The sequence below is a fragment of the Crinia signifera genome, chromosome 1, assembly GCF_055691185.1.
Source record: "Crinia signifera chromosome 1, ASM5569118v1, whole genome shotgun sequence".
Taxonomy (NCBI): domain Eukaryota; kingdom Metazoa; phylum Chordata; class Amphibia; order Anura; family Myobatrachidae; genus Crinia; species Crinia signifera.
The window spans coordinates 379,315,622-379,459,800 of NC_139217.1; the positions used below are offsets into that span (position 1 = coordinate 379,315,622).

Sequence of the window (144,179 nt, forward strand, 5' to 3'; positions counted from 1 at the left end):
GGTTCATTCATCCTGTAAAGCAGGGCAGTAGCTGGCGATGATGCTGATGAAGCATCCACCAGCAAAACCATATGCAATTCCCGAACCTTCAAATGGATTTTGCTGTCTGTGCTAATGTGAGTAAGTCTAAACCGATTAATTTGTGACTAAGACATCATGGTGAAAGTGGACATCCCTGACATCACAGGCCCTCCTAAAAAATGCCTGTCTTTTTTTACACCAAACCCAAAAACTGCAGATTTCCACCCCCAAATGCAGAGATGCTGTCATTCAAATTGTGAGAGGACTACTATTAAGATCCATGCCATCCGTTGTGAATGGTATGCATACGATAGTCACTCAATTTGCAAATTTACTCTCTTTTTTTTCCCCATGCTGGCTGAATTAGCTTCATGATCAAATTTGTTGATGTTTAAATTGATATACTGTAAAATATGTTTTCAGTTTTCAGTAATTAAAAAGAATATATTAATTGTATCCATTTAAACAAAACAGTGCAAACTCAAAATGTAGAACAAGAATTGAAACCAAATCTAACCACAGGTAAACCCAAAAATAAAATTCTACAAATATGTTAAAGGCAAGCCCTTGACATTGTCAAACTAAATATACTTTGAAACCAGTTTTCATAGCATACAGTAGCTCCTTTTCATTGAAGTATTGTTGGTAAAACAAAATTAAAGATCAGAACTTCCATCTACCTATATCATTAAAGTAGTGTTTTGCAATAAATTAGTTTTTACTTCCTAAACTGTTTGAATGCATTTCTACATATATCATTTACATTACTGTAGGCAGGTTATTAAGAAAATATGTTATAAAACTAGAATATCTCAAAGCATAAGGCCAGCAAGAAATGCTGCTCTAGAATGAAAATAAAATAAAAATCCTATTTAATTAAACATATATTTCTTCAAAATAGAGGTATGAATGCAAATAAAATGTGACAATACATTAGGTATATTGTAGTATATCGATTTTCCCAAAATTAGAACAGAAAATGTGACGATAATTAAGACATGGCTCATCTAGTTTGCTCCTTTTCCATTTATCATTTTGGCAGGTTCAACCCTATTTGTTTTTTTTAGGATAACCTAATGCCTAGCCAAGTATATTTAAAAAGGCTAAAGCCTCATACAGACTCATACAGACAGGGTGATTTTGCCTAGCCTACACGCTGAGCGATATAGGCTAGGGAAATTGCCCTAGATGTGTGTATGGGTGATCTGTGCTACCCACCAGTGTTTTGGTTAGCACAGGAAGGCTACTTGACTAGATCTTGACTACATGTATTCATGATCTGAGCTGGCGATGGTGACATGTGGGACCATGCATCGTATCGCTATGGGGCATAAACAATTAGCAGTGTGTATGCCCCTTAAGACAGTGGAGCAATTTAAACATACTTGGGATAAGCATAAGGCTATCCTTACACAGACCTAAAAAAACAAATAGGGTGAATTTTAATAGGATAAGAGATTCAGAAAGTGAGAGATTTGGTAAGAAATCTCCAGTTTTTTAAAGCGGCAATCATATACACTGCAAAACCAGTTGATTTAGCAGTGTAAATGATTGCCACTTTAAAAAAAACTGGAGGTTTGTTACCAAATCTCTCACTTTCTGAATCTCTCATCCTATTAAATTTCACCCATACGGCTGAAGTTGCCAATTAGACAAAAGGAAAAGGAAACAAGATGGGACAAATAGTTCTTATCTGATATCACATTCTATGTTTCTATGAGATTTAAATTATTATGACCTTTATAAAATTATTTTAATTATGTCCCTAATAATACTGTATAACAATAAAATATTTTCTCTAAAGGAAAAGGAAACAAGATGGGACAAATAGTTCTTATCTGATATCACATTCTATGTTTCTATGAGATTTAAATTATTATAACCTTTATAAAATTATTTTAATTATGTCCCTAATAATACTGTATAACAATAAAATATTTTCTCTAGAACATTTTGTTATTATATGTTATTTATGTAACATCCAAGTGGTACTTCCATGAGAAATCTTGGTTATTGATTCGTCTTTTTATTTACTTTAACTGAAACTCAATGCTACACAAGCTCAACTATGCATTTTTAAAAAAAATGTTATTAATTATAATTAAGCGTACTTGTAATTTCCTGAAAGATGATTAATAACTGATGTATTTTTTATTAGGCAACACAAAGTAATATATGGTGTTGGTAACAAAACAAGACTAAATAATTCAAAATATTGATATTCTCCGATAGATGTAAAATAAAGAAATATATTTGTCTATATAAGAAATTAACCAGTATGTGATTTCCCAAGAAAGATTCAACAGTCAATATCCTGAGGCATAGATAAATAAAGGCAATGTGCTCAATACCCGTACAAATAGAATTTGTGATCAATGTCTCTTTACACCTTAAATCCAATAACTGGGACTTGAGAAATTAATCATGTGTAATCTGGTGTCTTCTTTTTTTTTTTTTTTTTTTAACTATCACAAGTAGCATTGGAAAGCAACACAAATTGGAAAACTGAAGAATAATTCTAGCTAATCCTTTGGCTACAATTTGTCCAATAGTTTAGCAGGTTTTTTATTCCCTTGAATTACAAATAAACCTAAAATAAGAGTTTGTGTATAACTATCCAACCTTAACATCCGCACCCATAAATGTTCAGGTGCCTTCCACAATATTTGTAATACTGCACGTGGTGGCACTCCCATCCCAAGACAGCTTATGGAATACTGTAAACTGGGGTGAAGGGCTGACCTGGGCTCTTTCAGTGGTCAGAATGGAGAATATACAGATTGCAGCATGCTGCCATCCTGCAGTGCACAATCATGATCTCAAAATATTATTGTCATTATAGGCAGCCATTTACTGAAAAAGGTAACTAAAACTGTCTATCTATATTGCCGTTCAAGTGGCTTAATGATATAAAGACTTATTTAAAGTACAGTACTGTATGAAAGAAATTATTTCCCAACTCATCTATGATCCCAACTTTATCTCATACATTGTAAGTCTCCTGTCTGTGAGAAACTTGAAGAGGAGACACTGCAGTGCACTTCAGGGAGCGGAGCTGAATGTTTTTGTTATTAGGCCCCACCCCCAACATAGGAAACCATCTGTGATTTGCTCTGCATGGTGAGGGGTGGAGCTAAAAGATGCAATTCAGTCATTTAGCCTCACTCACTTCCTGCAGCTCCCACAATTGCCAGTGAGCAACATACAAAACTTCCTGCTTCACTAGGAAGCAGGCAGGAAGTGGGAGAGCCACCAACTCTTGCGCTGCAGGGGACTACCCCAAAAATCTTGAGCATCCTGTATTGTAAGCAAGTATGATTTCAATAAATCTATTATATTACTATGTTTCCTTTTTTACTTTATGTGTTGAATTTACACTAGGCAGTAAGTTGCTCTGCTGTATGTGTGGCGAATAAATTATATTTAATACGTTTTATAATTAATATGTAGTTTTGATGAATTTCAACTGCATTATTAACAATACATTAAGTTAAAATGTAATCCATATGAATGAATAAGGATTATGATAAAGTAATAATAACATTTGTATATTTAGCTGTATGCATTCTGATACAAACAATATTGCTAACATGCTCTCATGAGAATTTTCATCTGCTTACAGAGTTTGTCCAAACAATGCCCAGGGCACAATCTATGGCTCTGACAATCTGATTAATGCTGGAAACTGAAGGGGAAGATTATTACAGACTGGTTTACATATCCTAAATCTATTTATTTTATGTTAATGTTTGAGTTTTTCATCACTGACTGCTTCGGACATTAAAGTTGACTGATGGGATTCGAGAGTGTCAAATGTTTGCCTAAAGGTATCTCCTGAACCACCGGTCTTTTTATTGTTATAAAATAAGCTTATTCTGTGGAAAGTTTTATTAGAAAAGAAACAAATGTAGAATTAATATAGAAACACTCAATGTACCATGCTCTAATGCAGGACAACCGAAGAGGAAGGCATGGGCTGGTGGAACTAATAAACCTGCTATTGTGTGAAAAGGGGATAATAAATGCAAGGTCCACTCAAAGGCATCATTAGGGAGGTGTGGTTTGTGCAGACTGTATCCAGGTGTCACCGGTCCAGAGGTGAAAGCAAAATGCCAGCTCCTCCTCTGTAACAGGGAGCTGGGTGGTTCACTGTGACATTTTTGGAGTATCTGTCAGTGCATACAGAGTCTCCAGGGGTAGGCCAGCATATTATTCCCCAGGAGTGATATTAATGGGGATTTTTTTAAGATCACACCTCATGCCCCTTGAGACAATGTCCCCATTATAATGTAAGCAGTTCTCCTGCAAGGCCACACACCCTTTCTCAGTGGCAGTTGGCACTAGCTCCTATCCAATAGTTTGAATTACATTTTGTCCTCAGTACAGGGATGTGGTTTGCCCCACAAGTGAATAATCATCAGGTTCCAATGCCTGAATCACCGGTAGTGGAACCTGTCTGGAAGTTTTAGCTCCATATCACCGTAGAGCTACATGTAGACAATAGGTGTCAGCACTATAACCATTGGGAGAAATACGACTTACAGTACATATTTGATTATTATAAAGTTGCAACCAAGAAATATCAAAAACTGTACATCATAGCTGTCTTCAGTACATACACATCTACAAAATATCTAATTCATTGTTACAGGTGACCATGAGGTTGGTACTAGCAGGCACAGTTGTCATTTAGCCTTCTGCTAACAACCTTCAACAATAACAGCCACCTCAGTGGATTAGGTCCACCAATTACCGGGATGCTGCCTGGTCTTTCCATGGACAAGGCTGTTATTGGAGACTGTGCAAGGTAAGTACGAAACTGGAGTCAGACAGGGACATACTGTAGGAATAAGAACTAGACACAGAAGACAAACAATAAACAAGTATACACCACAAAGTATGACTGCCACCTGATCACTGCAGAGGATGATACACACTACTGACACTGTACTGTTGATGTTGACATAATACAGAATAATGAACCACAATCGGCTGTCGCTAATAGCATCTAAGTTGAGTACTCAGGGACAGCACAGTGGCAGACAAACAGACTGATTGAGGAATCCACAAAAGTGGAATAGACGCTCACTCTGACACAGAAGGACATACAGCGGGACCATGGAAAAATACAATAGTGGGTAGCAGTGTTTGGTCCTGTTATTCCATGCTTTTTCCATGTTTTTTTCCATGTTCTTGACAGGGGGAGTTACTACCCCCAGTAATTTGCAATAGCAGCTACTTGGCAAACCAGCACGGTGCGCAGTTCCCTCTTTATATCGCTTGATATACACTTTCATACAGCAGGACTAGACTGTGGGGCAAACAATAATCCCAGTATAAAAACAGAAGCTTCAATGTAGAAAGAATCAACTGGGAAAACAGGACCAAACACAGCACAGGCACATGAAGGATTAAGCAAACTCTGTGAAACAGGATCCAGGCAGTGGCGTAACTATAGTCCCGCAGCCCCCGTGGTGGTGGGGAGGCGCTGAGAAGGTGTGGGCTCCTGACTCAGTCTGCAGGGCTATAGATACCCGCTGCCGCCTGCCCCTGTCGCCAGCCGGTACCTCCGGCGCTTCTGGCGGGTCCCAGCTCCTGCAGCTAATAAAAAGTGACAATCAGAAAATGGCTGCCCCCATACAGCAGACCGTTTTTAAGATTGCTATAAGAGGCCGCCACCTACTCTAGCATCCTCAAAAACTGTCGGCATTATGGGGGCAGCCATTTTCTGAGTGTCACTTTTTATATGCTGCAGGAGGCGGGAGAGCTGGGACCTGACAGAAGCGCCGGCTGCAGGAATTACTGGCTGCATGGGGAGGGGTGTTAACCCTAGTTGTTGGAGGGGGGTTGGTTAACCCCCAAGGGGGGGGGCGCAAATTTAATAGCGGCAGGGGGGAACAAATTAAATAGCTACGCCACTGGATCCAGGTAGGTGAACACAGGGCTGGCCAGGATCAGGGTATACAGGTAAGAATTGAGTCAGGATTCAGGAATGGGGTATACAGACAAGGACTGAGTCAGGATACAAGATAACACAGGCTTGGTCAATATTCACCCAGACAGGATAAAGGTTTATCAGGATATAACCAGCATTGAGTCTAGGGCAGGCTGGGTAATATAGGGAGCAATACCCAATCAGGATGGCTGGGAAAGGACAAGCCTCTTGATACACATTCCCATTTCCACTGCACTGTATTCCCAAGCCGAAAACAGCCTCTGCCAGCAACTCCTCTAATACATGGTGGGATGACATCAGCTGCCAAAACCCAGGAGGGACCAATCAGCATTTTTTTTGAAAATTCTCGGGCCAAAAATCCCAGGAACGGTAAGATCTGTTCCACTGCAGCTCACCCGGAAAAAACCCTGCTTGTGAATAAGGTAACAATCCAAGGCCACATTAGCTGGGATTTTTTACTTGTAGCCATTTCCACTGACAGAATGTATTAGTTAACTGGTTTTTAACAAATAGGGCAAAATTCAGTGTGCTTTTTTGTAGTATAAAGATCTAGGGCCAAATGTAATAGGGTGAGAGTTTCGGAAAGTGAGAGATTTTGGGAGAGTTTTCCCATGTTTTTTAAAGCAGCAATCAATTACATGGCAAAAATCAACCTGGTTTTGCAGTGTAATTGATTGCTGCTTTTAAAAAAAAGGGGAAAACTCTCCCAAAATCTCTCACTTTCTGGAAACTCTCACCCTATTACATTTGGCCCCATGTGTTTTCTTCACTAGCTCACCTTTATCTCATGGCTCCATTATCTTGGATAAAATAGCCCTTATATTTTGTTTTGAAACACATTTCCCAAAACATTATTTAAAATGTATTTAGGCCCTTATTCTGGTTCACTCGCAAAGGCACATTCCTTCTCAAATGGACAAAACCATGTCTCTTTAGAAGCACATGGCATTACTGCTGATCCAGCAAAATAGATGGTTACCTGTAAATGTTTAAAGAAATCCACAAAACATGACCTGTTACAGGGCACTTTATAGATGCAGTATAGAACCATGATCATACAGCTTGCCTACAGCAGGAAATAGGATATTAATATGTAATTATGATCTTTTTTATTGTTTTGTGAACTAATTTGCTAGTCTCTTACCTTTTAGAAATAAATGTTATGGTATGTGGTGATACTAATATTTCTGTTAGCTCTAAAGACCATGGCCCTTATTCTGATCGGTGCGGCCGGATCCGAATATGCGGCCAGGACCGTGCGTGCGAAACCCCGCCTTCCATACGGATCGCCAACTCCGTCCGTACGCGGTAAGAAGCTGGCCGAACGGACCGCACGTGTATTTTTCATGGAATACACCTCCTCCATCTCAGGGAACCTCCCCCATCATTCGATGGTCGCACCAGCTCCCGCAACCTCAGACCACACGGACATTTTTCCGTGCAAAAGCAGGGATCTGGGCGGGCAGCTGACATCCGGCGATGTCATATGTCCGCCCCCTACACGTGCGTCACGGCCGCATTACCATACGTACGCCCAGCGTTTGCATGGGAACACCCATGAAACGCGGGGCGTATGCATATGGTAATGAGCCCAAATAGCCCTTCACGCCCCTCTCCACCCCCTGTTCGAGTGTTCACATTTCATGCGGGATTTGGCCGTACGCCCCTCTCGCACATGCGCAGAGACGCCTCTGCACATGCGCAGACACAAAACATCGGCGGCACGAACGCACGCGGATATTACCGCACCAACCAGAATAAGGGCCCATGTTATTGGATACTTATATTTTAATATTCAGACATTCGTTAAATGTTGCAATTAATAAACTTTCACATCAAATGTATTCATCCAATTCTCAAGATCAATGACTAACTATGCTGTACAGTACTTCAGCAGTTCTAATCAGGTTATTCGGTCATCTGTACTGTACTGTAGGTTTCAAATAAGGATTTATTTGTCTGATTCATTCCTGTATTATTTCTGCTGATGGAAGAAATCAAGATTTTGCAGAGGTGTTCATTTCCTAAGATAAGATATATATTAAAGACGTATGTTGCCCATAGCTACCAATCGGATTCTTTCTATTATCTTCTAGAAGATGATAAATAAATAAAAATAATCTGATTTCTATGGCCAATATCCCATCTTCAATAAAATTATCATCTTAGTAAATTTACCCTGGAATGGCCAGAGGCACGTCTATTTGAAACTCACCTACATATTGGTACAAGGGCCAACCCGTAAGCTACAGGACACAAGTCTCTTTAATGGAGCAATTTGGTATTTATTGCATGACATACTGTAGTAACGTGAGAACAATGTAACATATTCTATACATGCTATACAATAATACTGTATTTTGCTCACTTTTTTTCTTCTTTTACTGTAATCACACATGTCTCACAACTTAGCTGGGGCTTTACTGGCAACGTTTATCCTGGGGCAGTAAGTGTAACCATGTTTTCTACCTGTGATGCAAAATGAGTGTGACAAAGCACTGAAGCGCTGCGTGTGTTTTATTTAATGGGTGTGGGGCAACAGGTAGACAGCAAAAAGGTCAACAACCATTAGGTCAACATGCATTAAGGTCGACATGCAAGAATATCGACATGTCATTAGGTCGACACAAGCATTCGGTCGACACGGGGAAGGTCGACATGGGGTTTTCGTATTTCTTGTTCCAAATGTCAACACAGTCGACATGGACACTAAAACATAGCATCGTGTCCCCTCACTATGCTTCGGGCACGGTGCCTCGCTACACTCAGCACACTATTTTATTCTCCCATCACGCCCTAGTGGATGGTAGGGCATGAAATACCGCCTGTCGGCACATGTCGGATGTGAAAAACCCCATGTCGACCTTTTTGACTGTCGACCTTCCCCATGTCAACCTAATGGTTGAGTCGACCTAATGACATGTTGACCTAAACCCATGTCGACTTGCAGTCATGTTGACCTTCTTACATGTAGACCTAATGGTGTGGATAAATGTTTGTCAACCTTTTTGCTGTCTACCCGTTGTCCGGATACCTTATTTAACATAGCTGTGGTTTATATAGTCAATAAAATACATGGAAATGTGTCAAACCTAAAGCTATACAGCAGTATCACTGGACTGGACTGAACTATACAGCACTATCACTGGACTGGACTATACAGCTCTATTACTGGACTGGACTATACAGCACTATTACTGGACTGGACTATACAGCAGTATCACTGGCACTGGACTGGACTATACAGCTCTATTACTGGACTGGACAATACAGCAGTATCACTGTCACTGGACTGGACTATACAGCTCTATTACTGGACTGGACTATACAGCAGTATCACTGGCACTGGACTGGACTATACAGCTCTATTACTGGACTGGACTATATAGCACTATTACTGGACTGGACTATACAGCATGATCACTGGACTGGACTATACAGCTCTATTACTGGACTGGACAATACAGCAGTATCACTGTCACTGGACTGGACTATACAGCTCTATTACTGGACTGGACTATACAGCAGTATCACTGGCACTGGATTGGACTATACAGCTCTATTACTGGACTGGACTATACAGCACTATTACTGGACTGGACTATACAGCAGTATAACTGGCACTGGATTGGACTATACAGCTCTATTACTGGACTGGACTATACAGCACTATTACTGGACTGGACTATACAGCATGATCACTGGACTGGACTATACAGCACTATTACTGGACTGGACTTGAGCGTGACGTCACTAAGCCCCGCCCCCATTATGTTAAACAGGCGAATTCACAGGTCTCCGTGGAGGGGCAGGGCTAAAATGACACGATTTTGCCATTTTAGCTCCACCCCCTCCTCTGAGACCCGCGGATTGCGGCATTTAAATGCCGCGATCGGGGGCGCAGCGGGGGTCCCCCCTGAATCCGGGAGGGGAACCCGATTTTCGGGAGACTCCCGGCCATTCCGGGAGGGTAGGCAACCCTTAGTTAAACCCTTTTTCACAAATAGGCCTTGAAACTACACTTTGAATTTACAGCATATTTTGATATACATAATGTGTTATTGTATTGTATATTTATATATATTTTTTTACAATCCCTCATCAAAAAACAAAAAAAAGCAATGGTCATAAATAATAATTCAGGCAAATGATACTTTTCACAAAGAGTATATAATCTTTAATGAATGTGATTTAAAACAATATTTTGTCAGTGTTGCATTAAACGAGTTCAGAGAATAAGTGTGCACATAACTACTGCTGATTATTCTTTATTTACAATAAAGCACCCATGAAAATGCCCCCCCCCCCTTGGCCAACTTCAGACACCCAGAAGGAATCTCTGCATGTCAAGTCATTACAGTGATTAGGTTACAGGGGACGGCTCACACACAATTTCTAGGTACCAGTCAATAGGTCAGCACCGAAAGGTCAGCATGCACTAGGCTGACATTGACAAAGGTCGACACAAGTAAAAGGGCAAAATGGCAACAGTCAACACATGAATAGGTCAACATGAGTTTTTCACAATTCTTTTTTTTTAGTTTTTAATTTTTGGGGGGACTTTTTCATGCTTTAACATCCACATGGACTTCAACTGGAAATGGTAAAGTGTGCCACGCACAGCGGTACCAGAAAAAGGCATCTGACCCGAAGATAGGTGAGCAAAGCGAGACATGTGAGGGTACCCAGTGGCGTAGCTACGCTTTGGGCGCCCCCCCACCCATACCCACCCCCGCCTCCGCCGCCCCGCGGTGGCGGGGGCTGCGGTGCTATAGTTACGCCCCTGAGGGTACCCACTACACTAATTGGGGATCCATGTGCTCCAGTGTCAACATTGACACCAAAAAATGACACAATCATATCGACCCTTTCATATGTCATTCAAGTGCATGACAACCCCTTGCCAATGATGACCTAATACATGTTGACCTTTTGGTGTCAACCTATTGATTGTCAACCGAAACATTGTCTGTGAGCTATTAATCATAAGTAATCCATGGGCACTATACTGCGGAGGTCTGGAGGGATGTAATTATGGGCCATTGGACTGAATAATAACATAGGGGGTTATTCCGGTTCACTCCTTCTGGCAAATTCCTTCTTAAATTGACAAAACCATGTGAACTGCAGGGGGGCAGATGTAACATGTGCAGAGAGAATTAGATTTGGGTGAGTTATTTTGTTTCTGTGCAGGGAAAATATTGACTGCTTTATTTTTACACTGCAATATAGATCTCCCTTTGAAGTAAAACCCCACCCAAATATAACTCTCTCTGCACAAGTAACATCTACCCCACCTGTAGTGCACATGGTTTTGTCCATTTGAGAAGGAATTTGCCAGAAGGAGTGAACCAGAATAACCCCCACAGAGATCACCACAGGTCACATAGGGATTGAAAGACATATGTTTGAGGCACCAATTTTCTCAGCTAATATGAAAGACCCTGAATACAGCTAAATGTAAAGATAGATCAATCTCCAAAAGTTCAAGTGTATTTATTGAACACCAAATGAATCCCCATAACATGTAATTGCATGCACATTATCTTGTAATTTAATAACCGTCTGAGAACAGTTTATGCTTACCTCTATACCAAAATTAACTAAGTCAATTGCTACAAATTTCAAGAAAAAAATATGTTTTCCATTGGTAAAAAGCAGTTCCAAGGTCTGTCTTCTGTGTTGGTGCAATTGTGAGGCATAAAGTAAGGTGACCTCATTCTTTTATGAAATCACCAGATGATGTGCAATCACATTACACCAGGATTTGACAGTATTTAATAAATACAGTATGCCTTGGAGATCTGTCACCATTTACCCTTGACCATGCCCAGTCTCTTCCTTGCCTTTTGTATATGAATGATCCTAAATGATCTTTTTCTAAATAAAGTGCCTAGTATAAAAAATTAGGAAAAGGACTCAAACACGGGTAATTCTTTCCATGAACTATCTAAGACATGCCAGGCATCTCGTGCCATATGGTGCAAAAAAGTAGGGTGTTTGAGGACACACTGTATATAATTTTTTCAAATCTATCAATAAAAACAATTATTTTCCTCTAAATAGTGTAAACAATTGGTGCAAACAAAGCATTAGAAGATTAACACTAGTTCTAACTAGTACATTAAATTTATATTTAAAATAAAATCATTTTTATATGTATAATACACTTTATATTATAAAGAGGTCATAACATTTATATACTATAAACATATAGATTTGACTCACTAAAAATTGAGAATATTACACCATTATTGACTCTTTTTCGGTAATTGAAGAACGTTGTGTGAAACTTTTCTGGCTGAGACGTGTGTGTATTGTATCCTCACTTAATGCATTATCAAGTCTCGATAGGATGCTAATCTTAAACTTCTTAAAATCCTGTCCCATTATAACATACAGTATGGGGTTTATACAGCTGTTGGCCATTGCTAGGGCAGTGACAATGGGCATGCCAATCTTAAATAGGGAGTCTGAAAATTTATCATAAAATAACTCCAAAATATTCATTATGTTGAATGGTGACCAGCAAATGAAGAATGCCACAATTATGGTAAATATGATCTTAAATGGTTTCCTGGATTTGGCCATCCTGTTCTTCTTGAGCTTTAAGACAATTGTAACATAGCTGAGTGTAATGACTACGAGTGGTATTAAATATCCAAATGCAAACCTTATTATGACCATGGCCGTATGGATTGTTCCTTCATTATTTTCATCTATGACATTATTGTGACATACTGTTTTGTTCTCATTTGGTGCAGTGTCACGGAAAATTAAATGAGGGGTGCTTAGGAAAAATCCAATAATCCATGCAACGGTGGAAAGAAAAGTTGCGAGTCTGGTAGAACGATGATTTTGGGACCAAACAGGAAAGAAAACAGAAATGCAACGATCCAAACTGATGATGGCCAACAGAAAAATGCTGGTGAACATGTTCAAAACGAGGATAAAACTGTTGAGCTTGCACATGGCTTTGCCAAATATCCAGTCATGATCCATTGCGGTGTAGACCACAGTCAGGGGTAAGAAAAAAATGAACAGGAAATCAGCCAGAGCCAGGTTAAAAAGCCAGATGGAGTTGACAGATTTCTTCATTTTGAAAGCAATGATTCCAATCACAAGGCCATTTCCAAAAATTCCCAAAATATATACAGTTATATAAAGCACAGTGGAAATAACCCGAATGGTTAGGCTACTTGTATCATCTCCATGGACATGATTGATGACATTCAAAGTACCATCATGATCATCAGGGTAATCACTATAATTACTATAGTTATAATAATTAGTATTGTCATCCATCATCTGAAAGAGAAGATAATATATTAGAATTATCATAATATTTAAGCCAGAAGTATTTATGACCAAATTAAAGTATTCAGACTATTACACAAAGTATTGCAGTACAGGCAATCTAAGGGACACAAATATATATATATATGTATTCTTCTGGCTATATATATATATATATATATATATATATATATATATATATATATATATATATATATATATATATATATATATATATATATATATAATTTGTAATTATTTGTAATTTGAAAATTATTACTAATTGCTGAACATATGTGTAAGCAGTACAATTATCTGCCTTACAATCAAGTGGAAAGACTACAGAGTGCTTTAGTCATACATTAATTATCCCTCCCAACAGTAAGGCGTGTGAGATTTGAATAAAGAAAGCCCAAGGGGTGGAACTGCTGATGTAGCAGGTGTTCTCAAATAGAGATCCTGGGGACTAAGAGGTCCTCAGCCACCAGTGCATGACCTAATATTTTGGGGGTACAGGGTTGGATCCTATACCTGCTCTACTCTACAGTATGTGAACTTACGGTTGGACTGGTGTATCTTTAAAAACTTTCATTGGCCATACCCTCTGAATGGCTCCTTCATAGAAGGGATGCAGTTCCAGATGTCAACTAACTGTCAAAAGTAACGAATGAGTGAAAGGATGCTTGCCCATACTTGGGATTGACAAAGACGGAGACTAGAGGTGTAGAGTCTAGCGTGGCAGTGGAGTTCACCATTGCAATGTTCCTTTGTACAGGTGAAGGCATGCTCCTGAGTGTAACTAGAAGTAGTCATGCGACAGTGAAAAAGAACACTTTTATGTGGCACTAGATAACATATACACAATATAATTCAAAGTAAATTTATTGCACAATATCACAAATATAAAACATAAAACATGCAGCAGTGAAGTACCAGAATAAGATTACTAAGAAAGATGATGTTGAACTAGGAGTCACCAAACTAATTAAAAGATCTATACAAAGTTGCACTAATATACAATGGATAATCTAATTAGCACTTTCCTATTACTTTTCCTCCCCTGTTCTGAGTTTCAGAGCACTTTTCTGTTCCACTTTATCAATTATATTTAATATACAATGGAGTTTGCTGTGTGAATATCAAATGTTTTTCATGTTTCGATTTCTCATACTACATAGCAACTGGTTGCTGTATAAAAAAACAATAAGAAATATATATATAAATAACAAAAATCAATTATACAGCATACATAACCCTAGTCCAGGGGTTCTTAAACTATTTTGCTCTGGTACCCCTTCAGATAATAAAAACGATTACAGAACCCCAGCAAGTTACCACAGAATTGCCGCTACATGTATGGCCAGGAAAGTGAAGTGACTGCAACTGTGACAGGGAGGCACTGGATAATGGGGCATGGGAAAGATGACAGGCGGATAGAAGAGAGAAGCAGTGGGTGTTTACTTGATGAGTTATTCCACCCCCCCCCCCCCCCTCCTCACAGACACATTAGCCTGATGGTCAGCAACATGGAGTCATGGACCCACTTTGGGGTCGGGACCCAAAGTTTGAGAACTGCTGCATTAGTCTATACATTACCCCTCCTTTGGAAACTGTCCACCTTGAATGATGTTAGCTCCATGTATGTTCATGTGTTTAGGGTGACAGAAAGTGCCTAGGGTGACAGGCCAACCATGAATGGTCGACAGTAAAAAGGTTGAATAATGAAAACGGTTGACATGCACAAGGTCGACATGGACAAAAGTTCAACAGGGAAATGGTTGACACATGACAAGGTCTACATTACTTTTTCTCTTTTTTGTGTCAATGTCTCAAACGCATGTTTCCACCACTGCCATTGACATATTGCTTGTGGCGACCTTTTTTCAATTTCGACCTAGTGCATGTCGACCTTTTGACCATGTCGACCTATTGCCTGGAAACCAATAGAGATCAACTTATTGACTGTCAACCTAGTCAACATTGACCAAATAACCGCAACCACAAATACCTAGGCACCCATTTATTGAATGTGCCGGAGCCAAATGCGGTATAAAGCTGGCCATACATTTAGAGATTTATTGTCAGATCTGGCTGGTTGGAACAAAAATCTGGTAATATCTGAATGACAGTTTTTGCCAGTTTTACAGCATTTTGAAGCTATATGTCAACTGTCATTTGCTCTCATCTATTACCAGATTTTTATTCCAAACAGCCGGATCTGAAAATAAATCTCTAAATGTATGGCCAGCTTAACTGTTAGGCAGTTGTGGTCGCACACCACTGATCACTTTCCCAGTGCACACCACTAGCAAAGTGTAGGGATTTTAGCCAGCAAATGTTCTCCATGGCATCATGTGGATATCAATCTACTTCTCTAATGAGTTTTGCTTCTGTATAGTGGGAGCTTTTTTTTGAAAAGCACTAGGAATATCCAAGGTCAGAAACAGGTAGACAATGGCACAGAAACATGTAGACAATGGCATAAGAATTTCACTAAGGAACTTCCGCTTATAAATGAGACTCAATCCCTGCACTAATCAGGACCTCCTTTTTTGGCATACCTGGTCTTGTGATCTTATACAGAACGGCATGTACATCTCTATGGGAGCTTAGACCATCTTTGCTGTGAAGCCACCAGAGGAGAGGAAGCCCAAAGAGAAGACAGCAGTGGGCACCAGGACATTCCCCCACTGCCAATTGCAGGTTGGGACCCAATGCTGATGAATCTGGTAAGTGAGAGCCAGGATTGGCTGGGCTGTGTCATTAGTCCTCACTCTTATGAGGAATGGGCACCAAACACCCCACATATGGTTTGCCAGGGGACTTCTGACAGAGGAGTTGAGTTGCATGAATATCCGGGGCTTAGACCCAACAGCATTCCTCTGGAACATATTCTTCCAGTCCACTAGGAATTGGACTGTGTCTCAAGATATTCTGGAGTACAAAATTAATTTCACCTTATTTTGCTCTTGACAATCCACTGGGCTAGCCGAAGGAGGGTGACAGGATGTTGAAAACTGATTAAGAACCAAGGGAGATATGGAAGACATTTGGTATTCTGAGTGTTCCAGGAAGTTTCAGTATATTTATTATGCTGCCCTTTTGTTTACTTAAAGAATCTTGATTGACCCAATAAAGCTGCTAACAAACTTCATTGTGGATACATTTAGTTGCTGATGCTTGGTTGACAAACAGATTCTGTCACCAGCACTCAATAATGAAACCTTCTTACTATTTCTGTCCGCAAACATCTTATACCTAGAAGAGACTACACAGATTCTGTACTTCTCTCCAAATTTGCATTACTTGAAGTAAGTTAAAGACAAGGACATCCAGGGTAATTTTCTCAGAAATATTACCTGTGCCCCACACTAGTCAAGGGAGACATAGGGAACTTATGGAGCTTAATGCATGGCTAAAGGGGTAGTATAGGAAAGAGGGGTTTGGGTTCCTATAGCTCTGGTTGGACTTTCAAACAGGGGCTATCTATACAGCACCGAAGGATTGCACCTGAGTGGAAAGAAGGTGGCAGTGCTGGGAGGCAGGATGGTTAAAAGGGACTGAAGAAGTCTTTAAACTAGACATGGGGGTATACAGAAAGAAACTATGTGCTAGAAAGACAGAGTAGTGAGGAGCGGGAAAGCAAGAGAATGGAGGTTGGAGATGGGGAGTTGGGGAGAAAAACTAGATTTAGTAAGAAACCATTTAGTAAACAAACCTTGAAATGGGAAAAGCAAGAAAGTAGACTGAAATGCTTGCTAGCCAATGCAAGAAGCTTGGCAAGCAAAATTGGGGAATTAGAAACCCTGGCCATGAGGGATGATTATTATATAATTGGTATAACAGAAACATGGTGCAACAAGTCACATGATTGGGGTATAAACATACACCCTTTTCAGAAAATAAAGGGAAACTAGAAGGGGGTGTGCCTTTATGTAAGAACAAACTTAAAGGAAATGAGCTGAGAATAATACTGAGGCCATGTAGGCAGTTACTACTGAAAATAACAAAAAATCAAATAAACTTTTTAATAGATGGGGCCGAAGATTTGGATTTGGATTAGTCACCGGGATTTGGATTTGTCAAGTGGCGGTGAAAGGCTTTGGATTTGGATTTTTGTAAAAAAAAAACGCCCAAATCACATAATTTTTGCGTTTTATTGTCCCTAGAGCAGGGGTTCCCAAACTTTTTTGAATCACGGCACCCTAGAGCATCAAAATATTTTCAAGGCACCCCTAGGCCAAATGCTTCTTATCTAGAAATTCAGAAAAAAAAAAATTAAATTAAGTGCATTGTGTTTATATGTCAGTTATTTGTTGAGGGACAGGATTTGCTTCTGTTTGTCCACATATATTATGATTGGCAGCCACAAGCACTGGCTTTGCCTGGTACATTGACATAAATAATATGAATTGATCTTGGTCCACCAACCCAAGGCACCCCTGCAAGTGTCCTGAGGCACCCCTGGGTGCCTAGGCACATAGGCCCTTATTCTGATCGGTGCGGATATTCCCGCATTCTTACGGAGCGGTCCGCACGCTACGGTGTTTTGCCGCATGCGGCCATCGTCCGTAGAAACGCCCACGTGTCCTCCGCATTCGGACGGACTCACTCTTTAAGAACAGGGCGTGTTTACGGACGACATACAAACCATGCGTGTGCGGGAGAAACACTCAGATTCGGCACGGTGGTATTACAGAGTATTACAGAGTATGCTCGGGAATACCGCATCCGAACGGGAGCCAAGCGGTGCTACCGCACGTAAGCGGAGTATTTACGCCAAACAACCCACTATTAAGTATCTTCTGCAAGACATCACATGACCCACTTATTCAATTACCTATCCTCATAAAAATTATTTATTTTGCTACATTCCTGCCATGTTGTTTATTTTTTGGATTTTGTATTTTTTGGTCATTGCATCACAGTGGCATTGACTGTGACATGTATAGAAATAAATTTTTTTACTTTACCCAAAAATGTGTGGTTTCATGAGTACATGTCGAATACACATGTGTATTGCTAGTATTAATATTCTGTCATGTCCATTGTTAGCAGTTTTAAAGTGTCTGACAAGTACAGGATATGTGGGTGTTTAGGAAGGGTTCCTTGAAGCAGCAATGGTTTCAATTAAAGCACTGACAAGCGGCCTATTAGTGAGTAATGAGTAAAGGAGTCGATTCTATTGGGTTCAGGTGTTAATGCTTGTAGTCATTAGGCGTACGTTCGCCTACCGCATGAACGAGTGGTGTCCGCAAAGCAATAGTACACTTGTGGACACCGCACATTTCTTCCCCTTTTGATCGCGTGCATTCGGAGTGCTATCCGAATGTACGCCCCCCAACATAAGTGTACTCCCCCGTGTCCGCCCATGTTTCCGCCCCGTTTTGCCCACTTTGAAACTACGCCCATGTGACATTCCGCATGACGCCCATAATACGCCCATATTTCCCGACTGATTGCGGGGAACAGTTTTGTACGGGATTTGGCCGAACTGGTACGGAGTCAAGGCGTGGCACATGCGCGTTGCGTTCTCCACGCATGCGCAGACGCCGAAAAGACGCGATCCGTAAGAATGCGGTAAAGTCCGCGTCAATCAGAATAAGGGCCTTAGTTTGGGAACCACTGCCCTAGAGTAATATTAAACTCAATAACATTAATTTACAGCCCTTCCCAGACAATTTTGACAACGTTACAGCTCACAATGTTGTTTTCATTTAATTTAGGCCAAGGTCTGACAGTATTAATATGGTTTATTGGGGTGCAGTACACACAAACGAACAAAAGAACAGCAAAATTACATTTTTTTCTTTTCTTTTTTTCATGGACGGGGCTTGTCTAACACTGCGTGGAGGCAGAACAATCACACACGGAACTTGTTCTGAGTCTGACAGTAGTCTTACTATGGTGTATTGGGGTGCAGTGCAGTGCAGCATACCAGACACCACAAACAATGTAAAACATGAAAAGCTGACTGACACTGCCTGCCTGTGTACCGTACACCCCACTACACTGACTGACAGCCTCTGCACTCTGACACACTGACACAGCCTGCCTAACACAACCAGTACAATGACACAGCCTGCCCACTGACTGATGTGATTAATCTAACTGTCACTGACACAACCCAGCACAAACCCCTGCACAAACCCCTCTGCACAACACACCAAGCTTATAAAGACTTGACATCTCACAAGAATCCAACATGAGACTATACTATGCAGTTGTGCTCGGGTTTTCGAGCAAATCCAGAAACTTGCGAGGCTCGCAGCGGGCTCAGGGGGTGCTCATCTCTACACAGGGGTATGTTACAAACCACCTAACATTAATGAAAGGAATGAGACACGACTTTTAGACCAAATCCAAAATTCAGCAGATCAGGGGCAGGTAATAATTATGAGGGATTTTAACTTTCCAGACATTGATTGGACAAATAAGACAGTACATCAGCTAAAAGCAGTAGGTTCCTTATGGACCAGTTTATTACACAATTGGTTGAAATACCGACTCCTAACAGGGCATTATTGGATTAAGCATTAACAAATAATATAGATTTATTGCAAATACCAATGAATAGTACATCTGGGAAACAGTGACCACAACATGGTCTCACTGTAAATAAACTTCTGCAAACAATAATATATGGGACCAGCTATATATCAAATTTTAGGAAAGCAAACTTTGAAATATTCAGGAAATCTTTAAAAGAAAGTGGGTACTCTTTACCTAGCACGGCGCCCACGATTTTGATCGTGGGCATCGCAGGTAAAAAAATCGCGGGCATCGCGGGAATTGAATGCACTAAAAATCGGGTGCGACGCGACCGACGCGATGCCCGCGATTTCCCATAGGGAACAATGTTAAATGTCTCAATTGACCAGATATTCATGTTCAATGCCTCAATTGACCCGATTTTTCCATAGGAAACAATGTTAAATGGCCCACAGAGGCCAAATAGCCACCCTGAAGTGTGAAATGGCCCCCACAATTGTTAACGCCACCCCACGATCAACGTGAACCCGAAGCGTGGCGAGCACAGCGAGCCTGCGAGGGGCGGCGGTGCGCGTCCTACGACCTTTTCATACCCCCACTATCCACGTCGGCGTGGAGTTGAGAATAGAATAGTGTGGCGAGCGCAGCAAGCCACCGAGCCCGAAGCGTGGCGAGCGGACGCAGATACCTTCGCAGGTAAACCCGTCTCTTCGCGGGCTTCACAGGTATCCGCGTCCCCTCGCGGGGCTCGCTGCGCTCGCCACGCTTCGGGCTCGGTGGCTCGCTGCGCTCGCCACACTATTCTATTCTCAACTCCATGCCGACGTGGATAGTGGGGGTATGAAAAGGTCGTAGGACGCGTACCGCCGCCCCTCGTGGGCTCGCTGCGCTCGCCACGCTTCGGGTTCACGTTGATCGTGGGGTGGCGTTAACAATTGTGGGGGCCATTTCACACTTCAGGGTGCCTATTTGGCCTCTGTGGGCCATTTAACATTGTTTCCTATGGAAAAATCGGGTCAATTGAGGCATTGAACAGGAAAATCGGGTCAATTGAGACATTTAACATTGTTCCCTATGGGAAATCGCGGGCATTGCGTCGGTCGCGTCGCACCCGATTTTTTAGTGCATTCAATGCCCGCGATGGCCGCGATGGGTGCAGTGCTAAGTAAAGAGTACCATTTTTTTTCATTGTTGTTTACTAGGGAGGAGCAGACAGAACTGGTACCATAAATGGGACAAGCTAGCTATAATACTGAATTCACAACAGATGAGATTAAAAAAAAGAGGCTAAGTAAAATAAAAACAAAGCAATCCCCAGGTCTGGACGGGATTCATCCTAGGGTTCTAATGGAAATAATTTTTATCTGGTAAGGTGCCTAAGGACTGGAGATCGCAGAGGTAGTACCAATATTCAGAAAAGGAAAAAGGGATGACCTGTAGACCTGTGAGCTTAAAATCAATGGTAGGTACATTTTTTGAGGAAATTTTAAGGGATGTATCCAAAAACATTTAGAGCTCCATAGTATAATCAGCATTTACCAACATGGGTTTGTAAAAAATACCAGTTCTAAGTGCAGTGCCACAGGGTTGGTGCTAGAGCCCCTTTTATTTATCATATTTATTAAATATTGGGGTGGGTATACTCAGCAAAGTTTGCATCTTTGCTGATGACACAAAAGTGAGCAGAGTTATTAGAACAATCAAGGATGTCTCCATGCTTCCATTGGAGGACACTTCCCCTGCATGATGAAATTCTCTGATCTATAGGACCATATGCATTGAGTCAATACAACTAAGCACTATGCTTCTGACGCCCGCATTCACCCCAACAAAGTTCACAATATGCAACCTGGCAGTGGGTGACAGAGAGAAGCAAAGTGTGACAGGGAGAGGTAGGCTGAGGCAGAGTGTGATAGGGGAAAAGAGTGCGTGTAAGCAAGATGGAGAAAACATTCTGCTTGTGTGAGAGCAATCCATTTAAGCATATTCTTGCTGCTTTGCCTATCATTTGCTAGTCTTACCACTGGAACACCACACTAAACTCTTCCCTATTCATTTCAGAAATACAGGCTTGGATAAGACTCTATGGACTTTAGCGTAAACTGCACCCCATATTGAAGTCTGTGGATCAGAACTAACTCGCTATAATCAGGACAGTTGTAAGATTGTATTCTAAGGGCTAAAACTAGTATAGAGCACCACATTCATTTTCAAATAATTACTTGATGAGAAAAGCATTTTTGTGGCTTTTTTTAATCAAATTGCATTTCACATAGTAAATTAAAAATTTCATACAAAATAGCGTTTTATTTGATGTTATTACTAAAATGAAATCTGCAATGTTTTGTGCTCATTAAATAGCTATTATGTGTTCACTCGTGGTTTTTATAGTTAATATTCTCTGAAAGAGAAATATGATGATAAATTGCTCTTATTGGTAATCAATATCATTATAGATAGAAACAATCACTTTACTTGTAAATTATTTGGAAAACTTCCATATAGAGCTCTTCTAAAATCCTCATTGCTCATCAAGAGGTACTATTTAGTGCCATAAAAATGGTAACAATATCCTGAATAACAATTACTGTACATGCAAGGGTTATGCAATACGTTTCTGGATACACAAAAAGTTATATATTTAATAGAAAAGTGAATATTACATTTTCAAAGTATTCTCCAGAGGAGTTTTTACAAAGTAGCATATGCTCAAACCATTTTTTGCTTGATTTGTTGGAGCACAAACGAGCTGCAGGAGGCCAGGTCTGGACTGTATGGCAGATGATTAGCATCCTGGATGCATTCAAGGGTCAGAAAACCCACCATTCTTTTGGACTAGTGAGCAGGTGCATTGTCCTAATGGAGAAGGGTACCACCAGCGCAAGTTCTTATGTGGTGCCTCGAAATGGCATTCAGCACTTGTGGCAGTCATTGTGTGGTGTACCAGTCCCTGTGATGGTATACTGCAGTACAAGTGGTGCAGTAGCTACATGGGGTGTGGTATGGGGCTCCGGCAGTGGGGATCCCAACAGTCAGTATCCCAATGTCGGGATCTCAACTGACAGTGCTCTCACACGGGGGTTAGCGCAAAGAAACCCCTTGCGTGCCCGGTGGCCCATTATGCTCACTACAGGTTCTATTCTCCCTCTATGGGGGTCGTGACACCACAAGGGAGACTAGCCCCTTTGAGTCAGGATCCCCCTTGTCCGAGCACCAGCAGTTGGGATCCCAGCGTTGGGATACTGACTGTCAGGATCCCCATTCTCCGAGTGTCATCCGACACCCACTACATGACTAGTCTTGGACACAAAAACAGTCAACATGCTTGGCCAGTCTTGGCTCATTATAAACCTTTGGTGGTATCACACTTCCAAATGGGGTCCACTGGGCTAGTTGTTGTTTGGTCTTGGGGTTGAAACTGTAGATCCATGAACTAATTTCCACCGATGATCTCGATGTTCAAACTACCACCTTCAAACCTGGCCAGTATGTGGTGGCACAAAGTCACCCAAGTCTCCTTCTGCTCTTGGGTCAGCGGATGGGGCAACAGAAATGCAGAAACCTTGCCTTTGTATTTCTCATACTTGGGCTATGGTTAGCCTGGTGTCCATTCCACCTATAGCCTACACGCCAAAAGTGTTCACATCACTCAAACACAGTTGTTCTAAATGGTGATTCCTCTCCTAAAGTAGCTTGCAGGCAGTCAACACTCTCTTACTGTCATTGACCACTCTTGTAGTTCTAGAAGATTATGGTTCTCCAGTGGCCTCTGTTAAATCAATAACAGGTTTGTGAAGGAATGGAACATGCTGACTTCTTTGGTGCGCAGTGCTGCTTATACTGTAAAGTACAGAATGTTTTTATGTGCCTTGACAATTCACAAGAACTTGATTTAGAGATTACAGTTCTCAGTCATACAGACAAATTGTGTTCAGTCTACTTGTGCACTGCACATCCAGAAACATATTGCACACCCCTCATATACTGTAGGAGAATGGAATGATATAAATATAGACAGCCTTTTAACATGTAGGAGCTGAAATACAGCTTCAAGGTGTGATGTTTCACAGAAGCAAACATATCTTAAAGTATTAATTAATAAGGATTCATATTGAACTTATCTGTCCAGTTTATGATCTGAAAAACACAGTAATGAGAGTAAAATCACTGTATATACAAATCAGACCACAGACAGTATACTACTATGTAAGGACTAAGGATGATTTTGTGGTCGATATGATTGCATGTTGGTGTGTAGAGGGCCCATTACAATTTTCTGTGTGGCCTAGAATTTTCAATTATGCCCTTGTAAGCACAATGGACATCAGCTGAAACTGCTTGCCAACTGAGCCCTGAATTTGGGGTATTCATCTGGACTTCTAAACAAGTCGGCCATTCTCCTGCATGCACTTAGGAAGTATTTCGTATCATATAACATCATGGCCCCGCTTCCATGTAAAATGTAGCAAATCACTTCACTCACATTGGACATGGTTGCTCAGTTTTCAAGTAGGATACAGTCTAACAAACAAAATGTATTTTTTTAGAATTTTGATTCAAAGGGTGCACAAATCATCACAGATCAATCAAATGTTTTCTGCTATAGTGGTTCTCAAACTTGGTCATCAGGACCCCAAACAGTTTATTTTTTCCAGGTGTAGATCTTTAGATTGTAACAGTTGGTAATACACCTGTGCCCATCTAGCTGGTCTACAACATGTGACTGATAGGGGCAATGAAGAGTGGGTAAAAAATTGTAAAATTAAGTTCAAAGTGGATAAATGCAAAGTTGTGCATCTTGAGAGACATAACCAGTGTGCTAGTTATAACCTAAAGACCCATACCCACTGGGCGACTTTGAGCTGAAAGGCTTTTAAAACAGCATGTTTGAGTGGCTTCCAGCTCAAAGCTGCCCAGTGTGTATGCCCCGGCAATGAGCGGTGAACGCTGCTGCGCACTCCCGCATCATCGCCGGGAAAGCCGTTCATCTGCTTGTAGTACCATCAGATGAGCAGCTTTGAGGACAGTTTTGCATAGCTCTGCGCTATGCAAAGCAGTTCTCCCCACCATCATTGGTGCTGGGCAGGGGGAAAAATGCTCAGTGTGTATGCACTGAGCGGCTTTCCCCCCAGCGATGAACATCATCGCTGTCCATACACTCTGGGCATAGTCGACCAGTGTATATGGACCTTAAGAGGGGTTAATTTGGGTATCTCAGAACTGCTTGACAGGAACTGCCCGAAAGCTGGGGTAACTCATGACTCCAGGTGGAACGGTGGAGGTAGCCGTCAGCAGGTGACCACGTGAGAAGGCTGCAAACCCGGACGTTAGACTGATGGGAAGTCTGGAACAGAAGTTCTATCACTGGAGTCAGACCTTCTGCCAGGGCCCCTTAAAAGGAGTCCCCGGCCAATAGGAAGGACACCAGCTGCCCAGCCCCCTTTTCCCAAGTGTGGGCAGCTGGCAGAGGGAATACAGTGGCGTCCTGGCTGTAAAAGCCAGGAGTAGCCGCTGTGCCGCCCGGCATCCTGTGGTTGCCTTGCAGCTGGATGGGAGTTCCTGCCTAATCCTGGAAGCTGCATGCCGGACCGGTTGACTAGCAACCCTGAATGTCTGGCACACGAAAGTCCCTGCCACCACCACCTGTGCGGTCACCGGACTTGCACCGGTCCGTACACCCACGGATCCTCGGGTAATAATAGTGAGAGTGAATGTAGCGGAGAGACACATGGAAGACACCCGCATGGCTTGTGGAGTTGGCGCGTGCATTACAGTTCCCGCTTCATCAGGGCAACCCGTCCAGGCATCCCAGACTAATTTAAATAGCCATCTGTCTTACTAATGTTTTGGACTTTTACCATATAAAATTTCAAATTTACATTTTAGTGTATATTTTTTCTTCTATTTGGTGTACCACACCAAGACAAACTGTGTTCTGTCCTATTCATGTATCTCAGAACTGGGAAAGGATCTAGGAGTCCAAATTGATAACAAAATGGGGTGTAGTGCTCAGTGTCATGTAGCAACAAATAAATCCAACAGGATACTAGCTTGTATATGAAGGGATATGAATACTATGGACACAAATGTAATTATACCACTCTACAAAGCATTGGTTAGATGGCATCTAGAATACAGAGTACAATTCTGGGCCCTGCACTACAAATAGGACAAAAAGGACATTGTGGAAAAAAGTACAAAGAGCAACAAGGCTAATAAAGATGTTGGAGAATTTAAGCTCTGAAGACAGATTGAACAAATTGGGATTTATAATACGATAGAAAAGAGAGGTGTCAGGGGGTACATGCTTAACATGTACAAATATATCAGGGGCCAATATATTGAACTGTCAGGCATCCTTTTAGCTTTGATGAAGGACTCTAGGACATGTGGGCTGAGTTTAGACTAGAGGAAAGTAAAAGGAAAGAAAGATTTAAGGCCAGTGCAGCCAAATTGTGGAACTCTCTTTCTGGGGAGGTGGTGTTGGCAGACTCAATAAATACATTTAAAATAAGGTTGGACAAACATCTATTGGGTAAAAACATCCAGTGGTACAAATAACAATCTTAATCTGTCTTTAAATCAGAATACGCAACGCATAATAAGGGAAATAGAATGGATCATAAACACTAACCTAGGTTGAACTCAATGGATGCACATCTTTATTCTGCCTTAACTACTATGTAACTATGGGCCTTATTCTAGTTCACTCTTAGAGGCAAATTCCTTCTTAGCTTCACAAAACCATGTGCACTGCAGGTGGGGCAGATGTAACATGCGCAGAGAGAATTAGATTTGGGTGGGTTTTTTCTTCAAAGTGAGATCTATATTGCAGTGTAAAAATAAAGCAGTCAGTATTTTCCCTGCACAGAAACAAAATAACTCACCCAAAGCTAAATCTCTCTGCACATGTTACATCTGCCCCACCTGCAGTGCACATGGTTTTGTCCAGCTAAGAAGGATTTTGCCTCAAAGAGTGAACTAGAATAAGGCCCTATATGTAATGAGGAATGGTGATTAGAAACACAAGACTATGGACCTTATTTTGATTGCTTCGGTCCTCCGTGCGTTTGCACCAAGGAACTATGGTTTGTGTCTGCACCCACAGGGTGCATGCACCCACAGTGAACTTTTAGTTCACGCTGGGGGGGGGCAGGTGACATCACCAGATGTCAGCTGCCCGCCCTGTCCTTGCACAGGGCACCCGCAGTTTAGAGTGACTATATAGGTCACTCTGAACTGCGTGCATGGGAAAAACCATTTGATGGTCGGCGACCATTGAATGATTTCTCCCCGCCTGCGAATGGATGATTATGTAAATCATTCATTCGCAGTCGTGCCCCCCGCACTGCATTGCGGGGGGAGTGGCTGGCAATGCGGGCGGAGGGTGGCGTCTGATGGACTTGCAAGGCTGCAAATTTCACAGTCTTGCAAGTCAGTCAGAATAAGGCCCAATATGTAACCAGTTGCACAGTATTGTCACAATTGAAAGATTCGCAGGTGACCTGGAAAACAGGGACTGTTGGGGTCTTAACGACCCATGCACTAGAGAAAGCATGGCGAGCGCAGATAACCAAGCAAGGGGATGCGGTACACTCATACAGGTTTTATGTCGACCTATGTCAACATACAGACCAACAAAATATGAATAACTTTTTGACATGTGTATATATATATATATATATATATATATATATATATATATATATATATATGTCGGTATTTTGACCTTGTCGGTATTTTGACCGTCGGTCAATGGTTGTCTGTATTATGACTGTCGGGATTTTGACCGTCTGTATTTCATAACGAATCCAAAACTACAATTGCCTTGAGTTCAGTGCTATAACATTTTTTAAAACAGATACTTTGTTCACTTACCACAGATTTCAAGATATCCTCATCCAAGAGATAATCAAGAGAAATGTTTCCCCTATAGAGATATACAAACATGTTTAATCACTTGGGTCAAATACATATTTGTTAAAAAAAAAAAAAAGTTTTGTACAGTATCTATAGTTTTCATTTATTTCATACAGCAGTAAATGTTATAAAAAAAAAATTCAAATTTCAAATGTTACCCTAATAACATGTGAAGAAACTGACAATCAAACAGCCACCACTAATGACAGATGAGTGACATTCTTAAAATATTCTGCAGAATTTGGTTACAAAATTGAAAATGTGTATTGCTACATTTGGGGGCAGATTTATTTAGCTGTGCGGTAAACAGCTCTGCCAGGAGTTTTTATGGGTCAGCCGTAAAGTAAGATACAGAAGGTTCACTTAATGCAGGGGTGTCAAACTCAAATTCATCGGGGGCCGCATCAGCAGTTTGGTCACCCTCAAAGGGCCACTGAATAATAATAATGCAATGACACCACAGGCTGCTCCCGCTGTATAATAATAATGCAATGACACCACAGGCTGCTCCCGCTGTATAATAATAATAATGCAATGACAGCACAAGCTGCTCCCGCTGTATAATATAACAATAGTAATGCCATGACACAAATTATTATACAGGGGGAGCAGCCTGTGGTGTCATTGCATTATTATTATACAGAGGGAGCAGCCTGTGGTGTCATGGCATTACTTTTATATTATACAGGGGGAGCAGCCTGTGGTGTCATGGCATTATTATTATACAGGTGGAGCAGCCTGTGGTGTCATGGCATAATGCCATGACACCACAGGCTGCTCCCCCTGTACAATAATAATGACACAACAGACTGCTCCCCCTGTATAATATAAAAGTAATGCCATGACACCACCACCAGATACATATTGTTTTTTATGTAACTTACTGTATTTTATCCCTCAGACTCCTTTACTGCTGCTGCTGCTGCAGCTCCAGTAATTTAAATTCCACCGCAGCCTGTCCTGCTGCGCCCCCCCCCCGACTCGGCCTGCCTTCCTTCCTCTCTGCAGACGCGTGGGTGGGAGGCGTCATCGTCATGATGTCCCCACCCAGTGTCTGCCACTGCCTCGATAAGAGGGAACAGGCTTCCGGGCCCTCCTCCACGTAGCCGTGGAGGCCGGCGGCCATGTTCCTGTGGCCACAGACATCTTAAAAGACCACAGGAACATGGCAGCCAGCAGTGCAAAAAAAACTCTCAAAAAAGATCTAAAAAAAGAGAATAAAAGGTGAAGGCTGGCGGTGGCTGCACGGGCCACATGACGAGGTCTGTCGGGCCGGATTTGGCCCACGGGCCTTGTGTTTGACACCCGTGACTTAATGCAAATTTGGGTATTATATTGATCTGTCCATTTGGAGTTATTTTTGCTAATTCATCCAATATGAAAATAATAGCAAGTTAAGGCCAATATGGGACATCTGCAGTTATCGGGCAACTATTAAGAATATGCCTGATAAAGAACTGATTTTCATAAAATCATTATCCAGTATCAAGATTATTCTTTTGCACTACATCATGCTATCTGCCATAGCAATTGCAAGAGAACAGCTGTGATATCATAGCATTCACTACCAGTAATACATGTAAACAAAAGTTATTTAAATTGCCTGTTTTATAAATATATATATATATATATATATATATATACTACATTTATAAATTATTAATAGTTATACTACTGTTTGAGTTTAATTGGGCTTAATTGGAGTTGGGCGAGAATGTGCCCCAAAGGTACATTCAGAACATTCCACCTATGCAGCACCATTTGTGTCAAATACTGTATACAGTACATCAAGTAAATGACAGACTTATGCCCCATTATAACATAAAGATAGCGTTAGTGTGAGTAGTTGATGCTTCTATTGTCCTGTTTGTACACAAATTTACATCATGCAATGTATTCTACAGTACACAAAATATTGTTATGACAAGTGTTTAAGGAAGGCAAAATATATATTTTCAAAATAAAATATAATTACATGTCTAGAGAAATACAATATACAAATGAAATTATATTAAATTAGTTTACAATGAAATTACATTAAATAAAAATTAAGTTAAATTAAAAAGCATCTGTTGTTTTTCCGCTTGAAAAATTAAATGGTGAAATCCTTTCCTACATCAGCAAAAATGGAAATGTCGATTAAATAACATAAATAGATGGATGCAAAACATATTGCTGAGATGTTAATAATAATACGTAGTACTGTGTCAACTGTAGAGTCAGAACAGGCTAGATTTGGCTGGACACACCTTTACTCTGCTTATCCTGCACTCTCACTGTAACACAAGGATCTATATGCAGCAACAAAATTTGGCTGTACATACATACACATATACATACTGTATACTTTTATGGGGGGTACACGTGCAGTGTGTACATATGTATCATGCAGAAAAAAACAGACAAACAAAATGTAAAAATCTACTTGATTATGAATGTCCCTTTAAGGGGGAGATGTACAGTAGCAAGATTTGGATAGAGATAAAGTATTCGATTATTGAAGTTTTTTCGCACGGTGAAAAATTCCAATGATTCGCTCATCAGTATTCAATCATGGCCATTTTTTAGTACGTTTTTGCCCATGCCATTTCACTTTTTTGGGGCGCATCTGCATGGGTGAAAACGGACCCCAAAACGGTTGAAAATGGCTGTGAATTCGCCAAAACACCTGGATCTATGGCAAATTTGATGATCCACACGGTTTTGATGGTCATGATCGATTAAATTGAATAAGGAAAATCTAATTCACCCTAAAAATGGGCAAATATTATAGATTTGTTGACTGCTGAAAAGGTAGACTGCTTAATGGGATCAGTCTTTGCAAGGTTCATAATGGGAGTTGATTAAATTGCTGGTAACTTGTTCTCCAAGCTGAATTCACCCGCCACACTTTACGATAATGGGATGCTGTGGCAACAGATATTCAACCCCTTTACCCACAATTGAATTCCCTCCAATGTGTTTTTATCTTTTCCGCTGGTTGCTAATCAACTTGAAACCAAATCACAAGAAGCTCACTGAAACTGCAAGTTATAATTTTATATTTTATGTGAAATTTTACATTTTGTGTTGCTGAAAGAACAATTCTCCTTCAAGCTAGTAATGGACAAAGAAAAACTGAAACACTGATACAGTATGTATCATACCTCCCAACCAGTGTTCCCTCTAAGCTGTGCACGCGTGCGCACGCACACAACACGACGAGCATGCGCACAGACATTACAACAGAGTGCACAAAGCAGCAGTGGTCCCTTTTTTGAAGTTGTGGTCTCAATTAATGTGTATTTCACCCATTAACTACATTGTTTGCTGTGTTTTGAATGTTTAAATGTTTATTATAATTTTGAAGTAAAGTTAACACAAATGCTGAACGTCATTTTCCAGTTATATATAAGTGACGCACAAAAATTTAAATTTCCTTCCAAAGTTGCACAGCCAAAATCTTTTGCCGCACACAGCCTTCGTAAAATTAGAGGGAACATTGCTCCCAATATGACCTTCTCCAGGAGGGACACAATGGAATCATACATTAAGAGGGAAGTCCAGAAACAGAGCATTATGTCCCTCCTGGAATGGTGGGAGGTATATACTAGTAAACCCACTCAAAGCAAATGCTTCAAAAGCTGGTCTGCTACTTTGTTTCTGCATGTGCGAGAGAGAAACAGATGTAGTTTCACTCGCTGCCAACAGATGGCAGTGATTTGGAAACACACAAAGGACACTAGACATACAGTATAAATAGATGATATGTGTGGGCTGCTGTATGGGTGCAGAACTGTGTCATTGAGTCTACCAATGTCTTGTGCAACACATACACCCCCTAGCAGTGAGGAAATATAAACAGCATTGGGGCAGAATAAGTAAAACCAACTCCCCCTGTGAGTCTATGGTAACACAGAATGGTTGCTATAGTAGAGACACTGGTGCTATGTTTTCGACTTGTGAGTTTGCAGAAAAGGAACTAGTCACACCTTTTGAGAAAGTCATGTGAGCGTGATGAAATGTGAAAAGGGTTTACACTGTTCCACTGGGATTAGACATTACTTGTAGCTGATAGCTGTCCGCTGCATCTGCCAAGCACTGTGAAGTTAGCAGGGATCCAGGGATGCTTGGGCTTCCTGCATATAGAGATGAATATCAAGTAGGAACCAATACAGGCTATTCCCTTCACTTACCAGCTCCTCAGTAACAGAAGCCACTTCCGTGCTTCTTTTTTTTTTTTTTTTTTTTAATTACTTTTTATTTTATTTTTTCCAACAGATATGTTCATCAGTACATAACTCTCATCCTTATTTCTCAAGGATACATTTCAGTCTTTATATCCATACCTTATTCTCTTATAAGCAATTAGGAATACTCTTCAGATATTTCAGTCATATCTTTTCTTAGGGGGAGCTTTATTATTATAAATTATTATAATATTAATTTATTACCATTCCCTTTTTGTGCTGTGTATGGTTTGTGATTTTGTGTTGTGCTATCTTTGTGTAGTGCTTGATGTGAAGAAAAAAAAAAAAAAAAAGGGGGGGGGGGAGGGGAGGTTTACCATGGGGAAGCCCCCTGTATGGCAAATTTTGTTATGTGTTCTTGTGTATATCTTATTTGAACTAGTGTGTTGTGTGTAAATGCATATTGTGTTAATTTTAGTGTTAATAGTGTTTGGAGTGTATATAAATATGAATATATATCTCTATATATATATCTGTGTTTATTACCAGGATTCAACCTACTATTTCCTGGTACGGTGTGTACATGTGTGTAAGTATTGTGGAAAAAAAAAAACCTAAATAAAAAGGGAATTATATCTCTCCTTTTTTTTTTTTTTTCTTTCCCCTTCCCCCTTTCCCCCTTATATATGTTTATTTCTCCATTTGGTATCTTTTTCTCCCTCCTCTCACTCTCCTTCCCTTTTACTGTATTCCTAATTGCTTTCACAAATCATCACAAAAGAAACAAAAAGTACTTCTTTACGTTGGTTGCCCATATCTGCACATATAATAACATTACAAACTAAAAATTCACATACAAGGGTGGGGTATCATTCAAGGGTATCATTACTATTTACATTTTTCTTTATGTGGATTTGACTGGACTTCTTCTCTTTCTATTTGGTCACCTTATCCTTTTTCTCATCTTACTGTCCACAATGTATTGTCATATAATTTATTTATATTTTCTCTTATATCTCGAGGTAGAGTTTCTATGAATATTCCCCATTTTTTATAAAACCTCGCAGTTCCTGTCTCAATATCTGGAGGTATAGCTCTTCTTTCCATATATATTATCTTTATTGTCATTGTTTCTAATTCTTTTATGGATGGGGCTGTTCGTTTAATCCAATGGTATAGTATTAATTTATTAGCTACCCCTAGAATTACTGTTACTGCAGGTATAATTTTTTTATATCGTGGGCCCATATCCCATCCCTGCATATAGAACAGAATACATGCTTGTGGATTCTTGATCAAATTTAATGAAAACGTCTTGTTTATATATCCGACCACCTTGTTCCAGAAAACCGCTATCTTTCCACAACCCCAAAAGTTATGAAAGAAAGAAGCTTTAGTTTTACTACACTTGATACATCTATCTGTTTCTCCTGGGATAATATGAGCTCTTTGTTCTGGTGATATATAGGCCCTAGATAATATCTTCAAATATACCTCCTGCAGTAATGCTGACTGTAAATTTTTATAGTTAGATTTGCAGTTTTTTATTACCATCTCCCACTCATCCATCTCTGGTATATCTTTTTTCCACTGGTTGGCCACACTCTTCCATTTTTTAACAAAATAGGTGTTCTGTAAGAGTTGGTAGTATCTTGCTAGTCTATATTTATTGACCTTAGTTATATTCATTATTTTTTCTATTGGGTCAATTTCTTCCTCATTTCTCATTGGTGGTTTCTGTGTTTGTATATAGTTCCTAACCTGCAGATACATAAAGAAATGGCCTTTTTCTAACTCATACTTCTCTTTTAATTCTGCGAATGATAGCACTCCACCTCCCGGATCAAACACATCTCTGAAAGCTATTATCCCTTTATTTCTCCATCTTTGGTAGTTGCTATTTTCCATTGCGGGTTGAAACTTTGGGTTTCCACCAATGGTGTTTTATTTTAATACCGTGTATTCTCTTTTCAGCTGTTTATTTGTGTTTACCCATGTATAATATGTATCTTTAAATAAAATTGATGTCTGTATTTCTTTGGGTATCTTATTTTTCGGTGAGTGTATTAGTGCTGTGGGGGTAAATTGTTTAAAAAACTCCTCCTCTAGCTCAAAGTTCGTAAAGATGGATCTCCTCCCAAGCCAATCCAGTATGTACCTAAAACAAACCGCCTTACTATATACCTCAACATCTGGTATATTTAGCCCTCCTTCCTGTCTAGGTAGTTGTAGTCTATTATAGGCTATTCTACTTTTTCCTCCTGCCCATAAGTAGGTAGAGAACATCTGATTCACTTTTTTATTATCTGTTTTTGTTAGTCTTATTGGTAGCATTTGTAATATATATGCTATTTTTGGGAAAGCTATGTTTTTTATTACCACTGCTCTTCCCATTAAAGATAATGGTAGTGTCATCCAGTTTGTCAGGAGTTTTATTATCCCCCTTATCACTGGTGTAATATTTGCTTCATAAATGTCCGCCACTTTTGTTGTTATACGTATTCCTAGGTATTTAAACTGTTTGTCTACTATCGGGAATTGCTTAGTAGCTTGGTCTGTCTTCAATGTTTCTCTGTCCCCTTTCAATATCATAATTTCTGATTTATTATAATTTACTTTATATCCCGCAAAGGACCCAAATTTTTCGATAATTTCTACTATAGATGTGATCGAGTCTGAGGGGCTGGAGACAAAGAGCAGCATATCATCTGCGAATAATGCCATCTTCGTCTCCAGTTCCCCCACCTCGATCCCTCTATACTTATCTTCCGACCTTAGTGCTATTGCCAAAGGTTCTAATGCTAGCGCAAACATCAGGGGTGATAAAGGACACCCCTGTCTTGTTCCTCTCTCGATATTGAAAGCCTGGGATATATATCCATTGGTGCTAACTTGGGTACTAGGATTAGTATATACTCTTCTTATTAGGGAGACAAATCCTTCTGGCATCCCAAATCTCATTGTATCCATCAGATGTTCCCAAGTTACCATATCAAAAGCTTTCTCTGCATCCAGAGAAAGCACTACTTTTGAATCGGTTCCCGGGTGCAATCGTACCCATTCCATTACCGTCAATAATTTTCTTATATTTACTACTGATTGCCTCCCCCAAATAAACCCTGACTGATCCTGGTGTATTATGGAAGGGAGAACCATCTTTACTCTTTCCGCCAGAATTTTTGTTAGGATCTTATAATCAGAATTTAATAGTGATATGGGTCTATAGGATTTAGGTTGTTCTAGGTCTTTTCCTTGTTTAGGGATCACTTTGACCACAGCCGCATTAAAATATAGTGGAAGCTCTTTTCCTGTCATTATGCTATTTAATACTTTCTCCAAGTGTTTACTGATCTTAGTTTCCATCATTTTATAATATTAATTTGGGAACCCATCCGGTCCCGGTGTTTTCCCTATTTTTAAAGCCCTTATTGTTTTCTGTATTTCTTCTTCAGATATTGGCTTCATAAGCGAGGCAGATTGATCTTCTGTGAGCTGTGGAACTGAGATTTGTGACCAGAATGTGTCTCTGACTTTACTGTTAATATTTTGCTTAGAATATAACTGAGAGTAATATTCTTTAAAAACCTGTGCTATTCCTTTACTGTCCTTAATCAGTATTCCCTCCTTGGTTCTAATAGCAGTAATAGAGTTATTAGGGTGTCTTCCCCTCAGCAAGTTAGTTAACAGTCTACTTGTTTTATTTCCATACCTATGTATTGCACTGTCTTTCTGAAATGAATATTTTGCCTCTAATGCCGTCAGTATATTGTCAAATGTTGCTTTCTTTGTTAAATATATCGTCCTATTTATTCTGGTTGGATTTTGTTTATATTTCTGGTATGTATCTGTTAATGCTGTCTGAGCCTCTAAATACGTAGACTCTATAGTTCTTTCCCTCTTTTTACAGTATGAAGAGATTTGTGCTCTAAGTACTGTTTTAGCTGCCTGCCAAAATATCAGTGGGTCTTTCTCCATCATTTCTATATTGTTTTGCATATACTCTTCCCACATTACTTCTAATTCCCTCCTAAACTGGGGTGAGTTTGATAAGTATGAGGGGAAGAACCACTGGTGTATTGGTCCCTTATCTGCCTTTTGGGCTATTCTGGTCCAGCACAAGGCATGGTCCGACACAGATATCGATTCTATTTTCGAGTCCATAATCTGTTTTGGTATTAACACATAATCCAGCCTTGACAGAGTACCATGTGCTGCCGACAAACATGTATACTCTCTTTCTATTGGGTAACATGTTCTCCATACATCTACCATCTGTAATTTGTGAGTCACCCAGTTTAATATACCTTCTCCTTCCTTACTTTTATTTTTCGATACTAAGTTTCTATCTAACTTTGTTGATGCTACTAAATTGAAGTCTCCTCCCATAATTATCGACTCCATAGGATAGTTATATAGCTTGTTTACCAATCTAACATAAAATTCTTTAGACTTTGAGTTTGGAGCATATATATTACAAAATGTGTATCTCTTTCCCCCCACAGTAACTTCTGCAATAACGTATCTTCCTTCTGGATCTTCGGTTACTGAGTGAATTTCTGTTTCAAGGGATTGCCTTATCAGGATAACCACTCCTCTGGCTTTCGAGGTGTGGTATGCTGATGCCATGACCTTCCATCTTAACATATTTAATTTCAAAATCTCTGGTGGTAGGAGATGTGTTTCTTGCAAAAACACGACGTCCAAGCCTATTTTGTTAAAATATATCAATATCTTTTTTCGCTTGGACGGGGTATTTATGCCTCCCACATTTAAAGTGCCCAGCTTTAAACTAGTCATACTTTTTTATATGCCAATCTTTTCTCCTCTCAATGTTACCCTTTCCCCCAACACCCATAAGACATTAGGAATATTCCTACACATAATCAAACAAAACAAAGCTCCATGTTTCCCATACATGGAACAAACAAATACACAAATCATCTGGGGAAGATTACTTCCCCACTGAAACATTTTTTAATTTTACCAGACTTCCCCCTTTTCTTCCCTCCTAGTTTGGCTTTTCAGCCTTGCTAGGTTTAGTTGTCTTAAATTTCTCCCAGGGTAGCCCCTAGTTAGCGCCCGCTCTTTTTTCCTTTTACCCTTTTACTTATCTATCTACCTCCAGCATATTAGTGTATATAGATATATATATTTTTTTTATACTTTATTATTATATATATATATTTTTTCTTTTCTCTTTATTACCTCCCTCCCCCCCCCCCTCGCTTCCTCTTTTTTTTTTTTTTTTCCATTTTTCCTTTTTTTTTTTTTTTTTTTTTATTAACAGATATTTTTACTGTATTTATATATTTATTTCTTTATTCCTCAGTTTCCCCTCCCCCCTCTCTCCCCCTCCCAAAAACTGGTTATTTCCTTCTCCCAATAGCAGTCCTCTTTACATTCCTTCCGTTGTCACAGTTCCTGGTTGCTCCTCGAATGTTGCCACTTTTTCCTTTAAGAATTTCTCAGCCTCTGCAGCATTAGTAAATTCTTTAACTGTCTCTCCGATAAACAGTCTTAATCTTGCTGGAAATACAAGGGCAAATTTTATATTAGCTTTGAAAAGTCTAGTACAGAGAGGAGTGAGCTCCCTACGTGCCCTAGTAACTTCCGCAGTAAAGTCTTGGGAAATAAATTTTTTTTTCCCATTCCAGACTAATTCTCTTATTTTCCTCGAAGCCACCCATATAGCCTCCTTGTGTCGGTAGTTTAAACACCTAAATATCACTACCCTTGGTCTTTCATTTAGGTATTTATACGGGGGTCCCAATCTGTGTGCTCTCTCGATCTCCATGTCCTTACATTCTGCAGAAATTTGTAGCATTTCCGGTAGAGAGTGTTGCAAAAAGTGGAGCAAGTCTGTCCCTTTAATGGTTTCCTCAAGTCCCACTACCCGGAGGTTATTTCTTCTATTTCTATTCTCCAGGCTATCAATCTTTGCCTGCATCTGGTTCACTGTACTTTGCAATTCCAATGTGGTTTTCTTCTGGTTAGCCATATCCTCGAATAGTTCTCCCACTCTTCCCTCTGTTTCCTGCTGTCCTTTTGTTATTTGTTTTATCTCCTCCTTTAATTCTTGTATTGATTCAGCAAATTTACTGGCTTGCATCTCCATTAGTGGTCCCATTGTTGATTGGATAGCCTTTACCACTTCCCCATATGTTACTGGTGATTCCTCTGTTATTTGTATGTCCGCGGTTATGGATGGTGGCTGTGTTAGTTGATGCGATCCTCGTTTATCCTTTGCAGCTGTCATTTTAGGAGCTATATCTTTTTTTATCTTGTTGGACCTCGGCATCTGAGGTGACAGATACCTGTCCATATATTGGTGCAGGTCTATATGTTCTGGCTCTTTAGGTTTAAGTCTGAGCCTATGGTTTCTCGGGGTAACCAATCCCTTTTTTTTTTTTTTTTTACCGTACGGGTTTTTAGTGTCCTTCTGAGTGGCTATTCTTTATTTTTTCCCCTTAGTTTTGGGTCCTGTTTTCTTTTTTTTTTATTATTATTTTTTTATTTTTTTATTTTTTTTTAGGCTTTATATGCCTCTCCCCCTCTTCTTCCTTCCTTTCTGACCCACTCAGAATATTATTGATCTGCTTTGAAATGTCAGTATATAGTTCAGGGGGTTTTGAGGTTTGGGATGCATACATTTTTTTTTTCCTTTTTTTTTTTTTCTTTTTTTTTTGTTTTTTCCCTTACTAGCCGTCTGGCTGCATTCCTTCAAACATCGATATAAAGTCAGTGTAAAGTCTGCTAATTTCTTTTATTTTAGTCTTTATGCTGGGTGTCAGAACACTAAGCAGGTCACTCACCCACTTTCTGCTTTCTGCCCGGCCTGGTCTCAGCGTGGAGGTCTCAGATACTTCTCTGGTTTACAGGTCCCGACCTGTGTCTGTGTGTTGACTCTAGCTCCGTTTCTCTCTCTGTTTCTTCGTGCTTCCAAGCAGATCTTACTATTTCAGCCTCTGCCAGAGGCTACTCTCGGTCCGCCTGGAGCCCTTTTCTCCAGGTCAACCAGTCAGGCTTTTCCATATATGTGTAGGGGGGGAGACTTATGGGGTTTCTCTTTCAAACAGCGTTCTATTTTTTTTTTTTCCCCTGTCTCTGAGCGCCACTCGCTCTCCCTGCACAGGTCACCCGGGTGCCGCTGCTGCCGCCCTTCAGCACGTCCTCCGGTTTCCTGCGCCCGTCCACTAGCCGTCCTCTAGTCGCGTCTCCCCCTCGTTCTTCCTCTATTCAGGTCGGGCTGCCGGCTCGCCAGTATCACCTTCCCCACGCCGTTTCCCGTGAGGTCAGTAGCGTGCATTCCGGCTTCTGCCGCAGATGGAACTCGGTGTGCACGGAGTCTCTGCTTCTCCACGTTCCCCCGCCAGGTCAGTTTTCATCGGTTTTTCTCCCCAGCATTCTTCCGATTCTGTATATATGAGAGGGGGGGGGAGGTATGTAGCTGCCGGGATCAGTTCATCACCATAGAGCTAGAGCTAGAGCAACGGAGCTACCCCTTCTCACGTCCTCTCACATTGGAGCCGGATCCGTGCTTCTTAATTATTAATTTACCAACTATATCCGCTTGCGCAGATTTTTAAATTTAGTTTACAGACAGAAATTCCCTGAAAACAGCCATGACATTCCTGCATTTTTGCCACAATTTCAGGTTTGCACTGGCCAACAGAGCTTTAGGGGCTCATCTCTTTCTTTAGGGATCAGCTTTCAGACTGAGCACTTGAATTGTACAATGTGTATGTTACCTTATACTGCTCAGGACTATGGTATATTATTCTGTACAGTGCATTCCTGTTAATAATCTGGTACATTATCATGACAGGATTAGCATTATTTATTACACAAATTTATTAAGGGGTCCCAAACATGCACTCTCTAATAGTTAGCCAAGCCTCTTTTGCAGCTTGCCGCATCCCGTCTGGAAAATGGTCACACCCCTAAACATGGGCCTCTACATTGAGATCCTCTTTGTGGGCTCCCCATATACCAGTCGGTCAAAGCGTCACTCTGTGTTACAGCCCGCAAACATATTAGATCATGAGCAGTCAGATGATAATCGCTCAGATGCATAAACATCAACATACAGTAGGAGTCCATCTCATCTATCATCCTTAGGTAATGGCTCAGCATGGCTAGCCATGGCTATCCTATTGTTCTCAGCTGCAATACAATACATAGAACAATACAGTAGGGGATTATCAAAGTAATCCAATTACTCACTTAATCCTATTATAGGGATAGATGACATTGGCTCCATCTGTACAGTAGCGTACAAATCAGAATCAGGCCAATAGTTCCTACATAAGCTGTAGATGTCCCAATTTGTTCTGTACATTAAGCAGAAAAAAATGGTTATTTACATGAAGCTACTTTTGTGATCATTCACTTTGCCTTTCCTGATGATTGTATGTATAATATGGAACAATTTTCAATAAGTCATGTGCAGAATATGGGGGAGATTCTCTAAGCTAAAAATGCGGTAAAAACCCTGTTATCAGGGTTTTTACTGCATTTTGGGATGCACTAAGCATCCCCCACCTGGTTACCGCGGTGGGGGGCATCGCCAGAAAAATCTGGCGATGCCCCATAGAAGCCTATGGGCTTCTACCGCATCCCACCGCTGCCCCGCAACCACCCCCTGCCGCCCCGCACGGTCCCCCGCCGCCCCCTCCTCCCTCACCTGTGTCCGGGCAGCACAGAGTTGTGCTGCCCGGACCTGTGACCTCCTCCCTGCACTGATCCTCTTCCGGGTGCAGGGAGAAGGAGAGACCGGCGCAGCAGCAGCAGCACCGGGTGTGGGAGGGCGGCGATGGGCGGCGAAGGGGGGCGGAGATTTTTAGAGAATCTCCCCCTATGTCCCTTACATTATTACTTGTTGAAAGCTATGGCACATAAATTATAGAGTTTAAAGATTCAAAACTTTTAGCTGTAGAATGTTTACAATACATACAGTAGGGACTGATTTATTAAAATTATACTTACTATAAGAATGAGAAAAGGGGGTTTTCATACCCGTTTCTCATTATTTTAGTATCACCTGAATGCATTAAACGACTTTCAGGGGATTTTTTGTTAAAAACTGCACCAAATACTTCAATTTACATAGTTTAAGTAACCAAATTGCATTTCTCATACTTATAATGGGAAAGTAGATCTGACCATATTCACTAAAAGAAAATTGTAAAAAAAATAAAGATGGACACACAAGTTGAACACTGCATAACGAAACATAATACTCACATACAGATAGAGCCATCTTCATCTAGTACTTTAATAGAATTAAGTGAGCTAGAGCTTTCAGAATTAATCCTCTGCTGATCCCTTATTGTATTGTTCTATGTATTGTATTGCAGTTTAGAACAATAGATGATAATAAGCCTTGGTGAGCCATTGCTCTCCAGAGAAGGCTGTTGAAGAAGGCTCCAAGGATTTGGTGATCAGTGCTCAGGGGAGGGCTGCCTGTCATCACTGCTCCCTACATCTCCTATGACCCCCTTGGTGCATTAAAGTGGGGGTCAAAGAAGCAGGAAACCCCAGTGATTTTCAGCCCTCCAGGAGTTCCATGTGTGGTGGTCGTAACGATTGGGTGAAAAGTGCCTCCAGTAGCAATATCAATGTTGGCAATGGCAGTGCATGTGTAGCACATGATCTTTACCCCAATCATGCTACAGAGTAGCAAGGCAGGGACAGAGATTTCATGCAAGTTCTGTCCCTGGATGCAGTAATAGATACATTAATACAATGTAATAATTATCGCATTGCAAATTGGGCCGATATTATCAAATCCGCATATTATAATGGACCCCATAGTGTTGGTTAATTATTTGCCCGAGGCATGATTTTTTATAACATAATCCATACAGCTACTGTAACTTAATTAAGATGCTTGGGTAGTCGGTGTGTAACCTTTGAAAAATCTTCATTGCCCATGGATTATATTGTGGCCTTCTACTTGTCGTTTTACTTCTCGTCTCATTTTTTTTTCTATTGAGAAACGCTACTCACTTTTATGATTCCTAGAATTGCACTGAATGTGAAAATTGTGTCCTTGAAAAAAGGCAGATACAGTATATGCTGATAGATGAGAGAGCAGATAGGAAGCAAACAGACACTCTATTTATCTCAAGGTAGGAATAACACTATTTCTTTTAATGTAGCGTGATGAAGACATATCTCTTATTCTTTCATATTCTGACCTTCAAATCAGGTTTGATTTTTAACTTGTCACTTTACAGTTGCAAAATTGTTTCTTGAGCTAAGGACAGAAGTATGAGGTGAAATGGATGAAGCAAGGTATAAATGCGTTCTTAAGCTACAGTATGTATGAACTGACCAAATTTTAGATCAGGATGACAACCAGGCTGATTATCCGCCTAGAGGAAGGTCCCAATTTCTGTGCTATAGTTTTTGTTATTGTTCAATCGTCGTGTTCGGCTGTATTTTCAGAGAAATTTACATAGCTGCGAATTCTCAGGATTGTATTTTCTGATAATGAACTCATTTGTATTTGGCTGCCGTCCTGGTTTTTTTATGTAAGGTCCTGCGGCAATAATATTACTCTGTGACTGGTCAGCCCTGGTCAGGATACCTGGGGGAGTGGAGGCCCCAGATAAAGGCCCCCCTGGCCACCCAATGCCAGAGCTAAAGCCTGGAGCTTATTCCCAGCACCCCTGGGCAGTGGATCTCAAGGTGATAGCTTTTGTAGTGTCAAAAAAAGATTAAAATAAATATTATTGGGTTCTGCTGTGGAACAATAAGTTCCCACAAGCCTCTCTGCATGCAGGTACTTGGAGAACCATAAGTACCTGCGTGTGGGGCATTAAAGGACCTACTGGAACTTGTAGTTCCACAGCAGGACCAATACTTAAATAAATACAGACAGAAGGTCTAAAAGGTTTAATAATGTACATGTAAACACTCAACATAAATACAGTACATACTCACCTGTCTTGTCAGGTAGATCTATGCGCTTGTCCAGTAGTAATCCATTTGGAAAAAAAAAAAAAGCCAATACTTACCTATTATAGTGTAGTTCACAAAGGACAAAATAAAACGTGTGTGTTTATAAATTCTGCTTGTCTCCGATACTGAAGAGGAATCCTACTGACATCAGTCAATGGGACTCCCCTCAGCCAATCAGGTTCAAGCTTCAGCAGAGCAGTGCGGGTAATAGGCCCCATAGGATTCCATGTTATGTAATTAACATGGGCTCCTATGATGGGAATTGGCAAATCAGCCTGACCTACAAAGTTAATTGAAGGGATTCGTAAACACGGCAACTCAGTCGAATTTACACTCTTTTTAATATGCCACCACTTGGTCCCGGCCGTGAATCGGATCGAATGGGTGCATTCATACCTATTTGAACTTAGTAAATTTCCCTATTTGTTTCTGGAATAGAATTTCTGCACGTCAAGTGATTTTTGCATTAATATTATTTAAAGGCACATTAAGACAATAAAGGAAAAGTAATGAGGTGTGATTTGCCCAAGTTGCTGAATTTTCTGTGATTTTGGGGGGCAAAGTTACTAATTGCCCAATGTACTAAAATCAATACTGCCAGAAAATAACACCCTTAAAAAGTGTTTTTCCAACATGATGCCGGATCTTGATTTTTCAATGTTCGCAAATAGATAGATTTAATAAGCTGCACATGTATTCAAATCACTGGCAAACAAGAAAATCACCAATTGGTTGAATAAAGGTGGCATGTGTGCAGGGCATGCTTTCCTGCTCTCCTAGAAAACCTGGAAGAATCACACATTTGAGGAGTTCTCCCAAGATCCCAGGAGATGAGAAAAGCTTCTGAAATCCCATCCAATTATGTAGCAAAGATTTTTTTGTGACAGGCAACATCATAGCATCACCCGTCATTGCAAAGTGCAACCAACATGCAGGGATAATGTGCCACACCTCCCACAGTGGTCCGTGGGATCTCCCTATACTGTAAAAGCTGGAAGCGAGTGGCACACAGCTATGGTACTCTGTTGGCTTCCAAAAAGATGCTGTCAATGAGTGAAGCTACAGTAGTTATTAGAAAAGCACAATGCCTTATTTGCTGGGAAATAATGCAGGTGCTCAGTGCTAATTAGAAGAAAAGTGTTATTATTTCCTGTTTGTTAAAATATTTATTTGACACTTGGTTAGGAAAGGCTTAGATGGCAAGTATGTATACACGGCAGGCATAACAGTTGTACTCTACAGGGCTCAGGCTCAGAGGAGGTCTGGGAGGGGATTTTGCATGAAGTGTGCCACTGGGAAGGGGCAGTCAGGTCAGAACAGCTATAGGTGCGGCATAGGTAGAATAAGTGGATGTGTAATAGTTTCATTGTGGCGCCATTCCCTATATACTGTACTATACTTTTTTTTATCATCCTAAAGCGGACATTGTCTGAGGTTTATGTCGCAACTCCAGGAGATTGGAATGCTCTTCCAGGCTACTGGCACAGTGTGTCTAAGGGTCTCTATCTGGTGTAATGTATACAAGTGGCACTACTGTGTAGTGTAATGTGAAAATGGACACTACTGTATTATGTAATGGTAATATTATGTGGCCACAGCCCTTCTCCATTTAGACATGCCACTAAAGATGTTGACAGTCGCCTTTGGCACGCACTGGCCCTGTCTTGGGTGTATGTGGGGGGGACATGAATTCCCTTTTTCAGCAAAGGACACTAAAATGTATAGTTACGGCACTGGTCATGTATTGCTCTGTCCTGGCTAAGCTACATGTTCGTGTTCCTTGTGCAACTTCCCCAGTCTATGTTTTACCCTGTGCCATGTGTTACCCTGTGCCATGTGTTACCCTGTGCTGTGTATTAACTTGTGCCCCTGTGCCTTGTTTTACTTTGTGCCCCACTCTGTCATGCATTACCCTGTGTCATGTTTTACCCTGTGCCATGTGTTTCCCTGTGCCTTCCTGTCCCATGTTTTATCCTGTGTTCCAATGTGTTACCGTGTATTATTTAGTATTACCTTGTGAAATGTTTTACCATGTAATTCTTTGTCCCGGCTGTGCTGTATGTTACTGTACCCTGTGCCAGTTACCCCTATGTATTGCCTTGTGCCATGTGTTACTCTATGCCTCCTATTACTTTTGCTACATTGTGCCCCACTGCGCCATGAGTTACCCTGTGCCATCCATTCTATGTATTAGATGTGCCATGTGTTACTCTGTGCCCAACCTTGGCAAGTGTTGCAATTTGCCCCATGTGCTATCTATAATCACATGCCAAGTATAACGCTATTGTGCCATGTGATACCGTTTAATGAAGTTGATTGTTCCCAGGAAAATCAGTTTCTCCTGAGTTGTCCCTGGTACAAAAGGGTAAAAGTTACTTAATCACATTGTATCATGAAGGCCATTTGTCATTATACCTACAGTACAATCAATTACAGTATACAGAAATAAATGCAATCCACTCACAGTTGAGATAGAAAAGAATCATTTAGATAAATATCACAAAGACACTGACAGACTAGCAGTAATTGTAATCTATGAGAAAAATAACCTGTATCTGTGCTTCAATGTCTTGCTTCACCTCCCAAAGAAGATAAATGTTCTCTGCTACACTCTCGCTGATATCATAGCTTAGTCTGTGTTAGCTTTTATGTGAAAACAGGCAAGTCTCATTTTTAATTTCATCAAGTGCTAATTTTAGTGACAGTAGCTCTAACTGTGCGGAGTTTGTATATTCTCCCCATACTTGCGTGGGTTTCCTCTGGGTACTCCTCCCACAGGCCAAAAATATACTGGTAGGCTAATTGGCTCCCAACAAAATTAACCCTAGATTGTCAGTGTGTGTGTATATGTGATAGGGAATATAGATTGTAAGCTCCACTGGGGCAGGGACTGATGTGTAAAGTGCTGTGGGATATGTGTGCGCTATATAAGAAACTGTTAATAAATAAATAAATAATAGTAGAACATCAAGCAGCAACAGCAATGACAACAGACCATGTACTTGTAGGGCAACCAGGATTTCCCCAGTAGAATAAAAAAAAATGTTCCAAAATGGAACTCACTTGTAATGTCCTCAATGAGAAATAATGTCCATGTTTCAAAATACATAAATTATTCTCCATTTCTTATATAAATTTAAAAAATGACAAGGGCATGCACTGGTGCCCATGTGTATGCTGGCACAAAGTGCATAGTCGCATGCACAAGTCAAGTACTGTACAGAAATGCAAATCATGTGCGACAAAAGAAACATATAGTACGTTGGGCCAATTTTTTTTAAAACGGCAAACCTTGAAAAAACAGGTTCATTTTGCCATGTAAATGATTGCTGCTTTAAAAAAGAGTCTCCAAAAATCTCTCACTTGTTGATTCTCACACACTATTACATTTGGTCCAGTATGTCCAACTCTAAACAAGGCCTTAGAAGTGCAGTCAAACTGGGCCTTATTCCGATGGCGCAATGTCGATATCAGATGCATTGGAGTGATTTTTTTGGGCACTGGGCATGTGTCTAAGCTGCATTGAGCTGCACTGAGCATATAGCAGTGGGGATTTAAGGGGTGATATTTAGACCTGATCGCTGTAGTGTGTTTCGCAAGCCGATTGATTATTGAACAACTGTGCATGTGTGTTGTCAAACAACGACAAAACTCATCAATTTTTTTTATATACACAACCCGGGTGCAGCAGGAAGTCTACATTTTATAGTTCTTCATTTTACATTGTAATATAAATATCTCTAGCACAGAGAAGCTCAGGGCCCCCTACTGGTGAATGTAAGATGGCAGTATTGTATTTCATAACAAAAAGTGTTTTGAGTGAAGAAGAGGAAGAATAATTATTTCCCTCAGTTATGAAACATACAGTATGATATCATTGAAATGTGTTTGTTTCTACTTATAAAATGGAGAAGGTATTGGAAGTTGTTTATATTTTCTTTGGGATATGAGTTCATTTGGGAAACTATTTGTGTGCTAGACCTATGAAACCAGTGTTGCATTACTAGAAACACTTATAAAGCATTATTAAGCAGGAGCATTATACAGTATATACATCAGCTACATAGCAACGCAAAACTGCTGAATTTGACATTTCTAATGGATCATCAAATTTAATATCACATTCACATAAAAAATTTTTTATTAGGGCACATAATAAATGTTTTGAAATTGATTTCTGGCCTTCAGTGCGTGATCTTGAACACATACAGTATAGAGTTATCATAGAACTTGCAAGTCCACCTATACATCTTGAAACAATGTATGATTTAATGTTCCAATACTGGTGAAAAATCAAGAACTTTGAAGAACAATACATGTGTAAAAGAAATTGAAGGGTTAATTAAGCTTTTTCTGTTTATATCATGCCCTTATGTTATATTTTCTATTGAAAAAAAATCTTCAAAAGAAAATACATTGCTGATGCTGAAAGATGTGAATGTATATACAGTGACTGAGATTAGTATCTGGATAAGGCATCATGGGGGTCATTCTGGTTGGCTCGCTAAGCAGTGGTAGTCCACTGCTTAGCGAGCTTTCAAAAGGCATTTCAGATGTTATGTATGTTAACAGGACTGGTGCAGGCACAGTAGCTTCTTTGGTACTGCGCATGCACTGGCTCCCAGCCTCTATGGGGTACTTCGGCAGCAGTCCATAGAAACATATTCACGGTCCTGGTGCCGTATCGTCCTCTATACTGCACATGTGCAGATCCCATTTTTAAAGGCTGCCGCCACCGCATTAGCCCATACAGCATCCCGGAGGAGGGAACACCTCCCAATGGTACTGCCTTGGGCGACTGTCAGGTCGGACTTCCAATAGAAAGTCACTGCCAGTCACAGTCAGAGCCAGCCTTAGGCATAGGTAAATTACTGTAGACAATTGAGTAGGGCATTTGCCTAAGCCTAGGGGCAGGCTTAGCTAACACTGACCATCTGGTGATAAGCACTGCTGCTGACAGCTTTAAGCCACCAACAGTAGCGCCGTACCGGATGCAGCAGTGCTGGTTATGCAGTGTGCCGGGTATCTCAGAGTGGGGTCAATAGGACTGCTGGCTGCCCCCTAACAAATATGGCCACTGCTCCTGGGAGGAGGGCTGCTGAGCTGCTCCTCCCATGGGGAGAGGACAGAGGTTGGTGGTGGGCAAAGCTTCCACTGCCGTGCGATGCAGTCTACCATAGAGGAGAGAATACCTGTGCTGTGCAAGAGCTGCTTGTCATGGTGAGCACATACCAAATATGGAGTCTATGAAAGGTGTGTGCTGTCAGTCACTGTGTGTGAGGAAGAGGTGTGTAAGAAGGAGGAGTGGGGATGGTGGAGGGGGGGTGGCCTGGTTGGGTTTAGTTGCTATGTGGAGTGCTGGGTCCACACCAAAACGATTTTGGCACAATCCCATCAATCTGGATCCAATTCAGACTGATTGGATGCAGATTGGATGCAGATTGGGTCAAAATCGTTTGGTTGGATCTGAATTGGATCCGAATCCGATCCTACCTGCTGCAGGTAGGATCTGTAAAAGATCCATTCATCTGAATACAGAGGGGATCGAATCGTATACAAATTGTATGTAAATCGTATGCAAATCGTATGCAAATAGGATCTTATGATTTGCATACAATTTGCATACGATTTGCATCCAATCCAAATCGTTTTGGTGTGTACCCAGCAGTGGTTGTCAATTATGTGGATCTTGCTTTTGAAATTTTCATATGTGTCTGACATTTTTAATGTATTTTTATTTTGATTTAGCTTTAGTTTTGCAAACTCCACCACCCAGTCCAGGTTTAATAATACCCTTGCTTGAGCCCAGGTTACAAACTAAATCAAATTCCTTAAATTCTGGACTATAATGGATGAGTTTCGGAATCTCTGATCGGACTCGCAGCAGTGGCGTCATCAGGTGAAATGAAGGGTGATAAGATCAATCATCATCCTTCAAGCAGGTGGCACGCCACTGTGGCTGTCTCACTAGTCTCTACTGGTCGTGTACAGCATGCTGGAAGGAGGGACGGGATTATCGGCTAGGGGGCTCAGACAAAAATCTTCCTTAGGGCATCAAATTGCTTAGGGCCGGCTCTGCTTACAGTGAAGCCATTGCAGTCTCACAGACTGCATCTGGTTTCACACAGTGGTGGATTTTACCTAGGTAAAAACCGCCACTGCTTTGTTCAGTTCTGAAGTCTTTGTTTAAATTACTTTATTCTAAGCTCTTCAAATAAGCAGTTTAATTATGGCACTTGCATATATTACAAAATGTAATTTAAAGATAAAGGCACTGTGTAATAAATTGAACTCTTGTTGGAAAAAGTAAAAGGGATTCTTAATAGATCATGAAAAATTGAAAACAATTGAATAAAATAATATTAATGGAATTCTTAATAAAAAGACAAAACCCAGAAGTATTTTCTATAGCTCTCACTAATTGATAATTACCGCTAAGCAACATGTCAAGTGGTTAAGAGAGACAATCATGCTCTGGGCATGTGTATAAAGAAAGGAGATGTGGTCAACATCCCAGAGTTCAGGATGCCAGCATTCAATATACCGACACCGGCATCCCAACTGCCTTCAGAAGACCAGTGCCAGAACGGCAAAATATTCAGGTTGCTCATGCCGGAATACTGACCGCTGCAATAAATCACTCAGTGAAGAAATTGTCCCGTTTTCATCAGCGACCAGTGCAGTATTGGTGGGTGCAAGGTATGCAGTGTATATGCACCATACATTACACCTTTAACCCATCATAGATACACCACTAGCAGACAAAGTCTACATTGAACTTGCTGAATTGATTTGGCCATATGCAATGAGAACTGCACTGCCAAAAAGCAAATTGCCTAGGGTCTCTATCCGTATACAGTATAAGATGTCCAGCCATTGGCAAAAAGATGATATCCTCACCCTCCTGGCAATTGGGACATTAAGAACTGGCTAGTTCTGTGTCAAATAAGCATCATTTTTATTTCATATATTGTATATTCAGATATTTATTGTTTTCTATATTTCATTAAATGGTTTCATTGTATTACACTGTTGTGTTTGCCCTGGTATCTCTCTCTCTCTCTCTCTTTCTATATATATATATAGAAAAGTTAGGATGTGTACGTTGTACTTGCGTCACATGCCAGTACCTAATCCCCGGACCCACATTTTATCACCCACATACAGGCAGGCCTCTCATGATCCGGTATACATTGACCAGCAATACAAAATTTACGATATACCAAATTCTATGCCCATGAGGTCTTGCTTATATAGGTAAGACCATAGGCGAATCTAGGGGGTGGTCCGGGGGTGCACCATTTTGTAGCTGAGGGATGGGGCTTTCCAACGAGCCCAGCCCCGTTTCTCTAGCCCCCTGGGAACCTGAGATACTGCCAGGCAAACCTGGAACGTTTTCCCTATAGGATAACATGGGACCCGCTAATTCCGACCCCCACCCAGTTCAACAGCTGCCAGTTCCCCCTTCGGCATCACTGAAGCTCGGGGTTGATCTCAGTCGAACCCAAATCGCTGGGCCTTCAATCTGATACCAGGTTGGATTCATATGGGTTAATTAGTTCCAGGGATATTGAGGTTAAACCATTTTTTTTTCATTTATTAAATGTAATTTCATGAAAGTTTATGTTCTTTGAGGGCAGATTTCTCTGGAACCAAACAGCCCAGATTCACGGGACCAAAATCATTCGAAGCCAACTCAAAAGTTCTTCAATATGATACTGGTCTCATGGTAATGGGTCAGTTGGTTCCGAAGATATAGCTGGTTAGTTAAAGGGGGGTAGGGAGAGGGGGGTGGTTGTCTCTCCCCCTCACACCAGAAAATGCATGATCCTGGGACCATATTCCCAGGAAAATCCCTGCATTTTCTGTTGTGAAAGTGGTATTATTTCAAACACACGTGACCTGCAGTGGTCTGAATACAGCCGGGCAGCCCCCTGCTCTCTGCCCAGCTGTCAATGACTGTCACCCCTGCAGCTTCCACTCCAATTCTTCTCCCCGCTTTCACCTCAGCCCGCCCCCCCTTTAATCATGTGGTGCCGGCGCCCGGTGTGCTCTCCCGACGTCACGCACAACAATAGCACACACAATATTTCAAATGTCCACTCGGCTAGAGGGGACACCAGGAGGGGAGTGGGAGCGTGCTCTGCGCTGCACTCTGCTCCTCTCCCTATAGAAGCAGCTGCATCGCTCTCCATCTCTCCCTGCAGCAGCAGCAGCGAAGGCTCATATAAAAATTTACAGTAAGTGGCACTTTTGGGGGCATTGCTTAAGGGACGCTACAAGTGGCGGTATGTGGGGGCATTACGCATAATGTGTGGCTTAATGTGTAAGGGGCATTACAGTGTGCAGCATCATGTGTAAGGGGAATTATGTGTGCAGCATCATGTGTAATGGGTACTATGGTGTGCGGCATCATGTGTAATGGGTACTATGGTGCCATCAAGCAAGAACCCCCTAGCAATGAGCACGTAGGTAAGCAGCACTTATGTGGCAAATATGTAATGGGCATTACGGTTTGTTATATAGTATGTAATGGGCATCATGATGTGTGGCACAATGTGTAATGGGCATTATGGTGTGTGGCCTTATGTGTAATTGGCATTAAGGCGTGTGGCTTTATGTGTAATGGGTATTACGGAGTTTGCTCAAATGTGTAATGGGCATTACTGTGTATGGTCTAAAGCAGGCATGTCCAACGTTGGCCCTCCAGATGTTTTGAAACTACACATCCCAGCATGCTTTGCAATAGTTTTAGCATTCTATAATAGCAAAACTGTGGCAAAGCATGCTGGGGTGTGTAGTTTCACAGCATCTGGAGGGCCAACGTTGGACATGCCTGGTCTAAAGTGTAATACCACACCCCTTTTTGTGATGCCACGCCTCCTTCCCATGAGACCACGCCCCTTTTTTGCCATGCGGCTACGCCGCGCAAAGGTCTGTTATGTCTAGATCTGGGACCACTCATTACCATAATTCTAGATTCGCCTATGGGTAAGACCGAACGAGCATCCAAAGAACGTATGGCTGCACATAGATCAGCTATTAAGACAGCCATTAATACAGGTAAAAGTGATCACCCCGGTGGCTCGCCACTTTTAGTGGCTCACCACAGTATAGCTTAATTTGTTTCCATATGCTGGATCATGTGCCAGCCTCCTTACGAGTTGGCAATAGAAGTTTACGTTTACTGCAGAAGGAGGCTCATTAGATAATTAGGTTAGACACTATTAGCCCCAAAGGGTTGAATGAATCTGCAGGTGTAAATGCATTAATTTAGTGCTGATAATGCCTGCAATTTTATATCAATTACGGTGTACAAATGATATTTCTATGTACTGGATCTTGTTTCTAATTGTATTATTGTATGCGATTTGTGATTTTGGCTGTGGTTCCTGTGTTTTGCTTTTGTTTCTTTAGCATATGTTTCTTTAACTCTTGGGACTTATCTTTGATTAATGTCAATTGAAATTGATAAGATTTGAGTATTCTATGAGAAATAGGTAATCTATGCGATTCCAGCATTAAGATAAGATTATCATATCATAAGGTCCGTGACTTGATTATGTGTCTTTGTATTCTGCTTTTCTGATTATAATGTTCTATGTAGATATTAATTGTATCCACATAGGTATATGCTCCGTAGTAAAGCACTGTTATTATATATAGAGCGGGTTTCCATGGTTACGGCGCATGGCGTCATGGCAGCGGCTTGCCGCATGCGTCTGCGGTTTCTATTTAAGGTCAGTGTTTGTTTGTTTGTTTTATTGTGAGCCTGATGATGATACGAGGGTGTTGAAACGTTGCAATATTTTTATGCCACTATTTTCACTAAAAGAAGTTGAAATGATGGTGCTGGAGTGCTGCATTCTTTATTTTTTATACCAACACTGCTGTGTAGTGCGGGCACCCGCCAGTGGACTCAAGTTGTGTGGAGTGCCAGACCCCCCTGTGATTTATATATACATACCTGTATATATGTGTATATATATATCCCTCTGTGCAGGCACCCAGCCAATTTCCTCTGCATAGCTGCTGTGGATTGTGCCGGTCTCTTGGACACATATATATATATATATATATGTGTATATATAAATAAAACTGTATTTTCAACCTCAACTACTGTACTACTGTATGTAACTATGTAGCACATCTGGGGTGATCTTTAATAGGATGAGATATTTCAAGTTTTGCGATTTATAGTCAAAAAATGTCCGAATTCGCAAGTTTTTCCTAAATTTAATAGTGTGCGACTTGCTGAAAAAAATCACACTTTTTGCAGCGAAAATTACACATTTAGATTTTTTCTAAAACAGGACCAGTTCTTTGAGCCCTGTGCTGGTTATGCTCAGGAGGGGGGACCCTATGCTGTTTTTTTTTGTTTTATTTTATTTAAAAAAAAACCTCACATTACCACATGTGCATTAACTCGCAGTTTCATGACAAAAATTCACACTTTATCGCATCACATCACATTGTCATGCCTTAATTCACATTTTATTAAATTGTTGATTACTTCCAAAAATTCACGATTTTAAAACATGCAATATGGTGCGATTTCAGAACATTACTAAAAATTGCATCCTATTAAATGTCACCCCTGGAGTCTGAAATAACAAATACTGAAATTACACTTTCAGTTCTCTTTTATCAGTTATGCCTATTTACTTAAAAGAAAACCATAAATCCTACTGTATACAGTATACTGTATATCAAATAGAAATTCTATATAATAAATATAGACTGATAATCAATTATGGAAGTACACTAGAACTGTGGTTCTGGACTATGAGGTACACCTATCCCTACATCCCGAGATCCAGATGTACTAAGCCTTGAAAAGCATGCATTATAAATGCTAATGTAACTATATTTAAAATTCTATTTTCCTACTGTACTTATTTCTATCTCTCTCTCTCTCTTTAAAATAAAAATTCTAGCTCAAATTAAAAATAACTATTCTTCTCCAGTGTTTACACTCATGATGGTTATGAAACCACACTTCAAATAAATGCCTGAAACTTATAACAATAAATACTGTAACGCTGGTCATGAGGGAAGGATGTTTCATTGTAAAAAAAAAAGATGAAAAAAATCCCATATGATGAAGTACTGTATTGTTAATAATTAACACCTATGTAATTAGATTGTCTTCTGCTCATTATTTTGATACCTACAGTATAAACACTTTTTTTCCTTCCTTTTCTGATCAAAAAAAGGGGGAAAACAAAAGAGTTTGATGTTTACAAGCATTGCAAAAATTGCAAACAAGGTTATCATAATTAAAATCTAATTAAACAAACGTGTTGATTATTAACAATGTTTTACCATATGGAATGTGTTCTTCTTTAGAACCACCTCTTTGCTTCATCTCAATTTACAGTAAATATTTATTCAGGCAAACCTTATTTTATATCTTCAGAAATCATATATGTATAGTCATAGGCGCAGATTCTATGGGTGCTCCCGGGCCCAAGCACCCACGGTTGGTCCCGGCAGGTACCAAAGGGGAATTTTGATTAAGTCCTGCGCTGCGGGTGGCTTGACCTACCCAATCCGTAATATACAGTAGCACGGACTATCACACCTCTTAGACTGCTGCTGTTCTGTGGGGGACAGCTCAATTCCCCAAGTTAGTTAACAGAAAGAACGACGAATAGAACTGCGCAGTATAAGGGTAAATAGTATATGCAATTTAATTATACCAATATAAAATTCAAATAAAACATACACAAACAAACTTAAAACACAATTTAAGTGCACAACCGGTTGTGTCAAAGTTAATAGATTTAAAACCAAATAGATTTTTGCTTCCTTAATTTCTCATGGCCGTGTTAGTATGTTAGTTGTAAAAGATATTGATTGGGTAACTGTCTTGGTATGGATTAATAGATGTTAATGTCCAGGTTTTGTTATGTCTGGCCAGACAGTACTATGTTAGGGGTACCTTACAGCTGCCACCTGTAGTTCCTCCGGCCTCCCAGTGGATGGTGCTGAATCACCTATGTTTTGTCCAACTATGTCTGGAGTCGCCTTCGGACTTGTGGGCTGGTAGTAAGCCTGTATGGATTCCCCTATGGTGCAAAAAAGATTTTGTAAATATCCAACGCGTTTCCCCGCCTCCGTTTATGGTCTCAGCGGCTTTCTCAAGGAAGGAAAGTGAAAGGTAGCAAGTGAATGTCTCTTAATCAGGTCTTATATTTATACCTCAGGATGGTCTGAGCGGCGTGGCTTAGCGCCGTCTTGCCGTTTCCGGCTATGCGGCGGCTTTTCGTTGTTTGTTACCTGGTTTCCGGTCCGTGCGTTCCACTGGACCGGAAGCGCGTCATTATGCGTTTCATTTGGCCGTCATTGAGGTGTCCATTGTTTGTATTCCCTTGATTTCGGCTGCGTAAGTTGTAGCGGCCATTTTTACTAAGGGAATATGCCATTTCTATAGGCAGATATGTCTGTTTAATGTATTTCAGAGTCTACAGCGGCCTTTATTCTTTAAGGAAGTCAGGGAAGCAATCTTAGTTTTTTAAAAACAACATACTTTCGACCAAAAACTCTCTTATATAAATTCAATCCATTTTAGGTATATCGTGTTTTTGTAAATAGCCATTATACAATAGGCTGCAGATATTTTTTTTTCCCTATTCCCACCGCATTTTATCAAATTAACGATATATCGATAGACGCTCAGTGGACAGTTTGTCCCAATAGCAGCAACATACATATATCACATTTTCATATATATAAATAGCCATTATGCAATAGGCTGCGGATATTTTTATACATTCTATCCCAACCCCATTCTATCAAAATGACAATATGTCAATAGACAATCAGTCAACATATTGCCCCAATGGCAGCAACATAGGTATATCATGTATCCAAAGACATTCATTTTGCATCCACCTACTAATTTTTTAATAATATATATGGAGGAGTCCATATCTCAAGGGCAAAAATCGCTAAATGTAATATACTATACTGTAATGGGTAATACAGAGCCTTTCTTCTAGAGTGAAAGGCAGACACTAAGAAAGAGGAAATAAAGAGGAAAAAAGAAAGAAAAAAAAGGGGGGAGGGGAGAAGAAGAGAGGGGGGAAGAGAACAGACCAATTTTGGTAATGCACATATCCACATATATATGTCTCTTTTTTATATACATACATACACCCACATGTGTTTTTTTTATATATATATATTTTATTTCTTTCTATGTATATATACATTTACATATACATGCACATACAGCTAGATCTGAACACCCCTATATTTTAAGGCAAGACAATTATTACTATAGGTCTCAACATAAATAGATACATATATCCATATATCCAGATTCCATGGACATAGGTATCTTAACAGGATAGAGATGTTGGTACAACACTTAGGGGCAGATGTATTAAGCCTGGTGAAGAGATAAACTGGAGATAAATTGGAAGGAGATAACGCACCAGCCAATCAGATCCCAACTGTCATATTTCAAACACAGCTGATTGGCTGGTGTGTTAACTCTTCCAAGTTATCTCTACTTTATCTCCAGTTTATCTCTTCTCCAGGCTTAATACATCTGCCCCTTAGAGAGAGTTACGTTCATTCCAATAATGGATTCATATCAACCATTTCTCTGTGTGACAAAGGACCAGAAAAAAGGCCACACAGAGTGGTCGAAGTGAATTACTAACACATATAGGTAAAATTACCCTCATATGGGTGCATACTATACACCATAGTTATTCTGAAGGAGGACCGCACAGAGTTAAAAAACCATCAGTCCTATATAACCATAGAGTTTTCTCTTTGTTTTCTTTGTTATTATTATTATTTATTTATAATTTGTTAACCGAATAAACAGTGATACATTCAAAGACTTGTAATTCTCATCAGATTATTCCATTGTGACTATATCATATCTTCAAACATACTTTTGAATCAAGAACATAGATTGCCCGGTTTGTTTTTTGTCTTGGCATCTTCTGTGCCTCCGCACATATGGTCTGGATGGACCTCCGGTACCACATGTGCAGGGGCCTCAGATTTGACGCCCTGACACATCACACCACCCATGTTCTGGTTTTACAAGCAAAACGAAATGGAGAGGACAGGAAGGGATGAGGAGGATACTGCACCTGATGCAGAGATGGTATATTCTAGTATTACCAGTAACACAAGGTGGAGAGGACAGAGAGGGAAAAGATAAGGAGGAAGATACACCTGATGCAAAGACATTATATTGCAATCTAGAATATAGTTACTACTAGTTCACATATAGAGGAGAGACGCGGAGAGCTGGAAAGGGATGTTAAATCCTCTAGACACAATCTGTTTCTCCTTTTTTAATGCTTATACATACGAAGATGAAAACATATGAAAACATATATGAAAAGGTAAATAATTGTAAAGATAATAGTACTAAGAAATAGATGTGGCCCCTGATGTATAGGTTGTAATTAAATGTTGTTCAGTTCTATTGCATCATTTAAGCCGTTTGGCATCAAAGAGTCCATTCTGTAAATCCAGAATGCTTCACGGCGACATAGTCTACCAAATCTGTCGCCACCTCTATTTGTGCTTTTTATGATTTCAATCCCAATTATTGTAACATCATCTGCTCTTCCTCCCTGACATCTATGTATATGGCTTGAAACTGGTTGTGTTTTTACTCCATTGAGTATATTCCTCCTATGTTCCATTCCTCTCACATGTAGTGTTCTGGTCGTTCTACCTATGTATTGCTTTCCGCAGCCGCAGGAGAGCAAATAGATCACATAGGTAGAGCCACAATTTATGAAATTTTCTATTTGGAACACTTCACCATTAGTGGTAGATTTATAGCTAGTTGTTTTTCTAGGTGCCATTCGGCATATTAGGCATTTTTCTTTACCACATCGATGGTATCCATTTGGCTTTGGGGGTAACCAATTTAATTCACTGTTAGTGTCCTCTCTTTTCCCTTTTTTATCTATATTTAGAAAGTGGCTGTGTATTAATTTCGATTTTAAATTATCTGCTTTGCGAAAGATCATTCTGCCATCATGCTGAATCTCATCTTTCAAGAGAGGGTCTTGTAATAGCATGGCAGTATTATTTTTTATTTTTTATTTTTCCTTCCTGTCCTCTCCATTTCGTTTTGCTTGTAAAACCAGAACATGGGTGGTGTGATGTGTCAGGGCGTCAAATCTGAGGCCCCTGCACATGTGGTACCGGAGGTCCATCCAGACCATATGTGCGGAGGCACAGAAGATGCCAAGACAAAAAACAAACCGGGCAATCTATGTTCTTGATTCAAAAGTATGTTTGAAGATATGATATAGTCACAATGGAATAATCTGATGAGAATTACAAGTCTTTGAATGTATCACTGTTTATTCGGTTAACAAATTATAAATAAATAATAATAATAACAAAGAAAACAAAGAGAAAACTCTATGGTTATATAGGACTGATGGTTTTTTAACTCTGTGCGGTCCTCCTTCAGAATAACTATGGTGTATAGTATGCACCCATATGAGGGTAATTTTACCTATATGTGTTAGTAATTCACTTCGACCACTCTGTGTGGCCTTTTTTCTGGTCCTTTGTCACACAGAGAAATGGTTGATATGAATCCATTATTGGAATGAACGTAACTCTCTCTAAGTGTTGTACCAACATCTCTATCCTGTTAAGATACCTATGTCCATGGAATCTGGATATATGGATATATGTATCTATTTATGTTGAGACCTATAGTAATAATTGTCTTGCCTTAAAATATAGGGGTGTTCAGATCTAGCTGTATGTGCATGTATATGTAAATGTATATATACATAGAAAGAAATAAAATATATATATATAAAAAAAACACATGTGGGTGTATGTATGTATATAAAAAAGAGACATATATATGTGGATATGTGCATTACCAAAATTGGTCTGTTCTCTTCCCCCCTCTCTTCTTCTCCCCTCCCCCCTTTTTTTTCTTTCTTTTTTCCTCTTTATTTCCTCTTTCTTAGTGTCTGCCTTTCACTCTAGAAGAAAGGCTCTGTATTACCCATTACAGTATAGTATATTACATTTAGCGATTTTTGCCCTTGAGATATGGACTCCTCCATATATATTATTAAAAAATTAGTAGGTGGATGCAAAATGAATGTCTTTGGATACATGATATACCTATGTTGCTGCCATTGGGGCAATATGTTGACTGATTGTCTATTGACATATTGTCATTTTGATAGAATGGGGTTGGGATAGAATGTATAAAAATATCCGCAGCCTATTGCATAATGGCTATTTATATATATGAAAATGTGATATATGTATGTTGCTGCTATTGGGACAAACTGTCCACTGAGCGTCTATCGATATATCGTTAATTTGATAAAATGCGGTGGGAATAGGGAAAAAAAAATATCTGCAGCCTATTGTATAATGGCTATTTACAAAAACACGATATACCTAAAATGGATTGAATTTATATAAGAGAGTTTTTGGTCGAAAGTATGTTGTTTTTAAAAAACTAAGATTGCTTCCCTGACTTCCTTAAAGAATAAAGGCCGCTGTAGACTCTGAAATACATTAAACAGACATATCTGCCTATAGAAATGGCATATTCCCTTAGTAAAAATGGCCGCTACAACTTACGCAGCCGAAATCAAGGGAATACAAACAATGGACACCTCAATGACGGCCAAATGAAACGCATAATGACGCGCTTCCGGTCCAGTGGAACGCACGGACCGGAAACCAGGTAACAAACAACGAAAAGCCGCCGCATAGCCGGAAACGGCAAGACGGCGCTAAGCCACGCCGCTCAGACCATCCTGAGGTATAAATATAAGACCTGATTAAGAGACATTCACTTGCTACCTTTCACTTTCCTTCCTTGAGAAAGCCGCTGAGACCATAAACGGAGGCGGGGAAACGCGTTGGATATTTACAAAATCTTTTTTGCACCATAGGGGAATCCATACAGGCTTACTACCAGCCCACAAGTCCGAAGGTGACTCCAGACATAGTTGGACAAAACATAGGTGATTCAGCACCATCCACTGGGAGGCCGGAGGAACTACAGGTGGCAGCTGTAAGGTACCCCTAACATAGTACTGTCTGGCCAGACATAACAAAACCTGGACATTAACATCTATTAATCCATACCAAGACAGTTACCCAATCAATATCTTTTACAACTAACATACTAACACGGCCATGAGAAATTAAGGAAGCAAAAATCTATTTGGTTTTAAATCTATTAACTTTGACACAACCGGTTGTGCACTTAAAACGAGGTACCAAAGGGGCCTGTGGATGAAAATCTTTTCCTGCCCCTCACACAAGGCTACCGTGTACCCAGAGAAGTTTTGCTGGTGCAGCTTGCATCACTTAATGATGTCACGTGATGCCACAGACCGGCACCTCTGTGTAATTCTTTATTTCATAACATATATATGTGTGTGTGATTTAATGCATTTTTATATGGCTACATGTACATCCATTGATGAGCCTAGATATTCATATTTACGTATACGAATGCATATGCCATTGACAGAATACGAATAGGAATCCCCATTCAAAAGAATGGTGATTCCTAATTTACTAAGTGACCGTATTGAAAATATGGCCGGTAATTAGCAGGATACGGCCACTAATATCCAGCCAAATACGCCTGAAAAATACACTTAATTTTCCAGGCGTATTAGGCTCTAGCCTGCACGGATCACTCAGATCCGCACAGGCTTCAGTGTAAAAAAAATTGAAAAATAAATAAATAATTTAAAAAAACAGTGTGGGGTCCCTACCACGGCCATAGCCAGCCCCAGCCTCAAAGAGTCAGTCCTGGTTTTAAAAAATCAGGGAACCAAACAAATAGGGGTTCCCCATATTTTAAGAACCAGCAGCATGCCCAACCAGCCAGCAGGGTAATGCCACAGCCGGGGGAAACTTAGGTCAGCCTCTGCAAGGGTCCTGGGGAAGTGGGGACCCCCCAATGAAGGGGTCCCCCCATCCAGAATTTACCTGCCCAGGCTGAAGCCCAGGGCTGTCCCCGGTGGCCCTGGGTTGTGTCAAACTTGTTTGGTTCCCTGATTTTTTAAAACAAGGACCGACTCTTTGAGCCTGGGGCTGGTTACAGCTGAGGGGGGGACCCCACATCATTTTTTTTACATTATTTATATATTTTTCGGTACTTGTGTACTAGCACGATATTTGGTCGCATGACATATAATCGTATTGCATGGCATACACCCGATGCACTGCGATGCGATTTAAAATTGTATAAGCCCCCTATACGATGTTTAATTGTATAAGCACCTTAATAGGGGCTTACAATGTTAAATGCACCCCCACGCCACACCCACTATGAACGTGAACCCAAAGCAGGGCCGGTGCTAGGCATCGGAGCGCCCCAGGCAGGGAGGGGGGCGGGCGCCCCGGCGATCAACCACTTACCCGCTCCAGGGGGGCCCCCTGCCGGGTCCAGTGATGCGGCGTTGTGACGTTCGGGGGGGTGGGATTCGCTTGCCGTGCGTAGCAGCGCTGGCCGCCACTATTCTCCCCAGGGAGGGGAGGGGGGGTGTCCGTCACTGTGACGTTCCGGGGGGGGAGCTTGGTGGGTGATGCAGGTCGCCGGGATGTTATGCGATGCTCCCCAGGAAGGGGGGAATTGGCGGCCTCCTAGGTGATGCAGCTCCAAACTGCCACCATCCAGCGGCCGGCGCCCTAGGCATATGCCTAAGGCTGCCTAGTGGTGGCGCCAGCCCTGACCCAAAGCGTGGCTGCGCTCACCACACTATATAAAATCAACTCCACGCCGACATGGATAGTGGGGGTATGAAAAGGTCGTAGGACGCGTACCGCTGCCCCACGCGGGCTCGCTGCACTCGCCACGCTTCGGGTTCACGTTCATAGTGGGGGTGGCGTGGGGGTGTATTTAACATTGTAAGCCCCCATTAGGGTGCTTATACAATTTTAAATTGTAGGTTTTTTTCTATATTAAAGATGCTGGAGGGAGGGATAGCCAGTCCCCACAAAGTAAAACAATGCAGCAGGTTTTTTTTTCAATGAAAAAGACAAGCAAATTAATTTAAAAACTTTTACTAAATTAATGGCATAATAAATCTCTCTGCACATGTTACATCTACCCCATCTGCAGTGCACAGGGTTTTGTTCATTTTAGAAGGAATTTGCCTTTATGTGCGAACCAGAATAATCCCCATTGTCTCCAGGACGTAGCTACCATAAGTGCAGGGAGTGCAGCTGCTAGGGGGGCCACAGCTGAAAAGGGCCCACCTTCCCTGTAAAAGTAACATGTTCTATATACATTTTTCACCATTGGGGGGTACACAGGGCCCTTACAAACATTTGCTATGGGGCATCTAGTTAAGCCACTGGTTGGCTCCTTAAAAATGTTACCCACAACGTTCTGCTAAGCCCCAACTTGTGCATATATTTTATAATTGTTATATTGCTGAGGCAGACATGGAGCAGAGTGGAGGAAGCATTATATATTTATTACTTTAGCCTTAACATTTCTAGACTTCTAGATCTAATCTGTCCTTTTCTCTTTCACAATAGCTCTCCTACTGAAGCACTCATTTACTTGTCTGGCATTGCCATGACACCATGCATTTTGTCCTATCATTTTTTTTCTAGATAAGAGCTGTCAAGACACATGCTGTTTTCAAGGCAGCAGCTGGTGGTAAAATGCTTTGATTTAATTAAAAAATAACTGCTTAATTTGCCATTTGCATGATAAATTAAAAACCATAAAAACAATCAATTGATGAAAGAATAGGATGTCCGTTTACAAATGTATAAATGGTACTCTTTACCTAGATGGGCGCCAGCGATTGAAATCGCGGGCGTCGGGGGTAAAAATCGCGGTCATCGCGGGCATCGCGGGCATCGCGGGTAAATCGCGGGTACATAAAAATCTGCTACCCGCGATGACCGCGATTTTCCCATAGGGAACAATGTTAAAAAGGCTGATTGAGCGCGATTTTCATGTATAATGCCTCAATGCCCGCGATTTGGCCATAGGAATCAATGTTAAATGGGCCACAGAGCCCAAATAGGCACAATTAACCCTTAAAATGTCCCCCCAAATTTTTAACGCCACCCCACGATCCACGCCAACCCGAAGCATGGCGAGCGCAGCGAGCCCGCGAGGGGCGGCGGTACGCGTCCTCCGACCTTTTCATGCCCTACTATCCACTAGGGCGTGGAGTGAGAATAGAATAGTGTGGCGAGCGCAGCGAGCCACCGAGCCCGAAGCGTGGCGAGCGCAGCGAGCCCCGCGAGGGGACGTGGATACCTTCACAGGTAAACGCGTCCCCTAGCGGGCTTCACAGGTGTCCGCGTCGCCACGGACACCTGTGAAGCCCGCGAGGGGACGCGTATAACTGTGAAGGTATCCGCGTCCCCTCGCGGGGCACGCTGCGCTCGCCACGCTTCGGGCTCGGTGGCTCGCTGCGCTCGCCACACTATTCTATTCTCACTCCACGCCCTAGTGGATAGTAGGGCATGAAAAGGTCGGAGGACGCGTACTGCCGCCCCTCGCGGGCTCGCTGCGCTCGCCACGCTTCGGGTTGGCGTGGATCGTGGGGTGGCGTTAAAAATTTGGGGGGACATTTAAGGGTTAATTGTGCTTATTTGGGCTCTGTGGCCCATTTAACATTGATTCCTATGGCCAAATCGGGTCCATTGAGGCATTGAACAGTAAAATCGTCTCCATCGGGCCTTTTAACATTGATTCCTATGGCAAATCGGGAGCATCGCGTCGCGGGCATCGCGGGTACATTTATGGCCGGCCGCGACGCGACCGACGCGATTTCCATGTTTAACATGGGTTTCAATGGGAAATCGCGGGCATCGCGTCGGTCGCGTCGCGGCCAGACATAAATGTACCCGCGATCACCACGACGGGCGCCCATCTAGGTAAAGAGTACCGTATAAATAACTGAATGATTATCTTTTATTTTAAAACAGCAACACATTCCGCAGCACAAAGAAAGCAAGGAAAGCTAAAGCGGTATAAGTTATTCATATACACTCTTTTATCGAACTTTACCGTACTCAGCCGCAACAACTCAAGAGTCACAGGGTAATAATAGCCCTTGAAGCAATTGCATTTTCCAGTTCTCTACAATGGTTGTGCTTTGGAAAATATGGCAGGATACTGTATATCAATTGGGTGTCTGAAGTTTAACCCTTTGAGTGCTCACATCTGTGTGAGACATGTGCAACATATCTGGTAAACATGCCAGTGTCGCTCACACTTGTTATATAAATTCAAATAAAAAGCGTGTAGAAAAAAAGATTATATTACCTATATAAGTGTAAAAGTGTGACTTTTGATGTGAATTTTCCTCTATCTAGATTTAGAAGAGGTAGATTGTGTCAAATCAGAATTAGTCTCTGCAACTGGTCTGACAGCCCATCCACACACCATACAGACCATACAATTTATTGAAATACTGTCTGTACACATTTACTGTGCATCTCTGAATTCTCAAATCCTGCACATACTTATAAACCACCCACCTATTAAGGAATAGATACTTAACTGTACTACTAATTTACTCATTCGCTGCATATTATTGAATATGGAGGTGGATTGCATTAAATTAGTTTCTGTAATTGGTCTAACAATCTATCCACCATACAGACCATACAACTTATTGATGTATTGTGTCTACACACATTTCCTGTGTATCGTTGAATTTTTAAAATCCTGCACATACTGTATATAAATATTTTCTTTATTGTGTTGTGTATTTGAGTCTAAAGGCCCACACACACTAGAAGATTTTCATTTCAAAAGACTTTGGCAAAATCTCTGATAGATATATCTGTCACCAAAGTAATGCATGCACACTGAGCTATTTTCCCCAAAGATCAAAAGATTTTCAGTAGCCGAAAGACTTTGCTGAAAATCTTTCATATAAAAGGTTATTTACATAATGGGCTGGGTTTTAATCCCAAGGGTGGGAGCAGCGGTCATTTTATTCAGTGCATGTCTGCTCTTGGGGCCCAATTCAGAATTGATCACTGGGCTACGTATATTCAGAGCCCAGCAATCAGGTAAACTCTGCCCCACCCAGGGTGAAATCCCGCCCATGTGCATGGCTGCAATTTCATTTGCAGCCATGCACATTGGGGGAAACCAGGACTACTCAGCACAGCAATGGCCCTGGGGGGGAGACGAGGGCACTGATGACTCCAATTGGCTATTTCAAGGGGGAGGGGGGAATTTTGGGAGGGTACCGGTGCACAGGTCACTTACACGAATAAAGACAGATATACAGAACATATATATAGAATTCCACAATATTAACAGCTGGGTGCTGTTTGTATCAATATAATAGCTGGTAGAGGTTCTCCCCTGATGGTGCCCACACACGCACCGATCCCGGCGGTGCGATGCTATGCAATGGGGTGCGTGCTCCTGCAGCACCGCATCGCACAGTACAAAAAGTATGTGCTGCACATACTTTTTGTACTAGCTTTTTATCGCATAGCTTCGCATCGCATGCACATCGCATGCACATCGCATGCACAAGGCATACGATGCGATGCTATGTGTGCTAGTTAAACGCAGAATGCACGCCGGGATCGATGCGTCTGAGGGCACCTTGAGAGTAATCACAGTACTAAAAGGAAAGATAATAAAGTACTCTATTTTTCTGGGGGCGCTGCTTAGAAAAAAGTATTTTAAAACTTAACTTTTAATTTTATTTATGGATTTCAAGAATAAAATGGGCATACTAAAACACACTCAACATAAAACACAAAAATGAGGATGATATATACAGTAGCACTAAAGAAATGTACCATATATTCCACTTTTCAAAGATGGGTTTATCCTCTAAATATCAAATAATAACTCTGATCTTCTGTTATTTTAAAGGTAACTAATAGCAACAATGCGAAATATATTTCTTTTATAGACCACAATTTATTCAAAATTCAGGCAAATGGCTGTTATCATTCATGAAACAAACAATCAATGGGATAACCCCAGTAACATTTTAGCTTGCAATCAAACAGTTACTGTCGCACTTATATGAGATAATTTCTTATATAACCACAGTTATTCAAGATTGGATAAACAGCAATAATCGGTCTAAAGCCTCGTACACACGGGGGACATATATTGTCTAGCAATATATGGCTCAGCAATATATTGCTCAGTCTCTCCTTTTCATCAGCGACCAAAGATGGTCGCTGATGAAAAGGAACCTCAGCCAGTGGTGCCGCAGAGGTAATCAGCTGGTCGCAGGAGCAAGCTCCTGCGACCAGCGATTAGAACGGGGCAGAAAACGGGAGCGCGCACCCAGCGATTTATCGCCGAGGCACACTCCCATTACTGGCAATATGGTCACCTGCGACCATATTTCCAGCGATTTCAGCCCCTATCGCCCCCGTGTGTACGGGGCTTTAGAATAGGCAATCAAGGTGATCTTTCATTGTAACCTTATTGCTAATAATAAACAATTGCTAGATGATATAGACTCGTGTCTGAATATGTGCTACAATTGGGCAGTAACTTTGTATGTTTTTATCTAGATGTTGATAAACATTGTAGCAATTTAGTATTTGTAAGCTGAACAATAACAGTTCTTAGGTACTTGAGGTCAATTATAAAACAATTGCTTTAAATTGTGGTACAGAATGGTTTATACGTGAAAGAACAAGAAGATAAGTTGCTCTTTTGTATTTTTGAGTACTCACGGTATAATTGCCATGCTGCGACACACCTTAATTACCAGTTTACAATATTTCTAGTCCTGTAACCAAACAACATTCTTAATTGGTCTTTAATTAAGGATAATTTTCAGTGTAAGAAGGGGGATAGAGGTGGAGAAATAATGGGAAAGATACCCTCTTCTAATTCCAGGATCTATGCTTGTGTATTGTAGTCCAGGGCAAGAATAATTGCCTGTGGACAGATCCGTGGGAATATTCAGGGTTAGCAGAAAAGGATAGTACTGCTGTCCTGAGGAAGAGTGGTGGCAAGGACTTCTGTTGGTTAATACCAGTGCAGAAATGTCCTGCTCCACACTCAGGATGAGTGTCTATCTGTGCCGAAGTAGTTAGACAGGTAGCGGGGGTCCCTGGCTGTTGGCTGAACGCTGCTGCTCACCACTTGCTACGTATGTTCAGAGCCCTGCAATTAGGTAAACTCTGCCCCACCCAGGATGAAATCCCACCCATGTGCATGGCTGCAATTTCATTTGCAGCCATGCACATTGGGAGAAACCATTCACCATTGAAGAACTTTCCCCCGTGCGCAGCACTGAGTAAGCCAGGACTGCTCAGCACAGCAATGGCCCTGGGGGGACTACAATTGGCTGGGGAATGCCTGCATTTTCTGGTGACCTCCCAGAAAATGGCAGTGACACTCCCCAAAACATCCACCTGCTGTTAATTAGACAGCAGATGGGAGACTTTGCTAGCGATGACGCAGGAGCGTGCATCATCGCTAGTCTCCCATCGCTGGCCCATACACACTGGGTGATTTTCAGCTGAAAATAGATCAAAACAGGCAAAATGAACGTGCCCCCACAAAGAGAGAGTACTTTCTCTTTCTTCAAACATTACCTATATAAGGTAAACATTACACAGGTCATTATGATGAATAAAATGATTGCTTGGCAATTTTTGACAAATTCAATTGGCACTCAAAGGGTTAATAACACAACATCACTAATAAATCCATATACAGTTGCTCACAAAAGAGTTGCAAATTCCAGTCACTATTTTATTTTTAAAACCACTTAAAGTCAATTTTAAAACTCAGAATTCTGTATTTGTTTTTAAAAACTAAAATGTAAAAACTACTGCATGTATAAGTATTTATCCCCATGTGCTGTGGAAGGTCCAAGTTTACACAGATGAAAGATATGGCCTTAACAGTTGTTTTTCAAGTTAGTGAACCATTTAAACATACTAGATGCAAAAGATCCATCAGAAACATACCCCCAACTCAGAATTGTTTAGAGCTTTGAGCCCCATACACACTGAGTGACCCTGGCTGCTGCCGGTATAGTTAACAGCATTGTCTGTGGGTAGCCGATATTGGGTGTACACATTGGATAATATAGGAAAACTAGGTCGTTCAGTGATGTCACCGGGACCCACTGAACATGCGGTTCATTTGGCACATAGGCCCTTATTCTGATCGGTGCGGCCAGATCCGAATATGCGGCCAGGACCGTGCGTGCGAAACCCCGCCTTCCATACGGATCGGCAACTCCGTCCGTACGCGGTAAGAAGCTGGCCGAACGGACCGCACGTGTATTTTTCATGGAATACGCCTCCTCCATCTCAGGGAACCTCCCCCATCATTCGATGGTCGTAGACCATCGAATGCAGGACCGAGTGGTCCACCAGCTCCCGCAACCTCAGACCACACGGACATTTTTCTGTGCAAAAGCAGGGATCTGGGCGGGCAGCTGACATCCGGCGATGTCATATGTCCGCCCCCTACACGTGCGTCACGACTGCATTACCTTACATACGCCCAGCGTTTGCATGGGAACGCCCATGAAATGCGGGGCGTATGCATATGGTAATGAGCCCAAATAGCCCTTCACACCCCTCTCCACCCCCTGTTCGGAGTGTTCACATTTCATGCGGGATTTGGCCGTACGCCCCGCTCGCACATGCGCAGAGATGCCTCTGCACATGCGCAGACACAAAACATCAGCGGCACGAACGCACGCGGATATTACCGCACCAACCAGAATAAGGGCCATAGAGAGAGGTCATTATCAATGTGCGGGATCCCGAAACGCTATTTTAAAATGTTGGGAGGTATGTGTTGAGGGAGTGATTTTCCTCAGTAGGGAATAGGCATCTTGTTATATTTTTTTCCAGGTTAAATTTATTTAATAAAAAATTCTGCAGAGAAATAATGAATTATGTGTTTGAAATTAATCTACTGGATCACAATAAAAATACTGCCAGGAACAAGTTGTGTACTGTAGGTAACTTTTGTAATTTAGACACGTCTGTTGACTTTAGAGTGTTGAATACCTTTGCAAGCCATTTCTCAGCCTTTTTCCGGAATGATTTTTCAGCTGTTTTATCAGTTATGTAAGAGGAAGATCCACAGCCTAAACGTGTAATTCTTGTACAAATAGCCAAAGTGTGAAAGTGCAGTTTTCAAAGAGGAACTAAAGTAAAACAGTAATGAGAAATGCTCTGTTCAGTTTTCTTTGTGAGGAGTTTTGTGTTCATTTTTGTTCAAATCAGATAAAAAGTTTATTGTCAGAAGCCCCGATATCTATTTATATATATATATATATATATATAGAGAGAGAGAGAGAGAGAGAGAGAAAGAGAGAGAGAGAGAAAGAGAAATGTGCCTGGCACTCTCCTTGCAGGGAATAAAGTAGAAGTATTGATCTTAGGGACACTCACAACTCTTTCAGTGATTGCAACAGCAAATAAAGATAGCACACACGGGTTAGTGCTGGGTCAACATTTCGGGTGTTTAAACCCTTTATAAAGAGATAGCGTTATGTCTTGATAAAAGGGTTCAAACACCCGGAATAGTTGACCCAGCACTAACCCGTGTGTGCTATCTTTATTTGCTGTTGCAATCACTGATAGAGTCGTGAGTGCCCCAAAGAACAATACTATATATATATATATATATATATATATATATATATATATATATATATATATATATATATATATATATGTAGGGATGTGTGCCCGGCACTCAGGACTTGGGTGAAGGCTTCTAGTAACTGGCTCCGGTGCCCTCAATAGGGAGGTATGGCAGCCTCCTGATATGGCAATCAGAAAAAAGCGGCACTCGGAGACTTGAATAGGGTGAATTCAGTGGGATTAAGTTTAATCCATGTGCAGAAACAGGCAATGACGTTTCGGGGCTCGGCGGCCCCGTCTTCAGACAAAATAATGCATTATTTTGTCTGAAGACAGGCCACCGAGCCCCGAAACGCCACTGCTTGTTTCTGCATGACATCCCATGCTGACCTTTGTCAATTAAAAGATTTTACCTGCTATTGGTGGTGAGTGCCCTTTCTTGTGACCTACACTGGAACTGCCTACATAAATATATACATATATATATTGCAAATGATCCGGCACTGCCCACCAGCTTGCATAGGAATACTTGCCCGGGTGCTCGTTCGGTTGCCGGGGTGACCCTCAACCACATACAAATATCCAAATGAGGCACGTCACTCCGGGTCTTGTGCAAGACCCGGAGTGACGTGCCTCATTTGGATATTTATATATATATATATATATACTTGCACTTTGCCGGCACTCCATGAAGTGATAAAAGTCCAACTTGGTGGGTGCACACTTTCAAAATTTCATACAACTCCTCCAAAAGAAAGGCACTCCACACAGATAATTGCACAAACAAGCTTGTTTGTGCAATTATCTGTGTGGAGTGCCTTTCTTCTGGAGGAGTTTTATATATATATATATATATATATATATATATATGTGTGTGTGTGTGTAATAAGGCGGCACTCGGACGACTTTCAAAGGAACGGAGACCACGCACTGGTTCTTCAAGATCTTTCGAGATTTATTCTCATCATCAGGATGTATATATATATATATATATATATCTATATATATATATATATATATACAGTATATATATATATATAGATATATAGATATATACCCTTTTAAGAAACCTTTCAAGAATACCCTAACAAGAAACGCAGCCTCTGGCACTCCCGCCACCCCCACAGGGTTTTGTCCACTCCGGTGCCCTCCTAAGGGGCGAGTAGCCAAGTAATAGGTAGAAGTTATCAGACGGCACTCGAAGACTTGTTAAATAATCAAAACGGTGTATTATACAAACAACTTCAATGTTTCGGAGAGAGTTTCCTGATCCTGATGAAGGGGAAACACTCTTGAAACTTTGAAATTGCTTGTGCAATACACCGTTTTGATTATTTAACAAGTTTTCGAGTGCCGCCTGATCACTTCTACATATATATATATGTGTGTGTGTTGTTTTTTTTACAAAACTTTAAAATAATTTTTAATGAATGAATAATGTTAATATGTTTGTAATAAATGATTTAATGCAGTGGCATAACTAAAATCTTTGTGCCCCCATGGCAAAAGATGAAACCCCCTCCTCATACATTTATTAAAATGTAATTTATCTATATGCTCATTGCCAGGGGTTTAACCCCTTCAGTGGTGGGGTTTTTTGGGGAGTGCTCCCCACTGGGCGAGTTTTTTATGGAGAGCACTCCCTTAAAAAAAAAAAAACACCACTGCCTCCGTGGGTCCGGGCAGAGCCGCTGCACTGTCAATCAGCGGCTGCCCAGGCCTGTGCCCCCACACTGCGTACCTGTCCCCGGCATCCGGCTTGTCATAAGCCGGCACTGGGGACTTCAATACAAAACCTAGAGGGGAGGGGGGAGGAGGGAGGAGGTGGCACCACAGAGGGGAGGGAGCCGGGCAGCGCTGAAGCTGCCTGAGTTCGGTGATTGAACTCAGCAGTGCTGCCCGGCTGTAAACAGTGGCAATCCCGAGAATTTTCTGGGCTTGCCAGACTGGGCACTGAGGCACAGCCTGGAAAATTCTTGGGATTGCCACTGAAGGGGTTAATGCTCATTGCCAAGGGTACATGCCTGTAGCCAGGGGTTTTATGATCATTGACTGGAGTTACATGCTTGTTGCCAGCTGTTTACATGCGCATTGTCAGGGGAATTGAATATATTCTAGGGGCAATGTACAGTATATAGTTGTTTTAATTGTACTACATGTCACCATATTGTCAAATGAAAATCCTTTAAGCATTCTTATAAAAGCTTTGATATCGGATCTGTGCTTACATGTAGATCAATCAACTCATGTTATATATGAGATTGTATGCCCCTGTGGGCTGTACTAAATGGGGCATACAACTCTCTCGGAATTCACAGATCAGCCATTAATTTTAATTTAGGTGACAGGGAGGTGGATCAACCGGTAGCCCGCCACTTTGAACTATAGGGGCATCCCTTGACAGCTCTCAAATACTACCTGGCTGCTTGCAGTAACAACATACAAGCATATTAATGGACAAACAAATATACATATAAACATATAAAAATACAATGCTCAGTGATGATAAATAAGATGAAGGGAGTCTTCACCCTTCATTAATAATAAAATGTGTTTAAGATGCCATAACGCAATGTATTGTGGATGCAGTGGGGATCATAAGCTGAAAAATATGTCATGTAACTTTCCAGACATGTTACAAAATTTATAAGTAAATAAATGCCAGAAAAAGGATATTTGCCTATCATATCTGTTGGCAATCTGGGTTATATTACCCACAGTTTTCCTAAGCAGGTTGATATTGTATGCTATCAGGAAAAATGCTATTAGTTCAAAACCATTGCAGTACTATACTGTTACGTCTTCGGGACTATGTAAAAACCGGACCCGGACTTAACCCCGGACCGCCGTAAAGGACATCAATATCTGCAGTCCGGAGCTTGTAGAGTCCGGTCCGGGGGGTGTCCCGTCCAGGGGGTGTCTTATCCGGGGGGTTCCCTTTGATAGCTATCATCAGGGACATGGGGAAGAGGAGATTGCTGTCTCCCCAGGTGGTCCGGAACGTCCGGTTTTTGCTACATGCCCGGACCATACAGGGAGGCTTTATTCTCCCCCTCCTCCACTCCCTGGTGACAGGTGTCAGGCATCCCCCCCAGGCAGGACACCCCCGGACAGAACACCCCCCGGACCGGACGCTACAAGCTCTGGACCGCAGAATTTGATGTCCGGTCCGGCGGTCTGGGGGTCTTGTCCTGGTCCGGTTTTTACCCATACCCTACGTCTTCTTAATGATAACCAAAAGTACTTATTAACAATCTATCATTGAGTCCGTGGGGTTTACAAGTATTGAGCTGGTACAGTATATCCAACACGCCTCCCTCTGTAGCAGTGTGCTGGTAGGGTCCCCTCCCTGTATAGAAGCAGGGATACAGTCTATGGCCATATGTTTAAACTCTGACAGTTTGTGCACCATCTCCAAAAAGTGTCTCGCTAGAGGTTGGTCTACAGTTTTTTCCCATTAATGCATTTATTGATTGCGGATCTATGTAGAGCCATGCGCTCTCTCATAGTCCTGGTGGTTTTTCCAATGTATAGTTTTTGGCATGTTACAGGACAGGACATCCTGTAACATGTTACAGTTACAGGACATATTTTTCAGCTTATGATCCCCACTGCATCCACAATACATTGCCTTATGGCATCTTAAACACATTTTATTACTATTGAAGGGTGAAGACTCCCTTCATCTTATTTGTCATCACTGAGCGCTGTATTTGTATATGTATATTTATATGTCCATTATTATGCTTGTATTTTATTACCGCAGGCAGCCCGGAAGTGTGGAGCCGCGCCAGCGTTCAACCTGCGCTCCAGTGAACAAGGTTTCCAAACTAACATAACAACTAAGCCTGGCAAAGATGTGATGGTGCTAAGCTCCCCCATCTACTGTACATCCACCCACACTGGAAGTCCAGCTGGAGGCTGCGGCGCTGCCCTGCACACTGGAGCTGTAAATTTGCAGACTCTGTAAGTACTTAAAATGTTTTACACACCCCATTTGTTCACTGCACACCTTGATAAAGGGGTATTAACTCCCCAAAACGTTGGTCACATAAAAAATGCTGTTTCAAATCCGTGGAGTGCCGCTGTCTGATTTCAATCCTCTCTACTTAATTGTGCCAGGAGGCATCCATGGTGGCTGTACCAGTCAAGGGAGTGCCGAGCTGAAAGATTTCCTATACTCCTTGAGTCCTAAAAATGGTTGTGTCTAGAGGATTTACCACAAAAAAATTGTAATAAATATGCCCCAAATACTTGCACCTGTAGACAATGGAACAACATCCTGTGCTAGAGATAGTTGTACAAATTATCAAAGAATACAATGAAAAATATCTTATAAGGCTTGTGGGAAAGACAAATTTATGGCACAGCTGTTATGGATTTTGTTATCAAAATAATGTATTTTATTGTATTTTATGATTATATTCCATTTATCCAGTTATTAGAGACTTGCATTATACTGAATTTACAGTATGTGCTCTCCATGAACTATTCTGATGGAGATGTATCAAGCCTTGGAGGGAGAGAAAGTGGAGAGAGATGACATGATTCTGTGTGTGCGCAAACCAAGGATAATTTTTAGTCCCAGTCTTTCACTGCTACAGCTGGTCAAAAGGGCCAGTAATTCCCAAAATGCCAGTACCCCAATATCATATCCATATTATTAACTGAATGCTTTTTTAATTCTCAATTCAATTTTGGATGAAATCACATTACAACTTTTTGAATAAAATGTTCCAGTATACAACAGTGACTACTTCATATAGGCAGCGCTGATGTCTGCTCACTTAAATGATTTATTTATGACATAAAGGTATTGTTTGTTAATGACCATTTTTGATCTGAAATGTGAATAATTCCCAAATATATGGCATGAGCTGTTCTAACAATACAAGAAAAGGGAAACTAAAACTTCCATTCAATACAACATAGAATACATTTAAATTCTACTTTAAGTCTAAAAGCAAAAAATATAGCAGCTCCATAAATATAGACCGTACAGATATTAAATCACAAAGGTCAGACCAAATATTAATAACCCTTGATATTGTAGAATAACATTGAAGGTAATCATTTTATATAAACATTAGTTACCTTTCTTATGAATAAAGTCTCAGCGGTATCTTCAATGACAAAAGCTCTGCCTTCCCCAAACTGTTGACACGATCTTACATTGTGCAGAGTTACTGTACATCCCCATTCTTTACATCAGCTGTTATCTACTGCTGCAAGTTTTAAAGATGACAGCTTTCTTAATTTCCTTTTTCACAGTCTGACAGTTTCATTTCCCATTTAACATTTATTACATTTCTGAAAGACACAGAGGGCCTTAGTCAGAAGTGAACGTACTATTTCCCCATACAGAAAGTAGGAAAAATGCCCATGCGCAAAAGCACAAGCTGTTTGTGCCCAGTGACGGTGACAGTAGGCGAACACCTAGGAAAGTGGGCATGGGCATATTACAAGCTGTGACATGCACATGCCTATGTTCCACCAATGGCACATTGGTGGAACATAGGCATATGCATGGAACAGCGATATACTTCAAGCAGTGAACACACTATTACATCTCGGAATCGGAGGCGATTAATTGGCTCTAGGTGAGGAGAAAAGCATAACACTAGTTATGGTGCATTGGGCAATTCTTCAACAATAAAGCCTTGCCAAAGGCCGATCATTTTCTGAGTCGGAATTGGCAAATTGAAGATTGAAGATTTTCAACATGTTGGATTTTTACAATGACACATTGGCCTCATAGAACACAAACAACGTTTCATAAATCAATGTTTAAATTTATTATAATATTTCACAAAAATAGGGGGAGCTTGCAATGTACACCCAAACCCCAACCCCCACCCAAAATTCCCTGGGGTGGATATGGCAGTTGGAATTCTAGTCTGGAAGAACTGACTGGGAAGAAACTGACATTTTTTCCACCTATGTTGTTATCAAAACTCTGCAAACGGTTCCATTCCCCAGCAATTCATGGAGAAAAAGTAATAATTGTGATTCTGTCAGCGACTCTATAGTCTATAGTGTCAGAGAGCCTGGGTGCCAGGATCAAGCATGTTCACTACACTCTATTGGATTTATTGTTGTGAGGATTGAATATAATGTACTGTACAGTAGTTCTACTTGTAAATGGCTGGTCCCTCCCCCCAGCCATGAATTATTTTATTTTATTTATTTATTTATTTATTTACAGTTTATTATATAGCACATTAGATATCGTTGCGCTTTACAATTGTAAACAGAGATAAAACTAACTGGGTAACAGACAGACTTGGAGGTAGGAGGGCCCTGCTGCAAGCTTACAATCTATAGGGATATAGGAGGGAAACACAAGGACATGCACCAGTAATAGCATACCTTGTAGGTCCAGAGGGGAAGCTATATAATACAAAGTACCTCAGAGGGGTATGGAACTTAAATATGATAGGCTTGCCTGAAAAGGTGAGTTTTCAGCGAATGCTTGAAAGTTTGGAGGTTAGTGGAGAGTCTTATTGTGCGTGGAACGGCATTTCATAGAGTGGGAGCAGCACAATGAAAGTCCTGCAATAGTGAATGGGAGCTAGTGATCCGTGCAGAAGAGAGACGCAGATCTTGTGCAGAGCGGAGTGGTTGGGATGGGAGATATTTTGAGATAAATAAAGAGATATAAGGTGATACAGTATGGTTAATAATTTTATATGCTAGTAGAAGGGTTTTATATTGGTAAAACACAGGTAACCAATGGAGGTACTGGCAGAGCGGATCAGCAGACGATGAGCGTTTTGCTAGGAAGATCAGCCTAGCAGCAGCAGTTAGAATAAATTGCAGTGGCGAGAGTCTGTTCTTGGGAAGACCAGGAGACTATTGCAGTAATCAATGCGGGATATAATAAGTGCATGGATAAGAGATTTTGTAGTGTCTTGTGTGAGATAGGGTCGTATTTTGGATATGTTTTTTAGAAGCATGTAACATGATATGGTAAGTAAGTAAGTTTTATTTATATAGCGCACTTTCTCCAACAGGACTCAAGGCTCTTCACAGACATTAAAAATAACAATGCACATACTGCAATACAAAGGGTTATCAGTACAAGGAACAGGCAACAATGGCAGTACAGATGTACATCACACATACAGATATGAACGCATTCTAATAAAGGACACGAACATGGGGAACATAGTTACCGAGCTGTGCAGTACCCAGACAGCCATTCAGCGGTGGCACATGGTGATTGCACAGCCGGTAACAGTACTGATATATATACTAGATGTACTCTAATGAGGGACACAGACATGGGGAACATATCATTACTGAGCTGTGCAGCACCCAGGCAGCCAATCAGCGGCGCCACACGGTGATTGCACCAGCCAGTCCTGTACATATAGAACACAAAAGAACAGTACAGGGTACACAGAACTAGACATAACACAATTAAAGCACAATTCTTAATACACAATACAGCTGAGATATAGGAAGTGAATGAGAATAGATGCAGGTATAGATTGTAGATGATTAAGAGAGCTGTAGTGAAATACAAGAAGAGTGCTATGAGAACAGGAGGGAGGAAGGCCCTGCTCTAAGGAGCTTACAATCTAGAGGGAGGGGGAGACAGACAGGTGACATGAGGTGCAGGTAAGGAGACCTGAGGCAAGAAGTAAGCATGGCAGGGATGGTCAGGACATGAGGCAGCAGGTAAAGAGAATGGACAAAGTAGTCCTCTTCTTCCTCCTATCCTCCCCCTTCCCCTCTATCTGCACCTTTCACCCATAACAGCTTTGCACCGTGGGCCATGCCACAACACACCCTGCTATGGGCAGAAAGCATGCAGAGTGAATAGGGAATGCACAGGATTGAGGAACCATGGCTCTGGTACAGAGATTGGTTCAGTATGGAGTTCATTTTCCTGGCTGTGCAGACTGTAGGTGATGCTGGGTCAGGTAACTCACTGCAGAATTCTGAATTTTCAGTGGATGATGTTTAATTTTATGTCCTTCTTTGTTCCTCCGGTATTTCTTTATGTAGTTGTTCAATGTTTGTAAAACTGTTTCTTTAACTGTTCAGATGGCACCCTTAGTTAATAACACCCTTTGTTAAAACAGCAAGCTGAAAGTCAGCAAGCTACCTTGCTTCTAACCCTACAGAAATACTATCCCAAATTAAGGGCAAGGCCAGGCCAGACCATTTGCCCATCTGATTGAAATGCTAATTGTACAGAGATCATAAACTAGCCTGATTGGCCAACCAAGAGGTATGCTAATATTGGCTTGTTTAGAACCTTCCAATCTATACATACATCTAACAAAATACAATTATCTATTGATGTACATACATTTAAAGCAAAAACATGCCAGAAGATTATGCAGAAGCTAGGCTGGGATCTCTAGTGCAGTGGATGTGGATGTTACATACATTTAAACAGGGGCGGATCCAGGATATAATGACAGGGGGGGGCACCATGATAAAAGAGGATTTAGGTGGGGGAGGGGCATTGTTAGTGGTGCCAGTGTACATGTTAGGAGAGCGGCAGAGAGAGGGTGGGAATGGGATTAAAAATAGGCCCTGGCATTTAAAGTATGCAGGCCCACCATGGCGACAAAAGTGAAGGATGTAGTTGTGTACGCGCCGAAGGCGCGCTCTGGAAAAGGGTGTGTGGCCACTCAACAGGGGGCGTGTCCTTGAGTGTAGTGTACAACACCATATACAACTTCTACACATTATACAACAAAATACAAGACCCCATTATACTTGCGTTGGGAGGGTAGTGGGTAACAAGTTAACCACTGGTGTAGGGGACGGAATGGATAAGAGGTGCTCTGCCAAGCTGCAGTGTGGAAAAGGGGGTAGTCAGCCCCCATTAGGATACAAAGAAAACACAGGGGTACACTGCGCTAAATATCAACAATTCTCAAGAAATAACAATGTAGTGCCAATTGGATGAAAGAAATGTGAAATATTTATTAAAAAACCATAATAAGTCAAAGATCCCTTTCTTCCCCAAAAAAGGGGGGATGGGGGGTATTTAAAAAGAAGAGGAATAAATGGTGTAGTCCAGTTCTTACGGTACCGTATTCAGTAGAAGCCATACATCGATGTATGGCTTCTACTGAATACGGTACCATATGAACTGGACTACACCATTTATTCCTCTTCTTTTTAAATACCCCCCATCCCCCCTTTTTTGGGGAAGAAAGGGATCTTTGACTTATTATGGTTTTTTTTATAAATATTTCACATTTCTTTCATCCAATTGGCACTACATTATTATTTCATTAGAATTGTTGATATTTAGCGCAGTGTACCCCTGTGTTTTCTTTGTTTCCCATTATACTTGCCCCTTGCACATAATGCCAAATGGAATGAGCCAAAATTCACATAATGCCACACGGATTGTGCCAAAATTCACATAATGCCACATGGACTGAGACAAAATTCACATAATGCCACACGGATTGAGCCAAGTGCTGCTTATCTATATACTCATTGCCAAGGGTTCCATGCTCATTGCCAGAGGTTCCATGCTCATTGCCATGTGGGATTACATACTCATTGCCAAGGAGGAATACATGCTCACAGTAAATGGGGGACAGCCGCCTCCAGGCAGAAGTGATAGCCACTGACAGTGGCAGAGCCTGGCTGTATTCAGAGCACTGCAGGTCCTGGCTTTTTGAAATAATACCCCTTTCACATCAGAAAATGCATTCCCAGGTTGGCCCCTTTTACACCAGCCTAGTCCCTGCATTTTCTTGTGTGAGGGGGAGAGAAAACCACCCCTCCCCCCCTTTAACCGGTTATCTCATTTAACCGGCTATATCTTCGGAACCAACTGACCCATTTACATGAAACAAGTATCATATTGAAGAACTTTTGAGTGGGCTTTGAATGATTTTGGTCCAGTGAAACTGGAACATTTGGTTCCAGAGTAATCTGCCCTCAAAGAACATGAACAGCCATGAAATTACATTTCAAAAATAAAAAAAATCGGTTTACCCGCAATATCTCTTTAACCGATTGATCGATATGGACCAGCCTGGTATCATATTGAAGGCCCAACCACAAGCTGCTGTGATGTCAGGGGGGGGAACTGGCAGCCGTCGGAACTGAGTTGGGGTCGGAATTGACGGGTCCCATATTATCCTATGGGAAAAAAAACATTACAGCTTTGCCAGGTGATATCTCTGGTTCCCGGGGGACTAGAGACACGGGGCTGGGCTCGTTGGAAAGCCTTGGTCCTCAGCTACAAATGACAGGGGGGCACGTGCCTGGGTGCCACCCCCCTGAATCCGCCACTGAATTTAAAGCAAAAACATGCCAGAAGATTATGCAGAAGCTAGGCTGGGATCTCTAGTGCAGTGGATGTGGATGTTACATAAATTTAAAGCAAAAACATGCCAGAAGATTATGCAGAAGCTAGGCTGGGATCTCTAGTGCAGTGGATGTGGATGTTACATAAATTTAAAGCAAAAACATGCCAGAAGATTATGCAGAAGCTAGGCTGGGATCTCTAGTGCAGTGGATGTGGATGTTACATAAATTTAAAGCAAAAACATGCCAGAAGATTATGCAGAAGCTAGGCTGGAATCTCTAGTGCAGTGGGGAATAAAGGACAGTTCAGGATGACCCCTAGGCAACGAGCTTGTGGGGTAGGGTAAATTGTCGAGTTGTCAACAGTGATGGAGATATCAGGATGGTAACTGTTCTTGGCTGGTGGGAATATAAGTAATTCCGTTTTGGAAATATTGAGTTTGAGGTGGCGAGAAGACATCCAAGATGAGATGGCAGAGAGGCATTCAGAGACTTGGCCCAAAACCACTCGTGATAATTCTGGGGTTGATAGATAGATTTGAGTATCATCAATTAGCTCTATTTCTTTGAAATCTTGTCTATCCCCTCTAGTCTCCGGTCCTCTCTCGCCATCGTACTCCTCTCTACCTGTCTTCTCTACTGGACATGATGTTGATGACAGCAGATGTTACTAACATATTTAAAGCTCGTTTGTTTGCACCACTATTCATATCTCATTCTTCTGTTTATTTCACTCCACTTTTTCCCATCACTACTTTTTTCTTTCCTTCTTTTATTGCAGATCTACGCACTCAGTAAGGTGTGGATTATTAGACAGACAGTGTCTATGTAGACAGTCAATAGGTCGAACCCATGAGGTCGACGTGCAATAGGTTGACAAGGTCAAAAGGACAATAGGGTCAGAAGGTCAACATGGTCAAAAAGATTGACATGAACAGAGCAGAGCGCTCCTACCTCCAAGTCTGTCTGTTGTTACCCAGTTTGTTTGTTACTACAAGTTGTAAAGCGCAACAAAATCTTTTACGCTGCATAAGAAACTGTAAATAAATAAATAGACACATGAAAAAAGGTCAACATCAGTTTTTACCCATTTTTTCGGTGTCAGTGTCAACAACGGTCATCATGCACCCCAAATTAGTGTAATGCATACCTTCGTATGGCTCGCTATGCTCGGCAAACTATTATATTCTCCCTCTATGCCAACATGGATGTAAGACCAAACCGGCCTATCAAAAAAAAATCATGAAAACTCATGTCAGCCTTGTCATGTGTCTGCCTTTTTCATGTTGACATTTTGACGCTGTCGACCTTTCAACCCTGTTGATCTATCGCATGTCAACCTTTTGAGGTAGACCTATTGACTGTCTATCTAGACACTGTAGATCTATCAACAGGAACCATACTCAATGTGCTATTTTCTTTTAAAAATACTTTTAGTTTTTCCTATTTTGCAACCAAATCAACGCTACTCATGATGGGCTATATGCTTCCAAATGCCAAGAAACCGATGACACGTAAGTTGGTTAAATCTGTTTGAGCTAACCAAATTGCATGAATGACCATTTTCAACAATTTTTCAGCATTTGAGAGAAAATGGTTGTTTGTTGTTTGTTTTAAAACATTTCCAGATATTAATTCTGACTCATTAAATCCTATCATTGAGCCATGCAAATGTTTGCACAGCAGCTCCCATCCATGTTCTTACCAATAACAAATGTGCATTTGCTCAAAGGAAGGTGTCTGAGTTGACAAAACCACTAATACATTATTTTAAATTACATTTCACCGAACTCTCCTTTTTGTTTTATACAACTCCAACAGTTCTAACAGTTATGCTCTCAACTTAGTATTTTTGTTATTTTAGCAGCAATTTATTGAATAGCAATTCATGTCAAACAAGATATATTGGTAAAAAATATTGCGTAATTTTAGAATATTTATTATGTGTTTCCTGCCTGGTTATTTAAAAAAAAAATAGTTGGAGTTGTGTAAAGATAGTGGTGACACATAGTAGGAAGTTGTGATGTCATTGGTTTGAAAGAGGATAGATCATTAAGAAAGTATAGAGGATAATTATATTAGCAGCATAATAAATATTTATATATATCTATACCTCCTCTCTTGGCAAACTAATCAGCTCTTTCGGATTTCAGTATCACTTGTATGCTGATGATACTCAAATCTATCTATCAACCCCAGAGTTGTCACCAGTGGTTTTGGGTCGAGTTTCTGATTGTCTCTCTGCCATCTCATCTTGGATGTCTTGTCGCCAACTCAAACTCAATATTTCCAAAACGGAATTACTTATATTCCCGCCAACTAAGAACAGTTACCATCCTGACATCTCCATCGCTGTTGACAACTCGATAATCTACCCTACCCCACAAGCTCGCTGCTTAGGGGTCATCCTCGACTCTGAACTGTCCTTTCTTCCCCACATTCAATCTGTCTTCAAATCATGTTACATGCATCTAAAAAACATATCCAAAATACGACCCTATCTCACACAAGACACTACCAAATCTCTTATCCATGCACTCATTATATCCCGCATTGATTATTGCAATAGTCTCCTAACTGGTCTTCCCAAGAACAGACTCTCACCACTGCAATCAATTTTAAATGCTGCTGCTAGGCTGATCTTCCTCGCAAGACGCTCATCGTCTGCTGATCCACTCTGCCAGTCCCTCCATTGGTTGCCTGTATATTACCGTATTCAATATAAAACACTTCTACTTGCTTATAAAGCTATTAACCATACTGCACCAGCATATATCTCTGCACTTATCACAAAATATCTCCCATCTCGACCACTACGCTCTACACAAGATCTGCGTCTCTCTTCTGCACGGATCATTAGCTCCCATTCATTATTACAGGACTTTTATCGGGCTGCTCCCATCCTATGGAATGCCCTTCCACGCACATTAAGACTCTCCACCAGTCTCCAAACTTTCAAGCGTTCCCTGAAAACTCACCTCTTCACGCAAGCCTATCATATTTAAGTTCTGCATGCATAACCCTCTGAGGCACTTATGTATTATATAGCTTCCCTTCTGGACTTGTAACTGCTATGCTATTACTGGTGCCTGTCCTTATGTTTCCCCCCTACATCCCTATAGATTGTAAGCTTGCAGCAGGGCCCTCCTACCTCCAAGTCTGTCTGTTGTTACCCAGTTTGTCTTATCACTGTCTACTATTGTAAAGCGCAACGGAATCTGCTGCGCTATATAAGAAACTGTAAATAAATAAATAAATATTTAAAATGTATATATCCTGTACTATAAAATGATAAAGAATGCTTTGTACAGGGTAAACTGCCTAATGATTAGCAGCTGATCTGGACCTCCCTGTCCCTCAATATTTCAATATATATATATATATATATATATATATATATATATATATATATATATATATATATATATATACATGTGTGTGTATGGTATGCGTATATAGATAGATAGATAAATAGATTGCGTGGTCGGCCTGGCACTCCCACAGCTGGGTTCAAATTACCCTGGTGCCCTCCGGATCATAGGTGTAGAAGCAGGAAGAAGCAGGCCGCGGCACTCAATAGGGTTTTTTTCTTGCCGCACTCAGTGTGAGCAGCTGTGCTGCTTCTACTCTGCATCTGTGTTAATTGTGTGTGTGTGCTGTGTGTCTGCTGCTCACACTGAGTGCTGCAAGAAAAAAACCCTATTGAGTGCCGCTGCCTGCTTCTTCCTGCTTTTATATATATATATATATATATATATATATATATATATATATATATATATATATATATATATATATATATAAAAGAACCTGATGATAATATCGAATTGATATTGAAACGTTGTTTGGATATTAAAGCTTTTTTACTGCTTTACTGCCGTGGAGTGCTGCATTTTCCTATCATATATATATATATATATATATATATATATATATATATATATATATAAAGGTCATGAAAGACCGCACTCAGTTGTAGTGTAATAAATGGTTGGCATCATTTGGAGGTGCACAGTCCATAGTATAAAGGTACAGATGGAACGGGTCTTATTGTTGCTGGCGACCACGGCGCTCCATCTGACTGAGACGCGCGTGCGTCCCCCACGCACGCGCGTCTCAGTATCCGGGCAGCGGGGCCGCGAGGCGGACGCAATCCTCATCTGTATTGTAGCCATTTTCAGCGATAGTGTTAGGACCTGCAGAGCAGTGGGGTCCCTTGAAGGGGGCTGCAGGCTTAAATGCATTGATCAATTCATGAACCAAATCTCCACTATTTATGATCAGTTAATTTAGTGTGTGCAGAGCCCCTACAATGTCTGTTTAAACAATGTGGTCACAAGCCATAGGGCACCCCAAAACTAGGAAAGGTGAGTGCCGATGTTAAGTGTATATATTGTTTATTAGATTAATTTTTTAAATTAGTCTTATTGTGGTCACATTCTCTCATGCACCATGTTTTAACTAAGATTCCATAGCTTATGTTAACCATTTCCCTAGATGATTAGTGACAGGTGTGGTGGTAGCTGCTCACCTATAAAAGCAAAGTGTGCTGTGAGCTTCAGACCAGATAGCATGCCTGGAATCAAACATTGATGTGATAGCTATGTGTATTGTAGCCATTTTCAGCGATAGTGTTAGGACCTGCAGAACAGTGGGGTCCCGTGAAGGGGGCTGCAGGCTTAAATGCATTGATCAATTCATGAACCAAATCTCCACTATTTATTATCAGTTAATGTAGTGTGTGCAGAGCCCCTACAATGTCTGTTTAAACAATGTGGTCACAAGCCATAGGGCACCCCAAAACTAGGAAAGGTGAGTGCCGATGTTAAGTGTATATATTATATATATATATATATATATATATATATATATATATATATATATATATATATATATACATACAATGCACTTACCCCCCACTAGGAAGGATTCCATGTGAATGAAACAGTAACAGCAGTTGTCCTAACAGCTTTTTCAACTGGGCACAGACAGTTTTCTTCAGGGGAGCAGAGCACACAGACGAGCCAGCCTTTATCTAGTGACAAATTGCCACTCACAATTTGTCACTAGATAAAGGCTGGCTTGTCTGTGTGCTCATTCCTCATGGGGGGTAAGTGCATTGTATTTCTACTTTATGGACCAGGCACCAAAACCATTGCAAAACCCTATTGGAGTGCCACCCTGCTACCCAAGAGAGAGAGAAAGAATGTTTTGAATGTTTTGCAGAGCACAACATTGTATGTAAAAAATGGGACAGTCCCGCATCAGAGGGCAGTTGGAAGACCCCTCTACCATGGTGAATAGATGCTGTGTGCATGCGCATAATGTCAATTCATGGAGAAAGAGGGGCTGGGGACATAACCTCACAAAGTGCTTCCCCACAGTGACAAAAATGGGTACGTGGCTCACAATTGCAAAGCCATGCCCCCTCTGTGCGAGGCCACACACCCTTTCCTGAGTGTGCAGCTACTGCCATGCATGATAGTCCCGCTGACCACACTATAAATGTTGGGAGGTTTGCACGACGGATACAAGGCCACACGGCAGCTTGTATCAGGTCATGTCATGCGCCCTCAGTGGTGTGCTGTGCAAACTCTCATACCATATGCATTAGCATCTCCCTGAAACTGGTTTCCAAAAGAGGCCAATATAACCTACTACAGTGCCACCAGTCCCTGTTTACACTACCAGTCTTAAAATCCAAGTGTATTTAATATTTTCAATTTTGATACATTTATATATTTTCTCTAGAATCTGCTGTGTACCTCTGAGTCTATCATAAAATAAAGGATGACTCTGAGAGATGCATCCTTGTTGAACTGAATACAGATGGTCGGTGTTGATCTTCATAAGGTCCATACACACTGGGCGATGTTGCATACACACTGAGCAGCTTTCTCTCCTGCCCGATACTGTCATCGGAGGGTGGAGGGCTTTGCATAGACTAGCAGATGAACGGCTTTCCCAGCAATGATGTGGGAGAGTGCATCACCGCTCATCGCCGGGCCGAACACGCTGGGCGGCTTTGAGCTGAAAGCCGCTCAAAACACCAAGTTTGAACTACATTCAGCTCAAAATCGCCCAGTGTGTATTAGCCTTAAGACGCCACCTCCCCATTTTCACCTGAGGTTCTGGAAAGTCACTATTGGTGTGTTGGTGGTGGTGAGAGCAATAAGTTGAATTTTTGCCTAGGGTGAACCGGCCCTGCTTGCACTGATGTCATGGATCTGTGCAAGCCTGCAAACCCCAATGCAATAGTTGTTTAGAAACAACTATGGGCTGATATAGGGTTGATGGTTCTATTTAGAACACAGGTCTTCAACCTGTGGCCCTCCAGATGTTGTGGAACTACATTTCCCAGCATGCCCTGACAGTTTTGGCATGCTCTTATAGGAAAAAATGTGGCAATGCATGTTGGAACATGTAGTTTCACAACATCTGGAGTGCCATAGGTTGAAGACCCATGATTTAGAAGGTCAAAACAACCATTAGTCAATGCAGTACTTTAGATTCAGAACTTGCCGTCAATCAGGGCTCTGGCAGCAAAGGACCTTAGTAAAGCTTTCTCCTGGTCCAAATGGATATAAAATAGTGGAAACTGAATATGCATGGAACTTTTTTTCATCTGGAATGTGTATACTGAATAAAATTACAAATACAGGTTGAGTATCCCCTATCCGAAATGTTCGGGACCACGAGCATTCCGGATAGGGGAATTTTTCGGTTTTTGGAATATTTTTTTTTAAAGCATACTTACCTGTCCCCTGATGGTGTCCGGTGGTCCCTCGGCGTCCACGCAGTCCCCGGGCGTCCACAGCAGGCCTCCGGCATCTTCTCCGGGACTCCAGCGGTCCCAGGAATGCATTGCGTGAGTGTGCGCGCGCACCGGTGACGTCACCGGCGCGCGCGCACACTCGCGCAATGCATTCCTGGGACCGCAGGAGACCCTGGAGAAGATGCCGGAGGCCTGCTGTGGACACCCGGGGACTTGGTAAGTATGAAAAGAGGGTTAGGGGGGTTAAAATAAAAAAAAATTTTCGAATGATTCCAAAAACCACGGTTTTTGGAATAATTCGGATAAGGGATGTCCGGATACAGGATACTCAACTTCTAATAGAAATGTTTATTCAAAAAAATCTGGTTTTATATTTATCATGAGAGGAATTATGATTGTTATCTTGTTTCCCTATTAATGAAGTCTATTTAAATTTTGAAAAGGTATAAACAAGGAGCATATGACTTCAAAATAAATAGAATTTCCTATGTATGTTGTGATTTATTGTGAGTGGGGAACATTATTTTTATGTATACAGTAGTTGATCTTTTGTTCTTTTCTTCTAAATGTGTTGCCATGGTAGCAGTGGGAATTTGAATATCTCATAAGAAACATGTACATATGCTGTATCCTCCTATTTTCAATGATGAAAAGAATGTTATGTCTTATTTGGACACTTCATTATTTTCAACTTTTCCGAATTTCCTTTAAAATACCATTTGGTTGAACCATACAGTTTATGGGCTTTTCATCATGACAGTGACAGGACAACAGGATTGTATTTATTATATGTTACGCATACACAAAAGGGCTCCTGGGTCATAAGCTGGCCATACTCTGCTGCAATGTATCGCAACAGTGTATAGCCATTCAACCCCCCGGGACCTTCCGATGCGATGTATCGAATGCGACCCCGCTCCCTGCCGGCCAGGAGAGGGGAGTCCGACTATGAGGTCAAATCTGCTTGCAGGTCCGACCTTTGGATCCCATCCGATGCGCAATGAACCGCGTATTGGATCGCTTGTCAAAAACATACAATTTGGTCCAATTTTTTGGCCGGATCTGTCTGAATCGGGTCATATCGTCCCAAATCAGACTAGACTATAAACCCAGACGTCTCCACATCGTAAAGGAGATACAGTATCTTATTATGAGAGATGTCCTTTGTTTAAATCTAAATATTTCATATTTAATTTCATATTTCATTGATAAACACTGCTATGCATGCTATCAGTGGAGGAATGCATCCCATTCAAAATGTAATGCATTTTGCTTTATTTTATATCATGAACAGTGGGATGTATCAAAGCAGAAAATCTCCAAAAACTGCAGTATTCAGAGGTTTACCACAATATGTATACAGTAGATCATCATGTGTATCAATAACACAGCATGCCACATAGATAGCTATGAGGCTGTAATATGGGGGGCTTCCAGAGCCTTTTCCCAATAGGCAACACGATTGGTAAAAGCTTACTGGTTGCTTAGGCTACCTCTCCACTCTTTAGAAGGTTAGATACATCTGACTCATAATGCATACTGCTGGTGTCACTTTCATAATAGTAATTGTTGAATAGTGAATAATTATAATTACAGCTCTGAAACTTCTGAGCAATGCACTATAACGGACCTCACTTTTAACCTCTGTGTTGTCACCAGCTACTCTGTGTTGTCACCAGCTACTGGGACCCATATCTGCTTATGTCATATGCAGTGTACTGTGTTCCCCTCTGGTTAGATGGTAATATAATAAAACAATCCAGCTCCGGATGCTATACAGTAACCAAGCATAAGGGTATAAACAATTAACACATTAACATCTGAAATGCAATCCATTTTTCAAAGTAAGGTAGCTCATGTGATGTCAAATTCTTAGTTAGGATATTGGCATTGTTTCCCTCACTAGTCACATAATTCACTCTACTATGACATGTTGATATTGGGCGAGATGTCCTAAGCCTTGAAAAGTGATCAAATGGAGGGTGATAAACCACCATCCAACCAGCTACTAACTGACATTTTTCAAACACAGCCTGTGGCATGATAGTTACTGAGAAATATTTGTATTTATTTTTCACAAATTATACAAATTAAGAAGTACATTTGAATTAATATGAAGTGACACCTTAATACCGGTTACAATAAAAATTTACTTTGAGATACATATGCAGATTATTATAGCAAATTACAATGAGTATATTTCTGCTTAACTTAATGTATCTCATTGGAGTAATTAACTAAGTATTTTTCCTACAAAATATTAAACATAAAAGGGAAAAGGGGAAGGGAGTATTAGGATATGGGGAAGACAGGACTAGATTTTTTATATATTTTATACACAATTAAAATTAAAGCTGAAGAAAGAAAATTTTCTTAGGGGGCTCTTGATAAGTGTCTAATTGAAAACCATGAGGTCGATTAAAAAAGTTTGTAAATGTATTTTTGTGTATCTCCATTTAGACTATCAATGTATTGTTCCCACTTTTTAGCAAATTTCTGTATTCCTTATTCCACATCAGGAAGTGTTGCTCTTCGTTCATAATACAAGATCTTAAGTAACATATTTTTCACTGCAGATAATGAAGGTGCACTCTTTTTTATCCAATGTATGAGGATTTGTTTTTTGGCTATTACTAATATGATGGTTATTACTGAACTGATCCTCTTCTTTTCTGGGCCTAGGTACCAATCCTTAAAATCGAGAAATAAACATGCATTTGGTTATTTGTTTATTGTTATATTTAATGTTTTATTGATATAATCTATTACCTTGTACCAGAATTTAGAAATTCAGTCCAAAAATAATGAAATAAATCTGCTTTATTTATATTACATTTAATACAACAGCCAGAGTCTTCTGAGACCATATGTGTTCTCTGATTAGGCGCAATGTACAGATGGAGCGTGTCCCATCTTTGGCCGGCGCTCGCCAGATCCCTTGCTCTGGCGAGCACTGTCGATAGAGACTGCGACGCGCGTGCGTCCCAGTTTCCCGTCGGCGGGGGGCCGGGAACCCTATCCATCTCCGCTTCAGTGAGACGGACAGGGTTAGGGGGTGCGGCAAAGCGGCGGGAACCCGGGGCGACCGTCGGCGAGGTGGCGGGGACCCAGGGGGAGCCCCGTTGTAAGGGGATGCGCGCGCATCTCGTGCGTGCACGTCCCCTCTGGTGGTTGGCGGGGGATGGCGGCTGGCGAATCTTCCGCCATCCCCTGCAAAGATGGGCCACGCTCCATCTGTATGCCCTGTGAAGAAATTTGAGATGTGTTTCCTGTAGGGAGACAGAATGAAGACATCTAAATGTATTTGAAATATTATGACGAAAGTTATCACGTGAATCTAAAAAGGGTATATCCTTTTCCCAAAAGGAGGTTACTTTTGCCCATTGTTTGTCTCTATCAAAATTTTTAAATGTGGTATTATAATATCTGAGGTGGAACAGGCAAATTTTGGTGAGTATCATCAGGTCATAGAGTGGTCAGTGACAGTCATATCTAGCATTGGCAATTTTTGAGATTGAATGAAATGTCTAACCTGTAGATACATAAAGAATTCTTGATTTGGGATACAGTATTGCAACTGTATTTCTGAAAATGACATAAAATTAAAATGTGACAGTTAGGAGCTGCTTGGCTAACAGTTTATTTCTCTCCATTTTATTGCTTTTAAGCTTAGTACATCAGGCCAATTGTGTCTTCTCACTTTTGACTCTCCTAAAATGTACAAATACTTTTTGCTAAAGTATCAGAACTATACTTAGTAGCCAATAAAATGCCTTCTTTGAGATTCAGTGAATACAAAAGCATGTGTCACTAAGCATGTCGCTTGTAGCGACTGAGCATTGTTCTGTGGCGAATGATAATTACTTTTTGAAAAGCGCTATTCAGAAATCTCCCTAGCACTTGATTACTTCCCTGATGTTGATGTAGCACAGCAGATCATCCACAGCACAGGTTGTGCAGAATTGAAGATAAATTATGCATTGGAACTTTATCTCCCAATTACATTCCAGTTATTAAGCATTGCAATGAGGTGCCCTCAATCAACATGTGTCATTGGCCTGGTGTAGAACATATTATAGAGGCAGCGTGGTTCATGTAAGATAAGCAAACCAATCACACAATTAGCATGGAGATTATAGAACAGAGAGATGAGGAATTGAAGACCAACTAAAGTTCAAGGTAAACTAAAAAAAAAGTAATTTCTGTTATTGATCTGCAATCAAAGTTGCATTTTAAACTGATGGGAAATTGTAATAGAGGTGGAAAACAAAACTGAACACATTGCTATAGCCATTTTTTTTTTTTTTTACATATGAGTTAACCCTTGAGAGATCAAAATATCTGTTAAAAATGCTAGCCTCACAGCGACTAAACAAAATTTGGTACACATGATTTAAAACTGCTGTAATTGTCCCTAACAAGCAATTAAATAAATGTTTATTTGATGAAAAGAGTAATGTTTAGAGGTGTATAATCAGTACTTTTAGGAACTTTTTTTTTTATTTAAAGATGTGGAATCAGAGTAGAGAACAATTTAACTTTTTAATTATTTCACTTGTATGCTGGCAAATGAAAAAGCACAAATTAGACCAGCAAGTGCACATAATTGTTTAGAAATGAACGTCACCATACTGTAGATTTCCATACATTTTTTTGCTTAATTTTGAATGTGGAAAATTAAATAATGCCGTGATGCTTGCATTTATAGATCTTTCCCTGACAATGTTGGCTACTTTCAGTTTTCCTTATTAATAGAAACAGATGGAAGGAATTAAGATACAATAAACAGGACTTTATTTGCTTTTCGTGCATACCTCCCAACTTTTAGAATATGCAAGGCGCATGCCCAGAATTTAGAGGGCCTGGCCTACAAATCAAATTGACCCCATTTTCACCGATGTGGGGGCTTGCGCACATGGGTGTCTATTCCCGGGCACTAATTTCATTACTGTTTCCGCAATGCAGGATAGATGTACTGTACATGGCTAAATATGTAGACCCCTAGATTCTATATCCTGACTTGCATTTGTGTTTAAATATACAAATTCAGATGTATTTATTCTAAAGAGTCACGGCCTTGAAAATTCCATAGAAAAATGTATATGGTATATCAGCTACCCTTTTGCTTCTTGATGTAAGTGTATAATTGTGTGTATTACAGATGGAGCAGCTCTCAGTAGAGCTGCTACTGGTGATTCTATCACCAATCACCGCCTTTCGCCATCCACCAGAAGGGGGTGCGCGTGCACGAGATGTTAGCACGCCCTGTTCTGACAGAGCCCGCCTCCGGCTCCCTGCCACTCCCCCATCACCGCCTGTAGACCCTTGCAGCCTCCACTAACCCTGCCCATATGCCTGAAGTGGAGACGGGCAAGGAATCCGCTCCCCGCTGTCGAGTGACTGAGACGTGCGAGTGTGTGAGATGCTTGTGCATCCCAATCAGATGGAGTGTCTCTCCACCAGCCTGCGCCAGCTCAGGGAATCTGGTGATTCCCTGAGCTGGCTAAGAGGCGCTCCATCTGTAGGTCCAATCTTGTTGCAATTTCTTTGTAAAATACTTTTGTATATGTACGGATGAGGTGCACAAGTGCTGAAACTGCTAGCAACATGTTTTTTGGTATTGATTAATAGATGGATGAAGCCACAGCTAAGTTGAGGGGCCCCAACCACAAAACACCAAAAAGAGCACAGGTGCAAGTCCCGCCAGCCAAAGACAGCAAAATTGGGGCCCCAGCAGCTACAAAAAGCACAGTATGTGCCTCCAGCACAAGAGTGTAGAATAGGAGCTTGAGCCAAATAATACAGTCGTTCCCCCTTCCAAAGAGGGCACAGATGGGCCACCAGAAAGTAAACACAATTGTAGGCCCACAGCCACAAAGCACTGTTGGGGGGGGGGCACCATAGAGGGCAAAGTTGCTCCCACCCCCAGCCAAAAAATGCACCATTGAGGACTCTGCCAGCAAAACAGAGCACAGGTGGGCTGTCCCAGTCAAAGAGAGCACAGGTGGACTGTCCCAGTCAAAGAGGGCACAGGTGGGCTGTCCCAGTCAAAGAGAGCACGGGTGGGCTGCCCCAGTCAAAGAGAGCACGGGTGGTCTGTCCCAGCCAAAGAGAGCACAGTTAGGGGGCCACCAGCAAAAGAGAGCACAGTTGTGGACCTCTGACAACCCAAACAGAACACAGTTGGAGTCCTACCTAGTTAAGTAGAGCATAGTTGTGGGCCCACATCCAAAGAGAGAATAGTTGCCCAAACAACCCCCCACCAGCCAGAGAGCACATTTGAGGCACCCCATCCCCCCAGCCAATGCTTGGCCCTCAGCTAAAGAAAACAGTGGGAAACCTCCCAACAAAATAAAGCAAATTACCCTGTCGTCCCCCCATCACCACTACCACCCTTGGAAGCACTCACTGCACAGTGCAGCCTGCAGAGTGCCGAGCCCCTCTGTATCCTAGGCTCGGCGCACTGCAGGCTGAACTGGTGATTGTGTGAGCCTGGCCGCAGGGTGGGGGCATCTGTGCGGGTGCAGGGGGTGGTGGTGCCGTGCCAATGTGGGCAGCTGCCCAGGTCCCTTCAGAGGCTGGGGGCCCGGGACAGTTGTACCCCTGGAACCCCCCTGTCGGCGGCCCTGCCTATAGTGAACAGTGTGCAAGATAAAAAAGAAGAGTACAGGAGGCAAGACCAACAGCAAGAGTACTGGAGGAAATGTTTAGGAGACCCTGGAATAGGGCAGACCAGGTGGTAATCCTTGAGAAAGCTCAATGCGAAACGCGCATCGGCGTTGTCACATGAGCAGGGGCACGCTGTCCTACCTTTAAATAATGATTTAAATGTGATTTTGAATGCCTAGATAGTGGAGTGCATCTACACACTGACCGTCCCCGGGCGCTTACATTGGCATCCAGCGGCGTCGGCTGTGATTCATCTCAGTAGTAATGCTGCATGGAGATTTTCTCAGCGTGCAGTGGTGCAGCGGTGCAGCGGTAACAGGGCGGCAGTGTGAGGGATAACTAGGCCACCCCGGTTTCCTCCTCACGTATCAAAAGTGTTATTTATTTACCTGACAAACCATTTACCATATAAAGGACAGAGCGGCCAGGATGCCTCCCGCACTGTCTCTTTTTCTCTTTTGTGACGTGACAAACACACACTGTGTCCATGTAACCAAATGTTATTCTAACTACATATTAATATCATTGTTACAGTGTGTCTATTACACTTTAAGCACCCACATCTGACATTGTTATACCACAAAGGTATTACTAACAAATAGTCCCCTGCCTTGTTAGGATTTTATATCCTTTTTAAAAGTGTCCATCAGCGTTTAATTGTTGTATGTCTTTTAAAAAAATTTTTTATCGCAGTTCTTAATTGAATCATTAAAAGTTACTTTTTAATAGATTTCTCTTTTTGGTGCACCTAATACGGACACACTTTTCTTTCCAAAAACCCTCCTTACAATTTAGATTTCAGTTTCAACACACCCCACCCAAATTTAACTCTCTCTGCACATGTTACATCTGCCCCACCTGCAGTGCACATGGTTTTGCCCATTTTGAGAACAAATTTGTTCTGCGATCAGATCTAAATAAGATCCAGGGTCCAGAGAGGTGTTGATCCATTTCCGACTTCATATGGTGACTATGTGAAACCATGCGTTGTAAATGATTGCCTCTTTTAAGAAAAAACTTTGAGATTGGACTGAATTTCAAACTCAGGCATCATTACATCCCGCCCACAGTATTTTTAGGGACATTTTCTCTTCCCAGTAAGCATGTCACTCTTTCTTATACAGTATTTTATGCATGTATTAGCATAGATGCAATTAGATGTTGCTACCTTGTTTATCAATATGATGTATTTTGTGTTTTAAAGATACTAACACTGAAGAATACAGCATAGCTCATTTTATTATAGACGTGCAAAATCTTTCTTTGCTTCAATTTACTGACAGTACATTAGTCATAATCTGAAAATTATATGTATTTCAGTGCACATCCTACATTGCAGGTTATGCTTGAAGAGATTCTTTGTAGTATAATTTTTAATAAATGATATCACACTTTACACTCTATTCCATTGTTATATCTATGTATTTTAGTGGGACAACTGCTACTTGTGACATTAATTGTACATATGTGAAAGATTTAAAGAACAGAAAATGTGCATCTTGGTAACACAGTGTGGTGCAGTTTGATATATGTTAAATAGCAATATAAAATGTCATGATTTAAAAGGGTTACTGATGCTGGGACTAGAGATTTTGCTGAAAACCAAACACCCCAGAACTTTGGGTTAAACCAGGTCCCCTCAAGTTTGTATCTCAGAAATGGATTAGGGATGTCTTAGATTGCATGCAAGCTCCCCCCTTGTGACTTCAGGTGCCATGTGACATAGGACAGTGTATTAAGAGGGTGCAGGCTGTAGTTCATGCTGGAATACTACATCTAAGCATCCAAGTTACATGGTTTTAGCTGTATTTATCAGTAAAAGTATACATCCAAAATCCAAAATGCCGACAGCCGGGTGCCCGACGGCCACCCACTATTTTCCCTCGTGGGGGTCCACGACCCCCATACAGGGAGAATAGAATAGGTGGCTCGCATAGCGAGCCACCGTGCCCGCAGCGTGGCAAGCGCAGCGAGCTCGCAAGGGGCTTTTTTGCTCTTGCCATGCTGTCAATCGGGATCCCGACGTCGGGCTAATGACTGTTGGTATCCCAACTGTCGGAACTCCATACCACAACCGAGTTGGAGAAACACTGGAATATTCCATGTGGCAATGTTTTTACAATGAAACTGTGGCACACTTACACTATGGAACAGACCATATCCTTATTTATTTTAAGTTATTATTTTTCATCCATACCAGAGAGTCGAAAATACGTATAACATTGTTTATACACTGTGATGGAAACATAATTATTGCTTATTTGCTTTATTCCTTAAATTCACAAAAAAGTAATTTCACCCAGAAATTATACGGACAATACTACACACCAAGTATTTGCTTTAACAATCATTAATCACTAATCCTGTATGCACCGTATCAGTCTTAAAATGCAGTATCAAGAGAATAAAAGAACTTATTAACATTATATATTTTGTTATGACAAGTAAATGCAAGCAAAGAGTTCCCAGACTGACTGGAGAAGCTGCAGGATCTGTGTCTGGTGGTAGCTACCAGAAGGGACTGCGAAACTCGGAGTGGAGACAGGAAGTAGGAGCACTTCCACTACTTCCGTATGAGAATTACACACACATAATCAAATTGAAAATGGAAACAATTACAGTAAGAAGTTAGATTTTTTCTGGCAGGTACAAAATTTCACAATACTTTAATTAACGTATTGCTACTGTAGTTATCAATTTAGTTTATTATAATGTCTAGAAGTGTACAAAGACAATATGATCATTTACATCCACCCTTCCCTATTAGAGATTATACTGTAGTCTAAATTTTCTTTCATACAAACACGTACAAATTAGGGTTATTAAAAAAAAAAACCATATAAAGCACAGTTATACTGTCCTGAGGAAAGTAAGTTTGAAGCATGAAAGAGCTGAAATGGGTAGTGTGTGTGTGTGTGGGGGGGGGGACATGATTGAAACATGCTATAAAATGGGTTGGAACATGAGGGAAGACACTTTGGATTACGGGGTGGGGGACATGATGGAAGATGCATTGGAAGAGGGGGGGAATGAGGGTAGACTCGCTGGAGGAGGAAGGACACATGAAGGAAGACATGCTGAATGGGGAGGGCACATGATGGAAAATACACTATATGAAGGGGGCATATGAGGGAAGACATGCTGCATGAGTGATAAAAGGTGTCAAGCAGGAGTGCTAAAATGGGTATTATGTGTATAAAAATACCTCCCAACTGAAGTGATAAAGGGGGAAATTTACTAAAGGAAATGTGTAAAAAATAGGTGTAAAAATAGGTGTATTTGTATCCAGAAATACACTTATTTTTGACATTTTCTATCCCGAAAATACGGCAATTCGTATTGATAGCACATCAATACGAATTGCCGTATTTTCGGGATAGAAAATGTCAAAAATAAATGTATTTCTGGATACAAATACACCTATTTTTACACCTATTTTTTACACATTTCCTTTAGTAATTTTCCCCCAAAGTGTCTGGTTTTTATCACCTGACAATCAGCTCCTAACTGTGAAGTTACATGCTTGGTTTGAAAAATGACAGGTAGGAGCTGATTGGCCGGTGATAAAAACCAGACACTTTTTCACTTCACGAGCTAAACAAATCTACCACAGAGTATCAAAATAAGAAGAGAGGTTTTAATTCATCTTCATTTATAATAGAATCCCAGAGAGAGGTGTCAGATGGTTCAGGGAAGGAAATAAACATTTTGATGGCTGGGGAAGAGTATACCATCTTATAGCTTTAACATATATATATTAAAATGAAAAGTATATAATTTAATACAGAATACAAGTAGAAGAACATTGAGCTGCAATTACAGCTCTGGGTATCTTGGGTAACTTGGTTACTCATAAAGAACATATCTACTAATTATCAGGATACTGTTACCCCGTGGACAGTTTTCACCATCTCTAAAATTGAATAGGGTAACTATAACAGACTTATAGCAGGTACTCCTACCTTACCATCTCTTTAAAACAGGACACTCATCAATTACACAGGTTCTCTAATTGAATAAAACCAGGTGAAACACAGGCTTAAAATCAGCCACAGAACCTGTATAATTCATGATTGTCATGGTTTAAAGGGATAGTATGATAAGCCTAACCATAGGCCTATTGATGGCTTTTCTAAATAAGTGCACTTTTCATACAGTTACTAATTCCCGATGGGGAGATGGCTGCGGGGCCCTGTTCAATGCTTTGGTCCCCAACAGCATTGATCAGGGATCTCGGCAGAACGTTACCGACTTCACAAGCAGTCGGGCACGTTCTGCCGAGAACAGCCGGGAATTGACAAGCTCTCAGCTGCAGCTCGCCAATTTCTGTCCGCTTCTCGCGGCCATGCCCCCTTCTCGGTGCTCGGCAGGCGGGACTTTGAATCTCGCCTGCAAAACCCCTGTCAAGCCGGCCGAGAACTGGACAGGGTCACAGCTGTCGGGCCAGCCCGACAGTCGTGACCCTACATTGAATACCCCCTAAAGGGTAAACTAAGATGGGAGGTCTATTGAAAATGGGATGGTGACCACAGCAACCAATCAAATTATATATTATGTTCTAAAAGGTGCTAAATAAATAAGTAGAATCTGATTGGTTGTTATGGACAACAACATCCCATATTCAATAAAACTAAAATTTTAGTAAATTTACTAAAGCTTCTAAAAATGAAAAGATTTGATGTAGCGCATAGCAACCAATCAGATTCTGTTTACCATTTCACTATTGCATCCTAAAAAATGATAGACAGCATCTGATTGGGCATCTATGGGCATTTAAAAGCTTTACCAAATGTACCCCTATGTTTTTGAAGATGTCCTGTTCTACACAAATTCACTATGGCCCTTATTCTAATCTGTGCGGTACGGCCCGCGTGCGGCCGTACCGCCGATGTTTTCACTCTGCACATGCGCAGAGGTCACTCTGCGCATGTGCAGGCGAAATCGCCGCACACAAAAATTATACGCCGCAAAGGGGGCGTATAGGGGCGTGAGGGGCTTGATAGCCTCATTTACCTATGTATACGCCCAGCGTTTCATGGGCGTTCCCATGCAAACGCGGGGCGTATGCATGGTAATGAGGCTATGACGCCAGTGATGGGGGCGGAAAGCTGACATCGCCGGATGTCAGCTCTCAGCCCCCATACAAGCTTTCACACGGACGATTGTCCGTGTGCTCTAAGCTTGCGTGAGCGGGGGGAGCGTGCGGCCCTGCCTTCGATGGTCGTCGACCATCGAATGCAGGGGGCAGCTCCCACCATGGTGGAGGCGTACGCCCCACCATTTTCATGCGGATCGCCAGCCGTCCGCGTACGGACGGCCGTGGCGATCCGTATTGTAGGCGGGGATTGGTTTGTGCGGCCGGAGCAACGTATGCGGCTCCGGCCGCACAGACCAGAATAAGGGCCTATGAATCATCTCAGCCAAATGGATGAATATTTTAATCAGTTATTTTCTGTTTTTTACTTGTAATTAGTTAAAGAATTATTTTAACAGGAGTATTTTATAATCAGTGCTGAGAATTCCCAAATAAATCCATTTTCATTTAATGATATACTGTACAGTAAAAAACTAAAATGGGAATCTATCTAAATATTTCACTCCAAAATCAATATTGTCCTGTCATAATAGGAAATAACAGTAGACCAGTATGGAATGTTAATTCTAATAGCCAGGCTTTACCATTTTATTTAGATATATAGTCATTTATGTTGTATGTCAGTGAAACATCCTTCAACCTTTTTTTCCAAACTGATGCCCTTTAATCAGTGTTTCTCCAGCAGTAAACAGGGTTAATTAGCGTTTAAAAACCTGGAAGATTTCCCAGAAAAGGTAGGCGAGCGTTATTGTCAGCGCTAGATATTTTAATGTTTAATACAGCACGATCTCTCAGCATTGCATGTCACAGAGAAGAACAAATGACAGAACACAACACACTTAGCTCTCTGGGCATCTTATGCAGCAAGCAAATATGGTTAGACGTAACCAATGTCAGACCATGTGTAGGCACAGTGGCAAACACAGGATTTTAAGAGGGGAATTTCCAAATGTAATCCTAAATCTCCCACTCTGCAGTGCATTGGAGTAAGAAGAACAGGATTCTGAAGGAGCAGTAACAGCCTTGAAAATGTGTCTTTTTATACAGTGGATACTGTAAGGAATACAGTATTAATATTTAACAGTACAGATGGTCTATAGTATAGGCTGTTTCAAACATTTAAATAAGATAAGTGGTCAGGAAAAGGTTAAACATATCATAATAAATAAACACACAAACATAATAGAACCAGTACTGCACTAAACTCACAATCTCCCACTTCATGGTAAGGCTCCTGCCTCTTCCTCCTGGCAGCTACTCTCTGGTCCATTGTGATGTTTGCGTGCTCAGATCCACACATACAGTAAGTGTAGTAGAAGCAGAGCCAGATTAAGGTCTAAATGGGCCTGGAGCTGAAAATGATCAAGGGCCTATTATGCGCAATAATAGGGGTTGCGGCCAGCACCTAATAATGTGGGAGGCGTGACCAGTGTTCTGTTTGGGTGGTCTGCTCATGGGTGTGTCTCTATTTGTGTAAATACTTTTAACTAATTATATATGCCTGGAAAAGGCAGGGGGCTGGCATAAGAAAAATGCAGGGAGATATATTGGCGGGTGCACTCCAAAGGTGCACCCGCAGGACGCCGATGTCCTAAAATACTTGCGGGGTGAGGCGGCACTCCAGTCATAAAAAAATACTGAAAACCGAAACTTGGTAGACAATATGTCAGCACCTTTTATGTGATAACCTAAGTTTACCACACCATATACTCCTTCTACAAATCATGCAACACAATAGTAACCCCTTATACTATACTTGCTTCTTACACATTATGCCACATGGAATGAGACAAAATTCACACCGATTGAGCAAAAATTCACACTATGGCACACAGATTGAGTCAAAATTCACGTTATTCCACACAGATTAAGGCAAAATTCACATTTTGCCACATGGATTGAGCCAAAATACACACTATACCAGGTATGTGCAAACAGTGGCCCTCCAGCTGTTGTGAAACTACACGTCCCAGCATGCCTTGACATAGTTTTAGCATTCCCTAATTGCAAAACTGTGGCAATGTACAGTAGCGCACGCAGGGGGGGTTTCTGGGTACCCAGAAACCCCCCCCCTAGGAGTCTAAGGGCCCTAGGCTGAAAGCTGAGGGTCCCCTCTTTCCATGGGTACAAGAATTTTAAAAATCGGCCCTTGGGAACCGGAGATATCTGACTTCAAAGCAGTGGTCCCCATCCAAGCCTGTAAATTGCTCTTCCAAGTCAGATATTTCAGGTTTTCTCTGACTTAGAGTTTCTCTGAGGGTATATTCCAAAAGCTGAGACTCTCCCCATTGGTGGACACTAGTAGCTTGTCTCTACTGTTCCCAGAAGCAGAGATATCAGCCTTCCAGCAGCTGGTTACTGCTCCAGCTCCACACACCTGGTATGTAGTTTTATATACTCACTGGCAGATTGCTCTGCCTCCTGAACTCTGATCTCCTAGTCCCTATTACCATTTGGTAGGTGGGATTCTCTAGTTTTTAAATCCATTAAAATCTAATAAATGTATTTCTGGGAACTGGAGATATCTGCAGTCAAGCAAGCTGTCTCCCACCAGAAAATTATGAATAATATGCCCACTCCACTATACACCCCTCCTCTGCATATTAAACATCCTCTACCACCCTGGAAGTTATGTGTCAGGGCCCCTTCATTCATCCCAGTGCCCCCTTCACCCACCCCATCTCCCACCATCTGTGCAGTAAAGGGGTAATTAATGGAAATTACTGATCCAGGCGCTACATGCTGAGCAGTTGATATAATACCCCCTACCACCCGGGGGACATCAAAGCTTCCCCCACCCCTACCGCTGGAGGATCAGTAGTGGCCCCAATACATTGCTTTGCCCAGGGGTCTACACTGCTGTTGACGCCCCTGTATGTATATATATATATATATATATATATATATATATATATATATATATATATATATATATATATATATATATATATATATATATATATATATATATATTGGTCTATCTATAATACTTTAACTGACCCGGCATATACTGGGTCACCTAAGTGTCCATCTCTTTGCTTTGCTCCGCCCCTCTGGAAACCCCCTTCTGAAAATCCTGCGTTTGCCACTGATGCATGATGGGACTTGTAGTTTCACAGCTGGAGGGCCATAGTTTGGACATGCCTGCACTATACCAAACAGATTGAGCAATAATGCACAATATGCTTAATAAATAGGGGCATTGCGCACCAAAGGCGCACATTAAAAATTTACACCATAATGCCCATTACATGTTAAGCCTCACACCATAATCTCCATTACGTATTATGCCAAACACCATAATGCCTATTCAAAATTATGCTACATAAGTGTTGCTTACCTACATGTTCATTGCCAGGGGTTCCATGTTCATTGCCAGGGGTTCCATGCTCATTGCCAGATTGAAGGCCCAGCGATTTGGGTTCGACTGAGATCAACCTCGAGTTTCTGTGATGCTGTAGGGGGAACTGGCAGCCGTTGGAACCAGGTGGAGGTCGGAACCAGGTGGAGGTCGGAACCAGGTTAGCGGGTCCTATGTTATCCTATGGGGAAAACGTTCCAGGTTTGCCTGGCGGTATCTCCGGTTCCCGGGGGGCTAGCGACGCAGGGGTGGTCTCGTTGGAAAGCCCTGACCCTCAGCTACAAAATAGGCCTATTTGGAGAGTGGGCCTGGAGCTATAGCTCCATCAGGCCCATTGTTAATCCGGCTCTGAGTAGAAGAAGCTGGTACACTGGGCATGTGCAGCAGCTGTGCTCTGTCCCTTACACTGCATGATATGGTGGCAGCGTTATTGGTCACATTATATTACTGTATATACCAGTTTTATTGTCATAAGGAACTTGCCAAGAGGAGGGGGGTTTCCAGGGAACCGAAACCCCCCCTCTGCGTTCGCCTATGAGGTGGAATACAGTAAGAAGAGGCTCTCCACTCTATCCATGGACATATACACAGGTCAAATAACTTTAAAAAGATTGCATATTGTATAATCCGTAATGTTTTATAGAAAACAGCAAGTACATCTACCTAGCAATAAGAAACCATATTTATTCAGGAAGCAATTGGTTGTGTCAAAGGCTAAAATTAAATCCCCTTTAACAAGCATTTTGTGGACATCATGTTTATACTTTAAAACAGGCATGTCCAAACTGTGGCCCTCCAGCTGTTCTGAAACTACACATCCCAGCATGCTTTGCCATAGTTTTAGCATTCCCTAATAGCAAAACTCTGGCAAGGCATGATGGGACTTGAAGTTTCACAACAGCTGGAGGGCCATAGTTTGGACATGCCTGCTTTAAATGTAAGCAGACACATCAGAATTTCTGTCACAGGTACTCATACAGGTACTTTGAGTCAATACTTGGTTCCTAAAACAGAAAATGTATTATATACTGTAGTTAGAACATTGTCGGCAATTTAGGAGTATATTTACCATTGCTTCTAAAAATGAAAAGGGTTGATAGAGAAATTATAGACAGAATCTGATTGGTTGCTATAGGCAACATCATCACTTCATTTTTAGAAGCTTTAATAAATGTCCCCCTTGCAATTCTGAAGGCTGTACAACCATATCCATTTTCTCTTCCACTGTACCTACCTTTAAAACTTGACCAGGAGATCTCCTGACTGCAATGCTAGATCATTCCATCCAGAAGGTCCAGTAGAATATCATGAAGTAATATTTCCAAAAGTGTACAATAAACACCGGGTCTGTAGCATGTGACTGAGCTTGGTGATAAAAAACATTACAAGGTTTGTATCCAGCTGTTCTTGTGCGCTCTCCAGAATGCTTTTCATTTGCATTTTAATTCCAACATGTTTGCCAGTTCCCAAGCTGTTCCCTTTACACACGTCTGACAGATGAATATGTACTTCTCACAATTCCCAAGAAGTCAGGACATGTGTAATCCCAATTTTCACACACCGCCCTACACTTAATAGCATTTTAAAGGAAACATTTCATACAATAATCTACTGTACAAACAAATTTCTCTTATTATAGTATAAGAAGCTACCAAGGTGCTACCCTCAGGTGTGGGTTTACTGAGCACTGAAATGTTCACTTTGGGGGTTATTCTGGTTTTTCTGTCATTTATGCACCACCGGTACAAACGCCCCTGGCCCGCCGATTCCCCCGTGCGCATGAAAATGGCTGTTTAGCATAAATATCCATTCGCAGCCTTGCGTGCTGGGACCATTAAATGATTTTGCAAGTGCTCGTGGATCTAAGACACCTCCCTGGTGTCTTGGTTCTGCAGGTTCCCTGTACGGCAAGAGTGCGTGCAGCTGACATCTGCTGACGTCAGCTGCCCGCCCCCGCGGGCTCAGCCAATCAGCGTCCACCCAGTCTTTTGAATTGGATTTTTTCTATTCTCCCGCCTGCTGCTATCCCAGACCCTGTTCTTCGGTCCCCGCTCCCCGCCTGCCGCTACCATGGACCCTGCTATCCTGCCGCTACCCCACCTGCAGCTACCCCGGTCCCTGCTCTCCGGTACCTGCTCTCTGCCTGCCGCCAGGGCTGCCATCAGGAATATTGGGGCCCTGGACTCATTTATATTCTGGGCCCCGGGCTCCCCCTCCTCACTTGATTTACCTTTACCCGGCTCCTGCTCCCCCATCTCCTCTTCCACTAAGCTGCAGCCCGGAGGTCCCGGAGCGGAGGCTTCTTCAACTCAGGATGCCAGCGGCCAATTAAAATGCAGCACCGGCTGTTGAGCCAATCAGAACTCACGTACCGGCAGCCATTACGTGAGCTCTTATTGGCTCAAAAGCCGGAGCAGCATTTTAATTGGCCGCCGGCATCCTGGGTTGAAAAAGCCTCTGCTCCGGGACTTGCTTTGTTCAGCGCAGCAGAGGCAGTCGGGGGGGGGGGGGGTTGTGGTAGACAAAATGAGCAGCCCGGGAAGTTCCAGAGGACGGGGCCTGGGACAGCTGTACCCACAGCACCCCCTTATTGGTGGCCCTGCCTGCCACTACCCCGGATCCTGCTCTCCTGAAGCTACCCCACCTGCAGCTCCCCTGGACTCTGCTCTCCAGTCCTTGCTCACTGACAGCTGCACATAAGATTTATTTTATGTGCAGACCGTCTGACCTCCGGATCTGATCCAATGCCCATGGGACCACGCTTTGGATCAGAGTGGATGTCCTACACTATGCAATTTGGGCCTATTTCACTCAATTTCTTGGCCCAGTCCTCCAGAATCGGCTCAAATTGGGCCCAAATCGTGTAGTGTATGGGTGTCTTTAAAGGCACTAATACTGAGGACATTGTGTATTATCAACACTTCTGTTATAAAAAAATGTATAAAAAGTACTATAGTATTGTGTAGCAAAAGTTGAAAAAAAGGCACTACTATGTGGTGTAATATGAATCAGGGGCATTGCATGATGAATACAATTGTTTTACTGTGTGGCATCATTTGAATTGAGGGTACTATTGTATGACTACACCCACCCACTGTACCTTTACAAAGTATGCGAGGTACAGTACAGCACAAATCTATAAAAGAATATGCTGCGCTATATAAGAAACTGTAAATAAATAGTTAACATTTTTTTCTGAATTGCTTTTATTGGAGTCAAGTAAGGCAAATTAGTACAATACCAATGTCATACCCATGTGATAAGTGTACCATTCAATGATAGTAACATTTGTAATGAACGAATACAACAAAAAGCCCCACAAAACAGAATTATGGTAAGGCTGGTGAATATATAAAAAAGTAGGTGAATAGATAAAATTCATAGTCCATCTGCCTTTGTGGGCAATCAACATCATATGGGGTGAAATGTAATAGGATGAGAGATTCAGAAAATGAGAGATTTGGTGAGAAATCTCCAGGTTTTTTTAAAGCGGCAATCATTTACACTGCAAAACCAATTTGATTTTGCTATGTAAATGGTTGTCCCTTTAAAAAAAACTGGAGATTTCTTACCAAATTTCTCACTTTCTGAATCTCTCATCCTATTACATTTCACCCCATCAGGTTAAATATGCCCCTGTGGAGGCAATAAGTCAGCATTTCCTACCATTTTCGCAATTACAACCCTGTATAAGAGGAAACATTAGCATAATTACTTCAGTAATCTAGGACAAAGAATAAAAAGAAAGGTAAAGAAGGAGAAGATGAATTAAAAATTATGGGGGGGGGGGGGGGGGTATTGAAGGAAAAAGGAGGAGCTATGCACCAAGGCAGAGCACCAGCGTCAGATGTAAACATTTGGAGTATCCAGTAAAATCAATCTTGTTTTATACCATTGTGTTGATTTAAAGTAATGTTGTACTTGTCTTTTAATATCATCATTTAGGGGGAAATTTACTAAGGATACGAATATGAAATTTCGTATTCTTATTCGAATGAATACGACTGCATACGGCTGTTTCAGCCATATGCAAAGTCGTGTTCCGGAGGGGAATTTACAAAGAAGTCAAATACGACTGCTTTGTAACCCTCCGATGGCGTAATGATTCGTATTAGCGGCCGTATATACGTCTGCTAATACAAATTCGTGCAGGCAGTCTGCACGGATCAGTCAGATCTGTGAAGGCTGCAGAGTGTAAAAAAAAATTTGGTAAAATAAATAAATTTAAGAAACGGCATCCCCCCCACCCCCCACCCCAGCTGTAACCAGCACCAGGCTCCAGGTCCAGGGCTGGTTCCCAAAATATTTTAAGAACCAGCCCCAGGCTAAACTAGCCAGCAGGGTAATGTCACAGCCAGGGGACACTTATTATATAAGTTCCCGCGGCCAAAACATTAACCCTACTGACCAGTCAGCCTGGCCATGGGCCCTGGGGGAGTGGGGACCCCCCAATAAAGAGTCCCCCCCCTCCAGGACTTACCTGACCAGGCTGAAGCCTGGTGCTGTCCCCAGTGACCCTGGAGCGGTGGTCACCGGACTGATTAACTTGTGTAAAAAAAAGTATAAACTATTGTTTAATACTGTGGAACTATGAGTCCCAGCAAGCCTCCCTCTCAATCTGGGACTTGGAGAACCACAAGCCCCAGCATGCGGGGCATTAAAAATAGTCAAATAAACACACTGACTAAAAATAGTCAAATAAACACACTGACACCCATGAAAAATAAAACTTTAATACTTCCAAAGCTCACATATACTGATAATTACCTATCTTGAGCCCGTAGGCAGGGCCGGATTTGTCACTAGGCCCGTGAGGCACGGGCCTAGGGGCTGCACCTGTCAAGGGCGGCAGCCGCCAGGCACCTGCTGTTACACATTTTGTCAGTCTGACACTAACATTTACAGAGCGGCAGAGTGGCTGCTCGCCGCCGCTTCTCAGTGCAAGGAGGAGCTCTCTATCCTCTCTGCATCCCCTCAGCTTTGCTGTCGGCTGCCGCTGTACCTGTCCCTCTCTGGGCAGGAGCGCTGGCAGCCTGAAGCCACAGTCCCGTACCTCCCTCCTTCCGTGCACAGGCAGTATGCCTGCCCTGCCTGCTCACAGTCACACACTGACATACCTCCCAACATGGCCCTCTCCTGGAGGGACACATTGCTCTGTTTCTGGACTTCTCCCTTAATTAATGATTGCCATCACCTGTGTTGAAGCACCTTTCTTATCAATTAACATGTGTGAAACAGGTGATGGCAATCATACATAATGAGGGAAGTCCAGAAACAGAGCAATGTGTCCCTCCTGGAGAGTGTCATGTTGGGAGGTATGCACTGACAGCCTGTAACTCCGGAGCTGGTCCACATAAACTTGCCTACCCTAGTGTTACTTTCTGTTCCTTGCAAGCAGCAAGGAACTAATTTCTCCCTGCAGTGCAGGTTATGGAGCCCTCCCTCCTGTCATCATGCTGCTGCCTGCTACACACGGAGTGAACGGAATGTGTCTGGAGCACTTTAACTGTTTGTCTCCCTTCTTTGAAACAGTAAGGGTGAGATGTATCAAATGGAAAATGCAGTAAATCCCCGGTTTTACCGCATTTTCCAATGTATCAAAAATAATACCACATTGAAGGATATCGCCACCTTTGGGTGGCTATACCTTATAGAAGCCTATGGGCTGCTTTTTGCTGCCCGCCGCCGCCGACACAAGCCCGCCGCCTCGCCGACCCCCCCTCTGGCTTACCTTCCTGAAGGGTCCTCCTGGACCCCGGAAGGTAAACCCCTCCTTCCCCTAGTGAAGCAGCCGGACATCCTTCCGGCTGCAGGGGGGAGGAGGAGGCGCCGGGGACAGCCTGCTTAGCTGTCCCCGGCGTGAGGGGAGAGCCAGGCAGCAGGGAGGTGACGGAGACCCCCCGCACACCAGAGTACAGGTATCGCAGGGGGGCTCCGTCACCGCACCGCGATGCCAGCCGCATATGTTAGTACATATGCGCTGGAATCGTGGCGGGGGGGACGCGAAGGGCGGTGATGTATTTTAATACATCTCGCCCTCAGTGCTAATAAATTGTCATGTGAAAAGTGGGTACCTCCAAGTGTGTACCAAGGCTACACCAGTATTGTGAGTACTGGTGTTATTATTTATTATGATACACACACAGATATATATATATATAGCTGGGGGGGGCGGTCAAAAATTGTGCCTCGGGGCGGCCTGACCCCTAAATTCGCCCCTGCCCGTAGGTAGCCCTCGGTCTTGGTCCGGCGTCCTGGTCCTGGTCCGGGTCCATGTCGGCGTCCGGGTCCATGTCAATGTAATTCATAGGAGACCTGTGGAAGGAAATTCTACTTACAAGTCTCCTCTGGCGAAGATCTGTCCTCTTCTCTCCTGAAGTGTCCCAGCGGTCCCCTGTCATGTACTGGTAGAAGAGACGCTCATAGGCGAATCTAGAATTATGGTAATGGGTGGTCCTCAAGCTAGAGATAATAGCAGGGGGACCTTTGCGCGGCGTAGCCGCGCGGCAAAAAGGGAGCATGGCCCCATGGAAAGGAGGCGTGGTATCACAAAAAGGGGTGTGGTATTACACTTTACACCATACACAGTAATGCCCATTACACATTTTAGCAAACTCCGTAATACCCATTACACATAATGCCACACGCCGTAATACCAATTACACATTAGGCCACACACCATAATGCCCATTACACATTGTGCCACACATCATGATGGCCATTACATACTATATAACAAACCATAATGCCCATTACATATTTGCCACATAAGTGCTGCTTACCTACGTGCTCATTGCTAGGGGGTTCTTGCTTGATGGCACCATAGTACCCATTACACATGATGCCGCACACCATAGTACCCATTACACATGATGCCGCACACCATAGTACCCATTACACATGATGCCGCGCACCATAGTACCCATTACACATGATGCCACACACCATAGAACCCATTACACATGATGCCGCGCACCATAGTACCCATTACACATGATGCTGCACGCATAATGTCCCTTACACATGATGCTGCACACATAATGCCGCTTACACATGATGCTGTACACCGTAATGCCCCTTACACATTAAGTCACACATTATGCGTAATGCCCCCACATACTGCCACTTGTAGCGTCCCTTAAGCAATGCCCCCAAAAGTGCCACTTACTGTAAATTTTTATATGAGCCTTCGCTGCTGCTGCAGGGAGAGATGGAGAGCGGTGCAGCTGCTTCTATGGGAAGAGGAGCAGAGCACGCTCCCACTCCCCTCCTGGTGTCCCCTCTAGCTGAGTGGACATTTGAAATATTATGCGCGCTGTTGTGCGTGACGTCGGGGGAGCACACCGGGCGCCGGCACCACATGATTAAAGGGGGGCGGGCTAAGGTGAAAGCGGGGAGAAGAATTGGAGCGGAAGCTGCAGGGGTGACAGTCATTGACAGCTGGGCAGAGAGCAGGGGGCTGCCCGGCTGTATTCAGAGCACTGCAGGTCACGGCTGTTTGAAATAATACCCCTTTCACAACAGAAAATGCAGGGATTTACCCGGGAATGTGGTACCAGGATCATGCAGGGACATTCCCAGGCTGACCCCTTATACACCAGCCTAGTCCCTGCATTTTCTGGTGTGAGGGGGAGAGACAAACACTCCCCTCTCCCTACACCCCTTTAACCAACAAGCTATATCTTTGGAACCAACTGACCCATTTACATGAGACCAGTATCATATTGAAGAACTTTTGAGTTGGCTTCGAATGATTTTTGGTCTCGTGAAACTGGGCTGTTTGGTTCAAGAGAATTCTGCCCTCAAAAAACATAAACAGTCATGAAATTACATTTAAGAAAAAAAAAAAAAAGGTTTAACCTCAATATCCCTGGAACCAATTAACCCATATGGATCCAGCCTGGTTTCAGATTGAAGGCCCGGCGATTTGGGTTTGACTGACATCAACCTTGAGCTTCAGTGATGCAGAAGGGGGAACTGGCAGCTGTTGAACTGGGTGCGGGTCGGAATTAGCGGGTCCCATGTTATCCTATAGGGAAAACGTTCCAGCTTTGCCTGGCAGTATCTCCAGTTCCCAGGGGGCTAGAGACACGGCGCTGGGCTCGTTGGAAAGTCCCCTCAGCTACAAAATGGGCTAATGGGTGGTCCTGTGCACCCCCGGACCACCCCCTAGATTCGCCTATGGAGACGCTGATGGTTCATGTTCAGTGCCTCTCCTCCTAATGGCCTAGCGGCCAATCAGGAGCTGCAAAATTCAGAGGAGCTGAAATCATTCGGAGGAGAGGCGCTGAACATGAACCATCAGCGTCTCTTCTACCAGTTCATGACAGGGGACCTCCGGGACACTCGCAATTTTTTTTTCTCGAATACATGGACTACTTAAGGAGAGGAGGACAGATCTTCGTGTGTGGAGACTTTAAGTAGAATTTCCTTCCGCAGGTCCCCTCTGGATTACTTCGGACTCTGGACCCGGATGCTGACACGAACGCCGACATGGACCCGGACGCCGACACAGACCCGGACCAGGACACCGGACCAAGACCGAGGGCTACCTACGGGCCCAAGATAGGTAAGTATCAGTATGTGTGGGCTTTGGATGTATTAAAGTTTTATTTTTCTTGGGTGTCAGTGTGTTTATTTGACTATTTTTCATACTGTGGAACTACAAGTGCAAGCGGGCCCTTTAATGCAACGCATGTTGGGACTTGTGGTTCTCCAAGTCCCAGCATGCAGGGGAGGCTTGCTGGGACTCATAGTTCCACAGTATTAAACAATAGTTTATTCTTTTTTACACAAGTTAATCAGTCCGGTGACCACCACTCCAGGGTCACCGGGGACAGCGCCAGGCTTCAGCCTGGTCAGGTAAGTCCTGGAGGGGGGGACCCCTTTATTGGGGGGTTTCCACTCCCCCAGGGCCCATGGCCAGGCTGACTGGTCAGTAGGGTTAATGTTTTGGCCGCGTGTAACTTATATAATAAGTGTTCACCGACTGTGACATTACCCTTCTGGCTGGTTTGGCATGGGGCTGGTTCTTAAAATACGGTGAACCCCAACTCATTTTTCCCCCCGTATTTTGGGAACCAGCCCCAGACCTGGAGCCTGGGGCTGGTTTTAAAAAATCGTGGAACCCCTATTTGCCGGGTTTCCTGATTTTTTAATACCAGCCGCAGCTCTTTCAGCCTGGTGCTGGTTACGGCTGTGGGAGGGGACCCCACGCTGTTTTTTTTAGTTATTTTTTTATTTTATTTTTTACACTGAAGGCTGCAAATATGACAGGAAAATAAAGTGTATTTTCCTGCCGTATTTGGGACGCCATTCGCGGGCGTTTTACACCAATTAGCGGCCATATTTTCAATACGGCCGCTTAGTAAATCAGGAATCACCATTATTTTGAATGGTCATTTCTGTCGTATTCATTCCATGGTGTATTCATTCGTATTTGTAAATACAAATACGAATGTCCCATCAACATGAAAACGAAAATCCGTATTTTTGGCATAGTAAATGCCAAAAATACGAATACACCAAAAAAAAAAAAAAAGTACTTTCGAACGAAGATACAATTTTTTTTCACAAATTCATCTTACTAAATTTCCCCCTTAAATCAATAAATCAATTATCAATAACGTTTCACTAAATAAAAAAAAAAACTGTTCTGTCTTTTTTCTTTAGAGAGGGAAGATTCTACCCAATCCACATAAAGTAATGTATCTTTAAACATGATTAAAGAAGGCATAGGCGATTCCATTTTTATTATCCTTTTGGTGTATCTGCCAACAAACATCTATCTTTTGAGGCTAAACATCTTCTACTGCCACTTACTAACCACATAATGCATCTGCATACCTCCCAACATCCAGGGCTAGGTAATCGGGACCCCCATGTGGAGGGGCGTGGCTTATGGAAAGGGGGCATGTCCTCACTGATGATGCTTCCTAAGGTCACGCCCCCATTTTTCGCCTGTCTGCATTCCCGCCAAAAGAGGGACAGTTGGGATGTTTAAACAGACACTCTCTACACCAGGCATTCCCAACCACGGTCCTCAAGGCACACTAACAGTGCAGGTTTTGTAGATATCCAGGCTTCAGCACATGTGACTTAATTAGTACCTGAGCTAATTTGATTCAACCACCTGTGCTGAAGTCTGGATATCACTAAAACCTGCACTGTTGGTGTGCCTTGAGGACCGTGGTTGGGAATGCCTGCTCTACACCATAGATTCTCAGCTTAATTCCTTAGGGACGCCTAACAGTGCACATTGTTTAGGGCAGGATTAAAACATATGTGAGTCCCAGGGCAAATAGATTGTGGGGTCCCTACTCCCCCCCCCCTCAAAAAATGTAATCGCCATTGCCTGTCCCTGCTTCCTATAATCCTGCCCTGTGTTGCCAGGGAAGAGAGGTGCTCAGGACAGACACACACATGATGCCTGCTCTTCTTGCTGCCCCTTCCCTTCCAGCCTCCTTGCATTTGGCTAAGGTATTAGCACAACATCGCTGTCACAGATAAGGTAGTACCGTCACTGCTGTATAGTATGGGGAGGAGATTGCTGAGCTAGTGCCGGGAACAAACTCATGCCGTGCTGTGCACTGCGCATTCAGAAGCAGTTCTAGGCATACCAGCCCTGTGTGGAGGGCAGGAACAAATGCGTTCCTATTAATCTGGCCCTAACATTGACACAATTAGCATCTCCTAGCTCTTTGACAATGTAGCAATGACTACACCTGTGAAACAACTTGGAAATCTGGAAAGCATGCACTGATAGTGGGTCACTGCAGGGCTGCTGAGAGGCAGGGGAGTGGGTACTAATTACCCAGGCCCGGGCTTGCTGAACGGGCTCGGCGGGGGCCCTGGTCCGACACCCCCTGCCTTTCCCCTCCATCCATCCCAGGCAGCAGCAGCACATGCCTCCACATTATGTGTTGTGCTGACAGTAGGGTGACCAACTCATCCCTTTAATCCGGGACACATATTAATTACACAGGTTCTGTGGCAGTTTAAAACCAGGTGAAATGGAGTCTTGAGGTGTGGCAGTTTAAAACCAGGTGAAAGCCAGCCACAGAACCTGTGTAATTAATATGTGTCCCGGATTAAAGGGTCACCCTAGCTGACAGCGTGAGAGCTCATGCTGAGCCTGCTGTCAGCACAGCACATGCTGTAGGTGTGTGCTGCTGAGGGGGGGACAGTAACAACCCCTAGACTTTAGAGTGTTTTTTCACGCCGCTCTAAACATTTTTTGGGCGTGGCCTAATTGCGTGAGGCGCCCACGCATTCCACGATTAGGCCACGCCCTCAAAATTTTACTGGGGCCCGGCATACCTCTCGGCAGCCCTGGGTCCCTGAGGACTCGAGTTTGGAAGCACAACTCTAACCCCCTTATTTCACATTTAAAAATATTATTGCCCCAAACAAATTCTCATGTTTGCATTGGGTGCCATACAAAAGCCAGACATTATTTTAGCCAGGAACAAAGTATTTATAGTTTAATAAAAACAAAATAAGATTTCACTTACATTCTTAATGAAAAGAATGCCAACAATTAAACAGTGTGTACGCTGGCATGGATTCAGGACTTGAATCATGTTTATTCACATTATTGTAACAGAATCAGTTTATTTCTTGCAGTAACATTTTATCAATAAAATGATAACACATCAACAAGCTCAGCAATGTTCCCAAAGTTCCCAGACCAGCTTCCAATAATGTTTCACAAAACAGAGTCACACATAATATGCCCGTAATGCAGAAAGAATCAAGTTCAGTTCTGAACAAGTGTTCCCTGATTATAAATGCTCACAATTTGGATAAGGAAGCCCAGAATATCCATGGCAACGCAGATTTCTCTGTTCTCTGGATCTCTATGTACTAATTAGTCATGAAATTAGAGGGCAGAATATCTCAAGTGAGAAACATTTTTCCTCTGCAAACAAACCATATAATTATTCAGCATCTTAATTAATAAATTCCTGTTCTCCTCATCTGTTCCCAACGCCTACTTCGGACCAGAGAGGCTTAAAGTATATACATTAACTACTAACAGTTTCAGGAAGTGTTATTCACTGTATACGTTTACAATTTAGAGGAGGAAAGCTACACCTGAGACAGACACCTAGGATCATTTAAACCAAGCCAAAATACACAATATTGATTGATACATTGATTTAGCAGTTAACATCCCAGTGTGTTTAGGACAAAGAGCCTGTTTCAGACCTGTTCGCAAGGCTGCAGTTTTTTGCAGATGGACAAAACCTTGCTGCACTGCAGGTGAGGCAAATGTAACATTGCAGAGAGTGCAGTGGTGTAACTATGGCACTGCAGCCCAAGCAGTGGCTCGGGGGAACCGTTGCTGTGGGGGCACATGGTCTCTTCAGATTCCAATAGATCTGGCAGTTTGTATGGAATCTGCAGAAAATTTCCTTTCAAAAGTGTTCACCACCTTGAAGGAGAAAGATGTGAGAGGTCCTAATGGGTAGCATATATCACTACCCAGAAGTTACAGATTATGGGCAGGGATATATAAATATATCTATATTGCCCCTGGAATATATATATATATATTGCTACTGTCAATTAGTATGTAAACCCCTGGCAAAGAGCATGTAACCACCATGCAATGGGCATGTAACCCATTAGTAACACGCAAGAATCCTGACAATGAATAAGAAACCCCTGGAAAACAGCATGTAACCCCTGGCAATGAGCATGAAACCCCACCAATGACCATGTAACTCCTGGCAACGAGTATGTAACTCCTGTTAGTGAGCATGAAACCCTGGCAATGAGTAAAAAAAATAGAATAAATGTTTGGGGGGGGGCAATTTTTTTAAGGGCAGGTGGGTGCAAAAATTCTAGTTACCCCACAGAGAGAGAGAGTTAGATTTGGGTGAGGTGTGCAAGAGTTTATGGGTCCAATATGGCATGGACATTTTTTCAAGTGTTTTTCAACCTTATCTTAATCCTGGGACAATACGTTCATGGTTGAGGTACATGTATTATAATGTTGCAGTCTGGACTATATGGCTAGGACTCTTTCAGAGTTAAAGCAGCCTCATTCTTGGATGAAACACTGACTGCAGAAGTGCCAGGAAGAATTCTCGGCCTCTTGTCGCAGAGGGCGGGGCTCCTGAGTTTGCTGATGTGTATGCTGTATTAAAGATTCTGCTGATAATAACCGCTGATAAGTATCATATTTTAATGATTTGTTGAAGTACTTTTCTGGGAATCCACCCATCTGGGTCTCCACATATTTAAACCCACCAGTAACATATAGGGTACGTTAGAGTGATATATTTGGAAAGATGGCACTGTACATTGAAATCAAGACTCTTTAGTGGTCATCATCAACCTCCCAAATATCAAAGGGAACATGGCGCTGGCCAGGGTGGAGGGTCCTGCTTCTTGATCATGTAAGGTAGGAAGCAAGTCGTCGTCGTCTCTCTCCCGCCCCTCCTGTGGTAAAATGGAGCACCCCAACCATGTGGAGCACACTTATTTTTTACATGGTTTCATATTTACGGGTGTCACTAAACCTCCTTTTTAGACTACACCCCCTCTAAACCATGACCCAGTGGGGTCCTACTACCCTGGGTTACGTTCAGGGTTACGATTAGGAATAAGGGGGAAATACATACCTGCATCCATCAGGATTCTGTTTGTCATCTTTCTGACTTGGGATCCTGGCTGGCTGGATTTCGTACCTAACCCTCTGTAGCGACTTTTTCTGCATATTACTATTAAGGTGTCAAATACTATGCTTGGTAGTAATTATAGGGTTGTAGGGACAGGCCTCTTTTTTTTAGCTTACTTTCTGATATTTCTATAAACATTAGTCAGTTATACATCCTTAAAAATTCCCTCTACTTCTTAATAGATATGTGTGGTTCTGTTTCCATGGAAACCAAACCCACATGAACTTAGTCTTAGTGGATCCGAGTCTAATTGGATAACTTCTTTGTAATTTTATATTATTTTATGCTTCCTAACATGTTAGGATTTATAAGTTTCTAAAATAAATAATAATTCATATTGTATACAATGCAAATTGCAATATAGTTGGGTATTCAATGTGTGCCAATATTTCCAACTGTCGGAAATATCACACATCTGTACAATTTCCAACCGCATTGAAGCCTGTCAGATCTGAATTTCTAAAAAGTCAATTTGTCGAATTACCGACAGTTTTCAAAATAAAACGTCAAAATTCCAACTATCAGAATACTTCCAACAGTCGGAAAATTGAATACTGACGGTTGAATTGGTCGAGATTTTGACTGTCAGAAATGATCCGACCTTCCGAATCAAACATTAATACCCCCCCTTAGACTAACATCTTAAATGTCATCATTTAGAAATAGATTCCCATATTTAAAATAATCTAAGACAAAGTTTATTTATGCAGAATTTTTGATTTCTTCAATTATAACTGCATGACCCATCTGGTCAAATCATTTCCCATGTTATTAGAAATGACAAAAGACAGTTTTGATTGTTCAGTTAGGCTGTGTCTACACACTGCGTATTGAGAGGTCTCTTTTATAGGGACCTGTTTGGCAGGAAGGAGCCTTCACATGTGAATCTATGGCTGCATCTACAAATTATGTTTTAGCAGGATGCAGTCAAACAGGAGCTGTTTAGCAGGATGCTTACTCAGAAGCATATATACAAAAGTCTGCTGTATCCTGGTAAAATGCAATGTTTAGACACAAGAAAATGCATGTATTTATAAGAGAGAGAGAGAGAGAGAGAGACTGTATGTACTGTATTTACTGTATAAGATAGATAGATAGATAGATAGATCGATAGATAGATAGATAATACATAGTTGTCATAGGGGTTGTCATAGTTGTCGACACAAACTGTTTTTTTTTTTTTAAATCAAGCTTTTCATTCCATACAGTGAATGAAAAGCTTGATTTAAAAAAAAAAAAAAAAAAACAGTTTAAATACCTTAGCCTTTGATGTGTCTATTCAGAAGGATACACACATCAAAGTTGTTTTAAATTAACATAGTACAGTACAGGTGGGTATATATGATGGCAAAGGCTCACGCATATGTAAGGTTGCCTAAGAGCATGTGCGTGTCTGCTTGGGGGGAAGTAGGCAGGCAGCTGACATTCGGTGATGTCAGCTGCCCACCCCCCCACATGTCAGTCATGCCTCATTAGCATGAAAACACCCAGCGTTCTCATGGGAACACCCATGAAATGCTGGGCGTTCTCACGTGGTAATGGGGCAGCCCGCTGCCCCACACCCCTCGCACGCAAGGTTGCTTGCGTGCACCCGCCATACAATCTGTTCGCTGTAGCCGCATGCAACAAATGCATGCACATGCCTCAGAAATGCGCATGCACATAGAAGAAACATCGGTCCCCGTGCAAACAAGCGCGACTTGCAAACGGACCTGAATAAGGTCCACTATATGTTCCTCTCCATGCTAGTAAAGTGATATTTAGCATTAGAAGACACCTTAGTAGTTTAAAGTGAAAATATGTTTACATTCCTTTTTTGTTTTCATTTCTGCACATAACTTAGTCAGCAATTTGGTTCCCCTTTTTGAAGGTAGGATGGATGGTTTCACATCCCCTTAGAATCGAATCACAAGATATTGCTTGAATATGTTTTTTTCGGGTGGCATTTGTGCTTACGCTTACTTTACAAAATTACAGCAAGTTTGGCCTTTTCTCTATTCCAAGTATTCTCAGGATTTACTTTTCATTGTCATTTTCGTCATCACCTCTGAGTCACACAAGATAAATACTGAATGATGCACAGACTCATTTCATGGGGGAAATACACTATTAACACATACACATGCATATCATATCATATATTTATATATACCTTCTGTCAATGTTGACCATGTGCATGTCGACCTTACAGTATGTCAACGTCGGCTAAGTACATGTTGACCATTCTCACTGTCGACTTTGTGAATGCTGAACTTTTGGTGTTGACGTATTTACCGTCTAGCTAAACATATCTACTAAGTTTAACTGGATCCTATTTGTTTATTGGGGGCGGTATATCACTGCTACAAGCAGGTGAATGGGGTAGAAGAGGACCTTAAGGTGGAGAAGGTGAGGAAGGGCTCAGGAGGGATGAAACGAAAGGTGCAGTTCAATGAGAGAAGGAGCCTGGCAGCCATTAGGACAGACTAAATGGGTGAAGGAGAGGCCTCCATAGGAGAGGACAGCAGGGGAGGTTGTGTCAGAGGAGGAGATCCAGGTTTCAGTGATGGCGAGCAGGTTAAAAAAGTGGGAGATGAAGAGGTTGTGGATAGTTGTCAGGTTGTTGCATATTGATCTTCAGTAGCATTCCAGAGTGCCCAGGAGAAAGGAAGGGAAGAGACAGGGGACATGGGTATCAGGCTGGCTTGGTTATGAGTGAGTGAGGGTGTTCTGGAAATTTGGGGGGTGGGGGAGTGAGACCTGGCAGTGAGGATTAGTATGGGACCGAATCGAGGAGCCATATTTCTAGTACAGTAGTGTTGTTTAGAGGAATAATATACTGTTGAATGGATTCGGTTTGGCATAAAATTAACAATGAGGTGTTTTTAGCGTGTAGAGTGCATACAGCAATTACTCATAAGTAAAGGAAGGCTGAGAGTTTCCCAGTGGATGGTGATTCTGGGGAACCAAAAGCAGTAAGTGAGAACATAAGGGCGTTTAATTAATCAGATAGGGAGTTCAGTGTCCAGGCTTTGCAGTCTGCAGGTTTTGGTGGTAGTGAATTAGGTTAAATCATTGTAGTTCACTGATTGCAGATACTGTATTTAGGTGCAGGTTAAGAAGATAGTTTGATGTCCTCCTGTATCTCCTGTCTATCTCTGAGGTAATGCAATGATACAGTACACCACTACACTCCCACTGCCTGCCCTCTCTGTGGTGATGGTCGCATCCTCTGTGCCGCCACACAATAAACTTTTATACATTTCAGATCAGGTCCATATGGACCTTAATCTGGCACTCCTATTCTACTTTTATTAGTCTCCAGGTCGATGCACCAGTATTTAAGATACTTCATTGCACTTGTGAAGCCTTTTCATTGCTCCTCAAAGCTAAATAAAGATATAAATATTTTGAACTGAATTTGATGGCAAATAAGAACCACTTGGCCCATCTAATTTGCTCTAAATTTAGGAAAAAAGGGAGAGACAAGTGCACAGGCATAAATATTAGAAGTGTAGATAGTAGAATAAATGTATAAATAGATAGTAGAATAAATGTAACGGTCCACAATTAGTAAGAGTAGAAAGATAAAACTTATCTTGTGAGGTGATTGGTGTGGAGGTGCACCCTTGAGAGTATGTCTAGTTTAGAAAGGAGAAATACTCTCTTTTTGTTAGTATGAAATAAATTATTTAGTTGAAAATAATGATTTTAGTCAGTAGGGTAGTCTGCTGGACTATACACGCATGAGGACCAGCATAGATGAGAATATTTAGTTAATTACTTATGGTGCAAGTACATTGGAGATAAGACTTAACTTTTAATTTTTTAAGTAAAAAAATTGGAACACATAAATGACACACAAACACATAGAATATACAGTATACAAATATTTACATGGTGTTGGTGGGGGTTTGATTAGGATCAATGGTGTTACTGTACCTATCTCCCCACTAGTTGATGTGAAATAAATAACACAGGCAATCAGTGATAATTCCCAAGGAGATTTAATATTGTCTCCAACTATTGTAACAGGTGACTCTATTAAGGTCTGTGCCCACTGCCGTGTAATACATGATTATTGGAGAGACCACCAGGAGAGATAAGACTGTGCTTTTGTTAAAAAGGAACTTCATCCATTGATATAAACATTCAGTTTGATTATATCCAGCCTCTTACAGCCTCAATTGAAGCAGTTATAATAAATGAATGGACTGAAAATATATTAAATTGCGGATCATCAAGTGACCTTTTAATTCCAGCTTATTTTATTGAATATATATGAATTGTGTGTGGATATTATGAAATTGCTTTTTAATATTTTTTCTGTGTATTGTGATTATTGTTTATTAATTAAATTTTTATGTGTTAAATATTAATCATGTATACTAAATCAATTCAATTAATATAAAATTAATTGTTTATTGTAACCTGTTTGGTTAACAATAAAATATTGTGACCAGACAGCCAGAGAGGAAGAAAAAGAGGAGAGACATGGTGGGGAGGGAGTAAATGAGAGGAGGTGGAGAGAGACAGACAGAGACATAGACAGAGAGAGACAGACAGATAGAGAGGGATACATACAGAAAGAGAGAGACATACAGAGAGAGAGAGAGTGAGAGACATACAGAGAGAGAGAGAGAGAGAGAGAGAGAGAGAGAGAGAGAGAGAAAGACATACAGAGAGAGAGAGACAGGCAGAGAGAGATAGACATACAGAGAGTGAGACAGAGAGAGCGAGACAGAGAGAGTGAGACAGAGAGAGTGAGACAGAGAGAGTAAGACAGAGAGAGATACAGAGACAGACAGACAGAGAGAGAGACATACAGAGAGAGACAGACAGACAGACAGAGAGAGACATACAGACAAAGAGAGACATACAGACAGAGAGACAGAGAGAGACATACAGACAGAGAGACATACAGAGAGACAGACAGACAGAGAGAGGCATACAGAGAGAGACATACAGACAGACAGACAGAGACATACAGAGAGAGAGAGACACACACAGAGACAGAGAGAGACAGATATACAGAGAGAGAGAGAGAGACACACACACACACACAGTGTTTCTCCTATTCACATCCTCTCCCCTCCGACCCACAGTTAACCCTGCCCCCCCCCCCCCCCCTTACCAGTATAATTCTTGCTGTCAGTGCCGAGTCTTCCTGCACTGACAGCTCCGTGTCTCCTGTTTCCAGGGCCAGGCACAGACAGCGTGTGTCACGCCGGGGCTGGTCACTAGATAGTGACGTCAGTCCCCGGCAGCATCAAAGAAGGGAGAGGGGGGGAAGACTGCAACAGCCGGACCACCACATTCCCCTTCATATGTAGCACATCGTCGCTAGCGGGGGAGGGGGCAGAGGCACCACTGACACTCCCAAGCGAGCGGCACTAATAAGGAAAAAGGGTGCAGGGGATGCCTGCTGTGCTATGGGGCCCCCCAAGGGCCCGGGCCCCATAGCAGCTGCATCCCCTGCACCCTCCATAGTTACGCCACTGCAGACAGCGCTCTTTAAAAGGAGTTATACACGGAGCCGGTTTGGCTCCCGTGTAATATAACTCTCTTCTTTTCTGCACATTCTATAATTATTGTAACACTTGTAACAAATATTTTGCCTGCTTCTATTTTGAATCTAAGTTGGTTTGTCTCTTTGTTGAGACACAATTTCTAGTAACAGTATCCATTTAGCGTAGATACAAGTGACTCTATGACAAAAAGCACAAGTTTACCAATAATATTTCAGATTGACCGTGACATAGATCACTTCAAATATCAATTTCTGGTTACAATGACCAATTAGTATAGAGTAAGTACAGGTGACTCTATGTAAGAAACCACACAAGTTTATAATAATGTTTCAGGGTGGTACAGATCTATTCAAAAATATATCTCTGATTACGTTACCATAGTGGCACCCTGAGAAAAGGCTAGGGTAATATTAGTAATGGTAACCAATTAGGGCTTGTTATCACTATAGCATTCAATTTAGCTCTGTGGTAGTTTAGTCAAAGATCGTACATTTCAATAATAAAGAATCCTGGAAAGGAGAAGTAGGTGGGCAGCAACAGGGAGGTGGTCTGGAATTTGCATTGTTGGACCCGATCCCTTGCAGGAAATGGCACAATTGGAACCCGTTTTCATAGAGGCCAGGTTTAAATTGGTACAAGTAGCATAGAATCGCATCCTTAGCTCCTGCCGTCTCCAAGGAACTGCATATTCCCTGTATTTCAGAAAAGGGCAGAAAGCAGGAGGGGTGTGGGGTGAATGCTGTAAAGATCCCACAGGAAATAGGAGAGTAGTTGTATTAAGCCTTAACTAGTGATTTAAAAAAAGAGTGATAAAGGACAAAACAGCTCATAACTGACATGTTACCATCTGGCTTTGAAAAATGACAATTAGGGTCCAATTGGTTGGTCCTGTATCACTCTTTATCACCCTATACATTATCACTTGTTAAAGCTTAATACATCTGACCCAATGTCCTTTAAGTCTATCAGGTTGTCCATCATACTGTATATTTTATAATCTTATAATAAATTAATTCCTATGTTACTGGCAGCAGTTCTCAAACTTGTTCCTCATTACCCCACATAGGTCACGTTTTCCAGATACCCGGCAGGTGCGCTGTGTATCCCCCAACTGTCACATTTTAAAATTCCAAAGGTGACCTGGAAACATGGGAGGTTATTTTGGTTCACTTCTTCTGGCAAATTCCTTCTTAGATGGACAAAACCATGTGCACTGCAGGTGGGGTAGATGTTACTTGTGTAGAGAGAGTTTGATTTGGGTTGGGTTGTACTGGAAGCACTCAGGTGCATCCCGCACTCCCGTAGGGGCGCCACTAGTGCCAGCAGTGGAAAATGTCTGACAGACTAATTTGTCATTGTAGACAGTGTACAGTATTTGGTTTTTAAAAAATATATATTTATATTGTCTCTAAGGGGCCCTCAAATGCAGGACTATATGGGTCGACAGTGAACTAATATTTTGAGAACCTTGTATCCTCATGGCCTTTGGTATCACTGTTCAATAGGTATTGTGTACTGTCAGAATTATTTGATTTTTGTGAATAGAAGAATATATAGAAGTATAAGGGTGAGTCACATCTCAGGTAGTCATTAAACAATGCTCCAGATATTCTTCAGTTATTAGCACCAAGACCTCAAGAGTCATCCTCCGTCACAAACTTAGATTACAATTATTTGTAAAAATAGATACTGAATACTTTTAAGTGCAAACTCTGCATGGTTGTCATGGTGATTTTGTGGTTTAGAAGTTAGTTTAACTATTACAATGCAAGTAACACAGTATATTTTACTGGATGTTTTATTTTTCTGCAGATATAATGATATACAGCAAAGGAAGAGAAACACGTCAACATATTTCCTGCTTTTTACTTTTGCTGGATCCCAAATATGGCCACAAAGAATTGAGATACATTTTGCATAAAAAAGAAGGTGTTAAACACAGGCCTGGAAGCAGGGGGATACTAAGAGCCCTGAGGTTCAAAGAGATGCACATAAATTAATCTGCCTGTGCCTCCAGTGGTCAGCATGATGCAGGCATGTATAGGGACTGGGGCTAAAGAAGCTGGAAGCCTTTGTTGCTTAATATTTCACCAATGCCAGTACAAAAATGTTTTTTCTTGTTTATAGTAACACAGAGTCAAACTATGCTATACCTCCCACTATTTAGATACTGTTGCGCTGTCCTCTGGGGGAGTGTCCCATGGGGGGGGGGGTTGCATGGAGCCAGAGATCACCGCTGCTCTGACCCGGCGATCGATTAAGAGGTGCCTGCTGCCTTCAGCGTGGCAGGTCCCGAGTTCAGGATACCAAATGTCGGGAGGTATGCTATGTTGCACCACTGTGCTGAAAGGTAGAGGAGCAACGACACAAAGAGAAACTGTAAATAAATAAATAAGAGAAGCAGTCAGAAGACACAGAATATGGTGAGCTGGGGCAAGTGTGGTCTGGAGACAAAGAAGGCAGCTTGAGAAACACTGTGGAGAAGGAGAGACAGAAGAGAGCTGAAAAGACAATGGGTGGGGCTGGAGAGATAGAGAAGTGGCTTGAGCTGTAGACTCACTTTGGGGCCTGAAGAGATAGAAGGGTGTCAGAGCTAGAGAGCCTGAGGGCTGAAGCTAGAGTGAAGATGTGGGGCTGAAGACACAGAAGGGCTGCTAGACACTGGGGAACTGGAGAGACAGAAAGGAGCTTGAGGGATGCTGAGGTAGGAGAAGCAGAAGGGCTGGAGGTAGAGAGATACATGGGGCAAGAGTTAATAAGAATTGGATGGAAGTGGCAGGATTGGATGGAAAAAGTTGCAGGGATAGTAATCTTTCTTAAATCTTTCTTAAAGTAATTCTCAAGAAACTTCTCAAGAAACTTTACAGGAATTAGCAAATACAGTTTAAAAATATAAAATAGTTTGTTAAGAGAAGTTCACATTTTGCCTGTAATAAAGTGATACTAAAGCTGTGTACATGTTTTTGCTATGGCCTACCTTGATGACACAACATCCCTTGAATTCCCCAGAGCCCAGAACCATACTATCTTGGCTATCTTCACTTGAGATTTTGACTGTTTTCTATTTGACCTACAGTATGGCCAAATACATTGCAAGCAACATAGTCAAAATTGCCATGCCCACACAGACTATATTTCCATGAGATCCTGACCTCACAGGGCCATGCATCGGTATCGCAAGCAGGGAAAACACTGTGAGATTTTGACAAATGTTTCAAACAATTTTGACTAGATAGTCAAAATTGTAAGCCACAATTACATCGTATGTACACACCTTAAGTATGATCTCCACTCTTAAACTTGGTAGGGAATTTGAAAAGGGTATAGTCAGTCGCACAGTAATTAAGAAGGAAGCTTTTTTGCAAAAGCGTACGCTCGACTTAACCACACACCTAGTGTGTCTAAAACCCCACTCTCCCCTCCCCACTTATAAATTGTATTTTTGATCTGTTGGCTGCGTTGGGGTTACCGTTGGACACGGTCCCCTACAAAATACACTGACACGGTATCTGGCGCCAGAACCGTTAGTGTTCCTGTCTGTTCTCAACCCACTTGAGCGAGGGAGTGCACGCAGGCACCCCTCAGACGTAGCTCTGTGGGAGAACACAGGACGTGGTACCACTGGCTCCAGCAAGCCAGCAGCAGCGCTGAGACGGCATTACATCCGTGCTCAGGCGCTTGCCAGCGGCTGCTAGAGAGAGCCTAGGGTCATTTGAAACATTGTATACATGATAGTAACAACCCTGATCCACGCTATAAATAAATGGTAATATAACCATAACTCTGAGCCACACAGCAAGTCAATTGAAATCAATTGGGATAATAGGCAGTGGGGTTTCCACTAGGTGAAGGATTTTTATCCTTTTTTAGATCACTATATGTTGTCTCATGTCTTGTCAAATTTTCTTTTATATTCGCAACTATTTTAAATGAATCTAATAAAAGTGACGTTTTATTAAACATTTTTCTCTCTAGGTGCACCCAAAAAAAGACACTCTTTCTTTCCAAGTAAATATGATCTCCACTCTTGATTGGTTTTAGATTTAATGCTTTGGCTGGGGAACTAGTGTAAATAGTTTCCCCTGGTTGTGGCATTACCCTGCTGGCTGTTTGTGCCCGGTGCTGGTTACCAAATATTAATTTTGTCCCTCGTATTTTTGGAACCAGGACCAACCCTTGTGCCTGATGCTTGTTTTAGAAACACAGGGGAACCCCCAAGTTGTTTGGCCCCTCAATCTCTAAAACCAGGACCTGCTCTTTCAGCCTGGGTCTGGTTATAGTCGTGGGGGAGGGGGGCCCATGCATTTTTTGTAATTTATTTATTCATTTTTTTAAACTTAGAAGCCTGCACTGATCTGACTGATCCGTGCAGGCTTCAACCAAATATGGATGGAAAATGAGGAGTATTTCCAGCCGCATTTTTGGGTTAGTTTCATAGGGCCAGTTAGTAAATTTGGAGTCACCATTCAAATGAATGGTGATTCCTATTCATATTGTTTAGATGGCATATGCATTCCTTTTCCAGAATAGAAAAACGAATACGCCTATCAAAATAATACAATTGGATGTAAATTCAGAAATACTGTACGAATTTACAAAGGCCAATATATGGGTATGAACGACTACGAATATGCCTATTTGTAGCCATTCATATTTTAGTAAAACTCCCGCATTGTCTTCACTTTGTGCTGCCATTGTTTTTTTGAATACTCTCAAGGAACGGCCAGGAGGCTCTCAAAAATTGTGTGTCACTCCTGGCCACCTGGAAAAGAGGGCAAGTCTATTGCTGGCACAATACATCCAGAATTAATCCAGCTCTGCACATAGCGATCACAGTACAACTTTAAAAAAGCATTTGGCTACTGAAACCCGTCACCATAAGATGTAATGTGTATGGTTGTTACACATTACAGATGGAGCACCTCTCATGCAGCACCAGGAATCATCAGATTGCCCTCGCTGGCTATCACCAGCGAATAGAGGTTCCATCTTACTGAAACATGCGAGCGTCTCACACGCACGCGCGTCCCAGTCATTCGGCTGTGGGAGCGGAAACCCTGCCCGTCTTCACCTCAGGGAGACAGGCAGAGTTAGGAGGGGGGCGGCGGGGAGCAGCGGAGAGCAGTGGGGAGGCGGCAGAGAGCTCCGTCTGAAGGGTATGTGCGCACAACTTATACGCACGTTTCCCCTTCCGGCGGCTGGCGGGGGTTGGCAGTTGGCGATTCCATCGCAAACCCACCAGCAAAATGAGATGCACTACATCTGCACTTACCATTGAAGCAGTCCTACACCAGACGCCGTCATATCAGCATAACTTGAGTGGTACTCCACATGACGCCAGACATGCCTGATTCCTCCACTTCCTGACTGCTTCCTCCATTGTTATGATGCAGCAGATGGTTTTGAACACATACATTATGGATAGAGCAGCATGTGAACACAATTTTTGCAACCGTCTCAGGACTATACAGCAGAAGAAACCCAAACATCTCAATGCTTCTAAAATATGCTTTAAGCATCGCTTTATTACTTGTCTTGTGGACTTCTGTGAATGCTGATAATTGTGTTCCACTTCACAATCAGGCACTGACAATGAAGTCATTAGTCAAGTCAAACACAGATACCCACCATCACCTATGGAAGGAATAAACCAAAAAACATAAACGTGAATAATGTCACAGAACACTGGCTGGCACTGCAGCATTACACACACACATTACACTGCACCACAAGAGGCCCAGAACATATATTTAACCAGAAATGTAACCACTTTTCATGAGAAGCAATATGTGTGGGGAGTTTTATCCCGAATGTATACACAGTCGTCATGGACACTAAAAAAGTGCATCACTTCGCTCGCCATGCTTTGAGGAACTATTTTATTCTCCCACCAAACCTTAGTTGGGGGTAGGGCATTAAATACTGCCTGTCAGCACATTTCAGCTATAAAAAACATTTTAACTATCGACCTAGCCCATGTCCACCTAATGCTTGTGTCAATCTAATGTCCCTGTCAACCTAACCCCATGTGGGCCTTCAGACATGTCAACCTTCATACATAACGACCTTCGATGGTCGATCCAATGCACATCGACCTTCCCCGTCTCAACCTACTAATCCTATCCCCTGTAAAACCTGCTGATCGTGCTCAGTTTTGTGATCCTGCCATCATCTTCTTCTGTGCTGCTGACAGTGCATCAGGTATGTCACAGCCCCAAACACCAAAATGTCCTGGCTATGAAAAACTGCAATGGCTGTAAAAGGCAAAAGAAAGGTATAACTGTACTAATAGCCTTTTATAGGCAGCACACCTGAGCACAGATGATTGTTCAATTGGGTTCAGATTTGAAACTCCCATCAAAAATTTGAAAATCAGGAAAAAAAAACGGATTTCTAAAAACGCCGAACGTAAAAGGACTGAAATACGTACGTAAACCAAAACACGAATCATTAGTAAATCTGCTGATACCATTGAAATGAATGGGGATTTACGGACGTATTCTATCGATGGTGTATTTGTTTGTATTTTTTGTAACTACCGGAAAATACAAACGGAAAAAATATGAATCGTATACATTTCAGCCTTAGTAAATTATACGATGTGTGAAGTATAAAGGTATTTTTGTTGAATGTGTACGAATACGAACAAATGTACCTATTCAATTTGAGTAAATTCCCCCCTACATATCCTCCCTTAAAACACCTGGGCATGCCTGCTTTTTGCGATATCTTTTCATTTCACTACTTTGGCTCATCATCATGCGCGCTATGATCTGTACGCATCTGCAGTCAGTTCAATAATCGTACATATTGAGAATTCACACAACAGCAATCAACTCTGAATACCCACCATTAGCTGGACTTCATGTTGGGTTCAATTATATTGTCGCTTTATACAAGTGACACACTTCTGTGGATTTATTATGCAGAAAGTATAAATCAAACAGGAACGTTCTATTTCTGTACAAACAGGAACTAACACTGTTGCTGTCATCATGGAGCAGGAAAGAAGGAACACCTTCTTCTATAACATTCTGAATGAAGTTATTTTTATTGTATCAACAGCTGAACATTGATGTCATCTGAGTGTGTAATAAACACAGTTAAAACAGTGGTTTCAATATCAAATTGACACATGTCTAACATTAGGAGGCATACAGATGGAATCACATTGGAGCTGCTCCCGATGCGCCATTCAGCATGCCACATCATGGATGAGGCGCGCGTGCACGGCTCGGGGTTTCTCTTCAGATTCGGATCCCAGACCGAGGCAAAACAACAACATATCGCAGTCGGATTCTCCTGGGTTTCTGATCCTATATGAGTCCCCACCATCTTCACTCCAGCATAGGAGAGTGTGGAAGACTGACCTCTGTCTGTCTGTGGGTGGTGGTTTTGGGTGGGTCCTTGCTGTGTCTGCCACTGTCTGCCCTATACCTGGGTCCTGCCACTGTCTTCCCTATAACTGGGTGATGCCTCTCTCTGCCCTATATCTAGGTGTTGCCACTGACTGATCTATAACTGAGTGCTGCCACTCTCTTCCCTATAACTGGGTGATGTCTCTCACTGCCCTATATCTAGGTGTTGCCACTGACTGATCTATAACTGAGTGCTGCCACTCTCTTCCCTATAACTGGGTGATGTCTCTCTCTGCCCTATATCTAGGTGTTGCCACTGACTGATCTATAACTGAGTGCTGCCACTCTCTTCCCTATAACTGAGTGCTGTCACTCTTTTCCCTATATCTAGGTGTTGCCACTGACTGATCTATAACTGAGTGCTGCCACTCTCTTCCCTATAACTGGGTGCTGCCACTCTCTTCCCTATAACTGGGTGCAGCCACCAGGGCCGGTGCAAGCTCTCTTCACACCCTAGGCAAAACTTATGCATTCTCCCCCCATCCCCTTGTATGAACATATACATACACATACATACATACATACATAAATAAATACATACATACATACATACATACAGTGCCTCCCACAAACCCCCCCTTCTCCAACTATGGTGCCTGCCCGCCCATCCCCCCTCCAACAATGGTGCTGTAGAGACAGCAGCAGCAATTGGGAGCACTGCCTCCTCACCTGCAGAAGCAACCCAGCAATTTGGGCGGGCAGCGGCACATGACCAGGAGACGGCAGCAGCTGCTGGAAGAAGTAACCCGACCAACTTACACACACACAACTACCAATGGTAAGTTGCACCACCACAACAACCAAGAGCAACTTACCATTGGTAGTTGTGTGTGTGTAAGTTGGTCGGGTTACTTCTTCCAGCAGCTGCTGCCGTCTCCTGGTCATGTGCCGCTGCCAGCCCAAATTGCTGGGTTGCTTGTGCAGGTGAGGAGGCAGTGCTCCCAATTGCTGCTGCTGTCTCTACAGCACCATTGTTGGAGGGGGGATGGGCAGGCAGGCACCATAGTTGGAGAAGGGGGGGACGGACAGGCAGGCACCGCAGTTGGAGAGAGGGGACTGGGGTGCTGGCGGGCACCGCTGCTGGAGAGAGAGGGGCGGGCAGCCGTAATAAGGGCTGCTGGAGAGATAGGCGGGCAGGTGGGCAGATGTGATCAGGGCTGCCACTATCTTCCCTAAAATTGGGTGCTGCCACAGTCTGCCTTAAAACTAAATGCTGCCACTGTCTGCCCTATAATTGGGTGCTACCACTGTCTGTCCTATCATTAGGTGATGCCACTTTCTGCCCTAAATCTGGTTGCTGTCACTGTCTACCCTATAACTGGGTGTAGCACCCAGTGCTACTGTCTGTGCTATAATTAGGTGATGCCACTTTCTGCCCTATAACTGGGTGCTGCCACTAATGTCCCTACTGTCTCGCTAATTTGCCCATCTACAGCAATATGTTCCCCACATCACTACACTACATTCCCATAAATGCTGTACTACATCACTACACTACATCCCCATAAATGCTGTACTACATCAGTACTCTACATTCCCATAAATGCTGTACTACATCACTACATTACATCCCCATAAATGCTGTACTACATCAGTACTCTCCATTCCCATAAATGCTGTACTACATCACTACATTACATCCCCATAAATGCTGTACTACTACATCACTTCTCTACATTCCCATAAATGCTGTACTACATCACTTCTCTACATTCCCATAAATGCTTTACTACATCACTACACTACATCCTCATACAGTGAATGCTGTAGTACATCACTACACTACATCCCCATAAATGCTGTAGTACATCACTACACTACATCCCCAGAAATGCTGCATACATGGCTATACAACATCACCACAATACACTGCACTACAGAAGTACACAACATCACCACAATACACTGCAATAGATAAGTACACAACATCACCACAATAAGCTGCAATACATCACTACATTACACTCAAATGCTACACTTTTCTACATTTACATTACAGCTTGTGCAGGAAGGGGATCTTTTTGCTGTCTCTCCACTACCTTCAGCTCAATGACCAAAGTCTGCAGTATGCTGTGTCCTGCCCCTGCCAGTAGCCCATGTCTTCTATCACCCTGGACCCAGATTCTGCCTGCTGAACCGATACTTTTAGGGCCTTATTCTGCTCGATACGGTGGGACCGTATACGGGCGGATCGGGGGTTTTCTTTTCAACTGCGCATGCATAGCTTTCGCTATGCGCAGGTGCAGCGGCCTCACACCGCTCACGGACTGGTCTCTCCGTGCGAAAAAATCTGTCCGCAAGAGTACGGTCATTGTGGGCGGCATGGGGGCGTTTTATGGGGAGCGGCCGGAATAATGAGGAAAACTGGGCATAAACATGGGCGTACACGGGGGTGTGCACCAAAAATGTACGGTGCTACAACCGCTCGATCGGCGAAAGCACCGTGCATTTTGGGCCAAAAACAGGCGGACGCCAAAGATAGCTCCAGACCCCTAGAGATACCGTATGAGTCTGCTAATTAACGCTGATTACTACTCAAACACATACACCTGAATGTAATAAGCAATGCTGCAGCCTATTAAGGGAAAACCATGATTTTACTACCTGCAAGCCACACACAGCCCTCAAACACATTGGAAGCATATCTTTCTACACTTCTCTACATGTAAAGGTTGTTTTAATTTTAGGTAAGATTCATTCTAAGACCTGCTTATATATATCAAGGTAGTTATTTTATAACCATCTACACCCATTCAGAAAGGGTTTTTGTATACTTTAAAAAGCAGGACACTCAATTCACAGAAGTCGACATGTGTCAACTTTTTCACTGTAACACCAACATAACTTTATTTAAAAGTAAAACCAATGTGGGGACACATAGATAGTGATTAAAATGGCACATTAAAACAAAATTAATATACATGTAATGAGGGTTAAAATGTTGTTTTATTAGGGTGTTTATTAAGGTAGACAATTGAGTTAATAGAAAACAATTATTGAATAACGACCTTGTCCCATGTCAACCTAGACCCATATTGATTTTGCAGTTTGCCGAACAAGTGGTGTCATCCTAATGACTGTCGACCATCTTTATGTCAGCAATATGATCCATACCCAGTGGGAGAGAGGAGAGGAAGTACAGTGGGAGACGGGAGAGGAAGAATAGTGGGAGATGCCCCCCATGGGAGATGCCCACCACCCTCCCACATTCACACTGCTTTGATATTCAGCGCAATCCCCACACACACACACACACACACACACACACACACACACACACACACACACACACTCACAGACTGCTTGTACACACAGTGTAATTCTACCTCTAATGCTGTGTACACACGGGGTAATATGATTGCTAGCGATATATTGCTAGCAATATATTGCCAGCAATCATATTGCTCAGTGTCTCCTTTTCATCAGCGATGAAAAGGAGACACTGCTACGGGACGGAGGGGGAGTGCAGCAGCAGCAGACGCTGCTGCTGTCACTTTGAAGGGAGGAAGGAGGGAGCAGCGGCACGGGGCTGGGGAGATCAATGCTGATCTCCCCGGCTCTGACCTCCGTGAAGGGAGGAGGGAGGGAGCAGCGGCACTGGGCTGGGGAGATCAATGCTGATCTCCTCGGCGCTGACCTCCGTGAAGGGAGGAGGGAGGGAGCAGCGGCACTGGGCTGCGCTGACCTCCCGGCACAGTGATTGCCGGGGAAAGCTGCTGGTCGCAGGAGCATGCTCCAGCGACCAGCAGGGAGTGCACATGGGAGCGCGCAGCTGGCGATTTATCGCTCCAAATCACTGGCAATATGGTCGCTCAGCGACCATATTCCCAGCGATTTTACCTAATATTGCTCCCGTGTGTACACACCATTACACACAGTGTGTAAGTGGCGGCTGGATCATCTATCCCAGTGGCACAGCATGCAGCGATAGCAGTCTCCATACAGCAGCGGCCGGGTCTTTCACCCTACGGGAACATTGTGTCAGCGTCAGTGGCGGCTGGGTCTACCATTTCAGTGCAGCAGACTGAGGCAACGTCTACCACTGAACACTGTCCTCACTCGTGGCGGCTCCAGGTATGTAGCCCCTGCCTGCCTGAGTCCTGTTTCATGGCTGCCCTGCTGTGCGTGTCCTGAAGTCAACCTCCGCCCCCATCGCAGCTGAACTTGCGCATGCGTGTTCCGCATTTTATGGGGAGGATTCCATAGGATTGGATGGGCTTTGTGGGGCTTAACGGGAGACTCCCTTTCATTGCTGCAGGCCCTGGTGCATTGCTGCACCGCTGGTAGTTCCGCCCCCATGTCCACCTCTATCTCCACCACACATGGGAAACTCCTTACACTACTATGGGGGGAATTACAATACTGGGCCTAGCAGCCCCCCCATCCCTATTCACCTGCAAGCCTAGGTGCCTGAAGAACACCAAAAGGCCTATAAGACCAGGATACGGTGACTTGGGTCTAATGCATACCTCCCAACATGACCCATTCCAGGAGGGACAAAATGCTCTGTCCCTGGACTTCCTTGCCAGTGGCAGTTACAGATGTGGCGCTGGTGTGGCTCTCCTATTTGAATTCTGGACTGTGCTACAGCATCACTTTTGCAACTGTCACTGGCAAGGAAGTCCAGGGACAGAACATTTTGTCCCTCCTGGAATGAATAACTTTGGGAGGTATGCTAATGCCCAAAGTCGCCGGTCTCTGGAGCAAGAGGCACAACCTCCTAACTGCTCCCCGGCCTTATGCCTTTTAATGTCCACAGCAGGGGCGTAACTATAGCACCGCAGCCCCCGCGACCGCGGGGGGGCGCTATGCATGTGCGGGCGCCGGGGGCTGCAGTGCTATAGTTACGTTAGCTGCAATGTGAAGGGAGCAGGGGGCAGGGGGGCATTGAGGCGGCTGGGGGGACGGACGCTGCGGGGGACGGAAGCTGCGGGGGACACAGAGGCGGCAATTACTTACAGCTGAGCCGGGCAGGGGGAGCCGGGAGCTGTCTGTACTGAAGAAAAAAAAGCCCATACAATGAATGGGCAGCCTGTGATTGGCTGCTGAGCGCTCTCTCAGCCAATTGCTGACTGGCTGAGAGAGCGCTCAGCCAATCACAGGCTGCCGATTCATTGTATGGGCTTTTTTTTTTTTCCGTACTGACAGTGACAGCTCCCGGCTCCCCCTGCCCGGCTCAGCTGTAAGTAATTGCCGCCTCTGTGTCCCACCCAGCGTCCGTCCCCCCAGCCGCCTCGCAGCGTCCCCCCCACCTGCATTGACGGCTACCTGGGGGAGCGGCAGGCGGCGCAGATGGAGACCGGGGGCGCTGCGGGAGAATATAAAGAAATCTTATTCAAAAGACCGGGTGGCCGCTGATTGGCTGAGAGCTCAGCCAATCAGCGGCCGTCCGGTCTTTTGAATAGGATTTCTTCCTATTCTCCCGCCGCGCCCCCGGTCCGTATCTGCGCCGCCTGCGGTCCTCGCCTGCCGCTCCCCCAGGTACCCACAGATATATCGGATCTGAACATCTAGACTGCGGGGGTTGGTGCGGTGGGCGGAGGGGCGGGTGAGTGGCTGGGCGCCCTCCCTTTAACGGCGGGGGGGCGCCCAAAATGTAGTTACGCCACTGGTCCACAGGCCTAGTACCTGTAGTTATAGCCCACGGGCAGTGAGCCTAACTGATAGGGCCTACTGTTGTATCCCAGGGCAGTAGAGAGGCGGGTATTTTCAGAATATGTGGGCCATGCATCCATAGAATAAAATACAGAAAAAAATAGTACTTTAAGCACCTTCCTGACCCCACTGCAGCCCAGAGTACAGAGCATGTGATTGAGAAGAGCTGCTGCAGATGCCAGGTAATATGGGCCCCAGTGGATAATTAATAACCCCTCCCTCTCTCTCGGCACCACTGGCTGTATCCCTGCATTGTGTACCTACGCGGCTAACCAGCATTAAACCTGTGTTATCCTGCAATCTGTTCTGCCTGGCTCATAAGCCAAAACCTGGATAGGAGTTCATTGTGTGGAGTGATCATCTACACCACTGACATCTACAGTATATCACATCTATAAGTTCGGCCGCCGCATCGCACTACAGGTGGGGATGCCGGGTGCTGCCCACTGCGTTGGGGGGAGAGGGTGTGTGTGCGATGCGGCTGGGTGATGCTGCATCGCTCCACGGGGGTGTGTGCGATGCTGGCCGCTGCATCGCTCTGCACGCGCGCGTGCGGGGGGGGGATGATGCCACCAAGTCACTCCACGGAGGGGGGGGGGGGTGATGCGGCAGCGGCGCTTACCTCCATCCAGGGAGGGGGTCCTGGTCACTATTGCCGCCCTCCAGTGGCCCTGTATCTATACTGTATATATGAGTCAAAGTTCTGTTACATTGTCTTACAAAAACATAGCTCAATAGACACACATTGCATCTTGTTGGCTATGTGTAGGTTACTAAGTTTTAGTATCTTATTTCTGCTGTATGAAGTGTGCCCTGTGCAGATATGAACATCATCACCACCCAACTTAATGTGTCCTGTCACACAGAGATCAATAAAATTCTATGAGTGGCCAATATGTTATCTTGTTATTATGGTTGCGAAATGTGCAAAGTGGGGTAAGCAGATCAGCATGCAATTAAGAAGTAATGGAGTCGTCTTACTCGTTTAGCAAGATGTACAGCAGATGGTTTGGTATCATAATTTCATTAGATCTGACAATGCTGGTGCAAACAGCGATTTAAAGGGAGTAATTTCATCACCAGGCCTTAAGGATGTAATTGAACGTGAATTGTAGACAGTTTGATATTTTGCAGTTCTCAATGTATAATTAACACATTAGCTGCATTGTTCTTTCTTCATCCACTGAACTGAGTAAACTGGGTACAAGCAATAAACACAGCAATTCAATAGAACAAACTATATAGCATTCCCTGTCTTAATCTCAGTTTTTGTTCCGGTATCCATAGACCAAGGTTCTTAAATACTTCTTAAAGTAAATTTGTTTTAGAATCTTGTCTTCCAATAAATCAGCTGAGTTAAAGACAAGGCTACAATTATGTCTCCCGCTGCATTATACTTACACTAGAAACCGGAATTTCGGTTTATTATGATTATGATGATTGACATCGTATATCTTCATACAGAGAAGGGGCAGAAATGTAGGTTCTTATGTATGGAATTTAAATGATAACTTGTCTATTACAGATTTGTTGATGAAAAACTCATGTTGACCTCTTTATGTGCTGACCATTGCCGTGTAGATCTTTTTCTTGTGTCAACATTTTGTCATTTTTTGACCTTGTATGTGTCGACCTTTTGTAAAGGTCAAAATCCTGCATGTCACCCTTTTGGTGTCAAGGTATTGACTGTTTACCCATACCTCCCATCATGACCCTCTCCAGGATGGACACTCAGCCTGATTGAGCCTGATTGAGTGTCGGAAGTGGCGGAATTCTGCCCCTTTCTGATGGTGGGGTGCTGTGTGCACCTGAAATTTTGACTAGGACTTTGGCTAGTGGCTCTGTTAGCTGCTGGCCATACCCCAAGCACCTCTGGCTGCAGGAATACAATAGACGGCTGACAGGGGGGACTCTATTCAGGGGTGACAGGGGGGACTCCCAACTGCCCCCCCCCCCCCCCACCGTGGTATGTGGGAACATCCAAAAAACATGATGGCCCTCACAAAGCTGGACAGTTGGGAGGTATGGTCAAACTCTTTTATTGGTTATTGGTGTTTGAGTGAAGTACTGTAAGTCCTTGAAAAGTATTTAACACTGCACATAGTAACCTTTATGGAGGATTTTTTTGAAATGCGTTTTTCTTTATATTTCATTTCCTCTTTATTATTTTTCATTTCCACTTTCTGCACCACATACACCAGCTCTCTGGCCAGCTACAAAGCAGTACCTCTTTCTGGTGGAACGTTTTTAGGGATAAACAATGACACTTATGCTGAGAGCAGGCTAATTTCATAATTTTAGGGTAAATACAAGGAATTTTTTCTCTGTTATCTGATTCTGATGTCCCGATTTAGCTATGTTCACAGGGCTGCAAATCTGCAGCCCTGGCGATCATCAAAGGACTTTGCATGCTCCGAATGTGATTGACAGTGGGCAGCCGTTTGGAGGTGTGCTGCCAGTGTTCTCTGGGCGTTCCTAGAAAACACAGGCGTTTCGTGGTCGTTGGGAGGGAGGGACGCATATTTCATCAGCGGCCTACTTCTCTCCATGGCCTTTGCATAGCCGAGTGAGTCTAAACTTACTCAGGGCTGCAAGAAGGGGGAAAATCATAAGATGAGGAGTGATATTTTTCCCCCCGGTGCACGACTGTGAACACATTCACAGGGGTGGGGGAGCTTAGCGAGCCGGCGTTTACCTGCTTGCTGGTCTGAATCAGGCCCTGATTTCAAAGGTCCTGAAGAATAGGGATCATGGCCCTCATTCTGATCACTTCACTCCCCTGCATTCACACAGGGGAGCAATGTTTAGCAACTGCGCATGCACAGAAACTTTTATGCGTATGTGCAGCGGTTTTGTGCGAGCGGATGCGGCAATTTGATTATTCACCGGTCCATTCGCATGCAGCATTGCAGGCAGGGGGTGTGTGGGTCGGTGGCATGGGGTAGCACCCATGGAAACACCCAGTGTTTCATGGGCATCCCCATGAAAACACTGGGCGTTTCCATGTTAAAGCACACGTGACGTGGGTGCGGTGGTGCGGGCAGCTGATGTCAGCGGATATCAGCTGCCCGACCCTCTTCCTGTACTGGATCGCCTCAGATCTAAGACACCAGAGAAGTGTCGGTGACCATCGAATGATTGTATCCCTGCACACAATCTGCGAATGGATATTTATACAAAACATCCTGATTGCTGTCAGCAGCAATCACCTTCCTTTCCCAGTTGACCATTGTCTTGCCATGAATCCAATACACATCATACTTTCTGACTTTAACATGTCTCCTCTCCGGGAGAAGCCCCACCTCCATTACAGTAAATGCCACGATTCACGGCTCTTTGAGGAGGAGTAGGGGCTAAAATGTCACTATTTGCCTAATTGAAGCTCCTTCCCCTCACCGAAGAGCCACTCATGTCTGTATTTGACCGGCTTGATTTTCGGGAGCCTCACGTCATTCTGGCAGGGTAGGCAAATATAGTACACATCCATTCCAGCAGTTTTTGGTCACCTTCACCTTGTCAAGCGTCTCTGCAGTCACCATAACATTGCCATGTCGAGTCATGTGCAGTCTTACCATGCCAGCTGCTATACTCCAAGTTAATTACTCTATAGAAACCTATCTGTTTCAATAAGCCCTAACCAGGCAGTGCATAAAGCTCTAAGGGAACAGGAATGGCTGTTACTGGCATGAAGTGTAGCTCTAAGGGTCTTAATGAAAGGGGTTCAGATATCATAGGCAAATGCAGGGGGGTTTCTGGTTGCATACCTCCCAACATGACCCTCTCCAGGAGGGACACAATGCTCTGTTTCTGGACTTTCCTCTTAATGAATCATTACCATCACCTGTTTTCAACAGGTTTACTAATAAGAAAGGTGTTTCTCCACAGGTTATGGCAATCATACATTATGAGGAAAGTCCAGCAGCAGAGCATTGTGTCCCTCCTGGAGAGGATCATGTTGGGTGGTATGTGGTTGCCCAGAAACCCCCCTCCTCTTGGCAGGTATTTCAAATTCTGACAATAGCAATGGTATATAATATGATTACTAGAGCTGCCACCACATCATGCAGTGTAAAGGACAGAGCAGAACTGCTGCACATGCCCAGTAGTAGCAGCTTCTTCCACCAAGTTTACTGTGTGTGTGTGCGTGTGTGTGTGTGCGTGTGTGTGTGTGTGTGTGTGTAACTAAGTCCTCAATCATTGCACCAGAGAGCATCTACCAGGTAGATGGTACAGGAGCCTTACCATAAGGTGGGATAATGTGTATATACAGATGTAGCCCTTGCCATCCTTGGCCGTGGCTCGCCAGACCCTCCCCGCTGGCGAGCACCGGCGGACAGGGGCTACACTGAACTGGGACACGCATGCATCTCACACGCACATCCCAGTCTCTCGGTGGGGCCACTGCGTGTCCCTGCCCATCTCCGCTTCAGGGATACGGGCATGGTTAGGGGGCGCTCGGGGCGGCGAGGGGTACCTGCGGCGACGGTGGGGGAGGTGGCGTGGACCGGAGGCAGGCTCCGTTGCCAGGGGGCGCGCGAGCGTCTCATGAGCACGCGCCCCCTGGTGGGAATGGCGGGATGTTGAGGCTGGCGTTAGAAACGCCAGCCCTGCAAAGATGGCCTAAGCTCCATCTGTATATATATTGTGACAAGAACACTGGAATAGTTTTTGAGGGCAGGTATGTTTGTCTCAGGTTCTTGTCTTACATATTTTAGAAACAGGAAAACTTCCATGAGAGTGTTTCTTTTTGTTAAAGCTGAGTAAAGGCCCAGTTCACAGAGGGCTAATCAAGGCTGGCAGCTGTGCAAGGCCTTGATAGAGCTGATAGACTTTTCAGTGTGTGCAGACTGCCAGGGGAGGCTGCAGAATCTCTGTGAGAGGAACAAGCTTTCTTATGCAAGTGAGCCATCCAGTAGCATACCTCCCAACATGACCCTCTCCAGGAGGGACACCGCTCTGTTCCTGGATTTCTCTCTTAATGTATGATTGCCAACACCTGTGTTGAGCAGGTTAATTGCTGTGAATGGAGTTTCAACACAGGTGATGGCTATCATACAATAAGAGGGAAGCCCAAAACAGAGCAATTTGTTCCTCCTGGAATGGGTCATGTTGGGAGGTTTGCAGTAGTGACTGGAAAACTTTGTGTTTTGTTTAGAGACAGTTAGGAATATCTTGTGTTTAGTTAGTGCCGGACAGGCAAAGTATTTTCTTTTGATGTTTATTTTCTTTTCTGCTTAATAAAACTGGTTGCAGCCAGTTGCACCCCAAAGACTGGACTTGTATGATTTATCAGCTGCTGCTTGCTGCCATCTCCAATGTTCCACAGCATGGTCATTTGTGTACTGCATTTGGAAGCCCCCCTCCTGTGCTTGCCACTGGGTATATCCCCTTTCCTTTACCTTACCTTTTTCTCTTGGACTTAGATCTCATAACATTCATGAATGAGCATGTATTTCATACTTGCCTACCTGACCCTCTCCTTCAGGGAGAAAATGCTCTGTTTCTGGACTTCCCTGGTAATGTATGATGGCCATCACCTGTGGTGAGCTAGGTAAAGGTGTTTCACCACAGGTGATGGCCATCATAGAGCAGATCATTTTCTCCCTCATGGAGAGGGTCAGGTAGGTAAGTATGATGTATTTCCTAGTGCAGCTGGAATTCCTCCTTACTTCAAGCCTACTTTGGGAGATCATAATGTAGAAACAATAGGAAGAAATGGTTAGGATTGAGTTAGAGCATGGCGGACCACACAAGTGTTAGTCGCTGTAGATTCATCATGTTCTCAAACCAGAATTCTGCATTACCAGCAAACTGAGCCATTAAAGTCTGCTGTGAAGGAGTCACTCTTATTAAAAATGGGTATTAAGAGCCAAACACTTATGGAGATGCTTCACAATAAATTACTTCTTTTCAAAGGATGAATATACCAACAAATGTGTTAGCTAAATATACTGCTGATGCTTAGGTACCCGCTGCGCTTCAGGTAAGAATAGGAACAAAGATTTATTTTATGTGTGGCTTCTTTTAATAATCCTGTAAATGATCCTAGTTGTATTTCATTTATTTGTGAGTTATTTCCCTATTTTGTACTTAGAACGTAATAGGATATTGGAGGTTAGATTTCAAAGTAAATTAATAATGTGACTGTGGGTGTTCTTTTCAGTTCGGTCAACATGTAGTTTAGCCTGTGCTCTCTAATGAAATGAGGGTAATCACTAAGCTTAAAACGGCTTTCTGTTTAATTGCCTTTGTAAGAATGGGTAAAAGTAACACTACGAGAGGCTCCGTATTGGGGGGGGGGGGGGGGGGGGTTCAGCACAATTATAAATTCAAATAGGGGAGGCACAGCAACTGCCACCAACTGTCACTCCAAAGTGACTCACTGGCAGTGGGTGTGGCTCCCCTATTTGAATTTTGGACTGTGCCGTAGCCCCACCTCTGAAGCCACCACTCATCTGTTATTCTTTGATTCATACATGTGACAATAATGTTGACACATAAACAAGTTTTCACCAGTTATATCACTTATAGTTCCTCCTTTTATAAATATACCTCTTTTGGGGACTTGAAGATGATAGGTTTTAATCCAGTTCTCAGAGGCTACATTACCATTAAGAATGTTCATAATACAGTATCATACAGTAAATTTCCCCATATTTAATTAGCTGGCTCTTAGCAGGCTGAGGAAATTTGGAAAACAAAAACAGTACAGTATACTTGCGCCTATGAGCACCCTATAGTCAGATTACAAAGGAATGCTCAATCCCTAAAAACAGCAATATAACTAAATAAACAGATAAAAACTGCGCTGGGAACAGCCTTAATATATTTTGAATTTATTATTCAATCAACATTCATTATTCAATATAACTCACTGGCCAGTAGAGAAAATTATAAAACTCAGACAAATATTAATAGACAGACATACTAACATAGAATGTGTTTGATTTAGTTGTCAATTCTGTAGTCAGATTGCCTTAGGTAGATGTTAGAAAATCAGCTTTAGGCCAGGTATTGAAAAGCATGCATGGTTAGTGGCAATCTTTGTGTTAATGAAATATCTGAGAAAAAAATCGATACATTTTTAATTTTTTTTTTAAATTAATTAAAAATAATAATGATTGTCAGTCTCTTGCTTGTCCTGTCAGGCCAGACATAGGGGTGCATTCAATGCGGCCAGTGAGGGGGTTAAACAGTGGGGATCGCTGAAAAAGAGCGATCCTCACTGTTTAACCCCTGCACTCACCCTATTATACGTTCCGGGGGAATCCTTGTTGTCACAGGAAGGAGAAGATTCCCCCAAATTGCGAGGCTCACGGCTAATGCTGATAGCGGCTGTTTTAGCGACCGCATACGCCATTTCCCCCTCGCTCCAAGAACGGAGTGAGGGGAAAGCAGTGTATGCAGGGGGGTCAGTTGAATACTGGCCCTGCAAGCTGTGATAGCGAGCAGGCATCCTTGCCCGCTGTCACAGCTTGCCCCCAGCATTGAATACTGCCCATAGAAGGTATCTCTCTGGGACCTGCTGTATGGGGGGAAATTTACTAATATGGATTCGTAAAAAATAGCTGTATTCGTAGGCAGAAATACACCTATTTTTTACACATTTGTATTTTCGGGATTTACTATCCCAAAAATACAGCAATTCGTATTCCTAATGATGGGACATTCGTATTTGTATTTACAAATACGAATGTCTACACCATCGATAGAATACGACAGGAATCACCATTCAAAAGAATGGTGGTTCCTGATTTACTAAGCAGCCGTACTGATAATACGGCTGCTAATTGGTGTAAAACAGGCACCAAAATACGACAGGAAAATACACCTTGATTGTCCTGTCGTATTTGGCTTAAGCCTGCACGGATCAGTCAGATCTGTGCAGGCTTTAGTGTAAAAAAAAATAGAAAAATAAATAATAATAAAAAAAAACAGCGTGGGGGTCCCCCCCACAGCCATAACCAGCAGAGATGCAGAGATATTTCATACTCGGCGCCTCTCCTCAAGAAAGTCGACTCCTGATTGGCTGCTAGGCGGCCAATGGAATCATTCTGAGGAGAGGCGAAGAGTATGAAATATCTCTGCATCTCTCCTCAGTGCGATGCGGACAGTGCGGGGACCGGCGACAGTTTGAAGATTACCTGGACTAAGTCGGACCAAGAGAAGACATCTTCAGCACAGGACCAGGTGAGTAGGATTTCCTTCCACAGCTCCAACATGGATTTCTTCGGACCCGGACACCGCCATGGACCTGGAGGACGACACGGACCGCCGACATGGACCTGGAGGACGACACAGGACACCAGGACAGAGGGCTACCTACGGGATCAAGATAGGTAAGTATCAGTGTGTGTGTAATGGATGTATTAAACTTTTATTTTCATTGTGTCAGTGTGTGTTTATTGTACTATTTTTATTACTGTGGAACTACAAATGCCAGTGGTTCTCCAAGTCCCAGCTTGCGGGGGAGGCTTGCTGGGACTCATAGTTCCACAGTTTTAAACAATAGGTTTTCATCTATTCTTTTACACAGAATCAGCCCGGTGGCCACCGCACAGGGCCACCGGGGACAGCACCAGGCTTCAGCCTGGTCAGGTAAGTCCTTTATTGGGGGGGTCCCCACTCCCCCAGGGCCCCTGGCCAGGCTGACTGGTCGGAAGGGTTAATGTTTTGGCCGCGGGACCTTATATAATAAGTGTCCCCCGGCTGTGACATTACCCTGCTGGCTGGTTTGGCCTGGGGCTGGTTCTTAAAATACGGGGGACCCCTACTCATTTTGTCCCCCGTATTTTGGGAACCAGCCCCGGACCTGGAGCCTGGGGCTGGTTGTTAAAAATCAGGGAACCCCTATTTGTTGGGTTCCCTGATTTTTAATTACCGGCCCCGGCTCTTTCAGCTTGGTGCTGGTTATGGCTGTGGGGGGGACCCCACGCTGTTTTTTTTAAATTATTTATTTATTTTTCTATTTTTTTTACACCTTGCAGCCTGCACGGATCTGACTGATCTGTGCAGACTGCCTGAAAAATTCGTATTAGCGGCCGTATATATGGCCAGCTAATACGAATGAATACCCCATCGGAGGGTTACAAAGCAGTCGTATATAACTGCTTTGTAAATTCCCCTCTGGAACACGACTGTGCATATGACTGAAACAGTCGTATGCAGTCGTAGGGGAAATACTAATACGAAAAACTAGGTTTTTCATATTAGTAAATTTCCCCCATAATGTCCCCTGAGCATTTGAATTGTACAGGTGGTCCTGCTCTGCTTCTCAGACTGGTGGAGTGGGTATGCACTGTCTATAATGCAGGTGCCAATGAGTCTCCTTGTATTCCACAAAAGTGTGGCGATGATGCCTTTCCCCGCCTCCTATTTGGTATCAGCAGCTTCCTCAGATCGTGGTGACATATGGAATGTACAGTATAGAACAGTTCAGTCCTCTGCCCTCTTCTCCAACAGACAGCAGTTACATGAGTAGATGTACAGTACTAGGGCCCTTATTCTGATTGACGCGTACTTTCCCGCATACTTTCGGATCGCGTCTTTACGGCGTCTGCGCATGCGTGGAGAACGCTACGCACATGTGCCACGCCTTGACTCCGTACCTGTTCGGGCAAATCCCGTACAAAACTGGTCACCGCAATCATTCGGGAAATATGGGCGTATTATGGGCGTCATGCGGAATGACACATGGGCGTAGTTTCAAAGTGGGCAAAACGGGGCGGAAACATGGGCGGACACGGGGGAGTACACTGATGTTGGGGGGCGTGCATTCGGATACCACTCCGAATGCACGCGAACAAAAAGGGAAGAAATGTGCGGTGTCCAAAAGGCCACTATTGCTTTGCGGACACCACTCGTTCCTGCGGGAGGCGAACGGACCGCCTAATGACTACAAGCATTAACACCTGAACCCAATAAAATCGACTCCTTTACTCATTACTCACTAATAGGACGCTTGTCAGTGCTTTAATTGAAACCATTGCACTTCAATTGCTGTAAGGGTTAATGTGTGCAATGCATGTGTTAGGCATGCTTGTAAGGATATATTGGCATCTAATTGATTCCAATTCCAAATAAGCAATTTTTTAAGAGGATAGGTAATTGAATAAGTGGGTCATGTGATGTATTGCAGAATATACATAATAGTGGGTTGTTTGGCGTAAATACTCCGCTTACGGGCGGTAGCACCGCTTGGCTCCCGTTCGGATGCGGTATTCCCGAGCATACTCTGTAATACTCTGTAATACCGTGCAGAATCGGAGTGTTTCCCCCGCACACGCATGGTTTGTATGTCGTCCGTA

General features: G+C 42.4%; 1 protein-coding gene across 2 annotated transcripts; it reads right to left on the reverse strand.

Annotated features, from left to right (window-relative positions):
* Positions 1–11,299: 11,299 nt before the first annotated feature.
* CMKLR1 (chemerin chemokine-like receptor 1) lies at positions 11,300–102,941 on the reverse strand. Of its 2 annotated transcripts, none has more exons than XM_083151448.1 (3): positions 102,836–102,941; positions 27,644–27,695; positions 11,300–13,285 (listed from the first exon to the last, which is right to left on the reverse strand). In XM_083151448.1, exon 3 carries the CDS (start codon positions 13,283–13,285, stop codon positions 12,221–12,223), a length of 1,065 nt encoding a protein of 354 aa, XP_083007574.1. In that variant the 5' UTR covers positions 27,644–27,695; positions 102,836–102,941; the 3' UTR covers positions 11,300–12,220. The 2 variants fall into 2 exon arrangements, with proteins under 2 accessions (XP_083007574.1, XP_083007573.1); XM_083151447.1 differs by lacking the exon at positions 102,836–102,941 and adding an exon at positions 74,503–74,682.
* Between the last annotated feature and the right edge of the window lie 41,238 nt (positions 102,942–144,179).

Coding starts and splice junctions, on each gene's coding strand:
- CMKLR1 (XM_083151448.1), bottom strand. CDS start 13,285: ATGATGGATGACAATACTAATTATTATAACTATAGTAATTATAGTGAT.